Source organism: Pyrus communis, chromosome 12 (genome assembly GCF_041283825.1).
Source record: "Pyrus communis isolate YQ-2024b chromosome 12, ASM4128382v1, whole genome shotgun sequence".
NCBI lineage: Eukaryota > Viridiplantae > Streptophyta > Magnoliopsida > Rosales > Rosaceae > Pyrus > Pyrus communis.
Genome location: NC_142576.1, coordinates 2,152,717 through 2,274,612, shown reverse-complemented (window position 1 = coordinate 2,274,612; position 121,896 = coordinate 2,152,717). Strand labels below are relative to the sequence as shown.

Sequence of the window (121,896 nt, the reverse complement as noted above, 5' to 3'; positions counted from 1 at the left end):
AACCAAGAGCTTCAATTTCTCTTTCACACAAATCAATGACTCCAATTGATTTCTTAATCCTAAGGCTCTGGACACTAAAATTCGGAGACAAATTCAATCCTAATTGAGCCACAAAAGATAGACATCATTCTTGAACTATGGAATGGTATATGGTTCAAACTTGTTGTTATGATTATAAGGAAAATTGTTGGATTATTCACTTTGACGTACACATTCTTATTTAGTAATCACAGTTTGTTACGTGTGTATAAATTATTCTTTTTGTTTGTATTTTTTGTAATTTTGTCTACTTATAGTATCAAACTATGATTGCACTAGACAATACTTCTAGAAAATGAGTCAAGCGATATTCTTGTTGTGAATCTTATCATGAAAGCATTCTCATTTTTCACAAAACCCTAATAAAAAATCATTTCCCATTTGAATGAAATCATGCTAACGCAGCCATTCCAAGAGAGAGAAAAAAGGATTCAATGGATGACAAACTTGCAAACCTATATCACTTGCAACATGCTACATGTAGATGACAAAATTCACCTTCAACCCAATGAACTTTGCCTCAAAATTTGTGACACCTATGCAAACAAAACAAATGCAGCCAAAATCCCATCTATACATTGTCTACCCCTACACAATGCTTTGAGCTGCCGACACATGTCCTATGCCGGCAAAGATTATCCTCCCCTAATCACCCCCTCTTAATCTTAATCCTAGATAAATGGCAGAGAAATGACGTTTAAAATTGAAAGATCAACTGAAACCACATGGTTTGTGGAAGGAGCAGGACCAGTTTAGTACTAAAACAATCAATATATATTATGCAATTGGCAGAGAGAGGCCTTTGTGCTGAATGAATTGTCCCTAGTTATCTCGTACTACCCAATGATCGATACGAACGGCAGCTGCCAATCAAACTGCAACAACACAAACAACCAACAAAGACATGACCAACATCGATTTAATTATAAAGAATCTTAAAAGAAAATTGAGAGATCAATGTTAAATATTGATGCAAGTGAAAAAGAAAGGTGGAGTGGTTAACATAAAGTATGCTTTTTATTTGAGAATCCAGACAACAAAAGTCCATTACTTTATTAGAATCCAAAATTGCAGTCTTCTCACTTGAAGATTAACGATACATATATAAAGAGTGGAGATCAAAACGTTAAATATATTCATTTGTTATTCCTTTTTTATATCAAATTCAAAATTAGTTATCATATAATTTTTTATCACTGTATGACCAATAAAGCATTTCAGTAACTTTGTTATACCAAGTTTAATACTTTATTATACTAACTTCTATAAATTAAAATCTTGGTGCTTAGAAATGTTAAAATTTTGCTTTTATTGTTAATGTGATGAGTAATAATTTATTATTATTTTTATTTTACGAAAAGACAAAATCTATCCAAAATCCTAATTAAAATCCAGAAGATATGAATGCAACAATATTGTCTGAGGTCACTATCCCATCATGTCACTTGAATTTGACTCAAATGTGGGTAAGCTTTCTCTTCAGTTAAAACAGTGAGTGTATTTTTGTGACTTGTGACTTGTGACTTGTGAGCACTAAAATCTCTCTTTATCTCTGCATATAATCTCAAATATGTTTGCTTAAAAGCAAAAGAGAAAACTAGATTCATAAAATAAAATGTGAGAGAGAGGAGAAAAATTTGTGTAAGATAACCAGACTACGTCATTTGCAATCGTAGGTATACTCTCCTAAAAATTTAACTTCCTATATTTTGGTCTTATTCAACACTTATACATACCAGTTCTATTCAATGTGATAGATGACCTAATGTGACAGTCCTACTAAAATTTTTTACGGGAGAGAGAAATAATTACTTAAAGAAAAATAAGGGGAAGGTGAATGGTACATGGCATGAGGTTTTGGATCTTGTGGTGCTTTTAAAAGGAAAAAAATGGAAAGAGAAAAAGAAAATAGGCTAGCTAGTAGTCAAGTAAGGAATACTAGAAAAGGTGAGTGCATATACATCATGTATAGCCCACAAAGGTAGGAATCTTACTTTAGAGGTTCCCTCCTCACTCTCCAAAATAAAAATTTGAGCAACCCCTCCATCGGGTTCTCCTCTATTTAAAGGGGAAGAAAGGGTGCAATGGATTCATAAGATCCTCCAAAAATTCAAATTAAAAAAATGGATGTTGAAAAGCTTGAGAGTGATGCAATGGATGGTGTTGCTCAGTTGCAGAAGCAGCTGGTTGACTACTCAGCTTCACTCTTTGAGGAGGTCAGTATATACATATGTATAGGATGATATATATTTATATACAGGTGCACTTGTGTGCTTGTTTTTGTAGATTTTTGGGTTGGATTTTCTATTATTTTTGGGTGATAAGTTTGTTTTTTCTTTTGTGTGAAGGCATTTCTGGATGAACAGTTCAACCAACTTCAGCAGCTGCAAGATGAGAACAACCCAGACTTTGTAGTTGAAGTGGTGTCTCTTTTCTTTCAAGATGCTGAGAGGCTTGTTAATGAACTCGCAAAAGCTCTGTAAGAATTCATAAAACTTTCCCATCATTAATATTCAAAGTTTTTAGTCTTTTTTAAAGTACTTTTCTTTCCTTGGTAGGGTTTCTACAGTCAGGATCTCTTCATTCTTTTTTCTTTTATTTTTTAAATTTTTGGGTGCAGAGATCAGCAGTGTGTTAACTATAAATTTGTGGATAAAAGTGTTCACCAATTGAAGGGTAGCAGCTCCAGGTATATAATATATATATATATATATATATATTGTTTCAATTCAAAAAATATATATGAAGTAATTTCCATTAGTTTTATTAGTTTTGATGAAATGAAGATTTAAGTATGACTTAAAAGCTCCATTAATTTGGATGATTTATTTTTTTAATTTGGACATTTTGTCAATTATCATCAAGCAGATATGCCATATATCAGAAAGTATTTTACACTGAAGTCCAAGTTTTTAAGTTATTTATTTCTTGGAAAATTGGAAGATAGTCATTCTTTCCTACTTTGTTCAACATGAAGAAATGTACATTGAAAATATAACATTTCCAAAGTATTTCAGTTGTACATGTTTCTTCTTCTGTTGGTGTTTGATGAAGAAAACTGGTCCTTGAAATAACAGCATTGGTGCTCAGAGAGTTCAGAGGGCATGCATTGCATTCCGGAACTTCTCCGAGGAGCAGAACGTCGAAGGGTAAATAAAATTTAATCTTCTCTACCATGATTGTAAAAATATTCAGAATTGAACCCTACTTTAGTAACATTATGAAGATTTGCTTATCTATTTTTGAATCGAAAATTTAATATTGGTGCAGGTGCGTAAAATGTCTGCAGCAAGTGAAGCATGAGTATTTACTTGTGAAAAATAAACTGGAAAATCTTTTCGAGGTAAGTAGAAGAAATATTCGTTTCATATTATATCAAACCTTTTTCCTAGGTCTCAGTCTCAAAGCCTTGATGTTCTATTTTTGTTCAAATGTAGCTGCAAAGACAGGTTGTGGCGGCCGGCAGTTCTCTTCCAAGGTAATGCAAAATGGTGAGATCCAGTGAAGAGGGGAACTTTATGATTAACAGCAGATTAAATAACTGAGGGAAGCGCATTGTGGGGCTGTTGCTAGATATGCAGAGAAGCTATGCTGTTTTTACTTTCTTCTTTTTATTTGTCTGATCTCCTATGTGGTTGAGCATCCAAATTGCTTGGGGCTCAAAAGGAGCTGAGCTGAGCTGAGCAGAGATCATATGGCAAAGAATGTGAATTAATGAATCTTCTACCTCTAAATTTGTGGTAGAAGTTTCCCTTGCGAATAATTCGTTTGTTGTTGGCATAAAAAAAAAAACCAAATGATGACAAGTCACCATCTGCACTTTTTCTCTGATATGGGAGAGTGGTAAACTTTGAGTACGATCAATAGTAAAAACCAATTTCTCAAATCTGATAACTAATACAATGAAAGTTACTTTTTCATATTTCAAGTAGGATTCACCCAAGGGAAAGCCAACATAATAATTCATTTTTTATAAGATATAATCTAAACTAATTTAGTTTACAAAAAAGAAAAGTAAGGTGGGGAATTCAAACTTTCCATTTTAACAAATGATGAAATGATATTATCTATACTAAGGGGTGCGAGAGTGGGTTAAGTCTCACAATGGGCTAACAATGTGGTTCAAATTCGTCTTTGATGAGAATTTAACTTAAGACTCCTCATTTACCAATAAAGAAAAACATCACTAAGTGGCACATGAAGAATTCAAATTTAAATGTAAAGAGACGGACACATTACCTCGATCTATTGAATTACCCTAAATCTGAAGAAGAAAAAAAAACACAATGATTTGTGGTTGTGGAAATTTATGAGGAAGTTTTCATCATTATGAAAGAGGGTATGGTGCCACATTTTCATAACTTTAAAAAGTTTGAAAAAGACGTTTCTTTTTCTTTTCAATGTTTCCATCAAAAAGAGGAAATTGGTAGCTTCTCTGCCAGAAACTATTGTTGGATCACTCCTCTCATATATTTACCCAAATAAATTAGAAGATAAAAACTTAAGATTATTCTATAATTAAAAAAAAAACTTAATAACCTCGGTTCTATTATATTTTTGGCCGGTCCTAACTTGTGGATAACTTGTTAAACTAATAATTTACGAAATTTATAAGATAAACATTATCAAATATATATATACATATATATATATATTTAAATAGATCCAACATACTCTACAACTTAATAATTTCCTGATACATAATGTTTATGATTTGTCTACGAGACTTTCTTAAAATATGACTCAGTCATTGTTTGTTTCTTCTTGGAAATTGATGTCACCTTGGATCTCAAAAATTGGAATAATATAGTACACTGAACAATGTACAATCTATTTTTTAAAAGAAAAAAGTAAATTTATGAATTTTACTTGATTAAACAAATATATAGAATTGTTAGTTTGTAAAACGAAAAACTAAATACAATGTATAATATTTAAATAAATAAATAAACTATCTTGATAAATCAATAAGTTATTAGTCAATCGATAAATTAAATTATTAATTTGTCGGTTATTTAATATTCCACTAAATTAATAGATTTCTTGACCCCAAGGCTAGTAATTTATAAAAGTTGATCTGTATAAGGTCAAGTTACACTCAAATATTTTAATGAGGCGTGGGATAATCTCAGGACACTCTGAAAGGAGAGCAGTGTGTAAACAAATGCCATTAATTATATATTACATATACATGCATGCTGTAGTGCCTAAGTATCTTCTATATATGATTTTATGCTTCTCGGTCCAACTGTATCTAATATTTTTGTAATTTTTTTTCCATGTTCCAAAGATGAACCCAATTTTTTTCTTCCTTCTTATTTATATGTTAAATAAAATGAGGTACGGATAGCCACCCCTAAACGTTGACAACTACGCACCTACATTTGAAGGGCAAGTATTAGGAATATATTATGAACTCAACCTATCCACATAATTCCATGATTCCAATCCTTATTCATGATTTGGTTGAGTAGGATGATAAAGATATCTTCCAACTATTGAACCTGGCTTTAACCAAGTTAACTAAGACGATGTGTTCTCTTCTCTACACATAACATCAAATTTCTCTTCTTGTAGTTTAAATTAGATTATTAAATATCATCGTAATCAAATAAGGGAAAATGAAGGGGGCGTGAATGAAAAATGAGAGTTACAGAGGAGGGTAATTATTATAGTAAGAGCAGGCTTAGAGGAAGGACTCTTGTCCACGTGAAACGGTAAAGTCAAGATTGAGAAAATGGAGAAAGAGCATTCTCAGACTTCTAACTTTCCTTGTAGTTTTTCTTCACTGTCAAACAAAAGTGGCTTAGAAAGGTCAACAATGTAACAAAACAAGTTTCAATTATCAAGGAAAAACATCATCAGTTGGGCAGATGATTAGTTTATCATTACTATTTGGTTGGGGACCCAATAATCCTTTTTTCCTCAACAAAGCTTGCTACGAAGCAGACTACTTTTGTGCACCTAATATGTTAGCAAATTCTTCATGATATGCCTCTGGATTTACACTGCTCAGTATCTTCACCATCTTTGATTGATGTTCATCGACCAGTAGCTGCCCGATTACCGATACATCTCCGACGGCCACCACCTTGAGGGGCATAAACTTGAAGGTTGGGTTTAGTTGAGGATGACTGCTACCCAAGATTACGGCACCAAGGATTTCCCCTAGAAATGTATCCTGTGAAAGAAGTGACAGAACTGAAACAATGTAAGTTCATCGACAAAGTGTCATGCATTGAAGATAATACTCCCATTCCAGAACTATAGAAACTTGAATTGAATCAGATGGAATAATTAACAGAACGGGATAAAAAGAATTTTCTTTAGATACATAGCCGTGTTTGCGGAAATTTACCATGTGACGGTATCTGTTATGATTCTGTTTCAGTTTCCATAACCTCGAAAGTATATCCCTGGCAAATACAGATTCAGGAGTCGTATCTGTTAGATTTAATTTATCAAGAATATTCTGGAAGGAACTGACTTGCTTCTGTATCCCCCATGAAATCACTGTTATGTTCAGTTTTGAATCTAAAACTGCTTTTGCAGCCAACGGGTCAAGAAACATGTTGAATTCCGCATATTTGTTTGAAGGAACAGTGAACAGATTCCCTTGCTCGTTACCATGGCGAATGTATCCCCCAACAATATATGCATCCTGCAGGGAAATTATAACAATGAAAATGTCAATCCAATGCAAAAGCATGACATACAAATTCAGGCTTAATCTTCCAAAGCAACGGCATTTGCCTGGACCATTGAGTCTGCATTCTCAGAAAGAAGGATTTCGGCTAAATTTGTCAAAGGTCCATTGGTCAGCAAAGTAATCTTGGATCCTGGATCGAGTGATTTTACAATGGACTTCCAAACATCTATTGCAGTTGGCTGTCCGAGTCCGGGGAATTCCTTGGTTGCTAGTCTGTATCTGAAATAAACACAAAGTAGCCATATAATAAATATGCCTATCATGCACATAAATTCTTAAACAACATCATAACTAGATGTCAGCTAAGTTAAGTAGACAGTACTACCTCCTAGGACTACGAGGTAAGGCACGAGCAAATCCATAGAGCGTGTCAGAGTCCAAGGAGCCACCACTACCCTGAGGAATAGAACTGATGTACGTGCAGTCTCCGAGAGAAGAGAAAGATGAATAAGATTGCCCAACTGCAAATACATTTCCAAGACCAACAGGAATATCATCACGGCCCATCATATGCAGTATGTCATATACAACATCTATGGTTGCAGCGGTTGCCCACCCATTAGCACTAACTAGTATTCCCTGGAAACATCATTTTGTATTAGTAAGAGCTATATCTTCAAAGGCATGTATGTCGAAGCCGGAAGCTAGTAGCAAAGTCACAACACATATATACTATTGATTGTATTCAAAATGTATAATTGCTAGCATGCCATCCTACAAAACTACTCGGTTAGCTATTCATTTATATTAGTGCATGTGTAGCACCAAACCTCGCAAAGCTTACAAGGGCAGTATCGTACCTTGAGGTTGATCCTTTCCACAGGTAATTTTAGGAGATATAGAAGAGCTAGGAAATCCCCAGCACTCATATCCATATCGAAGACTAGGTTTTTGCCCATCAATTTCCTTCCAAAATCTGGTTTTCGAAGTACACTCTCGTGGAGTGGAAGCTGCGTTCTAATGTTCGGCCGTCCAGTTTTCTTAGGTCGGTTTATAACCTGCATTTGACACAATTATGGAAGATATCATGCTGAATCAAGTATGAAGGTAAAAAGGTTCTCTAACAAAATTTTGTATGTCATAAGTGAAGGGACCTAAAATTGATAGATTTTAATCATAAACTTACATCCAAGAAACTGTCGTAGAAATCTTTGGCACGAGTACTGTTCCTGTCATGATCTCGCTTAGCTTCTGTTGCAACAAGTACGGTAACTGCTTCCGCACCAGTTGTCTCCTTTGTGTAACCATCCTATTAGCATTGTCCAAACTCCAGTTAGTTGTTGCAACTTAAAAGCCAGAGTTATCAAGAAATCAATAAACCTATAACAAAGAAACTGGTGTAGTAATTCGAAAGCATACCTGACATTTTCCTTTCCCCTCTTTGACAAGGCAAAACGGATCTTCCATTCCCATCTGAACATGACCACTATGCACCCCATTCTTCTGTACACCGAACTTTGTGATCAAACGCCCATCGATGAGAGGGTTTGAGCCGTCTGATATTCCATAAGGTCTATTCGAAGTAATCACTGTGAGGTTCATGTACTCCAATTTGGCAAATTCATTTTCTTTGTCATCTCTCTCTGAACTACGCATTTGAGATAATGCTACACCAACCATAAAAGAATCCCACATGCAAAATTGCTGCGAAATTGTCAGTAACCCATGAATATATATCAGAGGTAGACATTCAACTTAATATTAAGAATCAGTGAATAATTACAGAATTTTAGCTCATGCATAGAAGAACAAGATATCATAGGAAAGTACCTTATAAAATTCATCGTTCGGCCATGTATCACGAACCATTTTCAAAGACTGGAAGCTATATTGTGCCTCATATGTATCCTGTTTCTGCTCAAATGCTTTGAAAGTTGGCTCATCTAGAGGAATCGTTCTTGTTGCATCCAGAGGAACGAGCGTGACTGGAATGCCAGAATGCAATACCTGATATGTAAATTACATTATCAATATTGTACTTTAACTAAGCATAGAATGACCATCAAACAACTATATACCGTGTACGCAGCAAAAGGATCTCCAAAGATATTGAACTCAGCGTACGGATTGATGTCTTGTCGAAACAGATTACCAATGTCACAACACAGAACTGAAGTTACATTTTCAGAGCAGGTTGATCTGACAGCACCTCCCATGGCATATATATGCTCAATATTTTTCTTCAGACTAGGATTCGTCATAAGAAAAACGGCTATATTTGTGTGGGTTCCCATAATAAACACAGTGATAGGACCTGCAGATATTGCATCTTTCATCACTTGTTGAGCTGTAGGTTGTTGAAGTGGTACATATTTCCTGTCACCCTGGGGAAGTAAAGCCCTGCGTACGCCGTAGTTTGTATTTATATCTAGGTGACCATGTTGGCCTGGCGGTACTGCCTGCTTGTATCTGCAACCGCCGGCTGTGGACTCGCCCTGCAATCAAGTGCAACCATTGTATGAATGTTATATCAAATGTTGTCGCTTGAGGGTTTCTCTGAAGCGCAATATGCAGAAGAAATTCTTGCTAACGAAAATTTATCACAAGCTTAGTTCAGGAAAAATTTTGGGCTACAAAAGCTATGATAAAATGGGCTGCTTAAGGAGACAGGAACGCCAATTATTTTCATACATTGGCCAAAATTAGACAGGCTTGTTCTCAAAATTAGAAAATTCTTCTTTGCTTGCTATTTCGTTTTGGATCTATCTTGCAAAAAAAGGGACAATTGGATGGAGATCTCAATCATAGAATACAAGCTGGATGGATGAAATGGAAGAGTGCATCAGATGTGTTATACGACTATCGTATGCCACTAACACTCACATGAAAATTTTATAGGACGGTAATAAGGGCAACAATGCTTTATGGCATGGAATATTCGCCAATGAAGCAACAACACATACACAAAATAAGCGTAGTGGAGATGAGAATGCTTCATTGGATGTGTGGATAAACGAGAAAGGACAAGATTAGAAACAAGGATATCCGAGGTAAATTAGGAATATCCGAAATTTGAAGATAAGATGAGAGAAAATTGGTTAAGGTGGTTTGGACATGTGAAACGAAGGCCTACATACGCTCTGATTAAAAGATGTGATTACGAGACATAGGCTCAGAGCCAAAGGGATAGAGAAAAACGTAAGAAAACTTGGAAGGAGACTCTAAGAAAAGACTTAGACTACTTGGACCTAACAGAAGACATGACACAAAACTGAGTGCAGTGTTAAAGAAATCAACCCCATCTTATTAAAGGACCTACACAAATCTAGAATAAAGAATTCTAGAACATTCACTAAGGTTGGTTAGCTAGATTATCCAAGTTAAAGTAGTACTTTGTAGAAATGACTAGAATGTTGTTTCTTAAGTTGGTGGAAGAGTCTAGAAGAATGGTGAGGTTTCCACCAACATGCAAGTTTAGTGTAGATAATTCTAGCTTAGGAAGTTAGTGGAATTATCTAGATATCTCTAGCATGGTGTGTCCATGCTTCTCCAAGGTTCCATCCATGCCTATAAAAGGAGAAGGCATCCACACCATTTGTAACAACAAATCAACAAGCAACCAATCAATTAAGAAGAGCTAAGTAAGAGAGTGGGAAGCCTTGTAAGTAGTCTTGTAAGAGTGTGAGTGCTCTAGAGTTTGTCTCTAGAAAGTGAGTGAATGTCATTGTTCTAAGAGTGTCCTTTGAGAGTGTTGTAATATTTGTTTGTGTAATACAAGTAATTTGTTTACTTGTATTGTCTCTCCAACACTTGTGTTAGAGTTGTGTACTCTAAGTTTTTTCCCCCAACACGCAGTAGTGTTCTACGATTCATATAGTCGACCCCACTTAATGGGATAAAACTTTGTTGTTGTTGTTGCTTGCTATTTCGTCACACACAACTTGGAACACTTCAACAATGCTCTTCTTTCCAAGCAATGCTGGAGGTCGTGGGAAAATCCTAATGCTTTATGGGTTTGGGTTTTGAAAGCCCGTTATTTTCCTAATGGGGATTTTCTTTCGGCTACTAGAGGAGCAAGACCCTCATGGGCATGGGGCAACTTGTTACTTGGTCGGGAGATATGGCACGGTGGCTCTAAATGGCAGGTGGGTGATGGCACTAAGATAAGAATATGGCGAGACAACTGGCTACCTTGTTTGGAGCAATCATGCCCTACTCCCTCCATGATTGTCCCTGGACCTATTCCAACCATGGTAGAGTCATTGATTAACAAAGAGAGGAGAATGTGAAACTTGGAGGAGATTGTGCATATTCTATCAGCTCGTGATATTGAGCTCATTTTAACCATACCCTTGCACGATATTAGTGAATATGACAGGTTGGTATGGCCTTGGAATAGAAATGGGCAATATTCGGTTCGAAGTGGTTATCATTGGGCAATGTCGAACCATGCTAACGACCCTCCTTGTATTAACCCTTGCCAATCCCATCAAGTGGATCTGAAACTATGGAAGTTAATATGGAGTATGAAGGCAGTACCGAAAATCAACAACTTTCTATGGAGAGCTATTTCAAATGCTAGTCCTACAAAACACAATCTCTTCTCTCGACACATTGGCGTGGATCCTAGATGTTCATTTTGTGGTACGGAGGATGAAACCTTAGAACATATTGTTATCAAGTGCCCGTGGGTGCACTATGTGTGGTACGACTCTCGCTTATGCTATCGCCCCAATAATCAGGCAATTACCTCTCTTGATCACTAGCTTCTATACATGGCTACTATGGGATCTGCATCTTTAAGGGATACTATTTAGTTATATATTGGGGTGATATGCTGGGAGATTTGGAAAGAACGATGTCATGCAGTTTTCAAGAAGGTGGCTCCCAACCCCATCTCTATCTTACCAAGATATAACAGTATGTACAAATGACATAACAAATATAAACACCAGGCTCCCATCAATTGTTAGTAGAGAGGATCATTCTATTCATAGGTGGATCCCTACAGTGGACCTGAGCGTAAAGGTTAACGTTGATGGGGCTTGGAACTCTTCCACGATGGAAGCTGGAGTGGGAGTTGTTATTCGAAATTCTAGTGGTGAACTCATCTGTGGTGAGTCCAGTTTCTTGAAGAGAGCTTCAGTTGAAGAGGTTGAAGCTGAAGCAGTATTAACAGGGACGAAACTAGCTTCAACAAAAAGCTTCCAGCATGTTATGATTGAGAGTGATTCTATGGTGGTCATTGAAGCCATCAATTGTCCTTCACACAGCAAAATATGGAGAATTTACCCCCATTATCGTTGAGATTCGACGATTGGCATCTTTTTTTTCATCGGCGGCAAGGTCCTCCAATCGAGCAGCTCATTTGGCAACTGCACTTGCCAACTTGAGGGTGAGACGCTTCCAATGGGCTTCAACACACTCTCCCTCCTTGGTTCTGGTACTTTCACGTGATGGACTCCCTTGTCCTCCGTCATTGGTAGTCTGAAGATGGCTACTCCATTGCCATCCTCTATTTTTTGTATGCCTTAATGGCTTTTTGTAGCTAGTGTTATCTTCTGTTCCTGAGATTTACTTTCTCTGTATGGTTGATATCACTATGTATCCCCAGCTGGTATCAGAGTCTTCTATGACTCCACTTGTACTTGTTTCTCTCTTTCAATATATTTCCTCATTTTCCAAAAAAACAAAAAACTAAACACACACAAACCTGGTCAATAAGAGGAAGATATCCCCCAACATTTGGAATGATGGTTCCATTAGGCAAAATGCCACCTTCACCTCCAACACCAACAGGAATGTCGTTGCGATCCATCATAGCAAGAATGTCGTATACATAATTTACAGCGTGCCCGGCGTCACTCCATCCATTTACATTTATACTAATAGCCTGCAGCAAAAATTAAGTTATGCTCTAGTTAAACAATAGCTTAGCCAACAAGGTACAAATGGTACTCAAAGGAAATTAAAAAAGAACACCGTCAAGTCGAATTCTGTCTTGTTTTGCTTCAAGAGATATAAGAGAGCAAGAACATCATCTGCATCCACGTCTGTATCGACAAGAATCCGGCGAGGATGAGCTTTGACGGGATTTAGCAGAACTTGAAAACATCCGATTACAGTAAGCATCCAAAGCACTCTTCCGAAAATCATTGTTATAGTATTGTCAGCACACTACAAAAAGATCAGAGAAAAGAGAAGGTGCAGATTTATAAATTTGAAATAACTGAATACTAATGAATCATTAGAAATTCATATCTATTTCTGCACAGATATTAATTTAATTCATTTCTCACACATATTCATGCATTTTGGCAATAAGTAGCAACAAAAATGCCTAAATAGGAATCGAATCCAACATAAAAAGGGTAATATTTCTTTCTATAAAATGGAGAGAAATATCACTAGACTAGTTACGCCAATAAATTAGTGCAGCCCATCTATTCATGCGAACAAAGTAGCATTTACCGACATGAATTACTACGATTAAATTCATGCACGAGGAAGTTCATGCATTGTATTAGAGAGTAATTTTGGCTTTAATAATATTCCATGTACGTGCTAGGAATATCTACGAGTTATCATTGTAAAACTTACTAGTTCAAAGTTTCACTTCAATTGCATACCCCAAACAATAGTTCAAAGTTTCACTTCAATTGCATACCCCAAACAATCGTGGGATGCATGTATTTATAATATTTTCATGATTACAGATTGGGTTTGAAAACCCTATATACAAGGAAAGGATTACAACCACAGGTTCAGATTACAACAGAATAACAAATAACCAAATAGTCTTATGAAGAAGAAATAGTTGAAGGGATAGGAGTTTGAACCAAGTCAAACTCCACAAGTTTCGGTGATGCGCTGAGCATGCACACGTCATCTAACAGCCCCCCGCAAGCTGACAGGCTGTGGAACAACCGGAAGCTTGGAGACAAGAAATTTAAAACAAGATGACAACAGACCTTTGGCGAACAAGTTAGCAAGTTGGTATTGCAAACAAATATAATTAACCAATAATTGACCACGAACAACCTTCTCCCGGACATAGTGATAATCAACTTCTAAGTGTTTGGTTCGTGCATGGAATACCGGATTAGACGCCAGAGCTATAGACGAGATATTATCACACCAAATTTGAGGACAAACCAAATGCAAATGCAATTCCTTGAATAAAGACCTGAACCACAATAGCTCAGCTGTAGTGTATGCTAGCTGCCTGTACTCAGCTTCAGCACTAGACCGAGATACTGTCTTCTACTTCTTAGAACTCTAGGAGACAAGGTTGGAACCAAGATATATACAAAAGCCACCAGTTAAATGCCGAGTATCCAGATTCCCTGCATAATCCGCATTAGAGAAGGCACTTAATTGAGTAGTTCCAGGTTTATATAGAAGACCATAAGTATGCGTGGCCTTCAAATATCGCAAAATCCGTTTGACAGCCATCCAGTGAGTAGTTTTTGAAGCATGCATAAATTGGCACACTTGGTTGACAGCACAAGACAAATATGGGCGTGTAATGGTGATGTATTGTAGTGCGCCAACTACACTACGATACACCTCTGGTTTGTCATACGGGTCGCCTACATGCACACTGAGCTTGTGACCATATGAGACCGGGGTGGATATTGGCTTTGCGTCAGTGAATTTGGTGCGAGAGAGCAAGTCTAATGCATATTTAGACTGACAAAGATGCATAGCAGTCCCATAATAGTTGACTTCGACACCCAAAATATAATAAAAGGGGCCTAAATCTTTCATGGAAAACAATGTGCCCAGTCGCTGAATCAATCTGATATTTGATGAGGACTATTTCCAGTGATGAAGATATCATCGACATAGATTAAAAGAATCAAATACACACCGTATTGTCTAAACACAAACAAACTGTAGTCACATGTGGATTCTTGGAAACCTAGTTCAAGCAGAAAATCTGAGAACCTCTGAAACCAAGCCCTGGGCGCTTGTTTTAAACCGTAAATACTACGTTGAAGTTTACACACATGAGTATGATATTGTTTGTCAACAAAACCCAGTGGCTGGCGCATGTAAACTTCTTCCTTCAGAAACCCATGCAGAAATGCATTTTGCACGTCCAGCTGCCTGACATGCCATTTGTTGGACACGACAAGACTTAAAACAAGCCTTATCGTACTGTGCTTAACAACGGGACTGAAGGTCTCACTGTAATCCACACCAGCCTATTGATGAAACCCATTGGCGACAAGTCGAGCTTTATGTCGTTCAATTGAACCATCCCCACGTCTTTTCAACTTGAACACCCATTTATTTGGCAGTAGATTAGGATGATGAGAAACCAAACTCCAAGTTCCACATCACTGCAATGCATTAAATTCTTGACTCATTGCATTTCTCCACTCTTGAGACTTGACAGCTTGACTGAAACGCGTTGGTTCAACAGGTAATTTGTCAACAGTTAGATGCATAGCGTATTTGGGATTGGGTTTATGGATTCTTGTCTTAGAGCGTGTAGTAATTTGATGGTGGGAACCACTGGCAGTGATAGGGAGCACAGGTTCAGAAGCTACTGCGACTTGCTTATTTGATGATTGTAGAGGTTGTGGACTATGGGATGACACTGGTAGTGAATGACTGTTTGGGACTTCAATGAGGTTAGATAGTGTAACAGGTTGAGAGACTTCGGTGGCGAGAGGGATTTGAGTGGGATTCACTTCTAGGGTAAGTGGTGGTACGGCCAGGTTAAGGTTACGTGGTGGAGGCAAACTATGGCTGCTAGGGTTATCAAAAGTGAATAATAGGTCTGGGGCCTGAGTATTACCTGAATGTGTGACGTTTTCTGAAGAAGATGTGAGTCCCTTAAAAGGGAAGCAGTCCTCATCGAATAGGACATGGCGAGACACGTAAATGCGTCTTGTAAACAGATCCAAGCACTTGTAACCTTGGTGATTCAATGAATAACCTAAGAAAACACACGGTTTTGATTTTGGTTGAAGTTTATTTTGCATATAAGGCACTAACCAAGGAAAACATCAACATCCAAAAACCTTTAAAACATCACACTTTGGTGTTTTTTGGAAACATTTGTCATAAGGAGACGCATAGTTGAGAAGTTTAGTGGGTAAACGATTTATCAAGTAAATGGCCGTGAAGCATGCATCAAACCAAAATTTGTTAGGCATGTGAGATTGAGAAAGCATGACTACACTTGTTTCAACAATATGTCGATGTTTGCGCTCGACAACTCCATTTTGTTCAAGATGTTTAGGACATGAAAACTGTTGTGAAATGCCATTATCAGTGAGAAATTTTTGAAATGCATGGCTTTTATATTCTCCTCCTTCATCACACTGAAGGGTTTTAATTTGCAAATTAAGCATTTTTTCGACATTGGCTTTAAATTTGACAAAGATTTGGAACACTTCACTTTTGTGTTTCATTGGAAAAATCCAAGAATAACGAGAGTAATCATCCACAAACAAAACATAATAACGAAAACCTTCATTCGAAATAATGGGAGGACACCACACATCAGAATGCAACAGTTGCAAAGGAAACTTAGAAACTGACTCAGACACTTTGAAAGGTAACTTAGTACTTTTGCCTAAGGAACAAGACTCACAAAAGCTTACATTTGAAGTACCATGAATTGGTACCAAATTATTTGAAATTAAAAACTTAATTATAGAATTGGCAGGGTGACCTAGCCTTGCATGCCATGTATTCACTGAACACCGAAGCCCTACAAATGCAGATATTGGATGTTTGAGTTGTCCAGTGCCACATGGAAATGGATATAATCCATTCTCACATCTCCCTCGGAAAAGCGTCTTCCTGGTCTTGAGGTCCTTAACAAGGAAAAAATATGGAAAAATTAATAGGTAGCAATGGTTATCTAAAGTGAACTTATGTGTGGAAAGAATGTTTTGGGAGGCAGTGGGACAGTGAAGGATATTAGGCAAATCAAAAGAGCAAGTGGAAGTATGTAATGTATTTGAACCATTATGTGAGATAGAAATGCCAAAGCCATTATCTACACCCCAAATAGTTTCATTACCAGTGTACTCTTTAGGGTTAACCAGATTCTGAAGATCAGGAGTGATGTGAGCATTGGCATCGGTATCCAACAGCCAGGTACCATTCTTTTGTTTGTTGAGAGCAACGGGAGACGACGCCATTGCTGTGAGCTTTGTTGTTGGAATTCTGCCTTCAAAGGCAGCATTCATTCTGTGATAACAATCAAGGGCCGAATGGCCAGGTTTGCCACAAATTTGGCAGACAATTCTCTCACCATTAGATCCAACTCGTTCGCCACTTCGTGGCATGGTGCGGAAGGTGTTGTTGTTGTGAGGTCCATTGCCTCGTTTTGAAAGAGTTACCTCGATAGGATGAAGATGCACCTCTTCCAGTCCCTCGAGTGCGGCCACCACCTCGGCCGTGAGAAGCAACGAATGCATTGACCTGCGCAGATTCCACCAAATGAGCAATGTGCTCAGCCATGCGATGCTCAGTTGTTAACAGCAAAGCCTCAAGAGTGGGGTAGGTAATAAGGGAATCACGGGCTTGAGCTGCACTGACAGTCATCTCAAAGGCAGGTCCGAGATTGTTCAACACAATCTGAACAAGCTCATCATCACTCACAGGTTGCCCAGCGAGAGCAAGGTTGTCTGCAATCGCATTCATGCAATCTAGGTAATCCGCCACAGTAAGATCACCTTTCTTTGTCTGCATCAATTCATTTCGCAAAAACAAAATCCTGTTTTGGGAAGTAGAAGCATACCGCTGCTCGAGTGCTTCCCAGGTGGCCCGAGCAGTCCTCTTGCTCGCCACGACAGACAATACAGAAGCCGTCAAAGATCCATTGATCCAACTGAGGATCATTTGATCCTGTTGAACCCATGCAGTGTATGCAAGGTCCACGGCTGTTGAGCCAGGCAGATACTTGAAAGGATAGGAGTTTGAACCAAGTCAAACTCCACAAGTTTCGGTGATGCGCTGAGCATGCGGACGTCATCTAACAATCATAAGCATATGGTATTAGGCTCATTCTGTTGGGATTAGTTGGGCTCATGCATCACATTAATTTGTGTGATGAGTTCAATGCATGGAAAGGGAGATCAAACATATAATTAATACTTGTAGAGAATCACAAAACCATGCAAAAACAAGATAAAACGCTCAAACGTCTGCTAATTTTAAAACTAAGCGGAGCTTTGTGGTATGCGGTTCTCTTCAATTTTTCAGTCTTGTTCAATTTATGTTGCATCATCTATTAGGTTTTTTCTTCGTCTCATGAGTTCTCGCTCGACACAAAATAAGAAAACGAAGATTCTATGGAATGCTTCTTTTCGATAGTTGAAAATTTTGAAAATCAGGTTGTGTTCTTCCAATAAATAATTGTGATAAGCATAAAATAACACCCAAAAATGGAAGAGAAAATGATTAACAATGTAACTAAACACATGATAATTATCAAGGAAAAACATCATCAGTTGGGAAGATGATTAATTTATCATTACTATTTGGTTGGGCACCCAATAATTTTATTTTCCTCAACAAAGCTTGCTACAACAGCAGACTGCTTTTGTTCACCTAATATGTTAGCAAATTCTTCATGATATGCCTCTGGATTTACACTGCTCAGTATCTTCACCATCTTTGATTGATGTTCATCAACAAGTAGCTGCGCGATCACTGATACATCTCCCTCAGCCACCACTTTGAGGGGCATAAACTTAAAGGTTGGGTTTAGTTGAGGATGACAGCTACCCAAGATTACAGCACCAAGGGTTTCCCCTAGAAATGTATCCTGTGAAAGTGCGAAGTGACAGAATGGAAACAATGTAAGTTCATCGACAAAGTGTCATGCATTGAATGAAGAACCCTAGCACTTTGTTACCAAAATGATTATCATTCATCTTAAACTGTTAATGATTCGTGGAAAACTTTCGTACCATCTTTAGATTTTTGGCTTGAGGCCTCTTTTGTGGATCATAGCATTTAACTTCAGTTTACCGTAATCGTAATCTATCCTACAGTTAATTGTCTGCCTGCTCCAAGGATTTGTGTTGAAACCGCAAGTTTTAATATTTCATATATTTTGCATTCTTGAATAAGAAAATTAACCGTCAAGTATTTGAAGATAATACTCCCAATCCAGGACTAAAGAAACTTGAATTCAATCAGACGGAAAAATTAACAGAACAGGATAAAAAGAATTTTCTTTGGATACGTAGCTGAGTGTGGAAGTTTACCATGTGACGGTATCTATGATGCTTCTGTTTCAGTTTCCATAATCTCCAAAGTAGATGCCGGGCAAATATAGCTTCAGGAGTCGTACCTGTTAGCTTTAATTTATCAAGAATATTCTGAAAGGAACTGACTTGCTTCTGTATCCCCAATGGTATCAATGTTATGTTCAGTTTCGAATCAAAAACTACTTTTGCAGCCAAAGGGTCAAGAAACATGTTGAATTCTGCATATTTGTTTGAAGGAACAGTGAACAGATTTCTTTGCTCATTATCATGGCGAATGTGTCCCCCAACAATATATACATCCTGCAGGGAAATCACAACAATGAAAATGTCAATCCAATATAATGGCATGACATACAAATTCAGGCTTAATTTTCCAAAGCGACGACATTTACCTGGACCACTGAGTCTGTGTTCTCAGAAAGAATGATTTCGGCTAAATTTGTCAAAGGTCCATTGGTCAACAAAGTAATCTTGGATCCTGGATCAAGTGATTTTACAATGGACTTCCAAACATCTAGTGAAGTTGGCTGTCCAAGTCCGGGGAATTCCTTGGTTGCTAGTCTGTATCTGAAATAGTCATAAAGAAGTCATGTCATAAAGGAATCCTATAATAAATCTGGCTATCAAGCGCATAGATTAGTATACAACATCATTGCAACTAGATGTCTGCTAGTTTAAATAGACAGTGCTACCTCCTAGGACTACGAGGTAAGGCACGAGCAAATCCATAGAGTGTGTCAGAGTCCAAGGAGCCACCACTACCCTGAGGAATGGAACTGATGTACGTGCAGTCTCCGAGAGAAGTGAAAGATGAATAAGATTGCCCAACTGCAAATACATTTCCTAGACCAACTGGAATATCATCACGGCCCATCATATGCAGTATGTCATAAACAACGTCTATGGTTGCAGCAGTTGCCCACCCATTAGCACTAACTAGTATTCCCTGGAAACATCATTTTGTATTAGTAAGAGCTTTATCTTCATTCTTCAAAGGCATGTATGTCGAACCCGGAAGCTAGTAGTAGAGCCACAACATATAGATACTATTGATTGTATTTAAATTGTGTAATTTCTAGCATGCCGCCCTACAATGCTACTCAGTTAGGCTATTCATTTGAATTAGTGCATGTGCAGCACTAAACCTCAAAAAGCTTACAAAGGCAGGTGTCGTACCTTGAGGTTGATCCTTTCCACAGGTAATTTTAGGAGATACAGAAGAACTAGAAAGTCCCCAGCACTCATATCCATATCAAATACTAGAGCTTTACCCATCAATTTCTTTCCGAAATCTGGTTTGTGAAGTACGCTCTCGTGGAGTGGAAGCTGTGTTCTAATATTCGGGCGTTCAGTTTTCTTAGGTCGATTTATAACCTGCATTTGACACAATTATGGAGATTATCATTCTGAATCAAGTACAAGGGGAAAATTTTTCTCCAGCAAACTTTTGTATGTCATAACTGAAAGGACCTAAAATTGATAATTTTAATCATATACTTACATCCAAGAAACTGTCGTAGAAATATTTGGCACGAGTACTGTTACTGTCATGATCTCGCTTAGCTCCTGTTGCAACAAGTACGCTAACTGCTTCCGCGCCAATTGTCTCCTTTGTGTAACCATCCTATTAGAATTGTCTAAACTTCAGTTAGTTCTTAAAACTTAAAAAGGCGTAGAGTTATCAAGAACCTAATAAACGTATAACAAAGAAACTGGAGTAGTAACTGAAAGCATACCTGACATTTTCCTTTCCCCTCTTTGACGAGGCAAAATGGGTCTTTCATTCCCATCTGAACATGACCACTGTGCACACCATTCTTCTGTACGCCGAACTTTGGGATCAAACGCCCATCGATGAGAGGGTTTGAACCATCTGATATTCCATAAGGTCTGTTTGAAGTAATCACTGTGAGGTTCATGTACACCAATTTAGCAAATTCATTTTCTCTGTGATCTCTCTCTAAAGTACGCATTTGAGATAACGCTACACCAACCATAAAAGCATCCCAGATGCAAAATTCCTGCAAAATAGTCAATAACTCATGAATATATATCAGAGGTAGACATTTATCTTAATATTAAGAATCATTGCATAATTGCAGAATTGTAGCTCAGACATAGAAGAAGATATCACAGGAAACTACCTTATAAAATTCATCGTTCGACCATGTATCACGAACCATTTTCAAGGTCTGGAAGCTATATTGTGCCTCATATGTATCCTGTTTCTGCTCAAATGCTTTGAAAAAAGGCTCATCTAGAGGAATCGTTCTTGTTGCATCCAGAGGAACGAGCGTAACTGGAATGCCAGAATGCAATACCTGATATGTCCATAATCAATACCAATATAGTACTTTAACTAAGCACAGAATGACCATCAAACAACTATATACCGTGTACGCAGCAAAAGGATCTCCAAAGATATTGTACTCTCCATACGGATTGCTGTCTTGTTGAAACAGATTACCAATGTCACCACACATCACTGAAGAGGCATTTCTGGAGCAGGTTGATCTGACAGCACCTCCCATGGCATATATATGCTTAATATTTTTCTTTAAATGAGGATTTGTCATAAGAAAAATGGCAAAATTTGTCTGAATACCCATAAGAAACACAGTGATGGGACCTGAAGATATCGCGTCTTTCATCACTTGCTGAGCTTTAGGTTGCTGAAGCGGTACATATTTTCTGTTACCCTGTTCATGTAATCACAGAAATAAATACATACATACATACATACATACATACATATATATATATATATATATAATTGCTACATATAACATGACGTTACCTGCATTTATATAATGATTGCCTAGTTCAACAGACTCTAAATTGTAAAACTAAATCAGGAAAGCAAAATTGGGCTACGATTTGGCACCTTAGGAAGTAAAGCCTTGCGTAAGCCATAGTTTGTATTTACATCTAGACGACCACCTTGGCCCGGTGGTATTGATTGTCTGTATCTACAGCCACCTGCAGTGGACGGTCCCTGTAAACAAAACCCGAAGTTTGGTATGACCGTGACACTCAAACTCATAACAAGCTGTTAAAGTAAATAATCGGTAAACTAGTTTGGTTGAAGTTGAACAATTTTCGGCTATACACACACCTGGTCAATAATAGGAAGATAACCTCCAACATTAGGCTGGATGGTATCATTTGGCAAAATACCACCTTCACCTCCAACACCAACCGGAATGTCATCACGATCCATCACAGAAAGAATGTCATATACATAATTAACAGCGTGCCCTGCATCGTTCCATCCATTTGTATTAATAGTAATTGCCTGCACAAACCTCAATTACCTTATAATCTATCACCATTGACATATAGTTCATACAAAATGGCACATCGTGACCTTTCTTTGGCCAGCAACAGTTTTTCCAAAGTGAACTCAACTATTACTGCTGTTAATTATGGGTCCGGTCCGTTTGGCAGTGTTTCTAGACGGGCTAAAATCACTTTCTGACAACCAAAAACGCCTATGACTGCACTTAGCAAATAAAAGTTAAAAGTGATATATGACTGATATACGTGCTTCCTGAACAAGCACATGCCCTTCCAACTGCTTTTTTCAGAAAGAACTTGGACTTACAACAAAAATTTCAATTTAGAAGCAATTCTATCAAAATTCAAAAACGCTTATAGAAAAAGTGCTTCCTACATATCCGGTTCCAAACAAACCCAACAATTATCTTCAACTTAACATGAATTATCAAATTCAGTTTACAGTGAAGTGCACCAATTCTGTGTGAAGCTTAAAGAATCAAAATTTACAACATTTCTAGGACGAAAAATTGATGAAATGCAGAAAACGGAGAAGAGGATGAAACCATTAAGTCGAATTCCGACTTGTTTTGCTTCAAGAGATAAAAGAAAGCAAGAACATCGTCAACGTTCACATCTGTATCTACCAGAATCCGGTGAGGGTGAGCTTCCACTGGGTTAAGCTGCACAACTCCAAGCCATCCAATCACAGTCAGCATCCAAACAGCTCTTCCCACCATCATCGCCCTCTTCAACGTGATATCTGGGTTCCAATTCCAAGTGGGGAAGACGCAAGTTCAACTTACCAGCTTGACTTTTTAAGTCCAATCAAAAACATTAAAATACTAGTTTTTAGTTTTCCGTAAACAAAATTGTGGACAGAATCTTAACTTTTTATTTTTTATTAGAGAATGTTTTTAGTCAGCATCCTCGATTGATGTGATGCTCTTCACAATGATGATCACCATTAGATAAATTTTAATTTTGAAATCTGTGTAACGGATAAACACAAATTTTAAAATTTAAACTCATTTTATAAATAATAAATAAGGTGATAAACATTACCACTTCTTGAGGATGGTGAACTGATCACTAAGCAAATCTCGAGACACACTACAACATGAGCCAACATCACTCGTCAACATTACGCGTCAATAGACTCACTTGGAAGCTGTGCAACGTCGCTCAGTAGATGACTACATGCCCACTAAGCATTTGACGAAATATCTCACCAAAAGAATAGAAGAAAAAACAAGAATTTGGCAGGCTGAGCGCACTATTTCCGCCTTACTCTTGATTTTACTTTGAATTGTTCAGTCTAAAATTGTACAAAAAAAAAAAAAAAAATTAAAGGTAATATGCAAAAACAATTTCCTTAAACTATAGCTGAATTTTAAAAAAAATAAAAATAAAAATGTCCTTAATTAAAAATATGGTAAATAGAACAGCGGTTATTATACACAAAGAATACTGCATGCATGGATCCCGTGATCTTTTGTTTAAGGGTGGATGGCATATATATATATATATTTTTTTTTTTTTGGTCAACCATGTGCTGCATAAGATGAGCATAATTGTTTTGCCAATTTTAAATTTATATTTCAGAATTCCAAAATGCTATGGGGGGTATTCAGCGATGGGGATATTGTAGGGGTTGCCCAATTTTATAAATCCGAAACAAGGCGGGCGGGTTGGAAAAGCTGTGGAACAATCCCCGGTCCGGACCGACACCCCCAATGGAAAATTCCAAAGTATTTCCACAAATAGCATTTTGGACCTTTGGATTGGACTGCAGAGAGCTCTGCAACACCTTTTTTTTGGTTCTTTTTCATATGCGATATCCAATGGCAAAGCCAAGAAATATTGAGTAGAGGGCAAAATTCAAACGGGTAAAACTGTTGCCAATGAGGTTTTGCAGCAAACAAGTTATAATTGTTGCCGACGAGGTTTCATGTCACCAAACATCATGCTCATTCATTACAAAACGAATGTTATTACTGAGGATCAAATGATGTCAAAAAGGTATTCTATCGTCGAAAAAAAAAATTGAAAAAAAAAGTTCATCAGTGGTCGTAAAAAAATCTTCCATTGGAAATACTTTTTTTCCAACCGGGTGACCATGTTGGCCTGGCGGCACTGTCTGCTTGTATCTGCAACAGCCGGCTGTGGACTCCCCCTGCAATCAAATGCAACCCTTGTATGAATGTGATTGATCACTTCTCAACTAAACACACACAAACCTGGTCAATAATAGGAAGAGATCCCCCAATTTGGAAGGATGGTTTAATTCAGTGGCGGAGCCAGGATTTTGAAATAATAGAATCATGATTTCAACCAAAAAAACTTTATTGGACCATTTCGTCGAGGATCTACTAAGAATATGTCGATTCTTGCCAAGATCTGCTGAAGACTTATGTCAACAACTACTATGATATGAATAGGCTTGTCAAGAGTGGCTACACGAAACTATAGAGTAATGTCGAAGATTGTCAAGCTTGTCAACTGAGTCATTTCATAAAGTATTTGATGCACACAAGAACAGAGAAAAGGAAGACAGGGATGTTAATAAAAAGAAGTAGGAGGAGGAAGATACGGTCAAATACAATAAACATATAAATATACATAGATTTTTGAAGTTGTTGAGGTCATGGACAACTAATGACCTCATACTGGCTCCACAACTGATTCCATTAGGCAAAATGCCACCTTCACCTCCAACACCAACATGAATGTCGTTGCGATCCATCACAGAAAGAATGTCGTACGCATAATTTACAGTGTACCCGGCGTCACTCCATCCATTTGCATTTACAGTAATTGCCTGCAGCAAAATTTGAGTAATGCTCCAGTTAAACAATAGCTACAAATAATACAGATGTTACTCAAAGGAAATAAAAAAAGAACACCGTCAAGTCGAATTCCGTCATGTTTTGCTTCAAGAGATATAAGAGAGCAAGAACATCGTCTGCATCCACCTCTGTATCGTCAAGAATCCGGCGAGTTTGAGCTTCGACGGGGTTTATCAGATCTCAAAAAACATCCGATTACAGTAAGCATCCAGAGCACTTTTCCGACACATCATTGTTAAGTATTGTCATCCCTCACTGTAATAATATCTCGTCGGACCATCCATGAATGCCGCCTTAGCTGAGATGTCGATCTAGCCCTTCTTAATTAATCCGGTTTGTCAGAAAGGTATGTGATTCGTGTCTCTTCAAGTAGTAGCTACAGTTTGCCTGCTTACTATTCTAACTCCTAGTGAATAGGGCGAAAACTTGAACTACGCACATACATTTAAAAAATTTCATTGTAAATGTGAAATACTTGTACAAATAAAATCCAAAGATAGAATTATCTCGCCATTTAGATATAATGAAAATTTGATGCTGGTGATTGGGTTTATTTGAAGTTGGAATCCTATAAGTGTGCAAAAGTTCATAACGCGAAACTCTTTTAGTTTCCTCCTAGTGGCTTGGCTCATTCGAAAAAGCATCTTCAAAAAAAAAAAAAAACGAAGATTCTATGGAAAGCAAATTTTTATTCGATAGTTAAAAATTACAGAGTTGTGTTTCTTCCAAAAATTGATTGTGATGAGGATAAAATTACACCCAAAAATGGAAGAAGAGCACATGATTGACAATGCAACTAAATACATGATAATTGTCAACCAAAAGCATCATCTGCCGGGCAGAAGAATAAATTATCATTACTATGAATCAACGGCCGCGATGATGTGGTCTGCAGGCTCCCCATAGAAAGATCCAGAGAGAATCCGGATCCACGACTTGGTCCTGGGCACCCGATAACCATATTTTCCTCTACAAAGCTTGCTACGACAGCAGACTGCTTTTGTTCACCTAACATGTTAGCAAATTCTTCATGATATGCCTCAGGATTTACACTGCTCAGTATCTTCACCATCTTTGACTGATGTTTATCAACGAGTAGCTGCCCGATTACTGATACATCTCCCTCAGCCACCACCTTGAGAGGCGTAAACTTAAAGGTTGGGTTTAGTTGAGGATGACTGCTACCCAAGATTACGGCACCAAGGATTTCCCCTAGAAATGTATCCTGTGAAAGTAGTGACAGAACTGAAACAACGTAAGTTCATCAACAAAGTGTCATGCATTAGATATATAGCTGAGTGTGTGGAAGTTTACCATGTGACGGTATCTATGATGCTTCTGTTTCAGTTTCCATAGCCTCGAAAGCAGATGCCGGGCAAATACAGCTTCAGGAGTCGTATCTGTTAGCTTTAATTTATCAAGAATATTCTGGAAGGAACTGACTTGCTTCTGTATCCCAAATGGAATCAATGTTATGTTCAGTTTCGAATCAAAAACTGCTTTTGCAGCCAGAGGGTCAAGAAACATGTTGAATTCCGCATATTTGTTTGAAGGAATAGTGAACAGATTCCCTTGCTCGTTATCATGGTGAATGTGTCCCCCAACAATATATACATCCTGCAGGGAAATCATAACAATGAAAATGTCAATCCAATATAAAGGCATGACATACAAATTCAGGCTTAAGTTTCCAAAGCGATGACATTTACCTCGACCACTGAGTCTGAGTTCTTAGAATGAATAATTTCGGCTAAATTTGTCAAAGGTCCATTGGTCAACAAAGTAATCTTGGATCCTGGATCGAGTGATTTTACAATGGACTTCCAAACATCTAGTGCAGTTGGCTGTCCGAGTCCGGGGAATTCCTTGGTTGCGAATCCGTATCTGAGATAGACATAAAGAAGCCATGTAATAAATCTGCCTATCTTGCGCATAGATTCATATACAACATCATTGCAACTAGATGTCTACTAGTTTAAATAGACAGTGCTACCTCCTAGGACTACGAGGTAAGGCACGAGCAAATCCATAGAGCGTGTCAGAGTCCAAGGAACCACCACTACCCTGAGGAATGGAACTGATATATGTGCAGTCTCCGAGAGAAGAGAAAGATGAATAAGATTGACCAACTGCAAATACATTTCCAAGACCAACAGGAATATCATCACGGCCCATCATATGCAGTATGTCATAAACAACGTCTATGGTTGCGGCGGTTGCCCACCCATTAGCACTAACTAGTATTCCCTGGAAACATCATTTTGTATTAGTAAGAGCTATATCCTCAAAGGCATGTATGTCGAATCCGGAAGCTAGTAGCAAAGTCACAACATATACTATTCAAAATTTGTAATTGCTAGCATGCCACCCTACAAAGGTACTTAGTTAGGCTATTCATTTGTATTAGTGCATCTGCTGCACCAAACCTCACAAAGCTTACAAAGGCAGTATCGTACCTTCAGGTTGACCCGTTCCACAGGTAATTTTAGGAGATATAGAAGAACTAGGAAGTCCCCAGCGCTCATATCCATATCAAATATGAGGGCTTTACCCATCAATTTCTTTCCAAAATCTGGTTTTCGAAGTACACTCTCATGGAGTGGAAGCTGTGTTCTAATATTCGGCCGTCCAGTTTTCTTATGTCGATTTATAACCTGCATTTGACACAATTATGAAGTTATCATTCTGAATCAAGTACAAAGGGAAAAAAGTTCCCCAACAAACTTTTGTATGTCATACCGGAGAGGACCTAAAATTGATAGATTTTAATCATAAACTTACTGTAGACATCGAAATTTCAGTAAAACAAATGTTCACCCAATGCATTAAAGTTTTGACATGTCAAGGCATACATGGCATACGCCACGTGTCGTACAAATTGTACACATGGCATGTGACTCAACAAAATAGGAAGAAATACCCTTGGATGATTAAACAAGGTTTTTCTTCTCAATTTGGGCAATGACAAGGTAAGCACACTTCAATCCATTACGGATCAAAGCAAGTTTTTCTCATTTGGGCAATGACAAAGCATACACATTTCAAGTTTAAAATGGTGTTAAGTGGGAAATTAGGCCATAAGTTAGACCACTTCAAGTTTAAAATGGTATTAAGTGGGAAATTAGGCCATAAGTTACACCACTTCAATTTCAATATTGCATTAAGTGGGAAAATTAGGCAATGGTGCTTGGAAAGGAAAAAAATATTTTGTGGTGGTGATTCATTCTCAAAGCCTATAAATAGGCTTCTCCATCAAGGTATCAAGCATCAAGGAATTCACAAATACATTTCTCTACTCCCAAATTGAAAGAGAATTCCCCAAATCCTTGAAGCTTTGAAACTCCAAAGCTCTCAAGCATCCAAATTCCCAAGAATTCCGAAGGATCAAGAAAGCACTCTTCGTTCTTCGTCAAATCCTCCTTCAAGATCAAGCCCCAACGGCCCTTGAAGAACTCCCACCAACTCAAGATCAAGCCCCGACGGCCCCTTGAAGAAAGTGTTCATCATTCATCATCCGTTCATCCTAAGATCAAGCCCCAACGGCCCTTTGGATCAACAACCTCAACAAACCCATACACCCATTCTTCAAGATCAAGCCCAACGCCCCTTGAAGATCCGTTCAACAACTGTTCATCCAAGATCAAGCCCCGACGGTCCTTGGATCAACAAACAAATCCACACATCTATTCTTCAAGATCAAGCCCAAAAGCCCTTGAAGAAAACCAACTGTTCATTCAAGATCAAGCCTCGACGGCCCTTGAAGAAAACCAACCGTTCTTCAAGATCAAGCCCAAAAGCCCTTGAAGATCCGCTCATCCATCAACATTCAAGATCAAGCCCCGAAGGCCCTTGAAGAAACTTACAACTGTTCATCCAAGATCAAGCCTCGACGGCCCTTGGATCAACAAATCTAGATCTTACGGAGATAGAATCAGAGGACCAAATTTGAGAGAGATCGTAACCCCAAAATCATAAACACAAAAAATATTATTTTGTACACGTTATTCTGGTTTCTTGTTTCAAGGAATCTTTCGTGTTCACAAATTTGGCACGCCCGGTGGGACCATCTCTACCTCTCATCTCTGTCTCCGTTCAAGATATTTAAGCACAGTCCATGGCTTCAAACAAAGAACAAGTCATGACTATCGGCACTACCTCCATTGAAAAACAGTTGGTTCAGATGAAGGAAACAATTGCAAGGCTGCTAAAGACTGCAGAGGAGAAAAACTTGCAAACCGCCGGACTCATCAACCGTCTGGAGGCGCAACATGGCGTCAAAGTGAAACCAAGCTCTCTTCCAACTAAGAAGACCGAAGAAGGCTTTAACCCAAATGCCTACGAACTCATGTCAAAGGCTAGGCATGACTTTGCTTCCTCTTCAAATCTTGGAAAGAAGGTTTCAAACACCGTCAACGACAAAGATCGTGACCTCACCAAAACTCAAAAGAAGTTGAAGGAGCATGGTTACGGAGTTGACAACAACCAAAGCACACCTCCAAAATCAATGGCATCAAGCAAGGGACAAGCCGTTCTTGCAACCACCAAGGGAAGAAGCATAAGCACTTCCGCCGCAAATGGAGCATCCATTGGTGCCACAACCACTTCTCAACATGCCGCTGCAAAGTTGGTACTGCTAAGCAAGCAAGAGCAGCATCAAAGGCGCGAGTCGGTCATCCACCTGACCTTGATGGGGGCACCAAAGCATGCTATTGAGGCACACAAGATGACACCCCAAAATGGCCAATGGGGTTCTTCATCAGCACTATGGATGTCTGAAGGAAAGTCATGTTTATTGGTTGCACAAGTCATGACCATCGGCGTCACCTCTGTTGAAGAACAACTGGCTCAAATGAACGAAGCAATTGCAAAGCTTACACAGACTGTGGAAGAGAAGGACTTGCAGATTGCCGCACTTGTCAACCAACTAGATGCGCTGCCCGACGTGAAAGTCGACCCAAATGTTGGCCTATTAAAGAAAGAAGTCGACGAAGAAGAGGAGCCTCCAGTGGAGAAAGTCGAAGAGAAGCTGAAGCTAGACCAAGCAACGGCGTTCATGGAATCTCTCTCTATCCAGCAGCTACAGGAGATGATCGCAAGCACTGTTAAGACACAGTACGAAGGAAGCTCGCATGACTCCGTACTGTACTCAAAGTCTTACTCCAAGAAGATTGATGCTTTGAAGATGCCAAGGGGTTATCAGCCCCCAAAATTCATGCAGTTCGATGGAAAAGGCAACCCGAAGCAACATGTCGCCCATTTCATTGAAACTTGCAACAATGCTGGGACAGAGGGAGATTACCTTGTCAAACAGTTCGTACGTTCGCTGAAAAGTAACGCTTTTGACTGGTACACCGACCTCGAACCCGAGTCTATCAACAGTTGGGACCAGCTAGAAAGGGAATTCCTCAACCGTTTCTACAGCACTCGACGTACTGTAAGCATGCTAGAGCTGACCAGTACGAAACAGTGGAGAGATGAACCTGTCATCAACTACATAAATAGATGGCGCTCCTTAAGTCTGGATTGTAAAGATCGGCTTTCTGAAATCTCTGCCATTGAGATGTGCGTTCAAGGCATGCAGTGGGGACTACACTACATCCTTCAAGGCATTAAACCACGAACATTTGAGGAGTTAGCCACCCGCGCCCATGATATGGAGTTAAGCATCACCCGTCATGAGAAGAAAGAACAGATCGCCGACTACAAGAATGACAAAGTTTTGGGGCCCAAGGTGGATAAGGCTGCGTGGAAACCCACCAAGGAAGCAATGACGGTCAACACAACTCCAGTCAAAACCCATACACGAGGCAAGGCGATTCAAACCGAAGCTTTTCGTGATCAAGAGATACGTAGACGCACTTTGAAGGAGCTTGAGGAGAAGACATATCCATTCCCCGACTCTGACGTGGTTGCCATGTTGAAAGACTTGCTTGACAAAAAGGTGATCGACCTACCTGAGTGCAAACGGCCGGAAGAGATGAACCGTACTGACAGTCCAAGGTACTGTAAATTCCACCGCTTCATTGGTCATCCGACGGAAAAGTGCTTTGTGCTAAAAGATCTCATCATGAAGTTAGCTCAGAAAGGGATCATCGAGCTAGATCTTAATGATGTGGTGAAGTCAAACTATACCACCGTCACTTCTGGCTCTTTGAACTCAAAATCTTCACCTCAACCGCTGGGGGCATGCTCCAAAACCATGTCAGTCACGTCAAGTGAAGTTGAAGGATGGACTTATGTCACTCCAAAGAAAATGCACAAGAAACATAGGTCTCCTCCACAAGTTCACCAATCGAAAAGGGGGCAAAGCAGCTACCGTCAACCTTCAAAGCTACATGAAAGTGTTGAGGATGAGGAAGTTATGACACAAAGATCGTCCGTTGCCATCACAATGCGCGATTTCTTCCCCAAAGACTTCTTCAATCACTCGGTCAAGACTCCTTGCTATGAAGATTGCAAGGAATGCCTCTCTAAGATCGTTTGACAAATTCAACCAATGCTCCTCGTTCGCACGAGCCTAAAAGGCGACAACCAACGCTCCTGGTCCGCATGAGCATAAAAGGCAACAACCAAAGCTCCTCGTTCGCACGAGCCTAAAAGGCGACAACCAAAAGCTCCTTGTCTGCACGAGTTGAAACTGCAAACGACACCACAAGCTCCTCGTTCGCACGAGCCTAAAAGGTGACACCAAAACGCTCCTTGCCTGCACGAGCTGAAACTGCAAACGGCACCAAAACGCTCCTTGCCTGCACGAGCTGAAACTGCAAACGGCACCAAAACGCTCCTTGCCTGCACGAGCTGAAACTGCAAACGGCACCAAAACGCTCCTTGCCTGCACGAGCTGAAACTGCAAACGGCACCAAACGATCCTTGCCTGCACGAGCTGAAACTGCAAACGGCACCAAAACGCTCATTGCCTGCACGAGCTGAAACTGCAAACGGCACCAAACGCTCCTTGCCTGCACGAGCTGAAATTGCAAACGGCACCAAAACGCTCCTTGCCTGCACGAGCTGAAACTGCAAACGGCACCAAAACGCTCCTTGCCTGCACGAGCTGAAACTGCAAACGGCACCAAAACGCTCCTTGCCTGCACGAGCTGAAACTGCAAACGGCACCAAACGCTCCTTGCCTGCACGAGCTGAAACTGCAAACAGCACCAAACGCTCATTGCCTGCCCGAGCCAAGAAACCTGCACGAGCTGAAAAGTCTACAAGGACGGCTAGCCTTCATCAGACGCTTCATCTCCAACCTCGCAGGGCGTTGTCAACCGTTTAGTCGCCTTATGAAAAAAGATGTTCCATTCGTATGGGACAAAGTATGCCATAATGCTTTTGAAAGCATAAAGAAATATTTGTCAAGTCCACCTGTCCTGGGGGCACCTGTGCCCGGGAAACCACTCATATTGTATATTGCTGCCCAGTTCAAGAGTAGCACAAAGGAAAATCAACGATTGGAGGAAACCAGAAAATCTTCCAGTCGAACTCAAGATCAAGCCTCGATGGCCCTTGAAGAAATTTCCTGCTGCCCAGTTCAAGAGTAGCACAAAGGAAAATCAACGATTGGAGGAAACCAGAAAATCTTCCAGTCGAACTCATGATCAAGCCTCGATGGCCCTTGAAGAAATTTCCTGCTGCCCAGTTCAAAAGTAGCACAAAGGAAAATCAACGATTGGAGGAAACCAGAAAATCTTCCAGTCGAACTCAAGATCAAGCCTCAATGGCCCTTGAAGAAATTTCCAGCCCAGTTCAAGACTAAGCTTGTGGAAAATCAACGATTGGAGGAAACCAAAAAATCTTCCAGTCAAACTCAAGATCAAGCCTCAATGGCCCTTGAAGAAATTTCCAGCCCAATTCAAGATCAAGCCTCGACGGCCCTTGGGTTGACATCTACATTAAGGGACTTCAAAACGCATCTTCTACACGTGACAAGCACATGTCTACGACGCGCCTTGAAGTGGGGGCATTTGTAGACATCGAAATTTCAGTAAAACAAATGTTCACCCAATGCATTAAAGTTTTGACATGTCAAGGCATACATGGCATACGCCACGTGTCGTACAAATTGTACACATGGCATGTGACTCAACAAAATAGGAAGAAATACCCTTGGATGATTAAACAAGGTTTTTCTTCTCAATTTGGGCAATGACAAGGTAAGCACACTTCAATCCATTACGGATCAAAGCAAGTTTTTCTCATTTGGGCAATGACAAAGCATACACATTTCAAGTTTAAAATGGTGTTAAGTGGGAAATTAGGCCATAAGTTAGACCACTTCAAGTTTAAAATGGTATTAAGTGGGAAATTAGGCCATAAGTTACACCACTTCAATTTCAATATTGCATTAAGTGGGAAAATTAGGCAATGGTGCTTGGAAAGGAAAAAAATATTTTGTGGTGGTGATTCATTCTCAAAGCCTATAAATAGGCTTCTCCATCAAGGTATCAAGCATCAAGGAATTCACAAATACATTTCTCTACTCCCAAATTGAAAGAGAATTCCCCAAATCCTTGAAGCTTTGAAACTCCAAAGCTCTCAAGCATCCAAATTCCCAAGAATTCCGAAGGATCAAGAAAGCACTCTTCGTTCTTCGTCAAATCCTCCTTCAAGATCAAGCCCCAACGGCCCTTGAAGAACTCCCACCAACTCAAGATCAAGCCCCGACGGCCCCTTGAAGAAAGTGTTCATCATTCATCATCCGTTCATCCTAAGATCAAGCCCCAACGGCCCTTTGGATCAACAACCTCAACAAACCCATACACCCATTCTTCAAGATCAAGCCCAACGCCCCTTGAAGATCCGTTCAACAACTGTTCATCCAAGATCAAGCCCCGACGGTCCTTGGATCAACAAACAAATCCACACATCTATTCTTCAAGATCAAGCCCAAAAGCCCTTGAAGAAAACCAACTGTTCATTCAAGATCAAGCCTCGACGGCCCTTGAAGAAAACCAACCGTTCTTCAAGATCAAGCCCAAAAGCCCTTGAAGATCCGCTCATCCATCAACATTCAAGATCAAGCCCCGAAGGCCCTTGAAGAAACTTACAACTGTTCATCCAAGATCAAGCCTCGACGGCCCTTGGATCAACAAATCTAGATCTTACGGAGATAGAATCAGAGGACCAAATTTGAGAGAGATCGTAACCCCAAAATCATAAACACAAAAAATATTATTTTGTACACGTTATTCTGGTTTCTTGTTTCAAGGAATCTTTCGTGTTCACACTTACATCCAAGAAACTGCCATAGAAATCTTTGGCACGAATGCTGTTGCTATCACGATCTCGCTTAGCTCCAGTTGCAACAAGTACGGTAACTGCTTCCGCAACAGTTGTCTCCTTTGTATAACCATCCTATTAGCATTGTCCAAACTTCAGTTAGTTGTTACAATTAAAAGGTGTAGGGTTATTAAGAAATCAATAAACGTATTACAGAGAAACTGGTGTAGTAACTGAAAGCATACCTGACATTTTCCTTTCCCCTCTTTGATGAGGCAAAACGGGTCTTCCATTCCCGTCTGAACATGACCACAATGCACCCCATTCTTCTGTACACCGAACTTTGGGATCAAATGCCCATCAATGAGAGGGTTTGAGCCGTCTGATATTCCATAAGGTCTGTTTGAAGTAACCACTGTGAGGTTCATGTACTCCAATTTGGCAAATTCATTTTCTCTGTGACCTCTCTCTAAACTATGCATTTGAGATAACGCTACACCAACCATAAAAGGATCCCACAAGCAAAATTCCTGCAAAATAGTCAATAACTTATGAAATATATCATAGGAAACTACCTCTCTCTAAACTATGCATTTGACCTTCATCTTAATATTAAGATTCAAGAATCAGTGCATAATTGCAGAATTTTAGCTCATACATAGAAGAATAAGATATCATAGGAAACTACCTTATAAAATTCATCATTCGACCATGTATCACGAACCATTTTCAAGGACTGGAAGCAATATTGTGCCTCATATGTATCCTGTTTCTCCTCAAATGCTTTGAAAAAAGGCTCATCTAGAGGAATTGTTCTTGTTGCATCCAGAGGAACGAGCGTGACTGGAATGCCAGAATGCAATACCTGATATGTCTATAATCTTTACCAATTTTGTACTTTAACTTAGCATAGAATGTCCATCAAACAACAATTTACCGTGTACGCAGCAAAAGGATCTCCAAAGATGTTGTACTCTCCATACGGATTGCTGTCTGGTCGAAATAGATTACCAATGTCACCACACAGCACTGAAGTGGGATTTCCGGAGCAGGTTGATCTCACAGCACCTCCCATGGCATATATATGCTTAATATTTTTCTTCAAATGAGGATTCGTCATAAGAAAAATGGCAAAATTCGTCTGAATACCCATAAGAAACACTGTGATGGGACCTGCAGATATCGCATCTTTCATCACTTGTTGAGCCGTAGGTTGCTGAAGCGGTACATATTTTCTGTTACCCTGTTCATTGTGAACACAGGAATATATAGTAGCCAGATATAATATGGCGGTACCTGAGTTTAAATAATGATTGCCTAGCTCAACAAACTTTAAATTGGAAAACTAAATCAGGAAAACAAAATGAGGGTACAATTTGGTACCTTAGGAAGTAAACCCTTGCGCATGCCATAGTTTGTATTTACATCTAGACGACCACTTTGACCCGGTGGTATTGATTGTCTGTATCTACAGCCACCTGCAGTTGATGGTCCCTGTAAACAAAATCCGAAGTTTGGTATGACCGTGACATTCAAACTTATAACAAGCCGTTAACGTAAATAATCGGTAAACTAGTTTGGTTGAAGTTGAACACTTTTCGGTTATACACACACCTGGTCAATAATAGGAAGATAACCTCCAACATTAAGCTGGATTGTATCATTTGGAAAAATACCACCTTCACCTCCAACACCAACCGGAATGTCATCACGATCCATCAAATAAAGAATGTCATATACATAATGAACAGCGTGCCCGGCATCACTCCATCCATTTGTATTAACAGTAATTGCCTGCACAAACCTCAATTACCTTACAATCTATCACCATTGACATATAGTTCATACAAAATGGCACATCATGATCTTTCTTTGGCCAGCAACAGTTTTTCCAAAGTGAAATCAACTATTACTGCTGTTAACTATGGATCCTTTTAGCGGTGTTTCTAGACGGGATAAAATCACTTTATGATAACCAAAAACGCTTATGACTTCACTTGGCATAAAAATGTTAAAGGTGCTTTATGGGTCCTATAAGTGCTTCCTGAATAAGCACATGTACTTACAACTGCTTTTTCAGGGAAAACTTGGACTTGTAATAATATTTTCAATTTAGAAGCAATTCTATCAAAATTCAAAAACGCTTATAGCAAAAGTGCTTCCTACATAACCAGTTCCAAACAAACCCAATAATTATCTTCAACTTAACATGAATTATCAAATTCAGTTTACAGTGAATTGCCCCGATTTTGTCTGAAGCTAAAAGAATCATATTTACAACATTTCTAGGACGAAAAATTGATGAAATGCAGGAAAAAAATTGAAGGAAAAAAAAAAAAGAGGAGAAAAAGATGGAACCTTTAAGTCGAATTCCGTCTTGTTTTGCTTCAAGAGATAAAATAAAGCAAGAACATCGTCAACGTTCACATCTGTATCGACAAGAATCCGGTGAGGATGAGCTTCCACTGGGTTTAGCTGCACAACTCCAAGCCATCCAATCACAGTCAGCATCCAAACAGCTCTTCCCACCATCATCGTCCTCTTCAATGTAATATCTGGGTTCCAATTCCAAGTGGGGAAGATGCGAGTTCAACTTACCAAATGTTGGATGAACTGATCACTTGGTAAATCTCTACACGCGCTGCAGCATGAGCCGATATCACTCGTCAACACAGGTTAATGGCACTCACCGTTACGCGTTGATATACTCGCTTGGAAGCCGCAGATGAGTGCATGGCCGCCAAGTGTTTGACGAACGGCGTTTTATTCTGACATTAACATAAATCCTCGATGTATTAATTCGGATTTTTAGAGATTTTAATTTTTTAATGAATCTAGGAGTATTTAATCAAGATTTTAAGTGTTTATCTGAAATTCAATATGTATTCCATTAGGATTTTAAGATAATTTATTAAAATCCTTAGAAATCCAGGTGTATTCAATTAGAATTTTAAAGAAGTTTATAATATTCCAGGTGTATTCAATTAGAATTAGAATTTAAAGAATTTAGAAAAGTTGAGGAATTAGAGGGAACTGAAGAGATTTTGTAGTGTATTTTAAGCATCCACAAATCTCATATTTCTTTATGAGATTTCGAGGGAATTGAATTAAAATTTTTACATAGAATCTCTACAAATCAATTAAACCCTATAAAAATTCATGGATTTATAAATTCATAAATATCTCTCGAATTCCCAATTGAATACATCTTTAAATATAAAATTGATAGACTAGTCCTAAGTTTTCTATTGTCAATCATTTTGACCGTTTCCTAAAATTTTCGTTAAGTAAGAAAAATATGACAAAAGTACTTTAATTTTTGTCAATTTATTTAGGTTCATTTCTATTAAATTAAAGATATTTTTGTCGTTGTGACACTTATTTAACAGAAATTTTTCACGAAGTGACTTAAATGATTAAAGGTGGACTCAGAGATCATTTCTATTAATTTTAAATATTAAAAACCAAAATAAAGATTTATGCTATTTTCACGAACCATTTTAACTAAAATGCCTTGACAAAATGTTTCACTTAAAAAAACTGAAAGGATCGCCCTATTTCCGTCTAAAAGAAGCTTAGATCTTTTAACAAGGACCCTCCAAAATTAAAATTCAAAATCCACCACCGCATCATAACAATCCATCACTTGCAATATTAACTTATTTATATAAATTATGGGAATGGTTTATGTACTTTTTTCTTCTTCTAATTTTGGTATGTTATGGTCTAATAAATATTGAGTCGCCCCACAGTCAACCCAATTAGAACATTTGCTAATTGATTGCTGAAATTATCAAATAATCCTTACCTTTCAAATTGATCTCACGGTCAAAAGCTGTTGTAGCTTTCAAAGTTTTCACTACCTTTCTTCTGCCTTTTCAATGGCAGCTGGAATATAGAACGGACTTGTGCTCCGTTTGTGTGGTGATGATCCGGAGAGAATTTGCTTCCACAATAGTTTTTGGTTGCATGGTCAATTACAAAGCCAAAATTATTTGATCCCTAGGCTCTGGTCAAAGGGAGTTATGCACTTCTACAAGGACAAGAAGTGTCATGTTATAACCGGAAAAAAAAATTCTTTTCGGATCTCTCCCTCCAAAACACAGGATCAAATGATTTGGGTTTTTAAAATTTGATCAAACAGTTAAAAACAGAAAAGCTAGTAAAAACTTTTAAAAGTATAATAATTTTTAACCGTTAGATCAAATTTTTAAAAGCCCGGATCACTTGATTCTTGGGTTTTGGAGGGAGAAATCCGAAGAGGATCTCTTTCCGTTTTCACCACACAGATGAAGTACAAGTGCATTCTGGATTCTTGCTATAAGGCAGAGAAGACTTTTGAAAGCTACAATAATTTTTGGTCACACGATAAATTTCAAAGCTAAGATGATTTGATCCCTAAGCTCCGAAGGTATAGATCCAAAGAGAATTTGCTTCCTATTTAGAGGACTTTAATGGTGTCTACATGGAAAGAAAATGATTTATGTACGCATTTTGTTTACCTATTCTCCTATAGAAATAAGACCAGCATAAATTTTTTTTAAAAAAAACTAATGAAAAAGGCTTGAAAACTTTTAGTTTTAACTATAAGGACAAAATAAAAGGTAAAGTAAATAGTACTAGGTTTGACTTTTTAATATAAAAATTTAATTTTTCGTTAAAATGAACAATATGTAGACTTTTCGTTAAAACTCTATTTTCTTAATTCCAACTACCATATTCCAACTACTATACAAAACCATCCAGTCGTTTGGACTTGTGGGCAATAATTTCTCGATACGTGAGCAGCTCTCACTACTCATCAGTCATCATCCAACAGTCAGCCCCATGTCCCTAAAGGGACATCCAATAAAAGGGGTTTGATATCCACACATTTCATTTTACTTTTCACACACTTTTTGAATTTTTGGCCGTCGGATCGGATGAATTGAAGAAGATCAACTGACATAAATTATCAAATGGTGTGTGAGAAGTAAAATAAGATGTGTAGATAGCACACTCCCCAATAAAATTGAAAGAGTCAGCCCATATATTTTTAGCTACCGACTTTCCCAATTTCCAATTTTCCAAATTGTAGGGTTTATAAAAATATGAAAAGTACGATAAATTGTATGATAGTGGCTAAAGAAGTTGAAATGCTTTTACGAGTCTTTCATGTCTCTAAAATGGTAAACTGTCGTGGCGAAACTATCAGTTAATCCTCTTTTTGAAGAAAGAAAAATCTGAAAAGTACTCAATGGATGGAGTAATTTTTCAATGTACCAGAAATACAATGATATACACATATCATTACACAATTAGAAGAAAATATCTTGTTTCAAACATCTCTCTAATCGTATAGTAACATATAGCGTACCATGTCGTCGTATTCCGGACACATATTATTATACAATTAGAAGAAAATCTGTTGTTTCAAGTATCTCTCTAATCCTATAGTAACATATAGCGTACTGTGTCGTTGTGTGCCGGAAAAACCGAAAACTTTTTTCAGTCCCTGGATCAGAAGAGCCAAATGGGCCCCAAAATTTGAATGCCAACCCATCCCCCCACAAATCACTATCCTTTATAAATCTTCCCACCAACCCCACATCTCAGCCATTGGAAGTTTAGAACCCTAGAAAAAACCCTAATCCTCTAAAATCCCCAATCTCACATTTCCTACCACCAACATCAACCACAAAAAATGGCCAAAAAGAAAGTGACCCTCCAACCCAATGACACCAAAGAAGAAACCCATCACTCCAAAACCCACCACATTACCCACAAAGCCGCCGCCGCCGCCATGGACGAGCCGTCCGAGAAGCTCGAGAACCTCAAGTCGCTGAACTCTCTGCTGCTCAAGGAGACCAAGGACCGCCGGCAGCAGGTGGAGTCGCTGGTGCAGGCCAAGGCGGGTTTGGAGTCCGAGCTTAGTCGGTTCCTAGTGGAGAGTGAGTCGCTTGTGAGCGAGTTGAGTGAGAAGAGCGAGGAAAATGTTGGGTTGGAGTTGGAGAAGACTGTTTATGGTGTTTTTGTTCTGGCCCAGATGGGGCAAATGATGAGAGAGAGAGTTGAGATTGAGAGGGCGATGAGTGAGAGAGATGGTGAGAATGTGGAGTTGAAGAGGGAAGTGGAGGAGCTTGCGGGTGGACTCGAAATCGAGAAGGGGAAGCTGAGCAGAGTGTGCTGGGAGAGGGATTGTGTGAAGAGGGATTTTAGTGACCTCTCGGAGGAGGCAAATGGGTTGAAGTTGAAAGTGGTGGAAATGGAAAAGAAGGAGAGGGTTTTCGGGGAGGAATTCGAGAAGCTGAAAGTGCATTGCAATGGGTTGGTGCAGGACAAGGCTGGGAAGGAGAGGGAGGTTGAGATTGCAATGAGAGAGAAGGAGTTGGCTGAGATGAAGCGGGATGAGTCGGAGAGAGTGATCGATGATTTGAAGAGGGAGATTGAAAGGGTTGTGATGGAAAAGAATGAGATTGAGAAGGAAAAGAGCAGGCATGAAGCGAGGATTTTTCAATTGGAGAATGAAGCGGGGCAGTTGAGTAAGATCGAATTGGGTTTGAGGAAGGAGAATGCAGTGTTGCATGTGAAGGTTTTGGAGTTGGAGAAGAGTGTTGAGGAGGCTACGGGGAAGGGAGAGGTGTTGGAGAGGGAGATTAAGGTTTTGGGGGAAGAGAAGAGGGAGAAGGAGCAGAGTTTCAAGAAGTTGACTGAGGAAGTGAAATCACAGAAGGAACTTTTGGATACGGTTACTGAGGAATTGAAGAAAAAGGAAGAAAGAATCAAGGAAATCGAGTTAAAGAAGAATGAGATCAAGGAGGCAAAAGTGAGGCAAGAGAAGGAAATTGCTGAGTTGACAAGTCAAGTGAAAGAAGAAAGGGATTTTGTTTCTACATTGCGAAATTCATGCGACGAGCAGAAAGAGAAGAATGTGCAGTTGGTTTCTGAAGTTAGTCGATATAAGGATGCTCTTGATCGTGTTACGCAGGAGAAGGCAGAGGCTCTGAAGAATTTGGAAGGGGAGAAGAAGCAAGTGGAAGACTTAATGCTGACCATTTCGGGGAGGGAGAAGACAATCAAAGAAATCGAGAAAGAGATGGAGAAACTGAGGAGTGTGCGTGAGAACATTGTTGAGAAAAATAAGGCCATGGAGAGCCGGTTGGAAACACTGGTGAAGGAAAAAGTTGTGCTGCAGAAGAACCTTGTCGAGGCTCAGAGGAAAATTCGTGATTGGGAGGCTAAATTTGAAACAGAAGGAACCAAAATGGAGCTTGCTTTGACTCTGCTGAAGAACACTGCAGCACGTGTATCTTTGAAATCCGAAGGCAAGGAAGAAGTGGCTACCAATGATCCCAAGGTTGGCGAAGAAATTAAGCCATATGCTGCGGAGTTGGATGCCATACAGACTGCTTTCAGAAACAAGGAGAAGATGGTTGGAGACTTGCAGAAACAACTCGAGTCTATGCAGAAGTCATCCGAGGCACAGAAGAAGAAGAGTTTCTGGACTTTGATCTCATCAGCGACAACCCTTATTGCTGCAGCATCTTTTGCATATGTTTCCAAAGCGCGCTGAGTGGCTCGGTTTGGTAGTCAGTTTTGTTCTTGGATCAACCTGTCAAGGGCTACTTGACGGCACGGCTATGCCATGCAATGTTTGGCCCTTTTCAACTTCTAATCTAGATAATAATGTTTTTGGTGCAGAAATAGGTCTCAATGGGATACTTTGATATGCTGTGCTCTTTTTCTACATGAAGGAATATAAATATCTAATCTTGTTCTTCGTATCCGTTTATGAGCAATTTCGTTACAACTGTAGCTTCCTTCCTATTGCTGTTCATATGATCTGTGTCATTCCACATGGAACTAGGAAACATTTGCTTGTTAGATTAGTCGCTTCCATTCGGATGCTCCTACGCAAGTTTTTCTCCTACTACAAAATCGTTGTAGTATGAAAGGAAACTATCCTTCTTAACCTGCAATCAATGGGATTCTGCCCCTTTGACACGGAAAATATTCAACTGATTCACCATCCAAAAACCAGAGTCTGCCAAATCCTAGTACCGCTGGTTAGTAAATCATTCACCTCCTATTTGGTGACATATGTGTAATGAGGGGTACTCTTGGTACCAAAAATTCTTGTGTGGTCTGAAGTATCTGGTATTTCAGATATTTTAACTATTAGATCTTGATTTTTTTTTTAATTTTGTACAAGGTATAACGGTTAAAATGCCTAGAATACTAGGTACTTCGAAGTACTCAAGAAAATCTCATCTTGATACAGCTGTAGTAGATACCCACGTTATTTTTGTATCATTACATGACACGCGTTACATGATGAAAGATATACTAATTAGAAGATTTGTTAGTTTGTCGTGCGATGAGATTAGAGCGATAATGCAAGTGTAAGACATAATGTAAAATCAATAGTCACAATTAATAAAGAGTGTGCACAAAAAAAAAAAAAAAAAAGAAGTGTGTTAAGACCACTATATATACCAGATATGTGCTATATGTGCTAAGGCCCAATATTATGGATTGGAGAAGTATGTATTGGTTCCTAAAGCCTTTTCTTTTTGTGGACTGGCTTCCTAAGTCTTTTTCCATGACAAAACTCTGGTGGACTTGTTGCCTAGTAACCCAATCAAGTGATGCAATTCACCACTTTTATTCTTTTCCACTTAAAATTTCAAGTGTGTCTGCAGACACATACAAATTAGTTAAAGCAGCGTATTCCTCATTCATTATTCAACTTCAAATTGTAATCTTCGTTGCTTAGATTAGATTAGGCTAGTTCAGAGTCTTTAGAGCTTGAAAATTTAGAAACCCTTTAATTTCATTGTCGGCTTTTAGACTGTCACTTGAAAATCGAAAAATATGTTTTTGATATCAACTTTTTAGTGTGTTTCAAGAAGAATTTTCCAAAAATAGTTGTAAATTCACACAAATGCGTAGGTTCATCGTAATGTCACACAATATTATTATTTCACCTAGTATAGGTTCATAAATTGAGAGCAACAGTGTATAATTCAATAGCTTAATATTAAGTATATTGATGACAGTGTATAATCGGTGTTGGCAGCCATACCCAAAAAATCTGTTTTAAAAACAATTTCATCTTCATCTATCAACTTTTATCATTCAACAACATAATAAATAAGTATAACGACGACAATGTATAATCATATGTGAATACTGTACTGTGTTTTTGGCACTCACTCTCAACTTATTTACAAAATAACCAACTTCAGAACAAAAAACCCACTTGTGTTTCTCTCGTGTTAATTAATTATTAGCATGCTTTGTGATTACTTTAAACTAAAACATAATTAATTAATTTAATTAAGTAAAATTAAAACAAGGGTCCATCATGTCAGTTCCAGAAGCTTAGCTGGTTCTTACTGTTATATATATATATATATATATATATATACACACACACATATATATATATATTTTTTTTTAATTGTGGAGAAAGCTACTCCCGCGGATGATTAGAGTCATTGTTTGATTCTAAATATGGTCCCTTTAGAAAAAGCACCCCGAATGCCAACCACCACTAAATTTTGGACTTTTGTTTTCCTTTAGAAACAAGTCAGGTTTTAGATTGTGCTATCTACATACCTTGTTTCACTTTTTATACATTTTTTGTTAATTTTTGTCATTTGATATTTTTCAATTTATTTGATCTAATAGCCGAAAATTTAGAAGAGTGTGTGGAAAGTAAAAAAAAAGTGTGTGAATAGCACCACTCTCATTTTTTTGCTCTGACGGCTGAAAATTGAGAAGAGTGTGTAGAAAGTTAAAAAAAAAAAAGTGTGAATAGCACCACTCTCATTTTTTTGCATTTTCCCCTATCAGCTTTTGAGTTAACTAGTTAGTTAATGACATGTGTTCATGTCATCCGTATGACGTCTCTTACAAAAGTTTAAAACTTCATATCTTTAAATCTCATTCAATTATGCGCTTATCTCACATGATATGATAGTTTCTTAACTAGCTGAATAGTAGACGGTCTCACAAGAACGTGTCTTATTATATTTCAGTACTTTAGAACTCACGTAGGTACTACTTTTATTACACATGGTCTTAGTTTTACACCCTTTGTGAGAGTTGTCTGATCTTCCATACTCAAGTTTTTTTCGTATACAGCCCTAAAGAAGTCATTCTTACAAAGTTTATTTCCATGTATAAACGAGAGGCCTAAAAAAAACACGCTTTCTCTCTCTGTGAAAGACCTTCCCTCTGTTTGAGGGTTATTCTCACCTATCTATGTGAGTGGTTCCTGATCACGTCCAATTCTGGTGTCATCGATCCTAGCTCCGGCTGGGATTGGTGGTTTTCTTTTGCTTCTTTCTTTCTCTCTTTCTCTTCTTCCATCCGCTGTTTTTCCCCTGGTTTTATTGGCTGATTTGCCTTCTTCTCTCCCCTCTGTTGTCTCTCATCCATATTCTTCCAATTTCTAAGCTTCAATCACTTTTTGCCGTGATTGGGTGCGGCGTTTCGAGTTGGTGTGTAGATCTGGTGCTTGCACTGGGTCGGGTATTCCTTGCACCACCACCTTCTCTTTGTTGTCTGCTTTTGTTGATATTATTGCTCGGGATTGCCATGAGCTTCTTTCACTTGGCTGCAGGTTCTCAGTTGTCTATAACTGTGCTAGGAGTGAAGCTTGGGATTGGCTGCTGGTATCGATGAGGTGAGGCTTTATTTGGGGCAAAATTTTGGCTAGAACGACATGCATGCCTGCTGTTTTGGTGGTTGCAGCAACGGTTATGGCGGAAGATGTAGCAGATCCGGTTGTTTCTATGTTTTCTTTTGTTTTGGTCTTAACTTTTGGTTGGGCCACTGTTGTTTGTTTGTGTTTGTTGTTTTTTGGGCCTCTATGTTGTAAATTTTGGTCTTTTATGTTGTAATAATTGTTGTTGGTAATGAATATTACCTTTGATCCCAAAACAATAAAAAAAAAAAAAAAAAAAAAAAAAACAACGAGAGGCCTTCAATTCATGAAATGACAAGCATGACCTATCACTCCTAAACATGAACTATTTTTCAATCATTTAGCAACCTATAGAGAATTAGAAACAAAGATTTTCAGTTTTCCTTGAGAAAATCTTGGGTCAAATCTTTTTAATAATATAAGGGTAATACGAGGAAAATCAAATATTTTAAACCAAATTCGTAAACCAAATGATGTGGTTATAGATAATTGGATTATTAATTAAGTGTCGATTAACATGTTTATTTCTTATTGGTGACACATAATTTAGTTTAAAATTTTTAATCTCCCTAACGTTATCTATATTATAATTAGGGTCACATTGTGTCTGTCTTATGAAACATTGGCTTAAAGCCTCAAGCTTTTTGTACAGCCAGCCAAAAAAAAAAAAAAAAGAGCTTTTAAGAACACTTGTGAATTGACATCCTTTCTGGATCTCACACTTTGGAATTTGTGGACCGAGCAATTCTGACGGTTCAATTTAAATTTTGTGGTCCCCATTTGCCCATTATACAGGTCCATTCACTACAAGAAAAATGGGCTTTGGGTACAAAACTTAGGGCATAATTGAGAATTTTGTGTCTATTATGGTGCCCAATGCAAATAAAAATGACACAAAACAGTAATGGGCACTGGAATCGTGTCAAGTTGGGTCAATTGACAACATTTTTTACTGAAGCTAGACACCAAAAACTTTTTGTGTCTATAAAATTTGTTTGTCAGCACCACTGTATGTGGTTTTTTCATTTGTCTTTACATCTAGCACACACAAAAAATTAAATTTATAAAATTGTGGTGGAGCTGTTTATTATTGTGTAGTGTTTTAGTCTCAAAATAGGTTAGCAATAATATGGTTCGAATTCGTATTTTTGGCGAGAATCGAACTTAAGACCTCTAACTTATAAGTGAAGAGGAATAACATTAGATCGTAGTACTAAGTGGCGTGTTTTAGATTTACGATGAATCATTTCCATTTGCAATGAATGCTTGTTGGATTCTTATCTTTTTTAGTTGCCTTTTAGATTCTAATCTTCCTGCAGGTTGGTTTTTGATACTTGATGATATGATTTTTGTCCTTATCATAAGTGTTTATATTTTTTTACTGCATTAGAAGTCCTTCATGCAGTGACACATAACAAAAAATTGTGTCCATAGGGTTAGTTGTCTAATCAACCATACAAAGGTGTAGTGGGTCTTAAGGAGATGAGATCCCCTCCAGATCTCTTTTACCAAGGCGATCGAATCAAGTGATCAAGGCCTTTGAAATTTCATCCAACGGCCAACCTATTTTGAATCTGAGCCTTTGAAATTTCATCTAATGGCCAAAAATTATTATAGCTTTTAAGGGATCAAAACAGGTTGGTCGTTGGATGAAATTTCAAAGGCTTGGATCACTTGATCCGGTGGCATTGGTGGAAGAGATCTGGAGATAATCTCTTCTTGGTCTTAAGATAGACAAACGACACAATTTAAAAATAAATGCCCATTGAATATTAATAATTATAAATTTCCTTTTTATGACACAAATGTTAAAAATTGTGTCCAGTAAATATTAATAAATAATAAATCATTCCACTTCCTCATACAGCAAAAGAATATGTTGGCACAATTATGGATTTGTGCCTTTATTCTAGTATAAAACGTAAGTGTAGACATCGAAATTTCAGTAAAACAAATGTTCACCAACGCATTAAAGTTTTGACATGTTAGGGCATACATGGCATACGCCACGTGTCGTACAAATTGTACACATGGCATGTGACTCAACAAAATAGGAAGAAATACCCTTGGATGATTAAACAAGTTTTTTCTTCTCAATTTGGGCAATGACAAGGTAAGCACATTTCAATCCATTGAGGATCAAAACAAGTTTCTCTTCTCATGTTGGGCAATGACAAGGCAAGCACACTTCAATCCATTACGGATCAAAGCAAGTTTTTCTCATTTGGGCAATGACAAAGCATACACATTTCAAGTTTAAAATGGTTTTAAGTGGGAAATTAGGCCATAAGTTAGACCACTTCAAGTTTAAAATGGTATTAAGTGGGAAATTAGGCCATAAGTTACACCACTTCAATTTCAATATTGCATTAAGTGGGAAAATTAGGCAATGGTGCTTGGAAAGGAAAAAAATATTTTGTGGTGGTGATTCATTCTCAAAGCCTATAAATAGGCTTCTCCATCAAGGTATCAAGCATCAACGAATTCACAAATACATTTCTTTACTCCAAAATTAGAAGAGAATTCCCCAAATCCTTGAAGCTTTGAAACTCCAAAGCTTCCAACCATCCAAATTCCCAAGAATTCCGAAGAATCAAGAAAGCTCTCTTCGTTCTTCGTTAAATCCTCTTTCAAGATCAAGCCCCGACGGCCCTTGAAGAAAGTGTTCATCCGTTCATCCTAAGCATAAGCCCCCAACGGCCATTTGGATCAACAACCTCAACAAATCCACACCTCCAATCGTTCTTCAAGATTAAGCCCAAAAGCCCTTGAAGATCCGCTCATCCATCAACCTTCAAGATCAAGCCCAAAAGCCCTTGAAGAAATCTACACAACCATTCTTCAAGATCAAGCCCCGACGGCCCTTGAAGAAAGTGTTCATCGTTCATCCTAAGATCAAGCCCCAACGGCCCCCTTGGATCAACAGCACAAACAAATCCACACATCCAATCGTTCTTCAAGACTAAGCCCAAAAGCCCTTGAAGATCTGCTCATCCATCAACCTTCAAGATCAAGCCCAAAAGCCCCTTGAAGAAATCCATACACTCATTCTTCAAGATCAAGCCCAACGCCCCTTGAAGATCCGTTCATCAACTGTTCATCCTTAGATCAAGCCCCGACGGCCCTTTGGATTAACAACTCATCCACAAACCTACACCCTACGAAGATAGAATCAGAGGACCAAATTTGAGAGAGATCGTAACCCCAAAATCATAAACACAAAAATATTATTTTGTACAGGTTATTCTGGTTTCTTGTTTCAAAGAAACTTTCGTGTTCACAGTAAGCACTCCTTTACTAATTTTTTTGTGGAAAATTTCAAACAAGGTTCCTTCATACACTTGTGCTTTCCAATATACTTATTTTAATATACTTATTTAAAACGTAAGCACTCCTTTACTAATTTTTCTATGGAAAATTTCCAAAGGTTAGCTTCGAAAACACCTTAAATGGTTTCCAATCGTTGTTTCCAGTGTGTGGCCTCTAGCTGGGTCTGAGGTAAACCTAAAAGCCTTCCAACAACATATTATGAATAATTCTAATTTGATAACACAATTGAATAGCTTGCATGTTTCCCAATTTATCCTTGTTGTGTTTCAGCTGTGTGAAGCTCAAAGTTGTTCTGATAGAGAAAGTTGGAATTTTAGGATTATAGAATTTCCATGATTTCCACATTTATATGAAATATTAGGGTTTGGGCAATTGAAAATAGTTTATTATCATGATTTTTGCTGTATGGGACTGGAAATTTGATAATCTGGTAAATTATGCAGCATTTCCACTATTAGTAATTTGATAAGCTACTGGTTTTTTTGGTTAAAACTTCCCTAAATTACGTTGCATGTCTTTGGTTTCCTTAATCATTGTGTATCTGAACGGTTGGCTCAATTTCTTGTTCGAAATGTTTTTGGAGTTGAAAAGAAACAGCTATAAGTTGAATGAAATCTTAGTTTTTAAATTTTGTATTGCTATTCTGAGGTTATAAACTGTTTGTTGTAGAGTCTTTCACCTCTCTTCCAACTTATAAACTAATAAATGATAACTTACGATGATCTTGTATGTTATATTGTTGAATGTTGTGTAGTCCCCCTGCCAAGTAGAAGCATGAAAGACATCACTAAAGCTAGAACCTACTTGATTATAAGCAAGGTTGGATTTCAATAAACTTATTTTATTAGCTTGTGCTTTACAGAACCTACAGGGTTTTTAGCAGATGCTATCTTTCTTAGAAATTAATGTTTTGTACATCTTGTTTGCTAGTGATGATGATAGTTTAGCTGCTCATTTTAGTTTGCATATTTTGTCTGCTGTAATTTGGTATAACAAAGTAGCAATGCATCATCATCACTGCTTTTACTGCTCGATACATTTCTTACTCATGTTCATTTTCAGAGGCTGGAGCAAGGGCTGAAGGTTGTTTGTGGTGGTTGAGGGTTGTTTGGCCTGCGAGGAACTCAAAGAGTAATGGTATTTGTTACATTGTTAGATTCTTAGGTTTAGTTGAGTTTTTCATGGAAGAAAAAATGTATTACGAATTGTTTTCATTATCTGTATGAATAATTTCTTATTGATGGTATTACTATTTGAATTTATTTTGTAATATTTGAATTTATTTTTTAATATATTTAACCTATTAGGCACAATCACAAAATTGTGCTAACATGACTTGGGAAAGGCATCTGACACGAGTGTCAGAAAAGAGGCACAAAAAGACCCTTACTTGTGCTTACTTCTTTGAGCACAAAAGACTATATGGTTTCCAATGGTCAAAGGTAACGTTCTTAGAGGGCACACATAATATTATAGTTGCTGCACTTTTTTTATTGGTCTATGGACACATGTTGGTGCACTTTGGCCTCAAAGGGCACAAATAATATTGTGAGTGTTGTCCATATTTTTTGTAGTGATTTCACACAAAATCTCTCTCTCTTCAAGACTCCAACGCTCATATATCTCTTTCTCTTAAAAGCTCCAAATTACCTGATTCATGAACTCTGAAGTGAGAGATGCAGAGAGAATCCCAATAGGACAAAAGTAACCCACTTCCTTTTTTTTTTTTCACCCTATTCAAACGAATATGCACAGGGAGATGCTTGGATGCGACCAATTAGATTGTACTTTGGTGCTTGTAAACTTTGTCCCCTAGCCAGTTGCCCTCTTTTTCCTTTCTCCCCTTTGTGAAACCTTTTGGTCACTTGTTCGAAAATGTAATCAATCATTCGCTCTACTCATAAGGAAAACTTTTACCTAGAGTGAGAGATACACATGATCAGTGAGACGCTCTGATAGAATGTATCCTCTGGTGATAAAGTAGAATGACTGTTATTTATGCAAAATATTATTGGTTATTGTAAAATATATACGTCATAACTGAGACATAAGTGATGAGGATATATGGATGGTGAAAAAGCAGAATCTCTTATGCTCAGATGGAAAAATCTTGGCTATGGCTATAGATATACGTAGGGAATGAGACAAGCGAAATTTTTTTGCAAATGCACAATCTCAATCTCATTACCATCCAATAAATGCTTGTCACGTATTCAAAAAGTGAATCACCTGTTTAATAAATGTTTATCATGTGTTTGAAATGTGAACTGCCTATTCAATAAAAGCTTGCCACGTGATGATTAGTGACAAGAGAATTTCTCGAATGATACGCTGAAATAGAAATATATTCCCGTGATAAGGCTGAATCTCTCCTACCATATATACCCTTCTTCACATGCTTAGCAGCTTGTGTGGATGATGTATGTTACATTCAACTTCTTCATGAAACAAGGTAGTTCTCCTTCTTTTCCAAAATGTTACGTGGAAAAAGAAGTACTATTCACAGATTAATTACCAAAAGAATGTAGCAGATTAGAGGCTGAGGAGTTTCAAATCCATTGAAAGTTTGAGCAGAGATTGCAACAAAACGTCCACTGATTTTAACATTTCTTAACACACGTAGAGCATAGCAAACATTGGCAACTGCCAATACACCAACATCTTACACAATCTTAGAACACACACACACACATATATAAACATTACAAGAACAACTCGACCATGGACGATTTTCCATCCATGTTCCGTTGTTAGCTATACATTACAATAGCAAGTCACTGAATTGTCGATTGGCTACTACAGATCGATGTTACACCAATAATCCTCAGTTCTCCTCTTCACTGTGGCCAGAAGTCGGAATCCTTGGATCTTAACAATTGTAGGACTGCTAAACTTAGTTAATAGATTCTGCTGTCTGCAAAAGCTTTATTGAACAACAACAACAAAGCCTTATCCTGCTAAGTGGGGTCTACAAAAGCTTTATTGAACCAACTAACAAAATACGATGATCCAGCTAGATGCAGAATCATACACTCGTTTGCATCTAACAATCAAAGCTAGCCCTCTGCGGACAAGAACCAGGCGAAAGCAGGATCTTAGTACCACAGTTATCAATACAATAGTAATTACACAATCTTACAAACTGCAAACAAACCCTTCATTATTCTGGGAATGTGAACCTTAGGTTATATGTCACCGCGTGGTAAAAGTCAATTCTATCAATAGTTGGAGCACACGAATTTACTGATCTCATCCATCACGGTGTAGAAATGCTCATTATTCGGCAACAGGTAGAAACCAATTGTGGCCTGCTCAAGATACATGAGTTTCATGTTTATGCCAGCCCTCTCGAGCCCTCTAGCATAAGCCAATTGCCAGTCCTGAACAAGATCCAAACCAGCCACCACAACAAGGCTCTTCGGGAACTTGACAGCTTCGAGGCTTTGACCCCGGGGACCAAATGGGTTACATGCTGGATGGTCCCTATCTTCTCCCTCAGGGAGTAAAGCTCTCCAGTACCAGTCCCGGTCTTGGATGGTGACAAAGTATTTCCCATCCAATCGCATCTCGGATTCAGTCCGCTCCTGCCCACCAAACATAGGGTTGAGCAGTATATTTCCCAATACATTGATTCCAGATTCTGCAGCTCTTAAAGCAACATTGTGTACAATGTTCCCACCCGAGCTGTCGCCAGCGAGATAGATATGAACTTTTGAGTCCTTCGTACTTTTAAGCCATGGTCTAGACTTCACCCACTTCAGGGCTGTCCACCCATCATCATAGGCGCATGGATAGCGGTTTTCAGGTGCCCGGCGATAGTTCACAGAGACCACTACAGCTTTGCAGATACCAACTAGTCGGCGGCACAGAATATCATAAATACCGCTGTTTGAAGAGGAGTGTACAAAGCTCCCACCATGGAAGAAAACTATGACAGGAAGAACTTCCTTGTTCACAGGTCTCTTAAGATCAACAATGTTCAGCGGGGATAGATCAGCATTGTCTGGATGATAGATTCGACTTAGCAGGCTAGTTTCGCGGTCGATGATGACATCAAACGAGACAACCCCATCAACGGGGTTAGCATTGGCTGGCACTTTCCGATCAAGGAACTCCGCCAAGTGGCGGTTGAAAGTCCCGTCAGGGCGGCGTAGAAGATTGTATGACAGCTTGAAATTCGAGATGAGGACCCATGTATTCAGTGGAACCACTGTCTGTTAAAAAGGCATCAGATCCCAGAAAAAAATTTACATATGTCAATGTCTTATTCCAACATAACCGCAACTAATACCGGCTTCATCACATCTGGGAAAAAAAAAAGGAAGGTTTTGCTACGATTCAAAGGGAATAGAAACATCAATTAAAACGAACAAAATCATTCCCATAAAGCTGTAGAATCGACTAAACAAACCGAAAAAAAAAAACATGTTCATCTATAGCATTTTCTTTGACCGGAAGCTTTCCCATGACAAAACCACAAATATTAAATCCATCAAACAATCAAATCTCCAAACAAGAACATCTTCAGAACATGATGAACTCGAACAAGCAAAACAAACCCAATAAGCATATTCATGTCAAACATTAAAAACAGCTAAAAACCTCAACTCAAACAAGAACAATGTCTTCATCCCAAAGAAAGAAACAAAACAAAAACAAATCAGCTTTTTAACAACAAAATCACAAACTAAACACCATATCCCGGAGAATCCATTAAGATAACTCCATACAACATTAAAAAAACACAGAAAAAAACAAACTTTCAAACTTTGAATCGGCAAAAACCGAAGAAAAGTTGTTACCCTGGATTCATTTACGTTGACTTCATTGCCCCCAGCCATGGAAACCGGTTTTGAAGAATTTCCACTCCAAAATCTAAGCTTGAAGAAAACCCAACACATTTCGAGAGCACAGCAAACCCATCTTAAGAAACCTCACGTATTCAAACGCAAACGCAAAAGCAGAAACTACAAAGCAAAGCCAGGCAGCCAAAACGAGCAAGCAAAAGCACCTAACTTTGAATCTCGCCTTCTCCTCTCTCTCTCTCTCTCTCTCTTTTTATTTTATTTTTTATTTTTTTTGCCAAACAGTAGATTTGTTGGATTAGGAGTTGATAGGGTTTGAACTCATGCGGTCATATAAAGAGTAACATTCCTCTCCACCACTGTAGTTAAGGATCACTTGTAATTTATATGTTAGTTAAGCAAGTTGTTCAAGTAAATGTGGTTTCAATAAGTTGGTTTGTCATTGAGCATAACTGTATAAACACTGTGTGATCCACGTCGAACAGAGACAAACGTTAACCATATGTGACATTCCCTTGTAGAAGGGCTCTCAATTGTCTAATACAGAAAATATAATGACGATTCCTAAGAACTGCCACAATCATGTACCATATCATCAACGTAATGTGCCTATTTTCACACTTAAATTTAAATTCAATGACTGACAAATTAGAGTGTAAATAAAATTGTTAATTAATTCAACTTTTTAGTATTTAATAATTCATTAATAATAAGCATATGTAAATGCAAGTTGGTTTTGTCAATAAGTGTAACTATATAAACTGTTTGTGTGACTAACGTTGAAAAGAGAAGAAAACCAATCATATCTAAGATTAACTTGTGGAATGGCTCTCAAGCGTACGTCGCAAAAAACAAGATGAAGACTCTCAAGAGCTAACACATTCATTTAGCATATCACTATAGCAATGTACCCGTTATTGCAATCAAATTTAAATGCAGTTATTGACAAATTAGGTGTAATTAAATTTGTTAATTAACACATTTTTATTTTGGTACTTAAATTCATTAATAATGCAAATGTGAAAATGAAATTGACAAGTTGTTCATACAAATTTGGGTTATTTATCATTAAGTGTAACTATATACATTGTTTGACAAGTTGAACAAAGATGATAACAAACCATATTCGAGATTCCTTACTCAGAAGGACTCGCAAATGCATGTCTCATAAAACATGATGATGACTTGCAAACCTACCGCAATCATTTAACACATTATCAATGCAATGTGTCCGCTCTTGTACTTAAATTCAAAATTCAATTATTGACTTATTAGAGTGTAATTAAAGCACGTAATTCAATATTTTAATGGCGAGGGTGTTAGTTTTCCACCATGCATTTCGGATTTGAAACTTGAATGTGAATGCGAGTTAGGCAAGTTATTTTAATAACTGTGAGTTATGTAAGTTAGTTTATCGTTAAGTGTAACTGTATAAACTATCTGACTATGTAAACCATAAGTCCAATTATCAACAAATTAGTATATTTTAGAAGCGTTAATCAAGTTAGGTTGTCGTTGCTTTGCAAAAGGAAAAAGGAAGTTGGTTTGTTGTTGAGCATAACTTTATAAACTACTCAATTGTGTTAACTACGTCGAATAGAGATGAAAACCAGCTATCTTGGATTTCGTGTGAAAAAGACTCTCGCTGGATGGATTAAGGGTACGCTGCAGAAAACATGTTGATGACTTCAAAGAGTTGATGTTATCGTTTAGCAGCTCATTAGAGCAACCAAGCCCACTTACGTACTCAAATTTAAATTCATCTACCATCAAGTTAGAGTATAATTAAATTCATTTTATTGTATTTAAGAATCCATTAATAATATATATGTATTTTTTTATTTTTTTGTAGAGGCAGATTAAACGATATTAGCTCTTTGTCAACAGTCGCGTGCGAGGCACCAACCCTCTCCCAAGGGAGAAAGGACCGTTGCACCTAGAAACCCCCTACCCGTCCCTCCTCTTCAATTGATATATATGTTGATTATATCAATTGTGTTTGTTGAGTATAACTCTATAAACTGCTTGATTTTGAGATACACTAGTCAAACTAGACGACAGTAAGCCATACTAACCTCAAATAAAAGGAAATGACTCTGTATATAAGGAGCCGAACAATGTCTAGATACTCATCCCAATAATTAAGTAATGAGGTAGCAAGTTTGTCCTTTTATATACCTTTATTATTGCATGTAAAGTGGCAAAAACTAATATCAAAAAAGAGGGAAAAAATAAGAAGATAAAAAGGAGAAAAGAGAAGGCAGTACTAAAACTGTAGCAGGCATTAGGAAAGGGAATTGGATTCCATCCGGATTCACTTTGTTCTACATCTTAACCATTCATCGCATATCGTGCGGTAATAAATTATTTAATTTTTTTTATTTAAAATTAAATACAAATAGTATCTGACGAAAACTAACTGCACGATATACAATGAACAACTAAGATATGAAAATTTCTAGAATTCCCACAAAATGAATCTGAAGATGATCCTCTTCCGAAGGAAAAGCAGGTGCATCATCATCTTTGTAGTTCTGGAGTCGGGACTCAAGTGGTCGTTGTCGACGAAGCTTTCACCATCAAACTTCTACTTGGGGTGGGACTTTCACTTATTGTTGTAGCCCACTGCCCCTTGCAAGCATTCGAGTAAGTGCTAGGTCAACAATTAGGAACTGTTCTTGGATCCGTCTGCCTTTAACCCCTTTGCCTTTCCTTTCTCTTTTTCCTTTCTTCATCCTTCCATCTCCAAAGGAAAGAGACAAACATCCTTCTGCCTTTCCTTTCTCTTTTTCCTTCTCCATACTTCCATCTCCAAAGGAAAGAGACAAACTTGCTAGTTGTTATCATCATCCCACTCAGTCACCGCTTTGTTTGAATACGTTTTACGTGGTCACAAGACTTATGATGTGACGAGAAAAATACTAATCATGTGATATAACGATGTTAGGTGATGAGAGAGATACGTAGCTATATAATAAGCCAATAAAGTTACCCGCGTTTTAAGAATGTGGGAAGAAAAAGTCTGTCGTACGCAACCATACCTTTACTTAATTATATAACAATTATGCTAAAAAATGATTATGTATTTCAAACAAATGAAGTCGTGAATGAAATCTTCGTGATTTGATGTTCTGTTACATACACAATTTAATTTATTTGTTAATATATATTTGAATGACTAGATGATTTTTAATTAAAATTAAGAAATTGAACATTTTTTATCGTAGATTTTATTTGGTCTATGATTCACATCCCTCTCCTTTTGCCTTTATCTGCAGTCTTGGCTCTGCTGTTGCCACTTTCCAGGTCGATGTGTTCATGGTCTCTCCCTCCCCCTCTCTTTCATTCCTTTTGGGCCTAATGGGCCTGCATTGTTGTGGGTCTGGACTCTGGACTATGAAATGGGCTTAGATTGGATAATTCTTGTTCTTTCCGTTTAGGGGAAGTTGGACCACGAGCCTGATAAGATCAAACTTCCGACTTGTCTTCGGCATCAATAGAATTTCTCGGTTAATTCTATGGATGGCCGAAAGACAATTCTCAGTTGTTTATTGGCAATGATAGAGTGTCTAGAGACAATTTGCGAGTGTGTAAAATCGCAAAAAAGTTGTCACATCATGTCCAACAAGAATAAGATCCCAATCCCATCATTTCATCATGTACGTGAACATGGGGCGAGAAATATGTGACATCGTCGCAATATCCCAACCTATTCACGCACGACCGTGCTTCTTGTCTCACTCAAACGTTATCGCACGATCAGTCTGAGATACTTCCATGAGCTCACGATGACATTTTCGTTGCAGAGAAGTTTTTTTTTCAATAAGGGAGTCCAGCAGTAATTAGACCTAGCTGGAAATGGAATTTTTTTTTCCTTTTCCTCCTCCCACAAATCCAAAAGTAAACAAGAGAATGTGGTTGCTGGATCTAATAATCAAATGCAGTACGATAAAAAGTGTCATTACGGTGCACCCTTCACTGGAAAGAATCCTCTCTAGATCCACTTTGTGGGGATCCCACATCCTAGCCGTTCATTGTATACTGTGCGTCAAGTTTTCGTCAGGTACTATTTGTGTTTAATTTTAAATAAAAAAAGATCAAATGATTTCTAATCGCACGATACACGATAAATGACTAAGATGTAGAGATTTCTAGGATTCCCATAATTTGGATCGAAATGGGATCCAAATCCCCCCCTTCACCTTCATTACTTGTCAGTCTTATCTAGTTCTCACAGATTCGTGCAATTGGAAGCAAAGCATCTCAAAAGATTCCTGGGAATCTTGTTTCGTGGGCCCAACCCAAATAGTACTGGTAATAATCTCCCGCACGCTTGATCAATTGGGCTACGGATTTTGACTTAAAGAAAAACAATTGAGCTCAGGATCCAACGGCTCAAAACGTAAAGACTTAGGCCCAAAACAATTGACTGACTCAACAAAATGTGTATCTTGCCCATTTCCTTCCGCTCTTGCCTTGATTGGACGGTGATTTTACACATTCCGTTTTACTTCTTCTGTACTTTTACAATTTTTTACATTTATTTGTGTTTTTTTAAGTTATATGATTGGTATGTGGTTATTTTGAATAGAAACTGAATGAAATACAAGTAAATACGTGGGCAAATGATTATTTATATTCATTTAGCGGGGAAATTGACTATATAAAAGTTTGTGGAGCAAATCGTGCAGTAGAACAGAGTTAGGGCGGAGGGGGATATTGAAAAATACTAAAAATAACAAATGACGTTTAAAATGGGACATTTGGATGTAAGCAATTGGCTATTTGTATGTTCAAAGGGAAAATTGGCCAAAATAAAGGCTTAGGGACCAAATCGACAGTATGTAAAAGTTTAGTGGGGCGGGGGGCAATATGGAAAAATACTCCAACGAAAGAAAAGTCTCACAAAACGAGATAGCCAAAGAGGTGGACTATGAAAAAGAAATATTTAAATTCCCGCGAATTTCCACACTGGGTGCCACGCTGGCAATCCGTGCGCCTACCCTCCCACCCAATCAGATCACAGCGTCACCTCCTATATATTCCAAACCCCCAACCCTTTTCAATTTCGCAAGCACCATCTCTGCCTCGCGCGTACTTCTCTGTCGCCAAAGATTCGATCTTTTTCTAGGGTTAGGGTTTATCTGTTCGCTATTTCTGTGATTCCAGGAAAATGAGTTCGAAAGAAGGAGCGTCGACGAAGGGAGGCAGAGGCAAGCCGAAGGCCTCGAAGTCTGTGTCGAGGTCGCACAAGGCTGGCCTTCAATTTCCAGTGGGTAGGATCGCCCGATTTCTCAAGTCTGGAAAGTACGCCGAACGTGTCGGTGCCGGCGCACCTGTTTATCTCTCCGCCGTGCTAGAATACCTCGCCGCTGAGGTTAGCTTGTTTTTTATCTGTTGGTTCTATTGTTTTTGGTTTTTGGTTTTGGGTTAGATTTTGATTGTGTAATTTCATGTTTTTGGAATTTGGGTCGATCTAATTATGAGTATAATTTTCTGGGTTTAATCGGATTTTTAGAACTGAGCGCAATAACGTTCTAGGATTCATATAGCCGATTCATATAGCCGATCTTATTTAATGAGAAAAAAGCTTTGTTGTTGTTGTTGTAATCCGATTTCTGGATACAAATCGGTTAAGTAATGTGTTATTAGGATTTGAAATTCAACATTTGTTCGTTATTGGTGGGTTTTGATTCATTGGAGTTTGATTGGTTAAGATTTTCATGTTTTTTTGGTATTGTATATCTCGAACTTTAATGGGTTTGATCTGATTTTTTCTTGTGAAATTTTGTTAAGGTGTTGGAGCTCGCCGGAAACGCTGCAAGGGACAACAAGAAGAACCGCATTGTACCAAGGCACATCCAACTTGCGGTTCGGAACGATGAGGAGCTAAGCAAGCTGTTGGGGGCAGTGACCATCGCCAATGGAGGAGTGTTGCCAAATATCCACCAAACCCTCTTGCCTAACAAGGGTGGAAAAGGCAAGGGCGATATCGGTTCCGCCTCTCAGGAGTTTTAGTCTCTCTTGTGGAATGGAGATGATCAGTCGCTGCACTCGTATGATATGATGGCATTCTTTTTCCTTCTTTTAGTTGATCTTGAGATGTACATGGGATTTCTATGACGTAAATGAAATGGTTGTGTTAGGCTTGTGATCGATTTAATCCACTTTCATCTATCTTCATAAACGATAGATTGCCTTCATAGTCGAGCGTCCTGGCATGAAGAAGATGGATAGTCTTCGTAGTCGATTTGAATTGGTTGTCCGACCCCATAAAAGTTTGAATAAAGAGGCTACGTCTCTGAATCAAAGGAAAAATGAGAAAATGCGAGAAAGAATCGCAACCCGTTTAGTTAGAGGTGGGTATCGGGTGGTTCGGTTTGTTTTGAACGCAAACCTGCTGGCCAACCCAATGGGATTGGGCTGCCAATGTTTTAAATCAATGTCACCCGTGGAAACATTCAAACTACCCCCAATGGGGTTGGGCGTAATTACTTTGTTCCATGTATTAATCTGTAACAGGTGGAATTAATGGGTTTTTCACTTGTAAAAAAGTATTATCAAAAGCGTACAAGTGAAAAACCCGTTAATATTAAGTAAAATTCGTTAATGAGTTATTCAGTACTATAGTCTGGTGATATTCTTCTTTATTTGTAAGTGAGAAGTTTTAGGTTCGAATGTTGTGGATGACGAATTCGATATCAAATTAAGTTATTCATTGTGTTGCTTCCCAACTCTTCTTGTGTAAAATATATCGTTGTACTTAAAAAAAAAAATATATATATATATATATATATATATATATACACACGTTAATGAGTTTTACCACTGATTGAGTTGCAAATATATTTTTAATATAATATTTAAGTTGAAAATTGAAAAATAAATGAGAAAAGATAGTAGTGGGGGAAAACATTAATGAAATTGGATTCCAAACTTAAGATTATATCTTACATGAATTTTTTTAACCTCACGGTGCGATGAAGGTAAAAGTAAATAGATTTTATCACAACTTTTGCACAAATTTACAAAATTGCATAAAAATCGTGATGATTAAGTCCACATTTGAGTGCAAATTTTGTATTTTTGAAAAAGAGTTTTCATCATGATTAAGAAAAACTTTATAATGCAGTTCTCACCATTTATTGAGCCAAAAGTATATTTTAATAGAATATTTAACCCAAAAATTAAAAATAAATAAAATAAAATAATAGTGCGACTCAAAACATTAGCGAAATAGGACTATATCCTAAAAGCTATTAACAAAGAATCTTACATGAATTTTCACGACGCCACGGGGCATTGAAGGTAAAAGTCTACAGATTTTTTGACGATTTTTGTCTTACATTGCAAAACGGCCTAAAAACCGTAATAGTTGGTATTTACAACACTATCATTTTTATAAAAATATAAGCCTGTTTTTTTGGATTAATTTACAAATTTGTCCAATTTGCAATTGTGGACATATTCTTGGTAACGACGTGCTGTCAGCAACTGCAAGTCCTGAAATCAACCGGCGGCCCTTTATCTCTCTCTTCTCTCAGTCAGTGAGTCAGTCAGAGGAGTGAGAAACAGTACAGAAGAGAGAGAGAGAGAGAGAGAGAGAGAGAGAGAGAGAGAGAGAGAGAGCGAGAGAGAGAATGGAGGTACAGTGGATTCTGGCGTGCCATGGTTTAGTCACACTGCTCGTTCTAGTCTCCTTCCTCTGCGGCCAATGGCCCATCTTCGACGGCACCCCCATCCAACGCATCAACCACTTCCTCACCTTCGGCGCCTACGATTACTTTCAGTTCAGCACCCTCTCTCTCTCCCCTCCCCTCTCTCTCTCTCTCAGATTTAATTTCTGATCTTTTTTGCGCAGACGGTTTGTTGGGTTTGTGTTTGGAGCCAGGGGGACAAATGCCATAGCCTCCGCGGAGTATTTCTGCTGCGATCGACCCAATCCAATCTTACAGGTTCCTTCTTTTTCCCACCAACAGAATTGAATTACTTTTGTGATTGAAATTTGAAGAATTTTGGAGAAATTTGGGTTCTGGTTGGTTGAATTTGTTCATGAAGTTGTAATTTGTTTGGGAATTGAAATCGTGGGTCCAGTTATGGGACCTTCGGGTTCACGGTGTTGTTGCTTTTGGTTAAAGTTGAACTTAGTTTTATCGGATGATTCAGCGAAAGAGATGCGGAACAGAAGTGGTGGCTTTCCTAAATCAATGGTGTTTTAGTACTTTAAATACTTGGTGAGAGGCTGATTCCGGTTATCCTTATTGTTTTCATTAAGGTTTCTGTATTTTCGCCTCCGCTAAAATATCTAAATTCCACTGCCCAACTCTATCCTACATCAGAAAGGTTTTGTTTTTCACGTTTATATGCATTTGCAATGGCATTTTGTTCCATTTGGTAGTGCATTTTGTTGAATTTCTGGCTATCTAGTTGCTTAGAGTAAGTAGGAAACGGGAAATTTTTGGGGACGAGTTAAAGTGTGAGGAAATGTGGTTATACGAGGAACTTGATGATGGAGGATCTGATGCTCCCAAGTTACGGTATTTCCAGTTAGAGATGTATGAATGTGCTTAAAGTTTGTAAATTTGAAATAATCATTAGGAATTGCTCAATAATCAGTCACTAGGAAGTAGGTGGGAAATTCATTTTGCAATATTAATCATTAGCTTTCTGCACATTGTAGATCATGTATTTTGCAATAGTAGGAGGAACCTATTACTTGGTTGCAACTTCTTCCTTCCGTTACATTCCTGGCTATTATATAAGTGAAATTCACAGGTATGCGTCATGGATTAAGTTTATGTTAAGTTTTTCATTTTCTTTGTACTGAATCCTCTACGCCATGTTTTCTTATTTCAGGTATGCGAGCTTGTTCGCTGTTGGAGTCGGTGTTCTGCTCTTTCTATTGGCTAGCTTTTCTGATCCAGGAACTGTGAAAGCTGATAATGTTTCTCTGTATCTATCTGCTTATCCTTATGATAATATTATATATTCTGAGAAAGACTGTTCAACATGCAAAATTCCAAAGTGAGTTCTCACCGCCATGGTCATCATTTTTAAAATAAATTTATGCTGTTTGATTTTTGTTCTTTCCTTTTCTTTTCTTAATTTCTCTTTTTTGTTTGTCATTCTCCTCTGTGGTTTAGACCTGCTAGGTCAAAGCATTGCAGCATATGTGATCGATGTGTTGCCCGTTTTGATCATCATTGTGGATGGATGGTCTGAAACTCTCTAAATATTCTTCTTGTTTCCTCCATTCCCTCCATATTTGGGCATTCCATTTGTTGCTTATTGTAAATTTGACCCCACTGTTTTTATTGCAGAATAATTGTATAGGTGAGAGAAACACCCGGTACTTCATAGCTTTTCTTTTGTGGTGAGTTCTATAGTGATGCAGCAAGTGTATGTTTATTTGTGTTGTGTGGCCTTTTTTTTCTTCACCACCTATGCTTCCCAAAGAATTGATTATGCATGTTGAATTCGGTTTGAGAATGTGCTTACTGATAATCAATGTTATCACCTAGAATCTCTGGTTGAATTTTAGCAATCCAATCTTGGCGTATGATGTTGACGTAAATAAAGATAAGAAAACTTTTAAAACTTATGGTCTTTGAAGTTTTAAATTTGTAGGGCATGGATTTTTCCGTTTCACTCTTGAAATTCACAGCCAATTACACTGGAGAAGCTCCAAGATTGCTGTCTTAAAGTTACTCGTCTAAATGCTCAGTCAATTTTAACTTTATTATAGCTGTGAGGTAATATATTGTAATCGTTTATTTGTTGTTTGTTATCATTTATCTAGTGCTTTTTCAGGCACACTTTACTTTGCATATATGGAACAGTGGCCATTGGGTTAATTCTTGCTGGACAAGTTAAAGAATTCAAAGTTATTGATATTCTAACCGGTAAGTTGATTTGGTAAATTAATTATCATACCAAGCCCCCTACTTGGTTGTGTTGCATCTGAACCTAACTGATGTTCCTTTCCTTAATTTCTTCATTGCAGTTTATTATGGTATAGATAATTCTTTTCGCGGTTTAACACCGCATGTTGTGCAGGTACGTTGATTTGTTTTGTTATGGGAATTGAGACGAGCAATAGCTTCCAATGATAAATAATTCAGTTTCTGAAGTTCAATATCATTTTTGCATATTGCTGTTCTCAGCATATTTGGAAACATTTATATAACCATACATAACAAGTGAAAAAACTTGTACCCTCTGCTCGTTGTCAAGCTGACTTACTGTACTTCTGGTGATCCCTTAGCCATTATTGTGTTTCTGGATACAACGTATTGAAAGAGCCTGTCTTTACATGGAGGTGACAAATAACGTTTCGCTTTAAACTGGTAGAAAAGGCCTAGTTGGACTTCACCATCCATATACTTTTAATGATGTCTCCAATAATGAACTGTAGGCTTGAGATATCGGTTCTTTTTATTACTTTGGCTTTTCTGTGTCGCTCATTGCTTAATTTTTTTTCTGATGTTTGACAGTGGTTGTTGGGTGCCTACAACACTCAAATACTTCTAATGGTGTTTCTGGCAATTGTTTCACTACTATTGGCGGGTTTCTTTGGTTACCATGCAAAACTTTGTCTCACAAACACTACAACTAATGAGGTCTATTTCTCTCTCCAACTTTGCTAATAATTTAATTTGTTAATGTCTTGGTAAAATTCCAAAGAAAGATAGGATAGAGTTAATACTTAATTAGGCGGGGATGGTTCATTAGGCTTCGCCGCTGCAACAGAAGGACTCCCGGGAGATAAGAATGCTTTAATGAACATGGCTTCTGTCGTTGCTGAAACAGTGGAACTTAGCATGTTTACTTCTTTTGAAACAGACTTTCAAGTGGCAAGACTACATAAGCTGGCAGAGGAAGCTGAATGAAGCAAGGGCGAGTTCTGCAGCACTCAAAGCAAGTATCAATGGGACAGATAGTGAAAGAAAACCTCCAGAGAGCAAATGGAGAGCCATTTTCCGAAGATCACTCAAAGAGGTGGACGTTGTGGTTAAGAATAACATGTACGATAAAGGATTCTTCCAGAATATTCTTGAGGTCATTGTTCCCCTCTCAAGAAGGCAGCTGGCTTCGCAAACCAAATCAAAGTCCGGCTAAGAAAGACTTCTGGCTTGCTGTCGATGTTGTATGCTTGCTTCTCGTTGTTTCTTCCACCAACTGATCGGCTTCAGAGCCTGTCAACCCAAAATTTCTCATGGTTAGATGGCCAGCAACAGCAAGAGACGGAGGGTTTTTGCTGTGCGGATGTAGCACGATCGGATGCTTGTTCTAGCGTTCTGTAACATAACTGATTCTTGCGGATGCCTAGGGGCTAGGCTGAATGTGGTTGGCGGATTATTTTACAAAAGTCGATTTGCGTACAAATGTTGTCATTTAGCTCAGGGGATTTTGCTTGTATAAAAGGCTAGCCAGACATTTTTCTCTTTTATTTTCTGTAACATGATACACTTTACTCACTTATTCAACGTAAGAATGATTGGATGATGCAATTATTCTTTCTACTTGCATCGCTATGATATTTGATATCTACGCCTCCCACTCGGGGAAATCTTATCACCCATTGTATCTCGTTACGTTACGTGATGAGAGAAATTCATACATGTTGACATAAACTGAGAATGGTTAAGAATCTCCACTCGCACTCTCATGGTTGCTAGATCGAAGCTTGTATTTTTACAGCTGGTCAAAAAGTCTAATTTGGGCAAACAAAAGTTGATTGAGTTGGTAAGGATCATTTTCTTCGCTAGATCAAAGCCTGAGTTGAGTTATGCTGCCAACAATTCCTCTTGGTAGACGATCTGTGAAAACCAAAAAAATGGCTAAGACCCTCTCTGTAAGTCCTCAAAGAGACTTGTAATATGCCTTAACTCTGGAATAGGATGACTTCCCCTCCTCCTAAACTTTTTTTGCAAACAAAAAAAATGGCTAAAATCCTCAAAGAGACTGGTGATATGCCCTGGCCTTGGGATGGGATGGCTTCCCCTCCCTCTAAACTTTTTTTTGCATAAAAAAGAGTCTAATTTGGGGTAAAACTGTAAAAGAGGCGCAGTAAATGTGCAGGAATTAAAAAGAACACAAAAGTTAAGGAGCCAAACGAAAACGACCCAAAACAAACAGGGAGCTGAACCTAAAACAGACCGGCTCTTTACGACGTCGCTTAACCACCGTTCTGAAAAGCTCAGAGCCAATTTCTTCGTCTCATGCTTCTTCTCTTCGATTAACTTCTGGGCAACCAAAAGGGGAGGTAAAGGTTCATTCTCTTCCCTTCGATCAATTTTTCTCTGAAAATATCGAAACTTTTATTTTAATTTTTTTCAGATTTAATTGAATTTTTTTGGAAATTTAATTTTGTGCAGAAGCTTGTTAGGGTTTTGGACGATGATATACACGGCGATAGACACCTTCTACCTGACGGACGAGCAGTTGCAGAACTCGCCGTCGAGGAGGGACGGGATTGATGAACCCACGGAGACCACGCTCAGAATCTACGGCTGTGATTTGATCCAAGAAAGCGGAATTTTGCTCAAATTGTATGCTGTTTCCATTTTTTTTTTTTTCGTTTAAATTTGTAACAATTATGGTTCTTCTTTAATATGAGGGTGAATTACTAAATTTTGTTTTGCTTGATTTGATCACTTGTAGACCTCAAGCTGTAATGGCGACTGGTCAGGTTCTGTTTCACCGCTTCTATTGCAAGAAGTCCTTTGCTCGCTTCAATGTCAAGGTATTTGCTTTATCTGTGCATTTAATTTATTGATTTATTGCGATTACCTGAAGCACTCCACCGCGATTAGGAGTGTTCGGTGTACTTATATCTTCGATTTGCCCCATATAGTTGTATTATAAGACGTTGTTTAGCAATGATTGATTCCCTTTAACTTTTTTCCTCCTAGTTTTTTGTTATGTGTGCTGATGAAAATGTACCTCATACAATCGCATACAGCGTTTGTTAGGAAAAAGATGTCCGCTGTAGCTGTAGTAGGGTAAATGAGTAGCTTTTATCTCTTTGTTTTCTTTTGGTATTCTCCAATCTCTCGTTTCATATTTGCATTGGTAATTTAGTAATGTGATGTTTTCTTGTAGAAAGTTGCGGCTAGCTGTGTGTGGCTTGCATCGAAACTGGAGGAATGCCCTAAGAAAGGCAGACAGGTGATCATTGTTTTCCACCGGATGGAATGCAGGAGGGAGAACCTACCCATTGAGCATTTGGATCCATATTCAAAGGTTAGACCGATATATGCTATATTTGTATAGATTTCATACTACAATCATTGTTTTTCATTATCATCCTTTTGAACCCAGCGGATCAAATTTATTGTCTCCCTCTTTGGTGTGCACAAGTGAATGGTTTTAGTCCTTTTATTATCACACTTATGGAGTTCGTAGTAAAGCATATCAAAGTTTCAAGCTTTTTGTCTTTCTGTTTTTCCAGAAATATTCGGACTTGAAGATGGAGTTGAGTAGAACAGAAAGGCATATTTTGAAAGAGATGGGTTTCATTTGTCATGTTGAACATCCTCATAAATTCATATCGAATTACCTTGCCACTCTGGAAACACCTCGGGAATTAACACAAGAAGCCTGGAATCTAGCAAATGACAGGTACTTCTCTCAACATACGCCAATTGCTAATTTACTTTGAGACCTTCGAAGGTGTTTATTTATTTAAAATTTTCTGTTTTGCTTGGTATATGTATAGATTCTGATTGTTGGTTAAATTCTCACGAACTTTTTACTTGCAGTTTGCGCACAACATTGTGTGTTCGATTCAAGAGTGAGGTGGTTGCTTGCGGTGTGGTTTATGCTGCTGCTCGGAGATTTGAAGTACCACTTCCCGAAAATCCGCCATGGTGGAAGGCATTTGATGCTGAGAAATCAGGGATTGACGAAGTTTGTAGGGTTCTGGCTCATTTGTACAGCCTTCCTAAAGCAAAGTACATACCGGTCTGTAAAGAGGGTGACTCTTTTACATTTTCTAACAAGTCATGGATTTCGTCTCAGCCAGTTACAAAGGTAATTCTGACTCGTTTTCTTCTAATTTTTTCCCCTCCCTGTTATGATTTATTTAGAGCCTGGGGGCTCTATGATATTCTCTCTTATCTCTGCAGTTGCCATTTTCAACAGCTTATTGCATCTTGATACTGCAAGTGCTGCTGTTTTTCTCTGGGAAGGTTCATTAGATTCATACAATCACCTGCTTATCGGTGGTTTAACAGCAGCACTGCTGGCTGCAAGCAAGAATGCAGCTGGAGAATATGAAGAAAATGAAAATTACATAACGTGGATTTTTCTTTCTCATTGCTGTTTTGTAGGAAGTTCCAAAGAATGCTCCCGCTCCCGCAGCTATTGATGATGCCTCTAATTCAAAGGATACAACAGCATTGAATCCTGAATCTGGTGGATCAAAGGGTGTGTTGGTCAAGCTACCCGTTGACAAGCCAAAAGACTCCAAACAGAGTGGTGATGAATCCAAGAGCATGGCTGTTGAGGGAGAGGCAAGAGAAGATGTCAATATCAAGTCCAAGTCTGAACACCGCATAGAATCAAGCGGTGATAAAAGCAAGGACAGAGAGAGGGACAGGGAGAGAGATAGGGAAAGGGACCGGGACAGGGACAGAATAAAGGCTCGGGATCGTGATAGGGGCAGGGATTCTGACCGGGAACGAGATCGAGAGGAGGCCGAGAGGGACAGAAACAGGGATCGGAGTCGTCGTTCAAAGGATAGAGCAAAAGATTCAGGGGGGCATTCAGACAAATCGAGGCATCACTCATCACGCGATCGTGACTATCACAGTTCCTCGTATTCTTCCCGGGATAAGGATCGCCATAGACATCATTCGTATGCTTGAACTAATCGTCAAGACGCCTCTCCTTTCCCTTTTAAGTGAACGAAACTGAACGTACTTCGGCTGTATTTTTACAATTTTTCAGATGTAAAAGTGAATTAGATTTTGGTTGGATGTGTGCAATGCACAGCATCGATCCTTCTAAATCTTGATTCTGTTGTTGGATAGTTGAATTACTTGTGATATCCTTACATCCTTCTTGGTTGAGAACCAAACTTGTACCTCTGAAGTGTCGTGATTTCTGCACTCTTTTTTTTTCTTATGTCTACACGTGAAAACAAAACTAATAATTTTTTTATTTTAATATGTATATAATAAGTGCGTGTATTAAACTTGAGAGTACAAATATGGTCTTGTTTGGAAGTGTTTTTAAAATGACTGAAGACGTTTTTAGTGAAAATGTTTTCCAAACCAATTTGTAATAAAAATGCAAGTAAATCCTGAAAAATCATTTAAAGTGCTTTTGGAATCTAAAAATATTTTCACTAGGATAGTGCTAGGGAGATCAAAATTTTAAAACCAAATGATGTGATTATTGATGATTGAATTGTTACTTAAATGTTGATTCGTGCTTATTACTTATTGGTGACATTTCATTAGGTCTGCAAATTTGGTATAAAATTTTGATCTCCCCATCATAATCCTTTCACTAAAAACGTTTTGCAATCATTTTAAAAACACATCCAAACGAGACCTACACCACCATCATAACATAATTACTAATTATAACCAATTAACTAGTGATTAGCAAACTAATTATTTCGTGGGTAAAACTTGTAAATCCTCATATTTTCGAAAACCGCTCTGCGCAGTTTGGCTTCCTCCACTTCCAGCTTCAGCTGCTCGTCACTCTCGAGCCTCGTTTGGTCTACAGGATTGGATTCAAGCGTGTTAAACACGTACAGCATGCAGTCCGGAAACTGCTCAAACCGGCCTTCCTCGATGCGGTTCAAAGCAGCCCTTCTCTGAGTGCAACTGCAACCCAGCACGAATATTCGAGTACGAAATGTCGTGTTTGGACGATGGACTTTACCTATGGGATCCAGCCCATCTTCATCTTCTTCAACGGGACGATTTCCTTAAAGTCGTTTTCGGGATGTTCGGATTGCTATCTCTGAGGGAAGGCCGAGAAGGCGGCACGACCGCCACCAGAGTTGGTATAACAACATGTTCATATTCATTCTCCGTACTCCGGAAGAGGTAGACATTGTTGTTATTGTCAATAGTGTCGATACGGAGCTTTAGGCCTTGTTCGAAAGCTTGTCGGAGATTAGAGAAGTCCCTCTTGAAGTTGTTGTGCACTTGTTCCAGCTGATCCCAGTCTGCTATCCTGAAAGGCAACGCCGCCTTCATTAGGTCCTCCGCCAAATACTCCGCTCCGGTCGGCTGGACCCACTTTCGCTTTTGTAACGGCAGATCAATGTTGGTGGCGAATTGCTAAACTGTCATCCTCCACTTTATCTTCCTCGTTTTACAAGATATTCGCAACAGGTTTTGCCGTCTTCTTAAAGTAATTCCACCCCTAAAACTTTGCGCTAACATTAGCTCATTTATCCACTCAGTGAACAGTAATAGATCCTAATAAACAGTAATAGGCTAAATACATCTCCACTCCTAACAAAAAATAACTAGTCCATTTTATTAAAATATGATTACATAAAATGAATCTCCAATTAAACCTTTAAAATAATGATTTTAATACGTTTTAAAAACTTATTTCCTTACCTAATCATTTGAATCGTTCTCTCTCTCTCTCTCTCCCTCCCTCTTTCTCTATCTATTTTCTCTCCCTCTCTCTCTTTTCCAACTCATTCCCGTGAGCTCTCCTTCTCCTTCCTCTTCAAAACCTTCAACAAATCAAACACAAAATATTTTTTTTCTAATCCCTGGAGCTCAAGGAACCCAACCATGGCCTTGCATGCGGCATCGGTGCATGGTGCGAGGTCCTACCATTGAAGTCAAGAGCTTGAGCTCTCCTCAAATCTCTCTCCCTTTGTTCGCTTTTGCAGGTCCAAGGGTTTCGGTGTTGCTAGATCTCTCTCAGCGATTTGAATTCCTCTTCGGGTTCAAACGCTCTCTCTCTCTCCGCGGTGGACTCACACTTCACAGCTGCATCACATCTGTAGATCCAAGCCGTCGATTCCATCTCTGACGTCAGCATGGCGTCATATGGGTCAGTCCCAAGGTCTATCAATTTTGGGCTGGCCTGGAGACCAGCTTGGGCTAGGTACCAGGCAATCCCGTGGGCTGGAGAGACTTCCCTAGGTGCCGGGCCATTTTTTTAGCTGTGTGCCGGCCTATCCCACCCCCGGTGGAAGTGCTCTTAACTCCTCCATTCCGCATTCTTTTTTCCTTCGAGCAAAAACGCTTACAAGTGAAAGTGCTTCCTCTAATAGAAACAACTGTTTTGTTCCCCCAGTTCAGTTAATTTCTGTTAGGAAAAAGAAATCAAATTATCGCATGCTAAAATAGGCATTTGGCAAGCAGGATCCCGTTTGAAATTTGCTTTTGGATAGGCAAAAATGTTTTATGACAATAAAAAACGCTTCTAGTTAAGTTTTTAAAAGAAAACTTATGTGTTTTTTATCTGAAAGCAACTTTTTTATGAAGCAGTTGAATTAATCAAATTTTTACTGAGGACTCGGTCAGAATTTTTTTAAAGTACTTTTGCGCTAGCACTATTAAAATTCAAAACTTTTTTAGGACTCATTCGGAACTTACAAACAAAGCACTTGGAAATAATTTTTGAAGAAGCATCTCATACGCCCTTTTTCAAAAAACACTTCTACAATATATGAGTACTTTCATTTTGTTGTCAACCGCAGTCTTAAGCATTGTTAGTTGTGATGAAAACTTTTACTCATGCCAAAAATCATCGAGGCAGATGCTTGGACTGCAAGAAAGAACAAAATTTAGAGATTTTATAATTTTATGATAGATTCTAGAATTTGATGTTTATCAATCAATGAAATGCTTTGTAATATCAATTGTTGTAGTATCGAGCATTCGTATCTACATTTCACACTGCATTAACATGAACGCTCGATACTACAAAGTATTTGTGATGTCCCTTTACAAGGGTACAAAGATTTGCCATCGTTAATGTGGCCTCTCTCTATTTTTCCCAGTGGATTCCAAAACCATCCTTAACTAACTAAACATGTTTTGTACCGGAAGATTTGTCATAGAATTTCTAAGGCGCGTGATGCTTGAGCAGCGGCATTGAAGGTGAGCGGCTTGATGTCCATGGAACGCATGTAACTCAAAAACTGTCCGGGCAGCTCTTCCAGAAGACCTTGAACAACAGAAATCTGCCCACCTGCAAACAAGTTACGCTATAATACGAAAGAAGACCCGAGAAAAGAAAAATTTACGATTGCCAATTTAATACAGGTTGAATGAAAGTCTGAACACAGTTCTAGTAAGTTCGCATCACATGATGTTGACGTGCACCTAAGGTACAATGGATGTTTAGAAAGAGAAATGGAGGTCATGGATACTTACTCTGCACATCTCTCATTGGAACGAACTGGACAATGTCACGCGTAGCTATGCGACCTGTAGAACTTTCTAATCGTTGCCCGTTGTCAGCGTCAAGGATCTGCCAAATACAAAAGATTCAGACAAAACTTCATGATATGCAGAAATCAAAAACCAGTATGTGAAAATCCTGAATAAACACAAGTATTACCTCCATTTGTTTGAAATCCGCATTACCAACTCCAACGATGAGGATTGATAGAGGAAGATTAGATGCCCTCACCAAAGCATCTTTTGTTTCTTGAAGGTCAGTGAGGATTCCATCCTAGAAAACAAGATGGCATTTATATTATCATTTTTGGTAAAACAAAGAACCGAGGAGTTAAAAATTCAATTTGAATTCTTACTGTTATAATGAGCAAGACGTAGTATTTGTTGTTGTTGGACGAGAGGGACCTGGCGGTAATTTCTGCAGCCCTGTTAACCACTTGGCCAAACAACGTCGGTCCTGACAGAGCAACATTGCGTAGAGCATTGGCATAAGCAGCCATTATGCCTTCAACTCCGACAACCTGTTAAATAAATGACACAATTGAATTTACTGAGATGGTTAAACAAAATATAGTTCAGTTATTGAATGAGATTGCAAACAAAGGGTAAAAGAGCATTGCAAAGAGTTAAACTGCTCCTTTACCTCAGATTCACTTGCATTTCCATCAAGTTGAAGCAGTGTGATACAGTTCCATTAGCCGTCCTTCCTCCAAAGCCCCAAGCAGGAAAACTCTTATCTGCATTGTAGAACTGAATGACTTGTCCTACTTCTGTTATAGCCTGCAAATGACATCGTTGATTTACCAGACAACATCTAATCAATCAATATGCTTTCGCTAAATATTGAACAGAAAAGTACCCATAACAACAAACGCTCGACAACAAATGACGTTAATTATGTACGAATTCAATACACGTCTGCATAAAGAATATGGTGGATAAGATAGAACTATCCCTATTGAAGCACATGCTTACCTGCTGGTAAGAATTCAGCCGGCCATACGGATCAATATAGTGCAAAGACTCAGGTTTTCTAGGATCTCCATTTGAACCTGGACAAAATTTAATATTTGAAACAAGAAAATATATCAAACCCATGAACTTTTGCAGAATGAAGACTGATACTAGACTATCAGACATTGGTTACCCGTAAAATCAACTGCAACCATGAAGTTAAGCTCAAATCCACTAGATATATAGTCAACAAAGCTGAATTGTTCCTTCTCACAAAATTGATCCACAAATAGCTGACCCTTCAAAACCTACGTTAGCATATTACAAAGCAAACGTGAGTAAATTCAAATTGACATGAAATACTAAGGAATTGGACTGCAAGATTGAATAAATACCTTTTCATGACCCGCACGAGAAGATGGAATAAAAAAGTTCACCCCACTTTTTTCTTTGAATAGTTTTTCAAGTTCTGCTACTGATTTTTGGAGTTTCCTGAGTAAAACGAATAGAGAGGTTAATTTCAAAGCCTTCATTTTTTTGTGTTCCAGGCACAAAACAATGATATCATGCAATAAGTAACAAAATAAAGAGCTGGAACCAATCAATAATTACCCAATAAGAATGTGGTTGCCATCGCTGTTGAAATCAAAACACTCAATAACCAGTGGGTTGTCCTGCATCAAATTGAAGAAAGTTAAATGATCTCTCTATCTTATTTGTCAATTACCAAAATTTAAATACTCTAATTTAACAGGTAACCAAGCAATAATTCACAAGCTTACCTTGCTTCCGAACTGTTGCATACTCAGGCATAATGGTTTCCAGGTCGGGTTTAAATTGTTATCCACCACTTCAGTCTTGCAAATTGGAATAGAGCCCCCAGTCTCAACAGTCCTTGATATTCTTAAGAAAGGATCCTGAAGTGCAGAATCATACAATATAAGAAAGAAACTTGTATATACAAGTAAAAAGATCCCACGAAGCTTCTTTGAAATGCATACGCTTTTAGAAAAGAGATCTTTGTTGTCCAAGTGGGCACAGCGGAATTTAATCTCTACAGCACTCCTAGAAGCAATAGTTTCCTCGGCATGCACAGTGAGTGTTCCAAAGTTTCTCAAACCTCCAAGCCCATTTTTTCCTTTCAGAGTCAATGTTAAACTTCGATTTTGTTTAGTCACAATCTGCCATCAGAAAAGAGAACGTGCACACAGCAAACTATAAATTAGATTCCACTTCATTTACTTGAAAACTATGAAATTTTAGGTACTGATTTCAATACATTTTGGGCAACATTTTGCATATGATTAAATAAAGGAAACCAATATAAGCTATATCGATATCTTTCCTCAGCTGCATCAATGGTGAGCAGTGCAGTAACTATTAACATTGGAAATTAAACATGAAAAGAAACACATAACTCGAAGTATTAATTAAAATACATATCACACCAGCTCAATGAGCTGAACAGATTTCAAGAGAATTACCTCTGAAAGGACACAACTGCCTTCTCCAAGAAACTCTTGATCCTTCAAATTCAGAGTCTGCAAGGCAACAAAATAAGAAGGTTAACACATGAATTGTATTAGGTTTTTCATTCTAAAAGAAATGCTGAAAATTCAAAGAAGTCTCGTCCTACCTGTACAGGTACATTGTGGTATTGTGTATCAACATCGTAGACACGGAATCTTGGAGGAGAACACAAGAAAAGAAAATAAGTAAACGTCTGATAAACTACAAAGATATCTTCAGAAACAATGCTACAGAAAATATGAGAAACTTACATCAAATTCTGCACCATCTCGAACTGATAAGCTACTGAAGCTTTCTGTATCCATACCGGATTTAAATTGTTCAGTATGACTTCAGTTCTCCCGAGTTCCTCTAGTTTACCATCATTCTTCTTGAGGTATACAGCCACCATAGGATCACTCTGAAAGAAAACCAGAGAATTTTTTAGCCTCGATTGTAAACTCATAGCGGCCAGATGACACTGTTACAATAACTTTGTTACTAACTTAGATAAATGTTATCACAAGTAAGGTGACATGGATAACATACCTTTGAAGTGACGTCAAGATTGAGTAGCTTGGATGCTGAAAAGGATAACTGTAGCACAAAATTGAAAAACATTAACACAAAAGAACAAAAACAACAACCAAGCCTAATTCACTAAAACTGGCATCAGTTGTATGACTCCTAGTAAGTCATTGAGCTCAGTTTTGAAATACAAAAGGTGAAAGAAAAAATCTAGAAGAAATAAAGAATCAAGGCTTTTAGAATTTGGACCGAGCAAAGTATCACATTGTAAAAAAGGTTGTCTTACGGTCCCTAAGTCAACATTGGCATAACAAAAAAAATGTGAATCTTGCTAATGTCCTGTTTGTGTGAGACCCTCTGTAAGCCATTTTGCAATTCAGCCAAAAGGAGGCGGCTCAAATCAACATGCAGCCTCACGTAACAGTACACCAATCACTTGTGAAACATGCATGCAAATAAACATGATACACATAAAGTTGACAATAGTATTTTGGTGAAACATTTGGAACACATTGTAAACCAAATATGACTTGGGTCCTTAATATTGGGGGAAGTCTTATTTCAGGCGTACAGATTTCATACCCTGTCCAATCACTCAATAAGATGTTTGCGCTAACAAGCGTATAACTATTTACTTTCCACTCGAATAATCATATAATGCGTTTGGATGATATGTTGAGAGTCAATAACACGTGATGTGTTCGTTAATAGACGGACGGGGCCAGACCGCCTAACCAGAGTCTCACCAACATTTGGATGAGTGGGTATTGTGACGCTTGGCATTTTAGTGGGTATTGTGGATACATGGGTAACACGCCACCTTGCAATGAACTATGAATGAAACTTCATCTTCAAGACTTCAACAATATAATAGTAAAATGGGCTCAACTTTTCAATTTTCTCTGCAACCAAACGGTAGAAACTCTACAACAACAAAAATAATAGTAAAATCGCCTGAATTATCAATTTTCTCTGCAACCTAGCGGCAGAAACTCTACAACAACAAAACAATTCACTAAAGAACGATCTCAAGCCAACAAGACTCTCATTTTGCAAGAGTCGGGGACCCTTGCTTTGAGAAATTCCAGAAAAACAAAGAATTAGAAAATTCAAAGGTTCGTAGGTGCAAAGATTTGAAGGGAAATGGATCGCTTGGCAGAAGCAGTGCCGGAGTTGTACCTCGAGTTGCGTAAAAAGCGGGTAAGCACCATGCGCCCTGTAAAAGAATTCAATGGCATCATTGTGAGCGCCGTCGTTCTTGGCGTTCGGTTCGGTGGGCCTCGGCAGGTCCCCGCCCACGGCGTCCTTGCCGCCCCTGACGTCCGAAAAGCATCCTCCCATCTCTTTCAATAAAATATCCCAATCCTTTATCCGTACTCTCTCTCTCTCCTCTTTCTTCGTCTCTCTGACATTCGAAAACCCTAGAAGCAAATTGCGACTGTTAATCGCAAAATCAGTCTGCTAATTAGGAGATTTTGCGTGATTAAGCTTCGTTAAACCCTAAGGATTATGGTATTTGATTCTTTGCGATGCGCATGTACGTATATACAGGACCAGAGATATTTTTTTTATATTTTTAATTAAAATACCTTCTTCACCGTTGGATTGATTTTAATAAGATCGTTAAACCCTAAGGACACTGGTATTTTCACTTTCGTTGGACACTGAAGGATAATTTCATCGCAGCTTCAGTCTATGGAATTTACCACAAGTAATTCCAAATAATGAAAGAAAAGTCCTTTTTCAATGGAAAATAAATAAAAAGCATAGACAAATATAATAAAATTTACTTAGCTTCTCAATTTGAGTAGAAGTTTTGAATTTCCTACATGGTCGATTTACGAGTATTTATAATCAGAACTGTTTATATTGTAAATAACTATATAAAGATTATATATGCGAAAAACTATAAATTATGAGATCGTTCAGTTATTGAATTGTATCAAAACATCTAAATTAATTTTGTACAAGCATTACGAATCATCTATCTATTTGTTAAAATTGATTGACTAAACTATTTTTTAATTATTTTTTTTGTAAAAATATCTTTACAAAATGAATTATTATATGAACTGTTCTATTATCCTATAAATCTGCCAACCATTTCTAAAAATACTTATTTAAGTCATAAAATAGTTTTAATATTAAGAATGAATAAATTAATTTTTTTTAATAAACAATATGAATGAGCTAAGTCTTACAATGGGCGGCCATAATAATATGGTTTAAATACACATTTGGCGAATCGAACAGAAGACCTCTAATTCACAAGTGAAAAAAAAAAAAACCCTTAGACTATAATACTAAGTGGCAATATTTTGTACTTTTAAAAGAAGGTGAATTAAATCTTAGTATTTTTTATACTTTGCAGCTTGGTCGAGTTGGCAATATGGTACTTCCCTTTGTCTCAAGTCCAAATCCTCATTTTTGTAATTTAGTTAATTTAATAAAATATTTTATTTTTTGTCAAAACAAAAGTTCTTATTTTTATTTATTTATAAAGAATAATACAAAAGTTAAGAAAAAGAATTTCACTCGCCTACGTTTTGCTATTTATTAATGAAGTTCACCTTTTTTTGCTTAACTATTAATGCTGAGTTGATCGTTTCTTTTTATCATTTTGGGAAAAAAAATTTCATGTTGGGGAAAAATTTTAATTATAAGAAAAGGAAGCAACAAAACGTGTGAAGTACCAAGACTGCTCACCTAATTTGATGCCCTGTGAAGACGTCTTTTGTATGAACCTTCAAATTTATCTAATGGTGAATAAATTTATGGATTCAGATTATTCTAAGTGTTTTGGTAAATAGAAACAATATAAACCCATAAGTTTATTCACTATTAGATAAATCTGAAGATTCATACGAAAGAGGTTCTCACAAGTAGGGGCAAATTCACTTTGGGGCAAGTTGGGTCACTTGACCTCCACAATCTTAGAAATCCTCCGTGATGCGTTTGAAAATCTTAGATGCTCTTGAAAGATGTCCTCCAACTGCTTTTTGAATTGGCTTTATGGTTCCTAGGCATGATAGTTGCTAGCCTTATGTTCTTGTATGTGTTGCTATAAGAATTTGTCAATAGGCGCACTCGGCATATATTGGCATCAGTCGGCAAGTTTGCTCAAAGACTACTAACATCAATAGACATGCTTGCGCAAAAGATGTTGACATGTATGCAATACGAATTAACAAATGACCTTAGATTTACCAAGGCTCGATAAAATGCTAATTTGCTTGACATTCGGCCAAAAATTTTTTTGCTCACTATTCTTATTGAACCCCTCCCAATTTATTTCATCGATCTACCATTGCTCACAAGTCTTGAAAATGAAGCTTTAGGTGAGCAAGCACAAAGGATAATCAAAAGCAGATGAACGGTCTATACCGAACTCCAACTTCAACAACAATCCTCCACACCAAAAAAAAAAAAAAAAAAAAAAAAAGACCACAATAATGAAGAAATAAAATTAAAATAATTTCCTAAATTTTAAGAAAATGTTTCATGAATTACTAATTTTCTAAACCAAATTAGTGAGAATGATATGACGCACAATATTTGCTCAATTTGTTTATGAGAGAGAAATAACCAATTAAAAACATTCATCAAATAGATTGGTTTACTAGTTTGAGGACTGAATGGAATCGAACCAAATCAAACCGAATTGTTGCACTTGCTTACGAGGGTTGGTCCAGTTGGTAAGGACGTGCATGTGGTTAACTCCAATCCAAGTTCGATTTTCGTATTCAATAGTTCTTATTGGTGCGAGATCTGTAAATTTCTATCTAAATCTATATGGGTAGCAACTGGTAGTTAGATGTTATGCGCAAGTTTTTTTGGCTTAAAATTGTAAATATTATCTAATGTTGGTGGTAAGAGTAGCCAATCTTCCTTTTTTTCTTCAAAGTTGACTTGAAAATTTTCAAATTATATAGCGTGTGTCAATGATAAAATATAAAATATTGGGAAGCAAAAACTTGTGGATAAACTGAATGACTCGACTCCAATGGTCTTTCTTTTCTTTCATAGAAGTTGACTTCAATATGTTTATGGATAAAGTTTAGACTATAGCAAATTATTTAGATAAGACTTCTTACCGCGGTTTAGTTGGCGTCACCAGATGACGTCAATATTATCACGAAAGCATGCATGAAATATCTGAGAAATCTTTAAGGAAGGGATCCTCATATTTTTGGACCCGGCTTCTCTGCCCTCCCAGTTCTCATACACTCTTATCCTCTCCTATTTTGTGCGATCACGGTTAAATCACGTCAACATTTTATATTATTTTTTTATAGAGATAATAAGACAAAAAGTAATAGTGATATAAAATGTTGACGTGGTTTAACCGTGATCGCACAAATAGGAGGGGATGAAAGTGTATGGGAACTGGGAGGACAGAGAAGCTAGGTCCCATATTTTTATAAAAATAGAGATTAGTTGTGGGGTCTACACCGCATTAATCTTTAACGTTCCGAATCGTTTATTTTTCAAGTTGCATCTCATTGATCATCCTTGTAAAATTTTAGTCAAATCGAAAATTTTTAAGACATCTAATTAAGTTCAAAGAAATTAACGAATGATTTTTATATAAGAAACAATGAAATTTTATCTTGATAATTAAATAGACAAATAGTTTCATATTGAATTAAATTTTTGCAAGGATGATTTATGAATCGAGACTTAAAAAATAGATGATCCGGATTATTAAAACTCGATGTTGAATAGGCTCCACACATAATCCCCATTTAAAAAAAAAAAATGAGAATCCCCTTGCATAAATGGCCTACACAATTAGGTATCAACTTTAGATAAATTTATCAACAATTTCTTGGGTAAATATGCTTGCTTTGAATGTATATTTCCTAGACTTTGAATGGTCCTGATATCACTTGGTCCACATGTATATTTCCTAGACTTCGAATGGTCCTGAGATCACTTGGTCCAAATGTGCATCCACCTCTGCATGCATGTACACGTTAAGATCGTTTAAATACAATGTGAAATATAGATCATACAAAATATCCCTTCATGTATAGATAGGATTTGGATCCCATCCAGATCCAAATTGTGGGGATCTTAGGGATCCTCGCATCTTAGTCATTCATCATGCATCGTGCGGTTATAAATTATTTAACTTTTTTTTATTTAAAATTGAACACAAGTAGTACCTGACGAAAACTAGCTGCACAATGTACGATAAACAATTAGAATGTAAGAATTTTTAAGATCATCACAAAATAGATCTGAACAGGATCCTCTTCTGTTGTAATAAACTACATTTGCTTAATTAGCTGTATTATCATTTTAAATATTTATGGTTAATCGCTTGGAAAATGCATGTATAATATGAAATAATGAATATGCTTCACATGCATGATGCATCTGGAAAAGGTTGTGGGTTGACGATTGACTGACTAGGCGGAAGACCAATTCCACTTTTTGGTTGGAATTTCCGATACCGATCCAAGTTCCAACAAGCCACCAACAAGTAAATTTTACGAAGAAATACTAAGAATATTCTTTTGAAATATAATTTTTCATGAATTTTCGCCATCTTATTTTTTAACATATCAAATGAATTAAACCATCAACGTGAGGCGGTGGAGTGGGGTATTCAACTTTTAAGGGAGTCTTCTTAACATTATATATAAATGTACAAACCTTTTATTTAAAGGGATTTCTTAGTACTACAGTATAGTGATATTTTCTTTCACTTCATTTGTAAGTAAGAGGTATTAGGTTATATTCTCACCAAAGACTCGAGCCATATTATTGCTAGCTCTCTACTCTATAAGGTTAAGCTCACAACTTCCATTTTAGTATAGATAATATCGTTTGTTTAAAAATAAAAATAAAAAGATTTCTACTCATTTGGTAAAAAATGAGGACTATTTATTGGGCCTATCCATTATCAAATTTTAACAGTCCAAACTACTTATTTTTAATTTGCACTTTATAGATCATCATTGCAAAATATTAGTCAAATAAAAAATATTTGAGTAATCTATTCTTTTTATTTTTAAGCCTCACAATGAACTAGTAATACTTTAGTTCAAATTCACGTTTTGCGAGAATCGAAGATAAGACATCTTGCTTACTAGTAAAGAGGAATACTACCAAACTGTAATATCAAGTAGCATTCGGGGCATTTAATTGTGTTTAAAAAAAATTAACAAACACTATGTTCTAAGACATGATAAATGAGGACTTTTGAATAAGGTTCTCTATATGGATAAAATTTGAGGAATTCCCTTGGATAAGACTCCATATATATACATAGAGAGAGGATTATGATATTGGCAGGAATGTCCCGCAAAGACTGGAAATTTTGACCAGGAAGAGAGAGGATTATGGTATTTGCAGGAATGTCCTGGAAAGACTGGAAATTTGTTTGGGGGAGAGAGAGAGAGAGAGAGAGAGAGAGAGAGAGAGAGAGAGAGAGAGAGAGAATTATGATATTGGCAGGAATGTCCCGCAAAGACTGGAAATTTTGATCAGGGAGAGAGAGGATTATGGTATTTGCAGGAATGTCCTGGAAAGACTGGAAATTCGTTTTTTTTTGGGGGGGGAGAGAGAGAGAGAGAGAGAGAGAGAGAGAGAGAATTATGGTATTTGCAGGAATATACTGGAAAGACTGGAAACATTGAGGGTAAGTTTCAAGTTGTTGATATTCCAACGAACATCGGAACGAAGTTGTGACTGCATTTGCATGCACGACTCCCATGCACGTCGTTACGCGTGATCAAGTCATCAAACGACAACCTCGTAGAGAAGGAACGTGTATTGTCAATGATATAAATTTTACAGGTAAGCATAAATTTTACGCGTAAACTTTTCTTTACATGACAGTTGTATCATGCGTACGAAATACTATAATTAGAATTACTCACCTATGTTAAACTGACATGATTAGGTCTCAAATCCAAACCAAAACACACATCTAAACATTTTTGGATCGTCAAGGCTCACCAATCATGGCACCAGTGCTTATGAGACCATATCTAAGTACATGGCATTGACGTCACGTGCACCTAGCTAGGAGAGTGTGGGGCCTGCCACAATGGTTACTTCCAATGTACTCGACACGTGGCCAAATATAAGAAGTAAATTTCAAATTTTCATTCTAATCCAGCCCTTCTTAACATTTTCGTAATAATAATTTTTTTTAATTCATACAAATTTAGAAAAAATTCAATGCTATTCTTACCATAATTTTATACCACATTTATTTACCATCTTAGGTGGCAGATGAGTTGGACAAGTTACATCATTTAATTTCAATCTTTTTATTAATTAAAATACTTAAATAATCTTAGGTGGAAGAATGAGACTCATTGTATACCACAATCATCATTTATCTTTTTCATTAATTATTGATTAACATTTTGATTAAATGCTAATTAATTTAGATGATGCAGTTGTCCAACTCATTTGTCATTTAAGATGGTAAAGAAATATAGTATAAAATTGTGGTAAGAATAACATTATTGAATAAAAAATTACAAAAATCCAACGGTAACAACTAATCATTAAGTTTTTAAGATGTACCACAATTCATTCATAAAATCTTAACAATATCTTTTATAGACATGGATAGATAGAATAATCATAGTCACCTTCTAAATTTATTTCATCCGTTCAATAGCTACTAGATAATTGAATTATACTTTAAAACTAAATAAAAATTTTATTTTAAAATGTATATAATAAGTACGTGAGCATCATTCGAAAGTAGTTTTAAAATGACTGAAAACATTTTTTGTGAAAATATTTTTGAAACCAATCTTTAGTAAAAATGCAAGTGAATCCTAAAAGAATCATTTTGGAATTTAAAAATATTTTCACTAAGGGTAATTCTAGGGATTTCAAAGTTTTTAAACCAAATGATGTGGTTATTGATGATTAGATTATTACTTAAGCGTTGATTAACGTGCTTATTTCTTATTAGTGATACATTATTTGGTTTGCAAATTTAGTTTAAATTTTTGATCTCCGAAGCATTATCCTTTCACACCATGATACCATAATTACTAATTATAACTAATTAACAAAAAAAAAAAAATTGATTACTTGTAAATCCTCATATTTTCGAAAACCGCTCTGCTCGCTTTAGCGTCCTCCACTTCCAGCTTCGGCTGCTCGTCACTCTCGAGCCTTGTTTGATCTACAGGATTGGATTCGAGCGTGTTAAACACGTACAGCACGCAGTCCGGAAACTGCTCAAACCGGCCTTCCTCAATGCGGTTCAAAGCAGCCCTTCTCTGAGTGCAACTGCAACCCAGCACGAATATTCGAGGAATGTCGTGTTTGGATGAGGGACTTAACGTATGGGATCCAACCCATCTTCATCTTCTTCAACGGGACGATTTCCTTAAAGTCGTTTTCGGGATGTTCGGATTGCTATCTCTGAGGGAAGGGGGAGAAGGCGGCACGACCGCCACCAGAGTTGGTATAACAACATGTTCATATTCATTCTCCGTACTCCGGAAGAGGTAGACATTGTTGTTATTGTCAATAGTGTCGATACGGAGCTTTAGGCCTTGTTCGAAAGCTTGTCGGAGATTAGGGAAGTCCCACTTGAAGTTGTTGTGCACTTGTTCCCGCTGATCCAAGTCTTCTATCCCGAAAGGCGACGCCGCCTTCAGTAGGTCCTCCGCTCCGGCCGGCTGGACCCGCTTTCGCTTTTGTAACGACAGATCAATGTTGGTGCCGGAATTGCTAAACTGTTCATCCTCCACTTTCTCTTCCTCGTTTTAAAAGATATTCGCAACAGGCTTTGCCGTCCTCTAAACTCCTCCATTCCGCATTCTTTTTTCTTTCGAGCAAAAACGCTTACGAGCGAAAGTGCTTGCTCTAATAGAAGAACTGCTTTGCTCCCACAGTCCAGTTAATTTCTGTTAGGAGTAAGAATTCAAATCATCACATGCTGACATAGGTATTTGGCAAGCAGAAACCCCTTTGAAATTTGCTTTTGGACAGGCAAAAATGTTTTATGACAATAAAAAACGCTTCTAGTTAAGTTTTTGAAAGAAAACTCGTATGCTTTTGTCTGAAAACAACTTTTTCGTGAAGCAGTTGAATTAATCAAATTTTTTACTGAGGACTCAGTCAGATTTTTATTTTAAGAAGTACTTTTGCGCAAGCACTATATTAAAATTCAGAATTTTTTTATGACTAATTCAGAACTTATGAACAAAGCACTTGGAAATAATTCCTAAAGAAGCATCTCATATGTGCTTTTCCAAAAAACGCTTCTATAATACAAGAGTACTTTCATTTTTTTTTGTCAACCGCAGTCATAAGCATTCTTAGTTGTCTTGAAAACTTTTAATCATGCCAAAAATCATTGAGGCAGATGCTTGGAATGCAAGAAAGATCACCACAGGGTCAAAATCTGCTGAGTGAATAAAAATTTAGAGATTTTATAATTTTCTGATAGATTCTAGAATTTGACGTTTATCAATCAATGAAAAACTTTGTAATATCAAATGCGTTGTAGTATCAAGCATTCATATCTACATTTCACACTACATTAGCATGAATGCTCGATACTACAAAGTATTTGTGATGGCCCTTTACAAGGGTACAAAGATTTGCCATAGTTAATGTGATCTTTCTCTTTATTTTTCGGCTTGAGATTGAACTGCTTCATGTTTGTCCCACTGGATTTCAAAACCATCCTTAACTAACTAAACATGTTTTGTGCCGGAAGATTTCATAAAGCACCCTCAACTAACTAATCACTAGCTAATATTTGTAATGGAATTTCTAAGGCTATTCTTCGGCCGGCCGGTGTTATGGCGGGACTCGAAACGAAAAAAGAAATCTGTCGACGGTCAGGCAGGTGATACTTGGGCAGCGGCATTGAAGATGAGCGGCTTGATGTCCATGGAACGCATGTAACTCAAAAACTGTCCGGGCAGCTCTTCCAAAAGACCTTGAACAACAGAAATCTGCCCACCTGCTTACAAGTTACAAACCCAACAGATTTTGTCAGCTAAAATACGAAAGAAGACCCGAAGAAAAAAAAAATTACGATTACAAATTTAATACAGGATGAATGAAGGTCTGAACACTGTTCAAGTAACTTTGCATCACATGATGTTGACGTGCACCTAGAGTTGCTATGGGTGTTTAGAAAGAGAAATGGATGTCATGGGTACTTACTTTGCACATCTCTCATTGGAACAAACTGGACAATGTCACGCGTAGCTATGCGACCTGTAGAGCTTTCTAATCGTTGGCCGTTGTCAGCATCAAGGATCTGCCAAATACAAAAGGTTCAGACGAAACTTCATGATATGCAGAAAACAAAATCCAGTATAAACACAAGTATTACCTCCATTTGTTTGAAATCTGCATTACCGACTCCAACGATGAGGATTGATAGAGGAAGATTAGATGCCCTCACCAGAGCATCTTTTGTTTCTTGAAGGTCGGTGAGGATTCCATCCTAGAAAATAAGATGGCATTTATATTATTATTATTGGTAATACAAATTACTGAGGAGTCAAAATTTTAAATTGAATTCGTCGTGCTCTTACCGTTATAATGAGCAAGACGTAGTACTTGTTGTTGGACGAGAGGGACCTGGCGGCAATTTCAGCAGCCCTGTTAACCACTAGGCCAAACAACGTCGGTCCTGACAGAGCAACATTGCGTACAGCACTGGCATAAGCAGCCATTATGCCTTCAACTCCGACAACCTAAATGGCACGATTGAATTTACTGAGATGGTTAAACAAAATATAGTTCAGATGTATTGAATGAGATTGCAAACAAAGGGTAAAAGAGCATTGCAAAGAGTTATACTACTCTACCTCAGATTCACTTGCATTTCCATTCAAGTTGAAGCAGTGTGATACAGTTCCATTAGCCGTCCTTCCTCCAAAGCCCCAAGCAGGAAAACTCTTATCAGCATCGTAGAACTGAATGACTTGTCCTACTTCTGTTATAGCCTGCAAATGATATAGTTGATTTACCAGACAACATCTAATCAATCAATATGCTTTCGCTAAATATTGAACAGAAAAGTACCCATAACAACAAAAGCTCGAGAACAAATGACCTTAATTATGTATGAATTCAATACACGTCTGCAAAAAGAATATGGTGGATAAGATAGAACTATCCCTATTGAAGCACATGCTTACCTGCTGGTAAGAATTCAGCCGGCCATACGGATCAATATAGTGCAAAGACTCGGGCTTTCTAGGATCTCCATTTGAACCTGGACAAAATTTAATATTCGAAACAAGAAAATATATCAAACCCATGAACTTTTGCAGAATGAAGACTGATACTAGACTATCAGACATTGCTTACCCGTAAAATCAACTGCAACCATGAAGTTAAGCTCAAATCCACTAGATATATAGTCAACAAAGCTGAATTGTTCCTTCTCACAAAATTGATCCACAAATAGCTGACCCTTCAAAACCTACGTTAGCATATTACAAAGCAAACGTGAATAAATTCAAATTGACATAAAATATTAAGGAATTGGACTGCAAGATTGAATAAATACCTTTTCATGACCCGCACGAGAAGATGGAATAAAAAAGTTCACCCCACTTTTTTCTTTGAATAGTGTTTCAAGGTCTGCTACTGATTTTTGGAGTTTCCTGAGTAAAACGAATAGAGAGGTTAATTTCAAAACCTTCATTTTTTTGTGTTCCAGGCACAAACCAATCGATAATTACCCAATAAGAATGTGGTTGCCATTGCTATTGAAATCAAAACACTCAATAACCAATGGGGTGTCCTGCATCAAAAGAAAGTTATATGATCTCTCTATCGTATGTCAATTACCAAAATTTATATACTCTAATTTAACAGGTAACCAAGCAATAATTCACAAGCTTACCTTGCTTCTGAACTGTTGCATACTCAGGCATAATGGTTTCCAGGTCGGGTTTAAATTGTTATCCACCACTTCAGTCTTGCAAATTGGAATAGAACCCCCAGTCTCAACAGTTCTTGATATTCTTAAGAAGGGATCCTGAAGTGAAGAATCGGGAAAAGAAACCTAAGAATCATACAATATAAGAAATTTGTATATACAAGTAAAAATATCGCACGAATCTTCTTTGAAATGCATACGCTTTTAGAAAAGAGATCTTTGTTGTCCAAGTGGGCACAGCGGAATTTAATCTCTACGGCACTCCTAGAAGCAATAGTTTCCTCGGCATGCACGGTGAGTGTTCCAAAGTTTCTCAAACCTCCCTGCCCGTTTTTGCCTTTCAGAGTCAATGTTAAACTTCGATTTTGTTTAGTCACAATCTGCCGTCGTAAAAGAGAGTACACAGCAAACTATAAATTAGGTTCGACTTCATTTACTAGAAAACTATGAAATCTTAGGTACTGATTTCAATACAATTTTGGGCAACAGTTTTGCATATGATTAAATAAAGGAAACCACTACAAGCTATATCGATATCTTTCCTTGGCTGCATCAACGGTGAGCAGTGCAGTAACTATAACATTGAAAATTAAACATGAAAAGAAACACATAACCCGAAGTATTAATTAAATGACCATATACATATCACACCAGCTCAATGAAAATATATGAGCTGAACAGATTTCAAGAGAATTACCTCTGAAAGGACACAACTGCCTTCTCCAAGAAACTCTTGATCCCTCAAATTCAGAGTCTGCAAGGCAACAAAATAAGAAGGTTAACACATGAATTGTATTAGGTTTTTCGTTCCAAAGGAAACGCTAAAAATTCAAATAAGTCTAGTCATACCTTTACAGGTACATTGTGGTATTGTGTATCAACATCATAGACACGGAATCTTGGAGGAGAACACAAGAAAAGAAAATAAGCAAACGTCTGATAAACTACAAAGATATCTTCAGAAACATAGGAGCTACAGAAAATATGAGAAATTTACATCAAATTCTGCACCGTCTCGAACTGATAAGCTACTGAAACTTTCTGTATCCATACCGGATTTAAATTGTTCAGTATGACTTCAGTTCGTCCAAGTTCCTCTAGCTTACCATCATTCTTCTTGAGGTATACAACCACCATAGGATCACTCTGAAAGAAAACCAGAGAATTTTTTAGCCTTGATTGTAAACTTGTAGCAGTCAGATGACACTGTTACAATAACTTTGTTACTAACTTAGATAAAACTTAACCAGTATTTTAACTGCTATGTTATCACAAGTAAGGTGACATGGATAACATACCTTTGAAGTGACATCAAGATCCAGCAGCTTGGAAGCTGAAAATGATAACTGTAGCAAAAAATTTAAAAACAATAAGACAAAACAACAAAAACAATAACCAAGCCTAATTCACTAAGTGGCGTCGGTTGTATGACTCCTAGTACGCCATTGTGCTCGATTTTGAAGGATAAAAGATGAAAGACAAAATCCAGAGGCAATAAAGAATCAAGGCTTTTGGAATTTGGAATTTGGACCGAGCAAAGTTTCACATTGTAAAAAAGGTTTTGTCTTATGGTCCCCAAGTGAACATTGGCATAACAAAAAATAAAAATGAGAATCTTGCTAATGTCCTGTTTGTGAGACCCTCTGTAGGCCATTTTTCAATTCAGCCCAAAGGAGGCGGCTCAAATCAATATGCAGCCTCGCGTAACACACCAATCATTTGTGAAACATGCATGCAAATAAACATGATATACATAAAGTTAACATAGTATTTTGGTCAAACATTTGGAACACATTGTAAACCAAATATGACTTGGGTCCTTAAATTGGGAGAAGTCTTATTTCAGGCAGTCAGATATCATGCCTTGTCCAATCACTCAATAAGATGTTTGCGCTAACAAGCGTATAACTGTTTACTTTCCACTTGAATAATTTCACTAACAAGCATATTCACATAATGTGTTTAGATAATACGTTGAAAGTTAATAACGCGTAATGCGTTTGTCAATAGACGGATGTGGTCAAACCGCCTAACACAACAGTCTCACCAACATTTGGATGAGTGGGTATTGTGACGCTTGGCATTTCAGTGGGTATTGTGGATACATGGTAACACGCCACCTTGCAATGAACTATGAATGAAACTTCATCTTCAAGACTTCAACAATATAATAGTAAAATGGACCGACCTTTTCAATTTTCTCTGCAACCTAACAGCAGAAACTCTACGACAACAAAAATATAATAGTAAAATCGGCTGAATTTTTCAATTTTCTCTGTAACCTAGCAGCAGAAACTGTACAACAACGAAACAAGTTTCTACGACTTGAATTTGTGATCTTTTGGTTATAAATGAACAACATTTTCGTAATGCTAAAAAACCCAATAAATAAAAAACATTTGCAATAAAAAGAAAAAAAAAACAAAAATTGAGACAAATAATATTTTCAAAATACAACTACAAAATAATATTTGCAAAACTCAAAATATATGCACTCAATGTATGAATAAAATAAAATAAGATCTTGTAAGGTTATATTTATAGCCAAAATAACTAATAACTAATATATATATATATGTATATTTCGCAAAACTCAATATATATGTAAATTAAATAAGAAATCCCAAGAAAAGAATGAAATAGAAATTGCAGAAAAACAAAGAAATTAGAAAATTCAAAGGTTCGTAGGAGTAGGGATTTGAAGGCAAATCGATCACACTGCAGAAGCAGTGCCGGAGTTGTACCTCGAGTTGCGTAAAAAGCGGGTAAGCACCATGCGCCCTGTAAAAGAATTCAATGGCATCGTTGTGAGCGCTGTCGTTGTTGGCGTTCGGTTCGGTGGGCCTCGGCAGGTCCCCGCCCACGGCGTCCTTGCCTCCCCTCACGTCCGAAAAGCATCCTCCCATCCCCTTCAATAAAAAATCCCAATCCTTTACCCGTACTCTCTCTCTCCCCTCTTTCTTCGTCTCTCTGAAATTCGAAAAATCAGTCTGCTAATTGAGAGATTTTGCGTGATTAAGCTTCGTTAAACCCTATGGATTATGGTATTTGATTCTTTGCGATGAGCATATATGTATATATAGGCAGTGATATCGTTTCTTGCATATTTATAAGAGGAATGCAAAGTTGGTGCTTTATACGTTTTCCTCCTAATCTGGAAATTTTCTCGAACGCGGATGCGTTGTAATATCCTCGAAGCTTGACTTTATGAATTTTTTTTTTTCAATACATCGATATTTCTACACAAAAGAGAGGAAGTTTGATTAAGCTACCACTTTATGAAATTTACCACGAGTATTTCCAAATAATGAAAGAAAAGTCCTTTTTTTTTTTTTAATGGAAAATCAATAAAAATCTTGGACAAATATAATAAAATTAACTTAGCTTCTCAATGTGAGTAGAAGTTTTGAATTTCCTACATGGTCGATTTACGAGACTTTGTACTTATAATTTGAACCATTTATATTGTAAATAACTATGTAAAGATCATATGTGCAAAAAACTAATAAATTATGAGATCGTTCAGTTATTGAATTGTATAAAAACATCTAAATGAATTTCATAAAAGCATTACGAACCGTCTATCTATTTACTAAAATTGATTGACTAAACAATTTTTTTAATTAATTTTTTTGTAAAAATGACACGCCCCGACCCCGATGTCCTAGAAACATCAGGATGGTCACGTGCTGGCCGACACCAGAAGGGTGACGAAAGCCACTTAATTAAAGCAAATGCTGAGAATTAAGCTAAAACATGCAATAGGGGCTAATTACACAAAATCACGTGTTGGCCGACACCAGAAGGGTGACGAAAGCCACTTAATTAAAGCAAATGCTGAGAATTAAGCTAAAACATGCAATAGGGGCTAATTACACAAAATTAAAGTTCAACTACTAAATATTAAAATTAGGAAAATACATAATCTATCCAAAGCATAAGTCTATTACAGAGTATAAGCAGAAATTAAGATAGAGAAGTGCTATTACAATAGGTGTCGAAGCAGAGAAGATATAGCACAATATCACTGGTAGGGAAATTCCTTGTAGCTCAAATCGTATTCCTCGTTCATAGGTCCTGAAGGGGGCGCAAAACAAACATGAGTGGACCAAGTTTATATATATATATATATATATATATATATAATAAAATAGTTATCAACGTACTAACCCCCAGGTTTTATGAAAACACAAATATAATGATAAACATAGGTTTTCCGAAACCTAACATGCTATGCAATGTCTCAAATCATAACTTGTGTATATAATAATCACTAATGAATGTCCGATAACCCTCAAGCCCCATGCCGGCTCCCCGTTTTTAAGCAGACAGTCAGAGGAAAATACACTTCAAGCCCCATGCCGGCTCCCCATCCCTATGCTAAATAGCCAGAGGAAACACATTTCAGGCCTTATGCCAACACCAAACCGTGGCCCAGGACAGACCAGATCTATCTTACGTCCCGTATCGGAAAGGACCACTAGGTAAGTACAAAACCAGTGAACATACATATATTGAAAAACAACTCCATAGTATAAAGTCATCCATCATCTATACTATAAAGAAGTGTTCTAAACATGTTCTGAATATCATATCGTCATCCATCGGATATTCTATAAGAACATGAGTTATAGGAAAAATAGTAATAATTCAAACTAGCCTCAGTAAGCATGCTATCTCATAAAACGTTTCAATAAATATAGTCATCTAATCATGTTTTTCATGTATGCATTTCTACTATCAAAACATGAATTTTAGAAAGGGTCCACTCACCGTACACCGTTGGTGCAAAGCCGTAGCAAATAGGAATAATGGAATCACTGCTATTAATTGCACCTATTCACACAAAGGGTACCTTCAGTCAAACTCTACTCAAACGATTGAATTTGGGAAAACGGCTCCAGAACGTTGAAATTAGCCTAGGAGGGGTCCCGCACGAAAACCCAAAAAGTCAACCTGAAGGTCAAAGTCAACGTTGACCGATCAAAGTCAAAGTCAACGCTGGTCAACGATCAGACCGGGTCAAAGTCAACGGGTCATGGATCAACCAGGTTTAGGATTTGGGTATTGGGTCCGGTTTAGGCCTTAGGGTTTGGGTTAGGGAAATGGGTTTAGATTTTAGGTGGGCTGGTTTAGGGTTTAAACTGCACAGGCCCAAAGGCCCAATCTCTTTACAGCCCGAAGGCCTGCTACAAAGGCTAAAGGGTTTAGGGGTTTAACAGGCTAAAGCCCTAAGTTCCTCGACCCAAAGGCTCTTCAAAATTAAAAGGAAATGGGTTAAGGTTTTGGGCTGAAACAAAACAGGCTTAAGGCCCGTGGGTTGAGAAACAGCCTGAAGGGCCTGGTGTGAATCGGAGGAGAACGCCGGAGCTTCTACAACTCCGGCCAACTGCAAACGTGCACTCTAGACCTCGATCTAGGTATCAAAATGAAGAACTAGATGAGATGAGTGTTTTTATACCTTTCGTTCACCGTGAAACAGCCGGTGGTGGTCGGAAATCTCCTTGACAACTACGGGCTCGTCGGAGATGGGTGTGCTTTCACCCAAGCCGATCTCATTCTAAAACCTTGGAAATAATGAGATAAAACTCAGTGAATCACATCCAGGCAGCAATCTAACACAGATAGAGGGAAAATCGAGGCTTACCAAACCAGAAAAATAAAGGAAACTCGCCGGAGGTTCTCGGGTTCCTTCGTTCTCACTGCAACGAGAGAAAAAGAGAGAAAGACGAGGTTTTGATGGCGATGATGATGATGATTTCCTCGACCAGGTGCAGCTATGGGTGTGTACGTGGTCACGGTGTAAGAGAGACGAGAGAAAAACGAGAGTTTTCGAGAGAAAGAAAGGAGAGAGTGCAAAGAAAGAGAGTTGAGATAAGAGAGAGTAGAGGTCATGGGTAGGGGACAGAAAGAGAAAAGAGAGGTGAGTTGAGGGTGCTGCCACGTGGCAGTTTGAGGATGGAAACAAATCTCTTTTCCAGATCCTGATTGGGTGAAGGAATAAGGACTAAATTGATAATTCTATTAAGTTTTGAGGAGAATTACAGAATTACATTTATAAGTAAGGGCGGGTGTAACAAAAAAATATCTTTACAAAATGAATTATTATATGAACTATTCTATTATTCTGTAAATCGGCTTCAAAATATTTTGAGGAATAACTCATTTGAGGAGTCAAACCCATTTTTAAAAGTACTTTTTTTGTCATAAAACAGTTTTAATATTAAGAATGGAGAAATTAATATTTTTTGAATTTTTCTTTTAATAAACGATATGAATGGGTTAAGCTCCACAATGGGCGTCCATAATAATGTGGTTCAAATATATATTTGGCAAATCGAATAGAAGACCTCTCACTCACGAGTGAAGATGTCACATCCCGGCCCGGGGCGGACCACTTCCCGGGCCCGACTCCACCACCGTAGCACGATATTGTCCGCTTTGGGCTTACCATTCCCTCACGGTTTTGTTTTTGGGAACTCACGAGCAACTTCCCAGTGGGTCACCCATCATGGGATTGCTCTAGCTCCCTTCTCGCTTAACTTCGGAGTTCCTACAGAACCCGAAGCCAGTGAGCTCCCAAAAGGCCTCGTGCTAGGTAAGGATTGGAATATACATTTAAGGATCACTCTCTTGGGCGATGTGGGATGTCACAGAAGAAAAATACCCTTAAACCGTAAGACTAAATGGTAATATTTTGTGCCTTTAAAAGAAGATGAATTAAATCTTAATATTTTTTTGTACTTTGCAGCCTAGTCGAGTTGGCAATATGGTACTTCCCTTTGTCTCAATTTCAAATCCTCATTTCTGTAGTTTAGTTAGTTTATACAAAAAAATTTATTTTTTGTCAAAACAAAAGTTCTTTTTTTATTTATTTACAAAGAATAATACAAAAGTTAAGAAAAGAAATTTCACTTGCCTACGTTTTGGTATTTATTAATGAAGTTCACTTTTTGGCTTAAGTATTAACTAGCCTTTATGCACGCACTTATGCGCGTGTAAAAGGTATTTTTTAAAACACAGAATGCTATGCGCGACTTACACATTTTAATAGTATTTATATACCTAAATTGACAAAAGGAAAGTCAAATATTTTAAGTAAATGAATAATCTTAGATTATTCTGAAAAGACATTTTTTAAATCACAGCATGCTATGCGCGACTTACACATTTTAATAGTATTTATATACCTAAATTGACAAAAGGAAAGTCAAATATTTGAAGTAAATGAATAATCTTAGATCATGCTGAAGAAACCCCTCATAAACCAATTAAAGCAATTGAATTCACATAATAAAATTGATCTCTATATAATTTACATTAAGAATAGAGAAAATAATATTTAATAAACAATTGATTGAATCAAATTATTGCTAACCCATTGTGAGACTAAGCCCACCCCCTTCCCTTTAGTGTAGATAAAATCGTTTGTTAAAAAAAACAATCATTTGACAACTAATTTAATCACATTATTATCCACGTGCGAAAGACTTTTTTTATAACTGGCATTACACACCTCTTAAGATGTTTTGAACATTTTTAAAAATACAGAAATTGAATCACATTATTGCTAGTGTATTGTGAGGTACTAATTAAAAAAAAAACAAACAAACAAACCACAAAAAAAATTAATTATTAAAAAAATACTGTTAAAATAATGAAAATGCCCCTACCTTATTTGATGCATTATTTTGGGATGCCTTTAAGGTTTTTTGTCTTGGGGGCATTTTTGTCCAACTATTTTTGTTGAAACTTGGTGACACCAAAATTACTATTCACCTTTTCCATTAGCTTTATATATAGATGTAGAGTTGATCGTTTCTTTTTTTTTCATGTTAAGAAAATACTTTAATTATAAGAAAAGGAAGCAACAAAACGTGTGAAGTACCAAGACTGCTCACCTAAGTACTAGGATTGCTCACCTAATTTGAGGCCCTGTGAAGACGTCCTTCATATGAACCTTCAAATTTATCTAATAGTGAATAAACTTATGGGTTTAGATTATTCCTTATATTTCGATAAATAGGAATAATCTAAACTCATAAGTTTGTTCACTATTAGATAAATCTGAGGGTTCATACTAAAGAGGTCCTCACAAGTAGGGACGAATTCACTTTGGGACAAGGTGGGTCACTTGACCTCCACAAACTCAGAAATCCTCCATGCAAGAGCAAGGTACTGCCTTTGAAAATTTGAGATGCTCTTGAAAGCTGTCTTCCAACTGCTTTTGAATTGCCTTTATGGTTCTTAGGCATGATAGTTGCTAGCCTTATACCTTTATATGTGTTGCTATAGGCATCTGTCGATAGGCTCACTCGATATATATTGATATCTGTCAATAAGCTTGCTCAAAAATTACTGACATAAGTAGACATGCTTGCGCGAAAGATGTTGATATATGTGCAATACAAATCGACAAATGACCTCAAGCCTACCAAAGCTTGATAAAATGCTAATTTGCTTGCCATTCCGCCCAAAAAAAATTTGCTCGCTATTCTTGTTGAACCCCTCCCAATATATTTCATCGATCTACCATTGCTCACAATTCTTGAATATGAAGCTTTAGGTGAGCAAGCACAAAGGATAATCAAAAGCAGATGAACGCCCTATACCTAACTCCAACTTCAACGACAATCCCCCACACCCAAAAAAAAAAAAAAAAAAAAAAAAAAAAGAACATAAAGAAGAATGAAGAAATAAAATTAAAATAATTTCCTAAATTTTAAGAAAATGTTTCATGAATTACTAATTTTCTAAATCAAATTAGTGAGAATGATATGACGCATAATATTTGCTCAATTTGTTTATGAATAGAAATAATCAAATAAAAATATTCATCAAATAAATTGGTTTACTAGTTTGAGGACTGCATGGAATCGAACGAAATCAAACTGAATTGTTGAATGCTTACGGGGGTTGGTCCAGTTGATAAAGGTGTGCTTGTGGTTAACCGCAATCCAAGTTCGATTCTCGCATCCAATAGTTCTTCTTGGTGCGAGATCTGTAAATTCCTACATAAATCTATATAAGTAGTAGCTGGTAGTTAAATGTTATGCGTAAAGCTAGTGATAAGAGTAGTCAATCTCCTCCTTTCTTCTTCAAAGTTAGACTTTGGAAAATTTAAGTTGTATGGTGTGTGGGAAACAAGGGCGTGTGGATAAATTTAATGACTCGCCCCCAATATGTCTTTTTTATTTTTTTCATAGAAGTTTACTTCAATTTGATTATGGATAAAGCTTAGTCTACAGAAAATTATTTAGACAAGACTTCTTACCGCGGTTTAGCTGGCGTCACCAGAATGATGTCAATATTATCACGAAAGCATGCATGAAATCAAATACCATATCATGATCAGGTATCAACTTTAGATAATATCAACAATTTCTTGGGTAACTATGCTTGCTGCTGAGTGCTGACCATCTCATTGCAACATTATTAAAATCTCAATCACACATACGTACGTGCAGTGACGTATTTAAGATTTGGATTTTGGGGAGTTCCAATATTAAAAGTCCAAGATTTTAGACAGAAACAAAGTGAGAAACACATAAAAAAAATTAGTTTATTTACTAAGGTACTTCATGGAACACTAATGAGTTTGTTGTCTTCAACTAAACTATATTGTGTAGATGTCAACACATATCGACATATGTCTAAACAATTTGATGAGTGATATCGAGAGAATTTGTCAAGTGATGTTAGTGCAACTTGTCGAGATATGCATGGCAGACATTACCTCAAATACTTGGTGGGCGCAAAAAGACATGTACGTACCAAATAAACAGAGGGTCGTTGGAAGATGTTCACATGTATATTTTCTAGACTTCGAATCATTCTGAGATCACTTGGTCCTAATGTGCATCTGCCTCTGCATGTGTGTACACGTTTAGATCGTTTAAATACAATGTGAAATATAGATCACACAAAATATCCCTTCATGTATAGATAGGATTTAGATCCCATTTGGATCCAAATTATAGGAATCTAGGGATCCTCACATTTTAATCATTCATCGTGCATTGTGCGGTCATAAATTATTTAACCTTTTTTTTATTTAAAATTAAACACAAAAAGTACACGACGAAAACTGACTGTATGATGTATGATAAACGATTAAGATGTATAGATCCTTAGGATCCTAACAAAGTGAATCCGGAGAGAATCCTCTTCTTTGTAATATACTACATTAGCTTAATTAGCTGCCTTATTATTTTAAATATTTATGGTTAATTACTTGAAAATGTATTATAATATGAAATAATGAATATTCTTCCCATTACATGATGCATCTGGAAAAGGTTGTGGGTTGACGATTGACTGACTAGGCGGACACCAATGGCACTTTTTGATTGAAATTTACGATACCGGTCCAAGTTCCAACAACCCACCAAGAAGTAAATTTGTATCGAAAATGCTTAAAAAGATTCTCTTAAAATATGACTTTTCATCTATTTTTGTCATCTTATGTTGTTGACATAATATTTTATAATATTATTATATAAATCAAACCATGAACACTTTTAAAGGGAGTTTCCTTACCATTATATATAAATGTACAAACCTTTTATATAAAAAGATTTCTTAGTACTACGTTACAGTAATATTTTTTTCACTTCACTTGTAAGTAAGAGGTCTTAGGTTCGATTATCGTCAAAGACGAATTCGAACCATAGTATTGCTAACTCTCTATGAGGCTAAGTCTGTCATCTCCCATTTAGTGTAGATAATATCGTTTAGAAAAAGAAAAAAAAGATTTCTATTCTTTTGGTAAAAAATGAGGACTATTTATTAGGGAAGTGTTATTGGCACTCCAAAAATCTCATTCTACACTCCTCACAAGTGTATTTTTCTTTCATAATATAGAAAGTTTGGAGTGTAAAATGAGATTTTTGGAGTGCTAATAACCATTCTCATTTATTAAGCCTATCCATTATCAAATTTTGATAGTCCGAACCGTTTATTTTTTAATTTGCACTGTGTAAATCATCATTGCAAAATATTAGTCAAATCAGAAATATTTGAAGTATCTATTATTTTTATTTTTAAGTCTCACAATGAACTAGCAATACTTTCATTCAAATTCGCGTTTCGCGAGAATCGAATGTAATACCTCTCACTTACTAGTAAAAAGAAATATCACCATATCATAATACTAAATAGCATTTGAGACATCTAATTGAGTTTAAAAAAAAATTAATAAACACCATGTTCTAAGACATAAATAAATGAGGACTTTTGAATAAGGTTCTCTATATGGATAAAATTTGGGGAATTCCTTTGGATAAGACTCTATATATATATATATACACACACACACACATAGAGAGAGAGAGAGGATTATGATATTGGCGGGAATGTTCCTGCAAAGACTGGAAATTTTGATCAGGGAGAGAGAGGATTATGATATTTGAAGGAATGTCCTGGAAAGACTGGAAATTTGAGAGAGAGAGAGAGAGAGAGAGAGGATTATGATGCAGGAATGTGCTGGAAAGACTGGAAACATAGAGGGTAAGTTTTGAAGTTGATATTCCAACAAACATCGGAATTGATTAGTGTTTTCCTTGGTGAACGAACTTGTGACTGCATTTGCATGCACGACTCCCATGCACGTCACACGTGGTGAGTCATCAAACGACAACCTCGTGGAAAAGGAAAGTTTATTGTCAATGATATAAATTTTACGCGTAAATCTTTTTTCATATGACAGTTCATTTCTTCATATGATAGTTGTATTATACGCATGAAATACTATAATTAATATTACTCAGTGTTATGAAAGTTGGTCTCGTGTCTTGTGAGCATGCTTCCTATGTCGTCCTTGTTTGTCAAGTTCATTCACACGGCAAATTGTAAGAAGGGAATTGTAGAGCATTTTCATCTATGTTAAATTGACATGACTAGGCCTCAAATCCAATCCAAAACACACATCTACTCGTTTTTGGGTCGTCAAGGCTCATTAGTCATGGCATCAGTCACTTATGAGTCCAAATGTAAATATATAGTGTTGACGTCAAGCACACCTAGCTAGGGGAGTGTGAGGCCCGCCACAATGATTACTTCCAATGTACTCGACACGTGACCAAATATAAGAGGTTACTTTCAAATTTTCATTCTAATCCAACCGTTCTTGATATTTTCGCAAGAATAATTTTTTAAATTTAGAAAAACGTCAAACAAAAAATTACAAACATCCTACGGTTACACGTAATTATTAAGTTTTTAAGATGTACCATAATTCATTCATAAAAATCTTAACAACATATTTTTTAGACATGGACAGATAGCGCAATCATGGTCACCTTCTAAATTAATTTCATATGTTCAATAATTACTAAATAATTGAAGTATACATTAAATATAAATAAATCTTTGTAAATGTAACAACATTTACCAAAATCAAGATTATTATTTGTATGTGACAATTATCGGCCTAAGGGAAGAACTTTACCACTCATGGACTTTTCTTGAGATATCAAGTCCACCGCTAAAACTTTTGTATCAAAAAAGCCCACTTCCTCGTAAGAGAAGTGATTTCCGCAAACTTATTTTCTCTCCGTAATGGTCATAAAAATTGAAAAAGGAGTGCACGGAAATCATTCCCTTTTATCAAATAGAGAAAGCTACACTACATAACCCAAACTTGCCAAGGCAAAAGCTAACATACTGTCTTCTGTCAAAGAAAATGCTGTCAACCTTCAGCGGTACCATTTAACATAAACAATTAACAAGTTCAAGACTTTGTCCCTAATTTCGATCCGAAAGTTTAAATATTTGATACAAAGTTTTATTTTTCTTGTTTTTTTGGGGTTAAGAAAAAGGTTCGAAGAAAAGAAACGGCCTGCATATAGACGGAGGGGATGCAGGAACTTCATTTAGCGGTAGGTGTATGAAGGACCTGCAAAAGCATAACGAGATTAAACTGGTGCATGCACAGGATCCGGCTTGGTCGCCTGGTAGACTTCTGTACGGTTATAACCTAATGGAGCATCAGCAGCAGCAGCATCTTGTCTCGAGTACAATGATAATCTCTCTACACGACGAACGGGTTCTCTCCTGTACACAGGATCAGTCTCAATCATGTAACTGTCTCTTCGTCTGTTGCTGGTTTCTCTCCTTTGCACAGGATCGGCCTCAATTAGGTAGTTCTCTCTCCTTCCACCAACAGAATAAGGTCCTGACATAACATTTGGGTCATTCGGGCTAAATATGGTATTTAGAGGATTATTGTGCAAGAGGGCTAACTTGTAAAGATATTTGGTTGTAAGTGGGGTAGTTTGACATTATAATCAATGGCGGAGCTAGAAATTTTTTACCAGGTGGGCTAGCTTAAAAATTTAAATCTTTATAAATAAAGAAACTTGATACCGTATTTTTCATAGTATCAGCTAGTTTAATTCAAAAGGTGAGCCAAAAAAATTTGTAATTAAACAAATACATGTTAAAATTTAAAAAATTCAAACTTGTACATGTACAATAAGCAATGAGAAAAATGATGTAAGATAAAAGAGATGATTTGTAAACTATATTACATAATTTTATATAGTTAAACCTAGAAAATTCAGATTAGTAACTAAATATTTAATGAGTTATATTTAAAAATCAATTAAAATTACATGTACAATTTTATTTTTCATTAAAAGCTACCTGGTCAACCCTTAACCTGGCCCTGCCAGTGATTATAATATTGTCTTTTCCTTTTTGTTTGAGTGGTGGGGGTTTGCCAAGAGTTTTGTTTAACCAAAACAAATGCTTGCTCTTGGATTGGAAGACAATATGCAGACACGGAAGTGGACATATGGAGGAAACAAGCCACCTTGTTTTTTTTTAATTATTAGTTTATTGCAAGTGGTGGAGATATGCTAGAAACATATGGTGAAAATACAAGTTACTATTTTTAATAAAATTTCACATGCAAGCTGGTAAATGGAATGCATTCGGGCTGGATTGGTGTTCTCAACAAGATGGCTCTTTCAGATCTCTGTATAAAGGGGCGGCACAAGGATTATGGACACTCAACCAATTAAACAAACAAACAAACAAACTCTGCTCTCAAGTCAGATTTACATCCAAAAGCTGTAATCAGCCCAGATCCCAGTCCTTTTAGTAATAGATTTCTTAGAAAATCTATCTTTTGTCTAGTTTATTAGCTCTGCTACTCATCCAGTAGTATCGATCTCCTTTGTAGCTTATGTACAACTCATTTCCAGTCATTTACTTTCCTCTGTCATTTACATTTCCAGCAACCTTATCATTTAGTTGTTGTTACATTTCTCCATATAAGTAAAGTTCTTATATGTAAGGCAAAGAAAGAACCTTGATTTGAGCCACTCCCACTCTATGACACAATCTCTTAGTCAAAAGTCAAACTCAGCCGCAACCTCAATCATTCAAAACCCATCTACTAGCAGCATCTAGTAGTGGCATGCTTGCACCCGCCAATTTCATGTTTGAGTAAATTCCCAGCATGCCCGCGAGACCCATAGCGAATTTAGGGAGCAAACAACTTGCATATGCATCCAAGGCAGTAGCAGATGTTGCAGGTGGCAACTCACGTCTGGTGCCAATAGTATGAGTGTCATTCAAGTAAGGACGATCAGAATGAACATTCTCTCGATGTGCACGGACATTATGTCTGTAAATGAAGTTTGTCTGTCGTAGAAGATGCTCTCCTTCATACTCCCTACGGCGAGATTCCCTAGCAGAAGTAATTGAATGAGAAGTCACATTTCTCCCGTCTCCCCGAAGACCATAAGCTCGATATTCCTTTTCAGTTAGGTACAAATCATGAGAAGTCTCCTCTCTCCTTGCAGGTACCACTTCTCGGTATGCAACATGCTGGTCCCCTTCATGGGCAAACACCGGATAACTCCTAGCATCAGTATGGGCATAAGGATCTCTAGTATGTGCATCCCTTTGTGAAAGCGGCCGTGATTCTCTCACCCTTTCATGAACTCCCCGATCCCGAGCTTTTGCTTCCGGCGGGGAACGGGGGGCTAGAACCGATGAATGCACTTGAGCTGGTTGGAAAAGTGCTGTGAGCCTCCTGACCTGAAATAAAAATATTGGATACAATTCCGCAAAAACGTAACAAAACGATGGCCTCACTCCCGGAAAAGTGCTGGTCCCTTTCATGGGCAAACACCGGATAACTCCTAGCATCAGTGTGGCCTCTCTCTATCATTCGGCTTGAGCTTTAACTGCTTCATGTTTGGATTCCAAAACCATCCTTAACTAACTAAACATGTTTTGTGCCGGAACCCAACTAACTAATCACTAGCAAATATTTGTCATAGAATTTCTAAGGCTATTCTTCGGCCAGCCGGTGTTATGGCGGGACTGAAAACGAAAGAAGAAATCCGTCGACGGTCAGGCAGATGATGCTTGGGCAGCGGCATTGAAGGTGAGCGGCTTGATGTCCATGGAACGCATGTAACTCAAAAACTGTCCGGGCAGCTCTTCCAAAAGACCTTGAACAACAGAAATCTGCCCACCTGCTTACAAGTTAACAAATCCCACAGATTTTGTCAGCTAAAATACGAAAGAAGACCCGAGAAAAAAAAAATAAACGATTGCCAATTTAATACAGGTTGAATGAAAATTTGAACACAGTTCTAGTAACTTCGCATCACACGATGTTGACGTGCACTTAAAGGTACAATGGATGTTTAGATAGAGAAATGGAGGTCATGGATACTTACTCTGCACATCTCTCATTGGAACGAACTGGACAATGTCACGCGTAGCTATGCGACCTGTAGAACTTTCTAATCGTTGCCCTTTGTCAGCGTCAAGGATCTGCCAAATACAAAATATTCAGACGAAACTTCATGATATGCAGAAATCAAAAACCAGTATGTGAAAATCTTGAATAAACACAAGTGTTACCTCCATTTGTCTGAAATCCGCATTACCAACTCCAACGATGAGGATTGATAGAGGAAGATTAGATGCCCTCACCAAAGCATCTTTTGTTTCTTGAAGGTCAGTGAGGATTCCATCCTAGAAAACAAGATGGCATTTATATTATCACTTTTGGTAAAACAAAGAACCGAGGAGTTAAAAATTCAATTTGAATTCGTCGTGCTCTTACCGTTATAATGAGCAAGACGTAGTACTTGTTGTTGTTGGACGAGAGGGACCTGGCGGCAATTTCAGCAGCCCTGTTAACCACTTGGCCAAACAACGTCGGTCCTGACAGAGAAACATTGCGTAGAGCATTGGCATAAGCAGCCATTATGCCTTCAACTCCGACAACCTGTTAAATAAATGATTCAATTGAATTTACTGAGATGGTTAAACAAAATATAGTTCAGGTGTATTGAATGAGATTGCAAACAAAGGGTAAAAGAGCATTGCAAAGAGTTAAACCACTCCTTTACCTCAGATTCACTTGCATTTCCATTCAAGTTGAAGCAGTGTGATACAGTTCCATTAGCCGTCCTTCCTCCAAAGCCCCAAGCAGGAAAACTCTTGTCAGCATCGTAGAACTGAATGACTTGTCCTACTTCTGTTATAGCCTGCAAATGACATCGTTGCTTTCGCTAAATATTGAACAGAAAAGTAACCATAACAACAAACGCTCGAGAACAAATGACGTTAATTATGTACGAATTCAATACACGTCTGCAAAAAGAATATGGTGGATAAGATAGAACTATCCCTATTGAAGCACATGCTTACCTGCTGGTAAGAATTCAGCCGGCCATACGGATCAATATAGTGCAAAGACTCAGGTTTTCTAGGATCTCCATTTGAACCTGGACAAAATTTAATATTTGAAACAAGAAAATATATCAAACCCATGAACTTTGCAGAATGAAGACTGATACTAGACTATCAGACATTGCTTACCCGTAAAATCAACTGCAACCATGAAGTTAAGCTCAAATCCACTAGATATATAGTCAACAAAGCTGAATTGTTCCTTCTCACAAAATTGATCCACAAATAGCTGACCCTTCAAAACCTACGTTAGCATATTACAAAGCAAACGTGAGTAAATTCAAATTGACATGAAATACTAAGGAATTGGACTGCAAGATTGAATAAATACCTTTTCATGATCCGCACGAGAAGATGGAATAAAAAAGTTCACCCCACTTTTTTCTTTGAATAGTTTTTCAAGGTCTGCTACTGATTTTTGGAGTTTCCTGAGTAAAACGAGTAGAGAGGTTAATTTCAAAACTTTCATTTTTTTGTGTTCCAGGCACAAAACAATGATATCATGCAAGAAGTAACAAAATAAAGAAGTTGGAACCAATCAATAATTACCCAATAAGAACGTGGTTGCCATCGCTGTTGAAATCAAAACACTCAATAACCAGTGGGGTGTCCTGCATCAAATTGAAGAGAGTTATATGATCTCTCTTATCGTATTTTCAATTACCAAAATTTATATACTCTAATTTAATGGGTAACCAAGCAATAATTCACAAGCTTACCTTGCTTCCGAACTGTTGCATACTCAGGCATAATGGTTTCCAGGTCGGGTTTAAATTGTTATCCACCACTTCAGTCTTGCAAATTGGAATAGAACCCCCAGTCTCAACAGTCCTTGATATTCTTAAGAAAGGATCCTGAAGTGAAGAATCAGGAAAAGAAACCTAAGAATCATACAATATAGGAAATTTGTATATACAAATTAAAAGATCCCACAAAGCTTCTTTGAAATGCTTACGCTTTTAGAAAAGAGATCTTTGTTGTCCAAGTGGGCACAGCGGAATTTAATCTCTACAGCACTCCTAGAAGCAATAGTTTCCTCGGCATGCACAGTGAGTGTTCCAAAGTTTCTCAAAACTCCATGTCCGTTTTTGCCTTTCAGAGTCAATGTTAGACTTCTATTTTGTTTAGTCACAATCTGCCATCAGAAAAGAGAACAAGTACACGGCAAACTATAAATTAGGTTCGACTTCATTTACTTGAAAACTAAGAAATCTTAGGTACTGATTTCAATACATTTTGGGCGACGGTTTTGCATATGATTAAATAAAGGAAACCACTACAAGCTATATCGATATCTTTCCTTAGCTGCATCAACAGTGAGCAGTGCAGTAACTATTAACATTGAAAATTAAACATGAAAAGAAACACATAACCCTAAGTATTAATTAAAATACACATCAAACCAGCTCAATGAAAATATATGAGCTGAACAGATTTCAAGAGAATTACCTCTGAAAGGACACAACTGCCTTCTCCAAGAAACTCTTGATCCCTCAAATTCAGAGTCTGCAAGGCAACAAAATAAGAAGGTTAACACATGAATTGTATTAGGTTTTTCGTTCTAAAAGAAAACGCTAAAAATTCAAAGAAGTCTCGTCATACCTTTACAGGTACATTGTGGTATTGTGTATCAACATCATAGACACGGAATCTTGGAGGAGAACACAAGAAAAGAAAATAAGCAAACGTCTGATAAACTACAAAGATGTCTTCAGAAACATAGGTGCTACAGAAAATATGAGGAACTTACATCAAATTCTGCACCATCTCGAACTGATAAGCTACTGAAACTTTCTGTATCCATACCGGATTTAAATTGTTCAGTATGACTTCAGTTCTCCCGAGTTCCTCTAGCTCACCATCATTCTTCTTGAGGTATACAACCACCATAGGATCACTCTGAAAGAAAACCAGAGAATTTTTTAGCCTCGATAGTAAACTCGTAGCGGTCAGATGACACTGTTACAATAACTTTGTTACTTAGATAAAACTTAACCAGTATTTTAACTGCTATGTTATCACAAGTAAGGTGACATGGATAACATACCTTTGAAGTCACATCAAGATCAAGCAGCTTGGATGCTGAAAAGGATAACTGTAGCAAAAAATTGAAAAACATTAACACAAAACAACAAAAACAACAAATAAGCCTAATTCACTAAGTGGCGTCGGTTGTATGACTCCTAATACGCCATTGCACTTGGTTTTAGAAGACAAAAGATGAAAGAGAAAATCCAGAGGAAATAATGAATCAAGGCTTTGGAATTTGGACCCAGCAAAGTATCACATTGTAAAAAAGGTTTTGTCTGATGGTCCCCAAGTCATCATTGGCATAACAAAAAAAATGAGAATCTTGCTAATGTCCTGTTTGTGAGACCCTCAAATCAACATGCAGCCTCACGTAACACGCCAATCACTTGTGAAACATGCATGCAAATAAACATGATACACATAAAGTTGACTTAGTATTTTGGTCAAACATTTGGAACACATTGTAAACCAAATATGACTTTGGGTCCTTAATATTGTGGGAAATCTTATTTCAAGCTGCTAGATTTCATGCCTTGTCCAATCACTCAATAAGATGTTTGCGCTAACAAGCGTATAACTGTTTACTTTCCACTTAAATAATTTCCCTAACAAGCATATTCACATAATGCATTTGGATGATATATTAAGAGTCAATAACACGTGATGTGTTCGTTAATATACGGACGTGGTCAGACCGCCTAACACAAGAGTCTCACCAACATTTGGATGAGTGGGTATTGTGACGCTTGGCATTTTAGTGGATATTGTGGATACATGGTAACACGCCACCTTGCAATGAACTATGAATGAAACTTCATCTTCAAGACTTCCAACAATATAATAGTAAAATGGACTTAACCTTTCAATTTTCTCGGCAACCTAACAGCAGAAACTCTACAACAACAAAAATATAATGGTAAAATCGGCTGAATTATTCAATTTTCTCTGCAACCTAGCAGCAGAAACCGTACAACAACAACACAAGTTTCCACGACTTGAATTTGTGATCTTTCGGTCATAAACAAGCAACATTTTCGTAAGGCTAAAAAACTCAATAAATAAAAAACATTTGCAATAAAAAGGAAAAAAACCAAAAATTGAGACAAATAATATTTTCAAAATACAACTACAAAATAATATTTGCAAAACTCAAAATATATGCACTCAAAATATGAATAAAATAAAATAAGATCTTGTAAGGTTATATTTATAGCCAAAATAACTAATAACTAATATATATATATATATGTATATTTCGCAAAACTCAATATATATATATATGTAAATTAAATAAGAAATTCCAAGAAAAGAATGAAATAGAAATTCCAGAAAAACAAAGAAAATAAAAAATTCAAAGGTTGGAGGAGTAGGGATTTGAAGGCAAATCGATCACACTGCAGAAGCAGTGCTGGAGTTGTACCTCGAGTTGCGTAAAAAGCGGGTAAGCACCATGCTCCCTGTAAAAGAATTCAATGGCATCGTTGTGAGCGCCGTCGTTCTTGGCGTTCGGTTCGGAGGGCCTTGGCAGGGCCCCGCCCACGGCGTCCTTGCCTCCCCTCACGTCCGAAAAGCATCCTCCCATCCCTTTCAATAAAAAATCCCAAACCTTTATCCGTACTCTCTCTCTCTCCTCTTTCTTCGTCTCTCTGAAATTCGAGAACCCTGGAAGCAAGTTGCGACTGTTAATCGCAAAATCAGTCTGCTAATTAGGAGATTTTGCGTGATTAAGCTTCGTTAAACCCTGAGGATTATGGTATTTGATTCTTTGCGATGCGCATATATGTGTATGTATAGGCAGTGAGATCGTTTCTTGCATATACATATAAGGGGAACGCAAAATTGGTGCTTTATACGTGTTCCTGCCTTATCCGGAAATTTTCTCGAACGCGTATGGTAGATGGGTAATTTCCCCGAAGTTTCATTAGTTTCTTTTTTTTTTTGTTTTTTTTTTAGTACACATCAAGAGGTAGGGGAGTTCAATTGTTTTTTTTTTTTTTTTTTTTTGTCTAAAGAGAAGGGGAGTTCGATTAAACTATCATTGTATGAAATTTATCACAAGTATTTTCAAATAATGAAAGAAAAGTCCTTTTTTTTAATGGAAAATCAATAAAAATCACGGACAAATATAATAAAATTAACTTAGCTTCTCAATGTGAGTAGAAGTTTTGAATTTCCTACGTGGTCGATTTACGAGACATCGTACTTATAATCTGAACCGTTTATTTTGTAAATAACTATGTAAAGATCATATGTGCAAAAAACTAATAAATTATGAGATCGTTCAGTTATTGAATTGTATAAAAACATCTGAATGGATTTCGTAAAAACATTACGAATCATCTATCTATTTGCTAAAATTAATTGGCTCAACGATTTTTTAATTAATTTTTTTTTGTAAAAATATCTTTACAAAATGAATTATTATATAAACTGTTCTATTATTCTGTAAATCGGCCACACAATATTTTGAGGAATAACTCCTTTGAGGAGTCAAACCCATTTTTAAAAATACTTTTTTAAGTCATAAAATAGTTTTAATATTAAGAATGAAGAAATTAATATTTTTTTAAAAATTTTCTTTTAATAAGTAATATGAATGGGCTAAGCCTCAAATACACCTTTGGCGAATCACAGATGACCTCTCACTCACGAATGAAGAAAATACCCTTAAACCGTAGTACTAAGTGACAATATTTTATGCTTTTAAAAGAAGGTGAATTAAATCTTAATATTTTTTTGTACTTTGCAGCTTAGTAGAGTTGGCAATATTGTACTGCCCTTTGTCTCAAGTTCAAATCCTCATTTCTGTAATTTAGTTAATTTATATAAAAGATTTTATTTTTTGTCAAAACAAAAGTTATTTTTTTATATTTATTTATAAAGAATAATACAAAAGTTAAGAGAAGGAATTTCACTCGCCTACATTTTAGTAGGAAAGGGATGGATCCCTTTCATCAAATCCACCAAATCCACCAATCCGGACGCTTTGAAATTTGATCTAATGGTTAAAGTTATTATAACTTTTAAAGGAGACTCCTGTTTTTAGGCGTTGGGTCAAATTTCAGAGCCCGAATTGATGGATTTGGTGAAAATATTGGGAGAGGATCCCTTTCCGTTTTGGTATTTATTAATAAAGTTCACTTTTTTGGCTTAACTATTAATGCAGGGCTGATCATTTCTTTTCTTCATGTTGGGAAAACACTTTAATTATAAGAAAAGGAAGCAACAAAACGTGTGAAGTACCAAGACTGCTCACCTAAGTACTAGGATTGCTCTCCTAATTTGAGGCCCTTTGAAGACGTTTTTCATATGAAGCTTCAGATTTATCTAATGGTGAATAAACGTATGGGTTTAAATTATTCCTTATATTTCGGTAAATAGAAATAATCTAAAGTTTATTCACTATTATATAAATCTGAAGTTTCATACGAAAGAGGTCCTCACAAGTAGGGGCAAATTCACTTCGGGACAAGGTGGGTCACTTGATTTCCACAAACTCAGCAATCCTCCGTGCAAGAGCTGGGTACTGCCTTTAAAAATCTAAGATGCACTTGAAAGCTGTCCTCCAACTGCTTTTTGAATTGCCTTTATGGTTCCTAGGCATGATAGTTGCTAGTCTTATGCCTTTGTATGTGTTGGTATAGGCATCTGTCGATATGCTCATTCGGCATATACAGGCATATGTGGGCAAGCTTGCTCAAAAACTATTAACAACAGAAGACATGCTTGCGCGAAAGATGTTGACATGTGTGCAATAGGGATTGACAAATAATCTCAGGCCTACCAAAGCTCGATAAAATCCTAATTTACTTTCCATTCCGCCTAAATTTTTTTTTTGATCGCTATTCTTATTGAACCCCATATTTCATCGATCTACCATTGCTCACAAGTCTTGAAAATGAAGCTTTAGGTGAGCAAGCACAAAGGATAATCAAAAGCAGATGGAACGGTCTATACCTAACTCCAACTTCAACAACAATCCTCCATACCAAAAAAAATAATAAAGAAGACCACAATAATGAAGAAATAAAATTAAAATAATTTCCTAAATTTTAAGAAAATGTTTCATGAATTACCAATTTTCTAAACCAAATTGGTGAGAATGATATGACACACAATATTTGCTCAATTTGTTTATGAAGACAAATAACCAAATAAAGACATTCATCAAATAAATTGTTTTACTAGTTTGAGGACTAAATGGAATCGAGCCAAATCAAATTGAATTGTTGAAATTGCTTACGAGGGTTGGTCCAGTTGGTAAAAGCGTGCATGTGGTTAACCGCAATCCAAGTTCGATTCTCGCATCCAATAGTTCTTGTTGATGCGAGGTCTGTAAATTTCTACATAAATCTATATAAGTAGTAACTGACAGTTAAATGTTATGCGTAACGTTGGTGGTAAAAGCAGTCAATCTCCTCCTTTCTTCTTCAAAGTTAGACTTTGGAAAATTTAAATTGTATGGCGTGTGGGAAACAAGGTACTTGTGGATAAACTTAACGACTGGACTCCAATATGTCTTTCTTTTTCTCTTTTTCATAGAAGTTGACTTCAATTTGTTTATGGATAAAGCTTAGTCTACAGCAAATTATTTAGACAAGAATCTTACAGCGGTTTAGCTGGCGTCACCAAAATGAAGCATGCCTGAAATCAAATAGTATATCACGATCAGGTATCAACTTTAGATAAATTTATCAACAATTTCTTGGGTAAATATGCTTGTGGCTGAGTGCTGACCATCTCATTGCAACATTATTAAAATCTCAATTACACATACATACGTGCAGTGACACATTCAAGATTTGGATTTTGGGAAGTTTCAATGTTAAAAGTTCAAATTTTTAGATAAAAACAAGGCGAGAAGCATGTAAAAAAATTTGGTTTATTTATTGAGGTACTTCATGGAACGCACTAATGGGTATGTTGTCATCAGCTAAACTACGTTGCGTAGATGTTAACACATATCGACATATGTCGAAACAATCTAATGAGTGATATCAACAGAATTTGTCAAGTAATGTCAACGCAACTTGTCGAGATATGCATGACAGACATTACATCAAACACTTGGTGGGCACAAAAAGACATGTACCAAATAAACGAAGGGTCGTTGGAAGACGTTCACATGTATATTTTCTAGACTTCAAACGATTCTGAGATCACTTGGTCCTAATGTGCATTCACCTCTGCATGCGTGTGCACATTTAGATCGTTTAAATACAATGTGAAATATAGATCACACAAAATATCCCTTCATGTATAGATAGGATTTGGATCCCATTCGGATCCAAATTGTAGGGATCTAGAAATCTTCACATTGTAGTCATTTATCGTGCATCATACGGTTAGAAATTATTTAATCCTTTTTTATTTAAAATTAAACACAAATAGTACTTGAAGAAAATTAACCGCATGATATACGATGAACGGCTAGAATATAAGAATCATTAGGATTCTTATAAAGTGAATCCATAGAGGATCCTTTTCTTTGTAATATACTACATTAGCTTTTTTAGCTACATTATTATTTTAAATATTTATGGTTAATTGCTTGGAAAATGTATGTATAATATGAAATAATGAATATTCTTTACATACATGATGCATCTGGAAAAGTCCCTGGAAAAGGTTGTGGGTTGACGATTGACTGACTAGGCGGAGACCAATTCCACTGTTTGATAGTTACGATACCGACCAAGTTCCAATAACCCAAGTAAATTTGTATCGAAAATGCATTCTCTTAAAATAGGATTTTTCATGAATTTTGGCCATTTTATATTTTTGATATAATATTTTATAATATTGGTACATGAATTAAATCATGAACATGAGGCCGAGTGGAGTATCCCACTTTTAAGAGAGTCTCATTTCCATTATACATATAAATGTTCAAACCTTTTATTCAAATGGATTTCTTACTATTACGATTTAATAATATTTTTTTTTTTCACTTCACTTGTAAGTAAGAGGTCTTAAGTTCGATTCTCACTAAATACGAATTCAAGTCTTAGGTTTAATTCTGGCCAAAGATGAATTCGAATCATATTATTGCTAGCTCTTTATGAGGCTAAGTTTGTTATCTCCCCTTTAGTGTAGATAATATCGTTTTAAAAAAAATAAAAAAAGATTTCTATTCTATTGGTAAAAAATGAGGACTATTTATTTAGCCTATCCATTATCGAATTTTAATAATCCGAACCATTTATTTTTTAATTTGCACTTTGTAAATCATCATTGCAAAATATTAGTCAAATCAGAAATATTTGAAGTATCTATTCTTTTTATTTTTAAGCCTCACAATGAACTAGCAACACTTTGATTCAAATTCACGTTTCGAGAGAATCGAATGTAATACCTCTCACTTACTAGTAAAAAAAAATATCATCAGATCGTAATACTAAGTAGCATTTGAAGCATCTAATTAAGTTAAAAAAAATTAACAACCACTATGTTCTAAGACATAAATAAATGAGGACTTTTGAATAAGGTTCTCTATATGGATAAAATTTGGGGAATTCCTATGGATACATAGAGAGAGAGAGAGAGAGAGAGAGAGAGGATTATGATGCAGGAATGTTTATCTAATTAAGTTAAAAAAAATTAACAACCACTATGTTCTAAGACATAAATAAATGAGGACTTTTGAATAAGGTTCTCTATATGGATAAAAATTGGGGAATTCCTATGGATACATAGAGAGAGAGAGAGAGAGAGAGAGAGAGAGAGAGAGAGAGGATTATGATGCAGGAATGTGCTGGAAACATTGAGAGTAAGTTTTGAAGTTGACATTCCAACAAACATCGGAATTGATTAGTATTTTTCATGCTGAAAGAACTTGTGACTGCATTTGCATGCACGACTCCCATGCACCTTACACGTGGTGAAGTAATCAAACGACAACCTCGTGGAAAAGGAACGTTTATTGTCAATTATATAAATTATACGCGTAAACCTTTCTTCACATGACAGTTGTAGTATCACACGTACGAAATACTACAATTAATATTACTCAGTGTTATGAAAGTTGGTCTCGTGTCTTGTGAGCATGCTTCCTATGTCATCCTTGTTCGTCATGTACATTCACACGGCGAATTGTAGGAAGGGAATTGTAGAACATTTTCATCCATGTGTAAATTGACATGATTAGGTCTCAAATCCAACCCAAACACACACATCTACACGTTTTTTGGTCATCAAGGCTCACCAATCATGGCACAAGTCGCTTATGAGTCCAAATCTAAATACGTAGCGTTGACATCACACGCACCTAGCTAGAGGAGTGTGAGGCCCGCCATAATGGTTACTTCTAATGTACTCGACACGTGACCAAATATAAGAGGTTACTTTCAAATTTTCTTTCTAATCCAGCCGTTCTTGATATTTTCGTAAGAATAAGTTTTTAAATTTAGAAAAAATTCAAATAAAAAATTACAAAAATCCTACGGTTACACGTAATTATTAAGTTTTTTTTAAGATGTACCATAATTCATTCATAAAAATCTTAACAATATTTTTTTTAGACATGGACAGATAGCACAAACATGGCCACCTTCCAAATTAATTTCATCCGTTCAATAATTACTAAACAATTGAATTATACATTAAAAATAAATAAATCTTTGTAAATGTAACAACATTTACCAAATCGAGATTATTATTTGTATGCGACAATTATTGGCCCAAGGGAAGAACTATACCACCCATGGACTTTTCTTGAGATATCAAGTCCACCACTAAAACTTTTGTATCCAAAAAGCCCACTTCCTCATATGAGCGCATTACTCACCCTACAACAGGTAGACACAGCATTTATCAAAGAGAAGTGATTATTTCCGTAAACTCATTTTCTCTCTGTAATGGTCTGCAAAATTGAAAAAAGGGTGCACGGAAATCATTCCCTTTTATCAAACAGAGAAAGCTACACTACATAACCTAAACTTGCCAAGGCAAAAGCTAACATACTGTCTTCTGTCAAAGACAATGCTGTCAACCTTCATCAGTACCATTTAACAGAAACAGTTAACAAGTTCAAGACTTTGTCCCTAATTTCAATTCGAAAGTTTAAATATTTGATACAAAGTTTTATTTTTCTTCTTGTTTTTTTGGTTAAGGAAAAAGTTCGAAGAAAAGAACCGGCCTGCATAGACGGAGGGGATGCAAGAACTTCATTTAGCGGTAGGTGTATGACGGACCTGCAAAAGCATAACGAGATGAAACTGGTGCATGCACAGGATCCGGCTTGGTCGCCTGGTAGGCTTCTGTACGGTTATAACCTAATGGAGCATCAACAGCAGCAGCATCTTGTCTCGAGTACAATGATAATCTCTCTACACGACGAACGGGTGCTCTCCTATACACAGGATCAGTCTCAATCCGGTAACTGTCTCTTCGTCTGTTGCTGGTTTCTCTCCTTTGCACAGGATCAGCCTCAATTAGGTAGTTCTCTCTCCTTCCACCAACAGAATAAGGTCCTGACATAACATCCTCTCTCCTATTGGGTGCCAGGTATGGGTCCGACAATGAAGAATCATAATAGGAGCGATAATATGGATCCCTTGCATATGCATCCACGGCGGCAGCAGATGTTGCAGGTGGCAACTCATGTCTGGTGCCAAGAGTACGAGTGTCATTCAAGTAAGGACGATCAGAATCAACATTCTCTCGATGTGCAGGGACATCATCTCTGTAAATGAAGTTTGTCTGTCGTAGAAGATGCTCTCCTTCATACTCCCTACGGCGAGATTCCCCGGCAGAAGTAATTGAATGAGAAGTCACATTATTTCTCCTGTCTCCCCGAAGACCATAAGCTCGATATTCCTTTTCAGTGAGGTACAAATCATGAGAAGTCCCCTCTCTTCTTGCAGGTACCACTTCTCGGTATGCAACATGCTGGTCCCCTTCATGGGCAATCACCGGATAACTCCTAGCATCAGTATGGGCATAAGGATCTCTAGTAAGAACATCCCTTTGTGAAAGCGGCCGTGATTCTCTCACCCTTTCATGAACTCCCCAATCCCGAGCTTTTGCTTCTGGCAGGGAACGGGGGGCTAGAACCGATGAATGCACTTGAGCTGGTCGGAAAAGTGCTGTGAGCCTCCTGACCTGAAATAAAAATATTGGATACAATCCCGCAAAAATGTAACAAAACGATGGCACCTCAGTCCAGGAAAGAGAAAAAAAAGCAATTAATAAAAGGAGAGCGGGTTATCTCACTTGTCGAACTGTAAGTTCAGTTTTGAACTTGTTTTTCTTATCATAGTTTTCCTTTATTGCCTTCTTGAAAACACTTTCAGGCAGAGGGAGACAATCTTTCTCCACGTTGAACCGCACCTGAAATTTGCAAGTCATCAGCACACAAATCTTGTTAACTATAAAAACGCAAACAGGGAGGTGGATCTAAGAGAATGTGACCTGAGCAGGGAAGGCCCCACCAAAAGCTTTTGGCTCAAGTTTTAAGCCTCCAGAAGAGGATGCTTTGTAAACCCCGTACAAAACCTTACGATCAAAATCATAGAGAAAAAGCTTCAACCCAGGTTTGATACCTAAAACAACTTCTTTTTTACCCATTGTAACACCCATGATACGGTATTGGAAACAGTCTGGCTTTGTCTTTCCACTGCACATGAAAATCAAACCGCCAAGCTTTTCTCTCTCATCATCACGTTTTTCACTGTTCTTTTCACTCTTGGCACTCTTGTCTGACTCGCGTCGTTTTTCTGTACTCCTCTGTTTTTGTTGGCTCTTTTCGGATTCGTCAAATTTTCCTGGATTCTTTTGAACTTGATGGCTCTTCTCTGTAGCCTCTTCGTTCGAGATATTCTGTTGGTTCTCTTTTGTTGAACTCAGCTTTTTGCCATCTTGTTCTCTTGTTTTTCTACTCTCGTTGTTACCCCTATTCCTTTTCCTTTTCCTCCCATTAACCTGTGAAGTATCTGTACCTTTGCTGGTTTTCAAACTGTTTTGAATAGGAGTTTTCTTCACGATTTTAGCTTTTCCCTTCAATGATCTTGGGATCCTCTTTCCAGAACTGGATGCTCCCGCAGAAGAGGCAGTTTTCTTTTCAGATAAATCAGGTTTCTTAGATCCTTCCCCAGGAGAAGCCATCTTCTTTTCAGCTGACGCAGGTCCACTGAACGCTTCAGAAGAAGAGGGGGCCTTCAGTTCAGATGACTCTGGTGTGCTGGATGTTTCTACAGGAGAGGGGATTTGTTCAGATGACTCTGGATTATTCAACACTTCAGCAGAAGAAGGGAACTTTAGTTCAGATGACTCTGGGGTGTTGGAGGTTTCTGCAGGTGAGGGGATTTGTTCTGATGGCTCTGGATTATTCAACACTTCAGCAGGAACACCGATCACTTCAGCAGAAGAGTGGACCTTCAGTTCAGATGACTCCAGTGGACTGGTTGTTTCTGCGGGAGAGATGATTTGCTCAGATGACTCTGGATTATTAAACACTTCTGCAGGACTCTCTATTTCCCTCCTGTTATCTGTTTCCATATAGTTATCATCTAGTTCCATAGTATATACATATACCAAACAATCGGGTTCACAAAGCCCAATGAATCCTGCAAATGATATGGTCAGGAAGTGATTTCTTTTGTTTTCTATCAAAAACAGAAGAACACAGGAACCAGATATCCTGTCCAGGAGACGAGTCAATCGAATGTGAGAAAGAAAAGGAAAGAAAAACAGAGTGAAACGGAAAGGAAATGAATGTAAAGGCAACAGAAAGAAAAATAAATGGAATGAGTGTAAAAGAACCTTCAATACTTCGCCCTGTTCTGGCTATATGTAAAAACTTAAGCAGCATTGAAATTATATTTTTAAAGGCAATACAGTAAATCCATTGAGACATTTTAGCTAAGCGGAACAATATCATTGTCATTCCAAGAGAATTGCTCAAATTCAAAGTCCTCTTAAATATTTCAGTGCATAACACAGAATGGGTTTCTAATGTCAAGCCATTGTCATATCAATCAGTTTCAATACTGAAAAACACCAACCCTAGAAGCATGAATGTTAGAAGGAGTAAAGACAGATGGTCCTTTATGTTTAAAGAAAGACAGGTAGTCTGTGCACATAAGCTCTGCCTATAGAGATAAAATCCCTTCCTCTGTATACACAACGAAGTAAACAAAACAAAAAACACCTTTCCTCTGTATACATAACGAAGTAAACAAAACAAAAAAAAACATTGAAGTTATCAAACTAACAGACCTCTGTGTTCACGTGTGTGCGTACCCCTATATATGTATATAATTATACATTATAGTGGCCATTAGGTATATCCATGCACGATCAGTATGTGTGTGTATGATGTTGTGCATATGGAGAGAATAATAACTTCCACACCTTTAGGTGGATGTCACATTCCCCATTTTATTCAACAAAGGACACAACCAGTGTGAAAACTACAATGTCGTCGTAATTTCACTAGAAACATGAGGAACACAGATCTCTTTCTCTACTATACTATATGTATGTGCAAACATAATCACATTATATTCAATCACACAGGAAGTGGGAACAAAAGTAACAGTAAGACTAACTCCAGAAGCCGCTCTTCTGCAATTATATCAAAGCTATTTAACCTAAATTGTGACAGGTGTAATGAAATAGAAGACTCCAGACTAACAACAGATGAAAATTTAGTAGGTTCACTACCTCAATCTAATGAAAATTCTGTCACAATTGATCACAGCAATAAATTTCTAGTAAAAATCATGACAAAGGCTTGACTACTAAGTCCCTGACTGTTTTACCATACTTGTTGGCTGAACAGAAATGTGCAACATATGCAAATTTTGTACACGTGAAAAATATCGCGAGCTAAGGAATCTGCTCTGTTAGCAGATCTACTCAATTAAACCAAATTGAATGATTAATAAAAATCATGACACCGATTTGACTATTTAAGTTTTTTCCATACAGGGCGGCTTGGCATTATCATGCGAATGCCACACATGCACTTTTGGTACATCTGGCAGCATCAAGACCAACAAATTTCATATGCACACTTTCTTCTCCTGTTCTCTCCTAGTACCGTTGTTACTGAGATTTACGTTATTTCCTTAAGGTAACGGAAATAAACGTTGAAAATCTGAGGGACTCGATTCCATTATACTACGTGTCCTAATTCGAAGAGAAAATCCAAAACAAAAGTGAGCGCGCCATTGTTTGTTATTACCAGTAATATAGTTACTCCCGCCATAACCACTCTAAGCACAAAATAAAGATTAGAATCACATCTAAAGCCTTTACTACCACAAAACCTCATGCAGTCATGGCAATGCCAAGACTTTCATTCGATCAGACCCACATGTGTGGTGATGATTCTGATGAATGAATGATATGCCCCGAAAGACTGAAGCCCGGATGCATATTTTTAACAACAGAAAAGAGAGAACCTTTACTGTTATCTCAAGTAAAACCAATCATTTGATCAAAACCCAGTTTTGATCATGCAAGTATATTGCAAAAAAGCAATCCAACAACCAATTGAATCAAATTTAAAATCGACCCGACTCGTGCAAAATTGCAAACAATCAAGCTTTACTTCTGAACAAACAATTCAACACCCCCTCTATTTATCTAATTGTCTGCCCAGATAAGAAATGGAAGCATAAAATACAAAATCAACTTAATATCTAAGACTCAGATCTCATACAATTTTAATTCAGCAGCATTATAAAACCAGGATCAAACTGTAAGCCACAAAACTACCAGGATCAAATTCAGAAGAAAATTTTCACAGTCCATACTTGCAAACACAAGCATTCATACCAAAAGAAAATTTTCGTTTCCTTACCTCTCCCACCGACCAAACAGAAGCCAGAGAATCTGGAAACCCAAAACCAAAAGAAAATTTTTAATCAGTGAGAAGCTGTTGTGGTTTTAGAGAGAGAAAGAGATAGAGTTCGCTAGAGAGAGATGAGAGAAAGAGAGAGTACCTTCAAAAGGAACCAGAGACTGAGAGGGAGAATCCAACGAGCGTTACAGAGGAGGAAGAGAATATCTGGAAAGGAACAATTCAAGGACGGTTTTACTCTCTTTCCAGTCCAAATTTTTTCAATGACCAAACTGCCCTCCTTTTATAACCCTTATTTTCCTCCTTTCGCACTTCTTTTTCAACGATTGGGTAGTATTCCTCTTCATTTGAAAATAAGAGATTTTAGGTTTGAATTTCGTAGATGACGAATTCGATACCTAATTAGGCTGTCTATTGTGTGACTTTGCTGAACTTCTCATCCCTTTAGCGTAAAAATATCGATGTACTAAAAAAAAAAAAAAAAAATCTAGGTAAAGGGAAGAAAATAAAAAAGATTTGGCCTCTATGTTACTCATGTAACAATCGAAGGTTGTTTATAATGGCATGCAAAAGACGCTTTTATAACCTAGTTTCTTTGTACATGTATTAATCCATATTTGTAACGATGTTATTTTTGTTTGATGATAATGCATGTGACACATTGATTTACTACTAAAAAGTACGTGTATCCTCATTAATAAGTGTTATAATTTTGATATATCCTTAACGCAACATCAAAGTGACACCAAAATTTAGAAACTTAATTAAATCCCATTTTGATTTTTCCTTTTCGTTATTCCTATTCTTACATTTTGGAGTTGACTATGAAAATTTGAATGTTTTCCGTGTTCTTTGCAAAATAAAACAAAGCCACATTTCATTCTATATACCTTAAAATTTATCTGCATTTCCTTAAAATGATTTCTTTTCTAAATTAGTAAATTTTTGATGGTTTTTATTCTATCCAACTTGTATCCTGTTGTTTTTGTTTTCCAATCCACGTGGCAAACATTCAAATTGGCTGTTATACTACTTGTTTTTTTTTCAGCTTACGTGGCAGACATTCAATAGGTTGTTGTAATGACATAAGTTTTATTTTCTTTTTCCCTAAATTTCATTTATGAAAAATGTTAGTGTCAATTGTGTATGCATAAGAAATTTGTTTTGGCCGTTCTTGCTTTATGGGACCGACCAAGATCAGCCTAGGCTCCTAGCAACTTTGCTGATATGGCCTGCGCCATGTCACTGATCAACCTCAGACAGTTTGGCCACTTAATAAAGAATGACTTACACAAAACAGGCATTGCCACATGAACCATAATGCAATTATAGCGGTGACCTCATTCGATATAAGTTGCTCTCCTAAAGGGGGGAAAGGACTTATACCGAGGTGTTGTTTCAGACCTCTTACACTTCCCACATGTTTTAACTTCTCTATATGACATCGTATGATTAGTTAAGACTCTGCAACCTTGCTGGTCCAGTTTCTTGTAAGTGATTCTCTAAAGGAGGGTAGTTGATAGATAAACAATTGCCAATTCATCATATAATTAGAGAGCAGAAGAAAGCTAATTTTCAGAAATTGGCAAAGATTTTATAGTGACAAGAGTTTACATACAAGCCTCCTAAATTTTCCAAAGAAAATCAAATTCAAAGAAAAATATAAAACCTAATTCAGTCAAGATAAACTTTAACATCAATCCCATTATCAATGAGGGATTGAACAACTGCTCTAATCTTCCCTTCAAACTTGTCCCTGTCCCGGGGAGTACAAGCAGCAGTATAAACATCGGCTTCTCTTGCCCTATCGGCTAAAATTTGCCCAACCGCCAAACAGGCAGGTATGTCGCAACGTGACTTGAGTACAGCTTTAATGTCTTTGGAGTTGGTACCCGCAGTTGCAACCTGCTTGGTTGTGACCCTGTGGGTGATCAAGGCTGACACAAACTGCTTTGAGATGAACACATGGAGTGTAAACGGTTCAATGTAGGCTACGGTGCGCTATTCAAATGATATATGTTTTGTTGGATTTTTGGACTTCTTCTCCTTCTGGTAAGTGTATGGGCGGCTATTGTCATCATTGAGGAAATCCTCTACCCAAAAAAACTTCTCGGTGCACAATGAATCTGTAAATTCCAGTCAAATGGCAGTTGATATCACCGGAAAATTTCTTCAGGAAAGAAATTTGATGGCTAGCGGATCTTCATGGCATCATCCAAACACAAAAAAAGTTCAAACCTCGTTCAAGCATAAATCTTTATCAACTTTCATAGATTTTTTCCGGAGAAAATCATTGGTTTGAAACTAATGCAAGGCTTTGTGACAAATAATTCGAGAATATAAGCCAAATTGTTGTTTGGGGGGGGGGGGGGTGGGGCGCGGGGGTGGTGTGGGGGGTGGTGCGGTGGGGTGGGACGCGGGTTAAGGAGTCGGAAATTGGGATTTCGAATGTACCTGTCCATTGTGAACATCACTCGTAGGCACATACAAGCAAGGCATGGCTCTGTTTCCCCCATACGCATAAACCCCTTTGCTCCACGCCTTCCCAAAGGCTTGCTTCAACACTGTTCCCTTTTCACTCACACAAGGCACCTTGACGAGAGTCGTCCTACTTGTGTCTAATCAGCTGAAAACCAAGAAAAAACACTTAACCATAAAGAAAGACACTTTGAACACCTTTGAGAAATATAAATTTACCAACGCAGAGAAATACAGTCACTTCTTTGAAACATTTCATCGAACAGGTGAGAGGCAATACAAAGAGAAAAGGAAGAGGAAGAAATTTTGCTTCCAAATTTGTTCCCTTTTGTGTGAAGCTAATGGAGCACTAGAAATTCAAGTTTTTAATTTTAACAAAACCCATTACTTGAAATTGTGAAACAATTAATATCAGTATTATTTTCTATGAGATTCTTCAAGTTTACAGAGACTGCAATCCACATGGGCAAATACCCAATTTCAAAGAAAAACATGAGAAGGAGAGAGACCTTGAGATAGGAGGGAGGAGCCCCCTTCGGCGTGCGGAAAGGAACGGCGTCGTACTGGGAGATTTTCGATCGGCGTCGTACTGGGAGATTTTCAACAGGAGAATAAGTTTGCGGCGGTGGAAAGATGCGAAGAAACGGAAGAAAAGAAGGCAGAGGTGATGAACTACTCAGAAGCTCAGAAACTGGCGCCGCACACTTGACTTCTACTGGCTTCATCATTTTGTGGGCCGCGGTCTGCCATCCCATTAGTCTCTTCAACGTGAAAAATGATCCTTTCGTATCCCTTTAATCAAATTCATCGATCCAATTTTTTGAAATTTAATCAAACCATTAAAAATAGGAATTTCTTTAAAAATTATAATAATTTTAGTGGTTGGTGAATTTGGTGGAAAAGATCTAGAGGTGATCCTTTTTCTTTTTACGTACTCTCTAATTACTGGATATGTATTCGCTCACTTAACTAAATAATTAATATTATTAATTTTTTATACACAAAAATTAATTATCTCAAGCATGAAATCTAAAATCATTTGGAGGTACAAAATAATAAAGACTATACATAAAAAATAACATCATTTCAATATTATTTTTGGGTAATTAGGTTTATCGCCACCACCTCCCTTGCAGTCGAAAATAACTTAATACTCAATTCATTGGAAGGGGAAATTAGGTAATTATTGTCTTGCATAATGCTTGCATGGTTTTGTTAACACAGTCAAGTTGGATAGAGAATGTGCTTCCCACCATACACTTAAGTTTGAAGCTCTTTCTAAGTAGTTTAGACTAAATTTATAGCATTATAATTGTTCTTGTGAGCTCTATATATATATATATATATATATATATATATATATATATATATATGACACTGTTCTTCACTGCAACCACGCATCCAATAATCTTTCTGTTTTTCAGAAATTAAAAAAAGAATCCGGTCGAAGTTGAATTCCCA

At 37.3% G+C, this 121,896-nt stretch overlaps 12 protein-coding genes, 1 long non-coding RNA gene and 2 pseudogenes across 27 annotated transcripts; 6 read left to right on the top strand and 9 right to left on the bottom strand.

The window, feature by feature from the left end:
* The first annotated feature begins 2,023 nt into the window (after window positions 1-2,023).
* LOC137745950 (histidine-containing phosphotransfer protein 1) lies at window positions 2,024-3,802 on the top strand. The gene is made up of 6 exons (XM_068485981.2): window positions 2,024-2,255; window positions 2,388-2,518; window positions 2,660-2,728; window positions 3,117-3,188; window positions 3,310-3,382; window positions 3,477-3,802. The coding sequence occupies exons 1-6, from the start codon at window positions 2,163-2,165 to the stop codon at window positions 3,519-3,521; spliced, it is 483 nt and encodes a 160-aa protein (XP_068342082.2). The 5' UTR covers window positions 2,024-2,162; the 3' UTR covers window positions 3,522-3,802.
* Window positions 3,803-5,850: 2,048 nt separating this feature from the next.
* On the bottom strand, window positions 5,851-17,557 carry LOC137745462 (nucleoside hydrolase 3-like). Its single transcript, XM_088681613.1, has 14 exons — window positions 17,056-17,557; window positions 16,756-16,883; window positions 12,671-12,865; window positions 12,402-12,581; window positions 8,853-9,183; window positions 8,767-8,822; window positions 8,519-8,695; window positions 8,108-8,392; window positions 7,875-7,997; window positions 7,549-7,746; window positions 7,074-7,327; window positions 6,793-6,967; window positions 6,398-6,700; window positions 5,851-6,220 (listed from the first exon to the last, which is right to left on the bottom strand). The coding sequence occupies exons 1-14, from the start codon at window positions 17,555-17,557 to the stop codon at window positions 5,990-5,992; spliced, it is 3,138 nt and encodes a 1,045-aa protein (XP_088537739.1). The 3' UTR covers window positions 5,851-5,989.
* A 546-nt stretch (window positions 17,558-18,103) lies between these two features.
* On the bottom strand, window positions 18,104-23,150 carry LOC137745169 (nucleoside hydrolase 3). Of its 4 annotated transcripts, none has more exons than XM_068485072.2 (12): window positions 22,776-23,150; window positions 22,049-22,228; window positions 21,818-21,928; window positions 21,327-21,632; window positions 21,078-21,254; window positions 20,670-20,954; window positions 20,435-20,557; window positions 20,110-20,307; window positions 19,626-19,879; window positions 19,326-19,500; window positions 18,931-19,233; window positions 18,104-18,485 (listed from the first exon to the last, which is right to left on the bottom strand). In XM_068485072.2, exons 1-12 carry the CDS (start codon window positions 22,950-22,952, stop codon window positions 18,195-18,197), a joined length of 2,580 nt encoding a protein of 859 aa, XP_068341173.2. In that variant the 5' UTR covers window positions 22,953-23,150; the 3' UTR covers window positions 18,104-18,194. The 4 variants fall into 4 exon arrangements, with proteins under 4 accessions (XP_068341173.2, XP_088537198.1, XP_088537197.1 ...); XM_088681072.1 differs by having other exon boundaries at window positions 22,049-22,191; window positions 22,776-23,080; XM_088681071.1 differs by having other exon boundaries at window positions 22,857-23,080.
* Window positions 23,151-25,727: 2,577 nt separating this feature from the next.
* Window positions 25,728-37,064, bottom strand: LOC137745683 (nucleoside hydrolase 3). Of its 2 annotated transcripts, XM_068485681.2 has the most exons (12): window positions 36,636-37,064; window positions 35,892-36,071; window positions 35,661-35,771; window positions 35,215-35,520; window positions 34,966-35,142; window positions 34,523-34,807; window positions 34,290-34,412; window positions 27,515-27,712; window positions 27,052-27,305; window positions 26,768-26,942; window positions 26,373-26,675; window positions 25,728-26,283 (listed from the first exon to the last, which is right to left on the bottom strand). In XM_068485681.2, the coding sequence occupies exons 1-12, from the start codon at window positions 36,810-36,812 to the stop codon at window positions 25,873-25,875; spliced, it is 2,700 nt and encodes an 899-aa protein (XP_068341782.2). In that variant the 5' UTR covers window positions 36,813-37,064; the 3' UTR covers window positions 25,728-25,872. The 2 variants fall into 2 exon arrangements, with proteins under 2 accessions (XP_068341782.2, XP_088537196.1); XM_088681070.1 differs by lacking the exons at window positions 35,892-36,071; window positions 36,636-37,064 and having other exon boundaries at window positions 35,215-35,573.
* A 2,768-nt stretch (window positions 37,065-39,832) lies between these two features.
* On the top strand, window positions 39,833-42,040 carry LOC137745672 (uncharacterized). The gene has a single exon (XM_068485668.2). It carries the CDS (start codon window positions 39,961-39,963, stop codon window positions 41,827-41,829), a length of 1,869 nt encoding a protein of 622 aa, XP_068341769.2. The 5' UTR covers window positions 39,833-39,960; the 3' UTR covers window positions 41,830-42,040.
* Window positions 42,041-47,462: 5,422 nt separating this feature from the next.
* Window positions 47,463-49,546, top strand: LOC148692146 (uncharacterized). The gene is made up of 2 exons (XR_015954357.1): window positions 47,463-49,119; window positions 49,363-49,546. It is a non-coding gene; the product is annotated as an uncharacterized LOC148692146 (long non-coding RNA).
* Window positions 49,547-50,877: 1,331 nt separating this feature from the next.
* LOC137745897 (gibberellin receptor GID1C-like) lies at window positions 50,878-53,463 on the bottom strand. Its single transcript, XM_088681797.1, has 2 exons — window positions 53,103-53,463; window positions 50,878-52,514 (listed from the first exon to the last, which is right to left on the bottom strand). The coding sequence occupies exons 1-2, from the start codon at window positions 53,199-53,201 to the stop codon at window positions 51,519-51,521; spliced, it is 1,095 nt and encodes a 364-aa protein (XP_088537923.1). The 5' UTR covers window positions 53,202-53,463; the 3' UTR covers window positions 50,878-51,518.
* A 4,704-nt stretch (window positions 53,464-58,167) lies between these two features.
* LOC137745877 (histone H2AX) lies at window positions 58,168-59,268 on the top strand. Its single transcript, XM_068485911.2, has 2 exons — window positions 58,168-58,482; window positions 58,902-59,268. The coding sequence occupies exons 1-2, from the start codon at window positions 58,279-58,281 to the stop codon at window positions 59,121-59,123; spliced, it is 426 nt and encodes a 141-aa protein (XP_068342012.1). The 5' UTR covers window positions 58,168-58,278; the 3' UTR covers window positions 59,124-59,268.
* A 1,272-nt stretch (window positions 59,269-60,540) lies between these two features.
* LOC137745687 (putative protein S-acyltransferase 17) lies at window positions 60,541-64,615 on the top strand. Of its 2 annotated transcripts, XM_088682094.1 has the most exons (11): window positions 60,549-60,709; window positions 60,746-60,894; window positions 60,967-61,060; window positions 61,786-61,880; window positions 61,962-62,129; window positions 62,249-62,321; window positions 62,426-62,478; window positions 62,916-63,007; window positions 63,109-63,161; window positions 63,599-63,724; window positions 63,948-64,615. In XM_088682094.1, the coding sequence occupies exons 2-11, from the start codon at window positions 60,746-60,748 to the stop codon at window positions 64,221-64,223; spliced, it is 1,179 nt and encodes a 392-aa protein (XP_088538220.1). In that variant the 5' UTR covers window positions 60,549-60,709; the 3' UTR covers window positions 64,224-64,615. The 2 variants fall into 2 exon arrangements, with proteins under 2 accessions (XP_068341789.2, XP_088538220.1); XM_068485688.2 differs by having other exon boundaries at window positions 60,541-60,894.
* A 556-nt stretch (window positions 64,616-65,171) lies between these two features.
* LOC137745636 (cyclin-L1-1) lies at window positions 65,172-68,193 on the top strand. Of its 4 annotated transcripts, none has more exons than XM_088682053.1 (8): window positions 65,230-65,370; window positions 65,483-65,656; window positions 65,769-65,850; window positions 66,210-66,350; window positions 66,559-66,728; window positions 66,869-67,139; window positions 67,235-67,297; window positions 67,439-68,193. In XM_088682053.1, exons 2-8 carry the CDS (start codon window positions 65,505-65,507, stop codon window positions 67,973-67,975), a joined length of 1,416 nt encoding a protein of 471 aa, XP_088538179.1. In that variant the 5' UTR covers window positions 65,230-65,370; window positions 65,483-65,504; the 3' UTR covers window positions 67,976-68,193. The 4 variants fall into 4 exon arrangements, with proteins under 4 accessions (XP_068341724.2, XP_088538179.1, XP_088538180.1 ...); XM_088682054.1 differs by having other exon boundaries at window positions 65,243-65,376; XM_068485623.2 differs by lacking the exon at window positions 67,235-67,297 and having other exon boundaries at window positions 65,172-65,370.
* Window positions 68,194-70,916: 2,723 nt separating this feature from the next.
* On the bottom strand, window positions 70,917-75,982 carry LOC137745738 (protein BONZAI 3-like; annotated as a pseudogene). Its single transcript, XR_015953817.1, has 16 exons — window positions 75,674-75,982; window positions 74,516-74,563; window positions 74,239-74,387; window positions 74,094-74,142; window positions 73,942-73,998; window positions 73,459-73,638; window positions 73,240-73,374; window positions 73,070-73,131; window positions 72,853-72,949; window positions 72,651-72,765; window positions 72,479-72,555; window positions 72,147-72,283; window positions 71,860-72,024; window positions 71,664-71,777; window positions 71,477-71,573; window positions 70,917-71,291 (listed from the first exon to the last, which is right to left on the bottom strand). The product of XR_015953817.1 is annotated as a protein BONZAI 3-like (transcript).
* Window positions 75,983-84,086: 8,104 nt separating this feature from the next.
* LOC137745570 (protein BONZAI 3-like) lies at window positions 84,087-89,501 on the bottom strand. Of its 2 annotated transcripts, none has more exons than XM_068485542.2 (16): window positions 89,141-89,501; window positions 87,695-87,742; window positions 87,394-87,542; window positions 87,246-87,294; window positions 87,094-87,150; window positions 86,597-86,776; window positions 86,361-86,495; window positions 86,197-86,258; window positions 86,022-86,118; window positions 85,820-85,934; window positions 85,648-85,724; window positions 85,315-85,452; window positions 85,039-85,200; window positions 84,834-84,947; window positions 84,662-84,758; window positions 84,087-84,458 (listed from the first exon to the last, which is right to left on the bottom strand). In XM_068485542.2, exons 1-16 carry the CDS (start codon window positions 89,300-89,302, stop codon window positions 84,331-84,333), a joined length of 1,770 nt encoding a protein of 589 aa, XP_068341643.2. In that variant the 5' UTR covers window positions 89,303-89,501; the 3' UTR covers window positions 84,087-84,330. The 2 variants fall into 2 exon arrangements, with proteins under 2 accessions (XP_068341643.2, XP_068341644.2); XM_068485543.2 differs by having other exon boundaries at window positions 84,087-84,455; window positions 89,141-89,446.
* A 10,845-nt stretch (window positions 89,502-100,346) lies between these two features.
* Window positions 100,347-106,981, bottom strand: LOC137745733 (protein BONZAI 3). 2 transcript variants are annotated; one of them, XM_068485735.2, is made up of 16 exons: window positions 106,570-106,981; window positions 105,166-105,213; window positions 104,869-105,017; window positions 104,721-104,769; window positions 104,568-104,624; window positions 104,074-104,253; window positions 103,838-103,972; window positions 103,668-103,729; window positions 103,450-103,546; window positions 103,248-103,362; window positions 103,077-103,153; window positions 102,776-102,913; window positions 102,487-102,651; window positions 102,282-102,395; window positions 102,095-102,191; window positions 100,347-101,887 (listed from the first exon to the last, which is right to left on the bottom strand). In XM_068485735.2, the coding sequence occupies exons 1-16, from the start codon at window positions 106,729-106,731 to the stop codon at window positions 101,763-101,765; spliced, it is 1,770 nt and encodes a 589-aa protein (XP_068341836.2). In that variant the 5' UTR covers window positions 106,732-106,981; the 3' UTR covers window positions 100,347-101,762. The 2 variants fall into 2 exon arrangements, with proteins under 2 accessions (XP_068341836.2, XP_068341835.2); XM_068485734.2 differs by having other exon boundaries at window positions 100,347-101,890; window positions 106,570-106,937.
* Window positions 106,982-113,168: 6,187 nt separating this feature from the next.
* LOC137745732 (uncharacterized) lies at window positions 113,169-118,208 on the bottom strand. 3 transcript variants are annotated; one of them, XM_068485733.2, is made up of 5 exons: window positions 118,100-118,208; window positions 117,958-117,989; window positions 114,561-115,714; window positions 114,363-114,479; window positions 113,169-114,251 (listed from the first exon to the last, which is right to left on the bottom strand). In XM_068485733.2, the coding sequence occupies exons 3-5, from the start codon at window positions 115,665-115,667 to the stop codon at window positions 113,319-113,321; spliced, it is 2,157 nt and encodes a 718-aa protein (XP_068341834.2). In that variant the 5' UTR covers window positions 115,668-115,714; window positions 117,958-117,989; window positions 118,100-118,208; the 3' UTR covers window positions 113,169-113,318. The 3 variants fall into 3 exon arrangements, with proteins under 3 accessions (XP_068341834.2, XP_088536871.1, XP_088536870.1); XM_088680745.1 differs by having other exon boundaries at window positions 114,561-115,558; XM_088680744.1 differs by having other exon boundaries at window positions 114,561-115,788; window positions 118,100-118,195.
* Window positions 118,209-119,507: 1,299 nt separating this feature from the next.
* LOC137745731 (uncharacterized) lies at window positions 119,508-121,228 on the bottom strand (annotated as a pseudogene). The gene is made up of 3 exons (XR_011069722.2): window positions 120,945-121,228; window positions 120,412-120,583; window positions 119,508-120,083 (listed from the first exon to the last, which is right to left on the bottom strand). The product of XR_011069722.2 is annotated as an uncharacterized LOC137745731 (transcript).
* Between the last annotated feature and the right edge of the window lie 668 nt (window positions 121,229-121,896).

Bases quoted from the DNA above. Each gene is read 5' to 3' on its own strand.
- LOC137745687 (XM_068485688.2), top strand. From the start codon at position 60,746: ATGGAGGTACAGTGGATTCTGGCGTGCCATGGTTTAGTCACACTGCTC. The intron at 61,061-61,785 runs GTTCCTTCTTTT...TGCACATTGTAG, and splicing joins GACCCAATCCAATCTTACAG to ATCATGTATTTTGCAATAGT. The intron at 63,162-63,598 runs GTACGTTGATTT...GATGTTTGACAG, and splicing joins TAACACCGCATGTTGTGCAG to TGGTTGTTGGGTGCCTACAA.
- LOC137745683 (XM_068485681.2), bottom strand. From the start codon at position 36,812: ATGATGGTGGGAAGAGCTGTTTGGATGCTGACTGTGATTGGATGGCTT. The intron at 34,808-34,965 runs GTAGTTTCCTAT...ACTATTTTGCAG, and splicing joins CGAATGATGAATTTTATAAG to GAATTTTGCTTGTGGGATCC. The intron at 26,676-26,767 runs GTAAATGTCATC...ATTTCCCTGCAG, and splicing joins ACTCAGACTCAGTGGTCGAG to GATGTATATATTGTTGGGGG.
- LOC137745877 (XM_068485911.2), top strand. From the start codon at position 58,279: ATGAGTTCGAAAGAAGGAGCGTCGACGAAGGGAGGCAGAGGCAAGCCG. The intron at 58,483-58,901 runs GTTAGCTTGTTT...AATTTTGTTAAG, and splicing joins TAGAATACCTCGCCGCTGAG to GTGTTGGAGCTCGCCGGAAA.
- LOC137745950 (XM_068485981.2), top strand. From the start codon at position 2,163: ATGGATGTTGAAAAGCTTGAGAGTGATGCAATGGATGGTGTTGCTCAG. The intron at 2,519-2,659 runs GTAAGAATTCAT...TTTTGGGTGCAG, and splicing joins AATGAACTCGCAAAAGCTCT to AGATCAGCAGTGTGTTAACT. The intron at 3,189-3,309 runs GTAAATAAAATT...ATATTGGTGCAG, and splicing joins GAGGAGCAGAACGTCGAAGG to GTGCGTAAAATGTCTGCAGC.
- LOC137745636 (XM_088682053.1), top strand. From the start codon at position 65,505: ATGATATACACGGCGATAGACACCTTCTACCTGACGGACGAGCAGTTG. The intron at 65,657-65,768 runs GTATGCTGTTTC...GATCACTTGTAG, and splicing joins AGCGGAATTTTGCTCAAATT to ACCTCAAGCTGTAATGGCGA. The intron at 66,351-66,558 runs GTTAGACCGATA...CTGTTTTTCCAG, and splicing joins ATTTGGATCCATATTCAAAG to AAATATTCGGACTTGAAGAT.
- LOC137745169 (XM_068485072.2), bottom strand. From the start codon at position 22,952: ATGATGGTGGGAAGAGCTGTTTGGATGCTGACTGTGATTGGATGGCTT. The intron at 19,880-20,109 runs GTACGACACCTG...TGATGTTTCCAG, and splicing joins TGGAAAGGATCAACCTCAAG to GGAATACTAGTTAGTGCTAA. The intron at 19,234-19,325 runs GTAAATGTCGTC...ATTTCCCTGCAG, and splicing joins ACACAGACTCAGTGGTCCAG to GATGTATATATTGTTGGGGG.
- LOC137745897 (XM_088681797.1), bottom strand. From the start codon at position 53,201: ATGTGTTGGGTTTTCTTCAAGCTTAGATTTTGGAGTGGAAATTCTTCA. The intron at 52,515-53,102 runs GTAACAACTTTT...CCTTTTTAACAG, and splicing joins TCAACGTAAATGAATCCAGG to ACAGTGGTTCCACTGAATAC.
- LOC137745462 (XM_088681613.1), bottom strand. From the start codon at position 17,557: ATGATCCTCAGTTGGATCAATGGATCTTTGACGGCTTCTGTATTGTCT. The intron at 9,184-12,401 runs GTTTGTGTGTGT...ACTTGATTGCAG, and splicing joins ATCTTCCTCTTATTGACCAG to GGCGAGTCCACAGCCGGCGG. The intron at 6,221-6,397 runs GTAAATTTCCGC...CTTCTTTCACAG, and splicing joins ATAACAGATACCGTCACATG to GATACATTTCTAGGGGAAAT.
- LOC137745570 (XM_068485542.2), bottom strand. From the start codon at position 89,302: ATGGGAGGATGCTTTTCGGACGTGAGGGGAGGCAAGGACGCCGTGGGC. The intron at 85,725-85,819 runs GTAAGCAATGTC...AATTTTGTCCAG, and splicing joins GGTTGCAGTTGATTTTACGG to GTTCAAATGGAGATCCTAGA. The intron at 85,201-85,314 runs GTAGAGTAGTAT...CGTGCCATTTAG, and splicing joins GAAATGCAAGTGAATCTGAG to GTTGTCGGAGTTGAAGGCAT.
- LOC137745732 (XM_068485733.2), bottom strand. From the start codon at position 115,667: ATGGAACTAGATGATAACTATATGGAAACAGATAACAGGAGGGAAATA. The intron at 114,480-114,560 runs GTCACATTCTCT...TGCAAATTTCAG, and splicing joins GTGGGGCCTTCCCTGCTCAG to GTGCGGTTCAACGTGGAGAA. The intron at 114,252-114,362 runs GTGAGATAACCC...TTTTTATTTCAG, and splicing joins CTGAACTTACAGTTCGACAA to GTCAGGAGGCTCACAGCACT.
- LOC137745733 (XM_068485734.2), bottom strand. From the start codon at position 106,731: ATGGGAGGATGCTTTTCGGACGTGAGGGGAGGCAAGGACGCCGTGGGC. The intron at 104,625-104,720 runs GTATGACGAGAC...GTTGCCTTGCAG, and splicing joins ACCACAATGTACCTGTAAAG to ACTCTGAATTTGAGGGATCA. The intron at 103,154-103,247 runs GTAAGCAATGTC...AATTTTGTCCAG, and splicing joins GGTTGCAGTTGATTTTACGG to GTTCAAATGGAGATCCTAGA.
- LOC137745672 (XM_068485668.2), top strand. From the start codon at position 39,961: ATGGCCAAAAAGAAAGTGACCCTCCAACCCAATGACACCAAAGAAGAA.